Source organism: Cibotium barometz, chromosome 27, assembly GCF_041138505.1.
Source record: "Cibotium barometz isolate CiBa-2024 chromosome 27, ASM4113850v1, whole genome shotgun sequence".
Classification (NCBI taxonomy): Eukaryota; Viridiplantae; Streptophyta; class Polypodiopsida; order Cyatheales; family Cibotiaceae; genus Cibotium; species Cibotium barometz.
The window spans coordinates 33,626,338-33,770,516 of record NC_141072.1 but is presented as its reverse complement, the minus strand read 5'-3'; the positions used below and the strand labels follow the sequence as shown (position 1 = coordinate 33,770,516).

At 43.7% G+C, this 144,179-nt stretch overlaps 2 protein-coding genes across 12 annotated transcripts; both read left to right on the top strand.

The window, feature by feature from the left end:
* Positions 1-16,961: 16,961 nt before the first annotated feature.
* Positions 16,962-21,158, top strand: LOC147623317 (uncharacterized). 8 transcript variants are annotated; one of them, XM_086821443.1, is made up of 8 exons: positions 16,962-17,242; positions 17,340-17,390; positions 19,014-19,300; positions 19,388-19,569; positions 19,658-20,121; positions 20,230-20,317; positions 20,427-20,661; positions 20,816-21,158. In XM_086821443.1, exons 3-8 carry the CDS (start codon positions 19,054-19,056, stop codon positions 20,917-20,919), a joined length of 1,320 nt encoding a protein of 439 aa, XP_086677569.1. In that variant the 5' UTR covers positions 16,962-17,242; positions 17,340-17,390; positions 19,014-19,053; the 3' UTR covers positions 20,920-21,158. The 8 variants fall into 8 exon arrangements, with proteins under 8 accessions (XP_086677569.1, XP_086677568.1, XP_086677565.1 ...); XM_086821442.1 differs by having other exon boundaries at positions 18,999-19,300; XM_086821439.1 differs by having other exon boundaries at positions 17,340-17,466.
* Positions 21,159-61,949: 40,791 nt separating this feature from the next.
* On the top strand, positions 61,950-121,835 carry LOC147623316 (mitogen-activated protein kinase kinase 1a-like). Of its 4 annotated transcripts, none has more exons than XM_086821435.1 (8): positions 61,950-62,170; positions 62,321-62,396; positions 62,540-62,674; positions 63,697-63,921; positions 64,065-64,247; positions 64,343-64,566; positions 121,292-121,337; positions 121,601-121,835. In XM_086821435.1, the coding sequence occupies exons 1-8, from the start codon at positions 61,965-61,967 to the stop codon at positions 121,682-121,684; spliced, it is 1,179 nt and encodes a 392-aa protein (XP_086677561.1). In that variant the 5' UTR covers positions 61,950-61,964; the 3' UTR covers positions 121,685-121,835. The 4 variants fall into 4 exon arrangements, with proteins under 4 accessions (XP_086677561.1, XP_086677562.1, XP_086677563.1 ...); XM_086821436.1 differs by having other exon boundaries at positions 62,062-62,222; XM_086821438.1 differs by having other exon boundaries at positions 62,073-62,222; positions 62,526-62,674.
* Positions 121,836-144,179: the final 22,344 nt, after the last annotated feature.

Here is a 144,179-nt window from a genome sequence, read left to right as displayed (position 1 = left end):
TTTCAGCCTATGCAGGTTTTAAATGATGGCACAGATCAGCCTATATCTGATGCAGATGTGCATGATGCACTTGAGGATGAGAGACAAGAGATTGAGGGCTCTAGAAACATGCCTAGATGGCTGGTGCAGACTTTGCGTGACAGCAAGTTGGATGCCCCTTTGTCTAGTCGCACTCGTTCTGGCTCTCATGGTGCCTCTTATGCGTCAAATTGTTATGCATTGGCTGTTTCTAGTATGTGCGATGAAAGTGAGCCTGTTTCATTTGATGAGGCACAAAGTTCAGAAAATTGGATGGCTGCTATGCAAGCAGAATACGATGCTATTATGAAGAATGGTACATGGTCTTTATGTGACTTGCCTCCTGGCAAGAAGGCCATTGGCACTAAGTGGGTATACAAATTGAAGCGTAAGCCTGATGGCACAGTGGATCGCCATAAGGCTAGGCTTGTTGCAAAAGGTTATGCTCAAGAGAAGGGCATTGATTTTGATGAGACTTTTGCTCCCACATGTCGTATGACCACTGTTCGTAGCATCTGTGCATTAGCAGCTCATAATGGTTGGAATGTACATCAGCTGGACATAAAGACTGCGTTCTTAAATGGAGATTTGCATGAGGAGGTGTATGTATCGCAGCCTCGTGGTTTTGTTCAAAGAGGGCAGGAAAACAAAGTGTGCAGGTTAAAAAAGGCTTTATATGGTTTAAAGCAAGCTCCACGAGCTTGGTATGAAAAAATACATGCATATTTGACTGCACATGGGTTTCAGAATAGTCCAACAGAAAGCACTTTGTATGCTAAACGTGTGGATGGTGTACATCTAATCATTGCTCTCTATGTCGATGACATGCTGCTCACAGGACCAAATGAGAGTCATATTGCTGATTTTAAGGCTGATTTGAATGCCTCTTTTGAGATGTCAGATTTGGGGCATTTGCATCATTATTTGGGGATACAATTTAAGCAGTGTGATGGAGGTATTGCTTTGTGTCAGACAAAGTATATTGAAACATTGTTGCGGAGATTTGGCCTTGAAGACTGCAAGCCTATTGCTACTCCAATGGAGACAGGTTTGAAGTTGAGTCTTCATGATGCTGGAGATCACTTTGATGTCACACTCTATCAGACAGCTGTTGGTTGCCTCATTTATGTATGCATTACGAGGCCAGACATTCAGTTTGCAGTCTCACAGGTGAGCAGATTTATGCATAGCCCAGGCATTAAGCATTGGCAGGCAGTGAAGCGTATCTTTCGCTATTTGAGTGGTACTCGGCATCTTGGGTTGTTTTATCCCAAGGGGGGATCATTGCCGCCAGATTTACATGCTTTTTCAGATTCTGACTGGGCTGGTTGTTATGACACACGCGTGTCCACGAGTGGTTTTTGCTTCATGCTTGGAAGCTCATGCATATCATGGTTGAGCAAGAAGCAGCCTACTGTGGCCACTTCTAGTTGTGAAGCTGAGTACAGGGCAGCTTTCACAGCTACGGTTGAGTGTGTGTGGCTCAGACGCCTTATGGCTGATTTGGGTGTTGGGCAGCCATCTGCCACCACCATCTTCACTGACAGTCAGAGCGCATTGGCAGTTGCGCGGAACCCAGTGTTCCATGCTCGTACGAAGCACATTGAGGTGCACTACCATTATGTCAGGGAGAGACTCTCTGCAGGAGAGATCAGTTTGGCTTATGTGCCAACACAGGATAACCTTGCAGACCTTTTCACAAAGGCTCTGCCTCGTGAGAAGTTCGAAGCTTTTCGCAAAGCTTTGGGCTTACTCCCTTTTGTGGATTCGTCCACATAGCTAGGCACTTCCCTATACATGAGTGCTAGCTCTTGTTCACCGCATCACTCCAGGGGGGATTTGTTACCATATTATAGTAGTGATGTGTGTGAACACACTTAGGACCGCCGGGGCACTTTTTCCCTCACTAGGAGGTTTTTTCCCCCGTGCATTGTATATACGCCCATTATCTTCTAGGGCTTGTTATCTTTCATTTTTGGCACTCATAATACACTACTGTGTTGTGCTCAAGCTTCCTCATCTTCTTGAAGTTGTGTGTGCATTCCTGCAACCCTAATTCCAACATCTACTAGTTCTCTCCTAGACAACTCAAGCTAAGAAAGAGGACTCTATGAACGTTGTCCTTGAAGACTATTTGCAGTGACCAAGATTCATGTCTTAGTGTAACTACTTCAGATAGTTGGGTATCTTGATAATGCTGCTTCCAAGCACATTATTTCTCAAAGAAATTTGGTCAGTAATATGGAACATGTGTAGGATGGTTACACTGTTATTTGTGCTAACAATGCCTCCTATCCAATTAAAGATATTGGTGAGATTTACCTGAATTCTACTATAGTAAGGATCTTTGTCTTCAAAATGTATATTTTTTCCAAGTATAAAGAAGAATATGCTTTTAGTGCCCAATCTAGCAAGGGGGGTTTGACTGTTGAATTTGCAAGATGATAAATGCATTGTTCGTGATAGAGAACAAGATAGGAAAATTATGATTTAGAGCTCTTAGCCATGGTTTGTTCAAATTGGTATTGGATGATTTAAGTGTGATGATACTTGTCTAGTAGACACTTCAAATGCAATGAAAGATGCCCAATTGTGGCATGCTAAGTTTGGCCATCGATTAGTAGATTAGTACTTTTGTAGAAACAAGAGATGTTAGAGGACCTTTCTCAACTTGATCCCTCACCCAAGTATGTTTATGAAGGATGAATCCTTGTTGAGCTCACCCATTAACATTGCCCAAAGAATAGAGTAATGGATAGAGCTAGCCATAAATTGTAGCTCATACACAGTGAAATATGTGGTCTAATGTGGACTCCATCTTTGGGAGGAAATATTTACTTTGTGACCTACATTAATGATTACAATGAATTGAGTTGGTCTTAACCCATGAAAGCACAATCAGAGGTATTTTCTCATTTTTTACACTTTTTTGCTATGGTTGAGAATGAAATTGGCTTAAAAGTCCAAACCCTCCGTACACAGGTAGAGGGACAAAACATATGTCTAATGCTTTCAAAAACTTATTATTGGCACAAAAAGGCATTAAGCATCAATGCACAACTCCTTTTACACCACAACAAAATGGTGTTGCTAAGAGAAGAAATAAGACTCTCATGGAGATGGTTAGATGCATGGTTAAAGATCAACAGATGGAAGTAATTCTTTGTACTACCTATATGTTGAACAAGTGTCCCACTAAGGCTTTGAAAACCATCACTCCTTTTGAAGAGAAAAATTTGTTAGATATTGTGTAAACAAGCACCTTAGGGTTAGCTAGTATATAAGCAAATCTCATTCATAGTTTAGAATCGCTTGCTCATTTGTACTTTCTCTTTGTAGTTATAGATCTTCCATCTTTGCTTTGAGCTTGCCAATCTTCATCACACTCTCTACACCCTTGTGTTCTTATCTTCGAGCATTTTGTGTGTGTGAGTCCATCTCTCCATTTTGTGTGAGCTTACAATGGTATCTCTCCATAGCTTGCTTTTTTTATTTTCAAGCTTAAATTAGATTTTCTTCAAGCTTCCATAGCTTGTCGGATTCCAACTTTAAGCTTCATTGGCATTGTAGGTGTTTTTCATCAAGTGGTGCAAGTTACTTGCGACTTTGGTGTTTGCTCAAGCTTTCTTTGTGGTGTGGAGTTTTCATTCTTTATGTGTAAATAGAGTCCTCACAGTGGAGTATTCACTATACTAGTAGCCTCACAATTTTTGGTGGTTTATGGTATCCTTGAGCTCTATTGCTTATCTCTCTCCCTCTCCCCCCTCTAACCCTTGTGCAACCATCTCTATGGCTTGAGGTCCATCTCCTCTCATCATCTTCTACTCACATTAACATCATGATGGTCTTATATGAACCTCTATAGCTTGTGGACATTTCGATTTATTTCACGTGTGCGGTGGTGGAAACTGATGGAATTGACTGACAGATCTGATTGACATATTACAGCAACTGATGGAATTGACTGACAGATCTGGCTAGTTGTGTCGGGAAAGAAGAGAAAAACGTCAATTGATTGACATATTACAGCAACCGTGCAATCAACAGATTTGCACCACCTAATTGAAAGCTTCCTTTACTTGCTTGGAGAGATGCACTAACTGCACCTGTATGAATTATGTGCACTACACACTGATAGCAGTTGTGACTAGCCAACTGTATGAACTAACTTTGAGATGAATGTAACCTACTTATTTGTGGATTTTGGGCTAGAGAGTTGCACCAAACAAGAATGATTGTATTATGTAATAAATACTCCCACCATGTACAATGCACACCAAGGCCTTATATTTTGACCTAATCCTTAATGAGGGGCATTCACACCTAAGAGGGTGTTGACATCGACAGGGACAAGACCTAAACACAATCCACACCATTGAGACTCAGATAATTCCAACAGCCCCCCTCGGATCGAAGGTGGTGAGACCCGAACGTAAAGGAAGCAACCAACCAAAGAGGTGGCCTAGCCATGTGCACCCCCCATGCCATAACTACTCCCTTAATTAGCTTATGATTAAAGCTGAGATTATTGCTTTTGACTCCTAACTAGGATAAGAATACGTCTTTGCCTTTTATAGCATCAACGCATTACAATAACTCCAAAAATACATCCAAAATTTTAGATTTTGGAGGATAACCTAGCAAATAACCCTTGACTCAACATAAAATAGAAAATATATAAAAAGCTAGGGAAGAGTCCTCCTCAATGCTGATGAAGATCCTTTTTTTGCGGTGTAATTTTTCCAAGATTTCGATACTTAAGTATCAAGTGTGGAATGTGTACTTGTAAGGTGTAGATGCTTCGTGATGGTGCTTGAAGTACAGATGATTGAAGTCCTTTTTGGCATGATGGTGGCCAAGGTAGAGTACCGAAGGAAGGAAATAAGTCCTTCATGATACTTATCTCAAAAAGATAAGCGTACAATCAATGTATACCTTGTTTAGCAAGATTATGTTTATCATTAAAAATACTTTAAAGCCTAGTATTATTGCTAATCATCCCAATGGGAGAGTTTTAGCAGTAGAAGTCTTGATTAAGGAGGAGAGGATTTGGTTAATGAACCTGTATGGTACTCATAACTACAAAATAAAAAGTGAGATGTGGGATTGGATTTTATATTTGAATATTGGTGGGGGATTTTAATATGGTGAGAAATAGAGGGATATATGTGGGGGGAGCACTGCATTGATGGGCCAAGAGAAGAGAAGGTGGGAAGACTTGAGAGGAAGGATGGGATTGAGAGATGGATGGGAAATGGGGGATTGGGGTATGGATCCTGGACATACTTATTTTAGTCTTCAGTACTGTGGTTCATCTTCCAGATTAGATAGAATGTTCTTTAATCAACCAAGCAGCTTGGGTTCCTCAATTGATTCTACTACAGATCTCTCTGATCATATGCCTCTCAGATGGGGTTGGCATGTTATGGGATGGGGAGGAGGTTGAACTGAATAGATTTCCAACTAGGAAATTGAGAGTAAATAATCTACTGCTTAAGGATGAGCTCTTTAAGATGCAAACTGAAGAGGCCATAGAAAGATTGAAAAGGAGAGATGCCCAGGGGTCTTGGAGACTGTTTACTAATGAGATTTAAGGGATAATTAGGGGGGTTGGTAAACTAAGGGTTGAGGAAAAGAGGCAGAAGAGAGGGAGGTGGAGTGAACTTCTAGATGATATTATCCGGTATATTAAATGCCAAGAAGGTTTAAAGAGTAAAGATGAGAATTGTTCCAGGAGAGGGGATAACAGATACAAATGGAAAATTTTCAGTAACAAGAGGAATCCTGATAGTCACTTATTTAAGCTAACTAAGGTTAAGAGTTGTAAAGAGGTGTTGGGGAGAGTATTGGATGAGAATGGGCAAGAAATTGAGGGTATAGGCTTGATTGCTAAGAAATGGGTGAAATTTATGGGAGCTACTCTTAGCTTAAAAGAGGATTGGTCAGCTAAAAGGTATCAAGCTAAGAATAAGTTGTTTTGATTAGTCATCAATACAATAGATCTCAATAAGGCTAAATGGTTAGAAAGGGATATAGATGTGGATGAATGCCGGGATGCTCTTCACAAACTGGGAAAGGAAAAATCACCTGGGGGGGATGGTTTATTTGTAGAATCTTTTTATAGCCTTTTGGCCCTCTTTAAAGGATTTAGTTGGGAAAATATGCAGAGAGGCAATTAGGACATGCAACTTGGATAAGGACCTAAAAGGGGAGCTAGTGAAGCTCATTCCTAAGCAAGCTGCTTGTGAGAGGTTCAATACTGGAGACCCATTACATTGCTGACTGTCATCTACAAAGTCCTGGCTAAAGTTGTTGCTATCAAGATTACTCCTTTTTTGCACGAGGTTATCTCCAAGAGACAATATGGCTTTATTAAGGGCAGATCTATATACGATAATATCTATGCTACAATGTTGGGCAGAGATATGGCCTTGAGGACTTATCAGAAATGTATTCTTATACAACTGGATTTGGAGAAAGCTTATGACATAATACACTAGTCTTTTGTGTGGCAGAGATATGGCCTTGAGGACTTATAAGAAATGTATTCTTATACAACTGGATTTGGAGAAAGCTTATACAACTGGATTTGGAGAAAGCTTATGACATAATACACTAGTCTTTTGTGGCTAGGGTAAGAAAAACTTGGTTTTGTATGAGGATGGCTACCTGCATATATACCCTCACATTTGGAGGTCATTCTAAAATGTTGCTGAATGGTAGAGTTGTTGGGGGATTTGATGTGAACAGGTTGGTCAGACAGGGATGTGTCCCCTTCCTCCTTTACTGTTTGCTATTGCTTCCCATCCCTTGATTATAACATTGGAATATGCTATTGTTGAAGGGAAAGTAATAGGATTGAAGTTGGGAAATGGGGAGCACTTGGTAATACAATGTTTTGCTGGTGAATCTCTCCTTTTCTTGAAAGCTGATAATGATAATGTGAGAATAGCTTTAGGTATTATTCAAGATTTTGTTGATGCATTAAGGTCTAAATGTAATATACACAAGTCAAAATTTATAAATATGTCTAAGGACAATGATTTTGATATGGAGAGATGGGGCTGTGAGGTCATCAAAAGAGGGTAGATAGTCAGACACTTAGGGGTCCCTTTTGGAGTGGATGTGACTAATAAATAACTCACTGACTAGGCTCTAGATAGGTTTTACTTGAAATTGAAGAAGTGGGAAGGCATTAGAGTCCCATTCCATGATAGGGTGTCTTTATGCAACACAGTGTTAAATGCTTACATTATGTTTGTAAGTCCTGTGGTAGAATTTGGGAAAGGTCATGGCAGAAAGTTGTAAAACCCATAAGAGAATTCTTATGGAGGAATGGCAGCTCTAACAAGAAGGCCTTAGCCTAGCTGGCATGGGATAGATTGTCTCTCCCCAAGGAAGAAGGTGGCATTGGTATCCTGCATCTTCCCTCTCACACAAAGGCTAGGATGGCATTATTGCTTCCTAAGTGTCTTCAACGGGAGGAGGTCTAGATAAAGATGCTGAAGGAATTGGTTGAAGGTTCTTATGTATGCTTTGAGGGCATATGGCAAGATCTAGGATGGAAAGATAAGATATTTTCTTATGCCCCCCACCCCCCTAAAATCACAGGTTCTTCTCTAGCCAGAATGTTGTGTTGTAATAGGAAAGAGACTTTGGGGCTGATGTTATGGGAGGGTTGCTCTAGAGCCTCAGGAAACTCTTTTCTATGCTTAGGGATTCGGTGGTCACATAAATTTAATCCTCCCTTGGCTTTTAAGGATCCTAAAACTACTAAAATTTTGAACAATAAAGGTTTCAAGAAATTAACTAATTGTTGGGATAGGGCTTTGGTGGGGTGGAAAGATCCTGAACAGCTTGATGAGGAGTTCAATCTGAACTTTAGGGTAGGACAACTGGTCAGGTTTGTGTTAGAAGAGGTGTAAAAAGGTTGGTTCTCTACTGCCTATGATGAATCTTGTTGGGTTTGGTATAATGGGGTCAAGTTGGACAGAGGGACCACTAAAGACTTGTATAGGGAATTAAGAAGAACTGAGGAGAATGTGATTTATTGCAATAGGCTTTGGAGGACAAGCTGGGGGTCCAATACTTGGAGGAAAAGATGGAATACTATATGGGAATTGGAAATCCCTACTAAGTTTCAAGTCTTTCTGTGGAGAGTATGCATGGGTGGTCTTCCCTTAGGGAGCAAATTGGTGCATAGAAATTTTACTAATGGGTGTTGTCCTAGGTGCAAAACTGCTCTTGAAGATGGGAAACATGCTTTTTGGAATTGTCCAGTTATCAGAGGCATTTGGTCTAGAATTGGCACTTGGGTATATAGTTGTACTGGAATGCATGGACATTGGGACGAGTGGTTGCTAGGAAAATGGACAATTAGTGAGGAGTATGCTGATTCTATTTTCAACATAATTAGATTTTATTGTCTTTGAGAAATTTGGAATACCAAAAAATGTATTTTATTTTAAAAATCAGTTTTGATACAGGGCTGGATGTTACAGAATTGATGTACAAATGTGTTCATATGTGCTGGTCTATATATTTGGTTAATAAACTGAATAAAGATGAAATGGTGCAGATGATTCAGGCATTGCAGGTAGCCATATCTTGACTCTCTCTTTGGAAGGGGACACACTCAGGCATACTAGGCTAAACTTAACTGTTTTGTTATTGTGTATTCAAGTACTAACAGAGCTCAAGCCAAGGGTCAGACCTGTAAAGTTTGGTGTAAGGAGTAAAAGATGGCACAAAAAAGTTAAGCAAGTGGATCATACTTTTGTGGCCTTTATTGAGAACCTTGTTGGTACCAGACCAGTGGTCAAAGTGTGGTCAAGAAAGGGGGATGTCTTGGAACAACAGTCACCTAAAGGATGCACATCAGAGGTCTTGATTGAAGCCCATATCCAGTTGGGATATCAAATATAATGGGAAAATTCCTCTTTTATATTTGAAGATGAGAGATGTACTTTGATCTGTAACTTGTTGAATGGGGTTTGGAGGATGTTAAGCTAGGGTTAAAGATGTAAATGCTTTCTAGTATATAAATATATAAATATATATATATTGGTCCTAAAAAAATGCAAAAAGTGAAGTTGCTTTGTAAAACGAAGTAGATACTGCAAAGACATGGGTACTGCAGCGAAGGAAAAAGCAGCAGATGCACAGAGGTGGTGCACTTAGGAGCACGGAAGGTGAAGCCTTTCAGATCGGCAGGCAGGCACATCAACAAAGGTGTTGGCTAAGAGGAGGCACTGGTGTTGGCTAAGAGGAGGCACTGGCGAGACTGCACAAGTGCTTCAAAGCGACACCAGTGACACTTGTGTAGACCACAGATGGCTGGTGGAAGCAATAATGTGGAAGTCCTAAAGTGCAGTTGGTGGTGCTACCATATAGAAGTCGTGAGCCTTAGCGTGGAGTTCGTCCCACCATGTATAATGCTTTATAGGCACCAAGGCCTTATCTTTTGACCTAACCCATAATAAGGGGAGTTCACACCTAAGAGGGTGTTCACATCGGACAAGACCTAAACACAATCCACACCACTGAGACTTAGGTAATTCCAACACACTACAAGGATCCGCCAACGTGTTGCATGCTATCCGCCATGTGGTAACAGATAAAATTTTATAATCAATCGATTTTCCAATTGCTAAACAGTCCAATCACTTGATTGATCGATTGCTTAGTTGAATAATCGCCCGATTACACTAGTTTTGCAATCATTTTGCAGTCCAATTGTGTCAAGCTAACATCAGTTCAAGCTTTTTTTAAGCACCTTTTCTTCTCAAATTCTTCAAACTGGCATTATCAACTCTTTAAAGAGAGAACAACCAAGGATTTGAGAATAAACCAGTCCTTGAATTCTTCAATCAACACCCTATAAGTCAACATTGCACACATTATGCAAGAATTACTTTGAGACTCTTTTTGGTATTCTTTCCAAAGAGAATAAATTACTTTTTGGCATACTCAAAGTAATTTATTCTCTTTCCAAAGAGAATAAATTACTTTTTGGCATACTCAAAGTAATGCTCGCATACATTATGCAAGCATTACTTTGAGACTCTTTTTGGTATTCTTTCCAAAGAGGATAAATTAGATGGTTGAAGTTACTCCTCCCTAACTATGGAGTTTTATGGGTAGAAATATCTTTGTTGTAAAGGGCTTACGTGGTCATGCCAGTGGTGGGATGAGCTACCTTGGCGCAATTGCTCTTGCTACTCCTTAAAGTGGTCAGGGCTAACTTATCTAGCATCAAGTTTCTCAAATTACTACTAACTACTAAAGAAGATGACGTAATTGCTCTTGTTGCTCCTCCTCAAAGGGATCAGCACCCAACAGATCTAATTCCTCAAATAACTGCTAACCAAAGAAGATGGGATTCATATGATGCTCAAGCTTTGGCATTGATTTGCCTTGTCAGTTAAAAGGTCTATTGATTTGCACATTCACTCTTGTAAAATATCCACGCTTGCTTGGAACACCCTAGAAATTATGTATCAGGCTAAAAATGATACAAGGATTGCCTTTCTCAGAAGGTAACTTGATAATGAAAATTTGCAAGAAAAGGAGTCCACGAACGAACACTTAACAAAGCTACAGGACTTGAGAAAGTGACTTCTCAATATTGATGAAGTCATAAAAGGATATGATTCAATATCACCCTTAACTCATTGCTTGAAAGTTACAGGACTTGAGAAAGCGACTTCTCAATATTGATGAAGTCATAAAAGGATATGATTCAATATCACCCTTAACTCATTGCTTGAAAGGTATCTGGGTTTTAATACTTCCCTCCAATAAGGTAACATTATCTTGTAAAGTTGAATACAGAGCAACATTCACTGTGATAGTTGAATATGTATGGTCGAGAAGATCGATGGAGGACCTTTGTCTCTTTTCAAGCACACCTATTTCTATTCTCACTAACTATCAGAGCACAACGGCAGTTGCATCTTTCATGCCAGGACTAAGAACATTAAAGTGCATTACCACTATGCCAAAGAGAAAGACTCTATGTAGATAGGAGGAGAGATCAATATGATCTATTGTTGTAGCACACATGGCAATGTGGTAGACTTTTTCACTAGAGCCTTATCATATGAAAAGTTTGAGGACTTTCGTAAAGCTTTAGGTCTCTTCCCTTTTAGAGACTAATTTGCAATCTCTATAATGCTCACATTTATACTATAGGGGGGTTTGCTAGATATTTGATAGTACTACACTGTGAGGTTATACCTTATGCCATGGGTACTTTTATCCCATTGGGTTTTTTCTATGGCCCATCTAGGTGTGAACGGGCATTCTAGGGTTAGCTAGTATATAAGTAACCTCATTCACAGTTTAGGGACACTTGCTCATTTGTACAGTCTCTTTGTACTTGTAGAGAGCTTCTATCTCTCTCCTTTGAGCCTACCAATCTTCTTCACACTCTACACCCTTGTGTTCTTTTCTTTGAGCATCATGTGTGTGTGAGTCTAGATCTTTGTTCTATGTGAGATAACAAACCTAAGGTAGTGAAATGCATTTTTATTTAGCTATAGTTCAGAAACCAAAGGCTATCATCTCTACAATCATTCTACAAAGAAAATCATTATTAGTAGAGATTTTCTTTTTGCTAAGGATTCTGTCTATCTTATGATGAAATTCAATAAACATATCTATACCAATTCCCTTGATATGTTTGATGGTTTGTTTTACCAATGCCAGTGTCTATTGATACACTCAATAGATTTTTCCTATTGATTGTCGTTTGTTACAAGAGGAGAAACTAATACACTAACTTTTGATCAGCTGCAAGATCCAGTAAATTCTGAAAGATGAGCAAATTAATGAGTCTAGACTTATGCCTAGATGGGTTAAAAGCACCTTATGGGATAGCAAATTGTATGCTCCTTTACAAAGTTAATTAGATCTGATGCTAAAACCATCTCTTCAGCAAATATCGCTGAGTTTTCATTTCTTAGTTCTCTACATGATTTAGATGAACCTAAGTCGTTTGAAGAAGCTCATCAAGAAGATCCAAATTAGGTTAAAAACATATAGGATGAAATTCAAGGCATTAAGAAAAATGTTACTTGGGGTTTAGTGGATCTACCACTTGGTAAGAAAGCAATTGGTACTAAGTGGGTTTACAAAGTCAAGAGAAAGGTTGATGGTTATGCCCAATAGAAAGGGATTGATTATGATGAAACTTTTAGCCCCACTTCTCGTATGACCACTATCAGATTTGCTACTACTTTGGTAGTCCACCATGGATGGAAAGTACACCAATTGGTGGACATTAAAACAACATTCTTGAATGATGACTTGCAAGAAGAAGTTTATGTGAATCAAACTAGATTTGCCTAACACGATCAAGAACAAAAGGTATGCAAGCTTAAGAAAGCTTTATATGGTTTGAAATAAGCCCCCAGGGCTTGGTACCATAAGATTCATGCCAATTTGACTGGACAAGGATTTCAAAATAAACCTATAGAAAGCACTTTTTACTATAAAAAAGGACAAGCAGGATTTGCTTATTGTTGTCAATAAAGTCTACTACGTACTCCATGTGTGGATCATTATAAGATAACGGTGTGTAGCATGTAGCCTCTTTGGTAGTGTATCAAATCTAATCCAAGCCGTCTCTAAACCATCTGGCCTCATAGGTCACCTTCGCCCGGGTTGCTCAACCATGGCTACTCCTCATAATGGGGGACATACAAACATAACCTATAGCCGGTGCCCAGATATACAATATGAGGGTGGAGCATTGCTATCCAAATTTTTTCCATCTTATTCTATTGAGGGGTGTGTGGGGATGGCTTTTCTACCATTTTTCTAAGAATTTCATACTTCCTACAAAACTCATTGACTCATAAGCGACAAGATGCACAATGTCATACTTCCTACAAAACACATTGACTTATAATAAGCGATAATCTGTATAATGTCATACTTCCTACAAAACTCATTGACTTATAAGCGATACTTTATATAATCTTATACTTCCTATAAAACTCCTTAACTCATAAGCCCCTGTCTCCCTCTTTTTCATCAATGTCTAACATCTAGTTTCAGTTTTAACATGACCTTAAAGTACCAAAATATGCTAAAGGACTTTGAATTTTTACATAAATACACATTGCATGAAACTAGTGTTTAAGGTTTGTGGTTTGCATGAAACTAGCCTTTAAGCTTTGTGATTTGCACCCCCCAGCCCTGTGCCTCTCTCTTTTTCATCAATACCTAACATGTAGTTTCATTTATAACATAACCTTAAAGTATTAAAATGTGCTAAATGACTTTGACTTTTAGATACACATTGCATGAAACCATCCTTTATTGTGTGATACATCTAGAGCCATTGGTGTGTACAAGGTTTATGGTAGACCCTAAATATTCAAATGTGTGGTGAATGGTGATCCTTAAGATATAGATTCTTAGTGATTAAAACCAATCCTTGCTTGTTTGACCTTACAAATGTGGTTCATGCCAAAAATTGCCTAGATGAATAATGATCACCATATTTTTCTCTTTTAAAGAAACTAACGATTTAAGATTTAAACGAGCTTGGTTAATGATACCTCTTGTATTTTTTTCCTACAAAATATTCATTCCACTATCTTGAAGTTCTACATTCACTGCCCAACTATGATACTAAGTTACCATAAGTTTTTCCTATAGGCAATAATTATTCATATATTGTGAATGCCCATAAATTTACCCTATATGCAACATTTCTTCACATAAATCTTATTACTTCTCTAGGAAAAACTTTTAAAATTTGAAGTTTCTTTAGTAAGAAATATAAAATCTTCTTCTTGAGAGGTGGTTATTAAAATGTAAAACATAGAAGTTAGGTGTAGTAGAATGCCACTATCTCTTTAGGAATTACTGTATTAAATAAGAATTTATAAGCAACATTTAAATATTATATTCAACCAGTATTGATGATTGTTCAAAACTTGAGTAATAGAAGATAAGTCATGTAGTGACAAGAGGTTGTGATTAAAATTTAAAACATAGAAGTGAGGCCGTAGAATGCCACTATCTCTTTATATTAAATAAGCATTTATCAAGCAACATTTAAATATTATTCAACAAGTATTGATGATTGTTCAAAACTTGAGTAATAGAAGACAAGTCATGTAGTGACAAGACCAAAAAACAATGCCTTCAACTTGAAGGAATGAATGTCTGCTTTCAAAAGAAATGCAACGGTTAGCTTATTCACTCTTAAAATATATTTAAAAATATTATTTCTTGTCTCCTCATACTAGCACATACTATGTGACCAAGCCTTTCCATGTCCTTTCGTTCATAAACTTAAGAAAATGGCCATGCACAACTCTATATGCGTTATCAACATGTTGGAAAGAGCTACTTCTATAAGATAATCTAGCTTCCAACAGAAAAGTTTCCACAAGTTATTCCTTTGAAGATTGTTGCAACACAAATTAGTAAGGGCTTATAGTTCGAGGTACTAACATTTATTCGTGTGCATTTCTTAAAGCTTGATACATATAATACTTGGTTCAAGCCAATAATTAGAATCATAAAAGTAGGAGGACATAGACACATATGATACTTGGAGGTATCACCAGAGGTCCTAAATAATTCGCACTCTATATTCACCCAAACAAGTTAAAGCAATTCAATGTAGTGTGTAAGCTTTAGGTTGCACCTTTAGATGCACACAAACCTCAATAAGTTATAAGATTTATAAGAAAATTTTAACATTATAAAATCGTATGTGACTCCATAAGTGCTGTCAAAGCTTTTAGAATTACCCTAATCAAGAGAGCCAACCAATTGACAAGAGGGGGGGACAAATCACATTATGAAAGGTGAGTACTCAAAGATGAAATTATGCATGAAGAGCTTGAACGTTAATGCTAACACTTAGTAAATGGGAGTCGGGACCCTCGACTCTACCTAAGAGATTATAGATTTTTCACATGTACACAATGGGTATCATTTAGAGGCACTTCCAAAGATATCACGTGTGTCTTTTTTAATTTTAATTTTCAAAATATTCTAAGCGCTTGCTCATGAGTAGCAGTGCCCTTCAATGTTGGCAAGAAAGTGTAGCATAGTGTCACCTTAACTTTCATATTGGCTATGGAGTATGATGGGTCCTATTGAGTTTGAAGGATCCTATAGTGATCACACCTAGTCAATTTACTCCATAAACTTTGAATTTCACCTTTATACCACCTTTCACCATCCATAATGTAATCACTTTATCAAATAAATCTATAATTTTCCCCCCTTTAGGGCACAATATTTGTAAGTTGCTCCACTATCTATTCACTTTAAGCCATATATCCTTTAAGCAATTATGATCATAAACTAGTCACATGACCTCAAAGTATTTGTGATTTGCCTTTATGTCACATGTCTTCTCAACTCTTTATAGTGATAATAAACTAGTCATGTTACGTAATATTTGTAATCTACCTTTATGCCACATTTACTGGACTAATTTGCCTTTATCCCAACCTCGATAAGCTACTACCTTGGGGTACCTACCCTTGAGGCTATAGGGGGGTTTATACACATCTCTATCTCTATATTATCTTAAGGAAGAGATTCACAAAGTTGCCACGTGGTGGCAAGAATTTGGAGGTTCGGGAAGGGGAGAAGAGGAGGTTTGGGTAGCATTTGATTTTGGAAGCCTCAAAAGACATACAAAGCACTATGAAATTTGTGAGCTTTTTGTGTGGGCGAGGGAGACTTCCTGTCCACGAGCTTGGGCGGTGGGTTCTTTGAATTTTATGACATGATTTTCACAGACTCTCGATGTGTGTAAACCCCCTCAAGTTCTTACATCTCAAGTAGTTTCTCTCATGGAGGGGCAGCAAGGTACTTTCTTTTTTCGACGATTTTGACCTGCACACCCTTTTTGACCCCCACTGCTTTAGTCACTGCTTCAGTGGAGTGGGGGGGGGGGTGAGTTTTGAACTCGTGACCTCAGCTTTCGGAGCGCAAGCTAGATCTAAAGGGGGGTTGTTTTTACTACTCATGAGATAACAAGGTACTTGGGTGAAGTTGGGTCACCTAAATGTTAGAACTTGAGTAGGGCCTAAGTACTCGAGTCTCAACTTGCAACTTGGCCCAAGGTACTTGCTACTACTACTCAATAGATTTTCACTGTACCTAGCATTTATGTGGAAATGAAGATGTTTTTTTTTCCCATTTATCGAGGACTTGTACAATAAAGGGCTTGGAAAAAAATCCACCATGAATGATGATTAGAATTGAAAGCCAAAGGTTGGCAGGGGCAGCCACCCAACTTGAATAATAACAAAAGCTATATGCATTTAAATCACTGTGGGCCTAGGACAATAAATTACTTAAGCCAATATATATTAATTCACTTAACATAAATATATTCCCAATCAAGGGGTATATTCTTTTATTTAATATATTCACAATCAAGGGGCATATAAATAATAATATATTCTTTGATTTAATTCAATAGCCTAAGCCTACCCTTTAATCAAATTATTAAAAAGTATGCTGTCAGGTGTGAGTGATGTTGACGTTTTCAGACCCGACAGAGCACGCTGAGACTTTTTGTTCTAAAATTTAAAATAATACGAATAACCACCCCAAAAAAAAAACGACAAGCCGAAAGATTCGTCCTTACGGACGGCTGAGATGGTACAGTGCGGGAGAAACTTGACGGCTCAGATGATCTCGTTCGGCGGGCCCGCCGCTCCCAGAGTGCCAAAAACTGCGGCAAAGTCAAAATACGGTGTCGGATGCTGTCCACGTCAGCGCCCACCCCCAACGACCTGCGTTTCTCCCTTCGTACAGATTTCTTTTGCAGAGCCGTCTGCCAGCGTGGAGACGATAACTTCCACCGTGGCAGTACCCGAACACGTGCGTGAGTCCAGTCTGCCAGTTTCTAGCCACGTGCTGTGCTAGCCCCAATATGGTCATGATGGGAGATGGAGGAAGTATTTTTCCGTTCACCTGCTGTTTCTGCTAAACCCTAGATTTCGCCCTCTTCCCCTCCCCATCTCCTCCTGCAAAACCCTAGAATTTCTGGGCCTTCCCTGCCATCGCTGAACACTAGCTAGCTTGTAACACAGTATATCCCGCAGAGCCCTAATTTCTGCCCCAGATCGTGTTGCCATTGCCGCTGTGAGCTGAGTTCCGCATTATCATCATTATCATCACCTCCATCACCATCAACTCTCACTGCAGAAGCTTCCTTTGCCGGCCAGGCAAGGTCAGTTCATGGTGCTTTTTTAACGCTCTAAATCCTACTATTGTATCAATTTGCCAGTCGCCGCTCTGTGATGTGAGTTCTCATGTTACCCTTTCAGCATCCTTGTCTGTGTGGTATACGATGAATTACTGCAAGAGAACTTCTTATTGTGAGCATTTTTAACCTCAAACTCTCCAAATGTTGCAATCTGGAGCCTGTAGCCTTTCTGTGAACGTTTCTGCAGAGTAAGTTCATGTCATGCAAGCATTTCCTTTTGTTTTAAGGACCATCATCACCCCATTCTGCTAGCATTTCATTAATTCGTGGCTGCCTTCAAGCAACCATCATTGATGATATGACATTCTCTTCAGATATGCAGATCTCAACCAGTGAAAAATAGGAGAGGTTCTCGCCTTGGTTGGTTTTACTTTCAGAAATCTAAAGGACGTGAAAAAAAATACACTAGAGGACGTTTAAAAAAAAACAAAAAAAAACACTGTGCAGAACTGCTGAGTGACCATATGTATGAACCTCACGGGGGCCTGTGTATGTGAACCATTCATGCTTAGACAAGCATTGCAATATGTTTTGGGCAAGGTAGTAAGTATTTGAACCCTGAAGCAGGGGATCTCGAGTTCAAATCCCACTTGCCTCAGCTGAGGGACGTTGCTTATGGGTGAACCATGGCCTTTGAGCTTGGGGAGGAGCAGCATTATTGATTAAGTAGCCGGATCTCTACCTGGAAAACAAAAACAAGAAAATGTAACTCAAATTACACCTTTATTAATGAGGTTTTGTCTCATGAGGGTAGGCTTCTCATGAAGGTATCATAATTAGATTGCTACAAACACGTGGCAAGACTGTCTTTGGGTATCAACCACACTATTATGCACACTATTCTGGAACTTCCATGTGGCAGGTCCAGAATAGTCCCGGCTCGTGAGGGGGAGCAGCAATGCGCGGTCACTAACTAGTCGAGTCTTATTGTTACAAATACCTTTTTTTGGGGTTGAGAGATGAATCATATATCAGTGCCAGGGTGGAAATGTTGACCTGTGTGTTGGCAGGCCAAGGTGTAACCACTTGGGCTAAGGTGTGACCACTCGTGCTAAAGTCTGCTGGCTATACAACTACCTTTGTTACAAATATAGAACTAGAGTGTTACAGAGGGTGAAATAAGGGATTGACACAGCAGGAGACCTGAGACAAGTCATGGCTAGGATTTCAGAGATGAATCATATATCGTGCCAGGGTGGAGTGTTGACCTGTGTGTTGGCAGGCCAAGTTGTAACCACTTGGGCTAAGGTGTGACCACTCGGACTATACATCAACCTTTTTTTTTACAAATATATAGAACAAGAGTGTTACACTGAGGGTTAAATAGGGAATTGGCACAGGAGAAGACTTGAGACAAGCCATGGCTGGATTTCCTTCAAGAGTACAGCTCATAGTGTTACATCTCCAGCTCAAGGCTTGACACATACCCCCCCTCCCGTTTCCAATTCCTGACTGCACGTAGGAGCCTTAGTGGACTTTAACATGAACCCAAACCACAGCTCTTGAATGCATGGCCTTGATGGTGCACCTTAAGATATGAAAGCGTTGATATTAGTGCAAAAGAAAGCAGCCCTTGTGTCTTTGGTTAACAGTGCCCCCAAAACCAATGGTGGAAAATATAAGGTTTAGAATGTGGATATGGATATTTTATTTCAATAGGCAGAGAAAAAATCTTAGCAAAGCCTATGTGGTGTAACTGGAGACCTGATCTGTTGTACAGTGCTTTGCTTTGCAGGTTGGGCAATTGAAATCAAAGGCATGATTGGCTGCTTTCAATGGTGCACTCGTCCATCATGACAGTCTCTATGGCCGGGAACGAGCAGCCTGTTTTTCATGATTTCCTTGGCATTGCAAGCCAAAGAGGGGATCCCAGCAGATCAGAGACTAAAGTGCTGGACCCTTCCATAAGTTCTAAGAAGGATCTTCGAATTGTAGAAGTCGAGGGGGAGGAAGTAGCAGTAAGAGCATCCTCAACAAACAGCGGCCACCGTGATGCATGCTCTTCTCCGGTTGTTGTGTCAGGTGTGTATATATTTTTCAAATTTTTTTGGGAATAGATACTCTTCATACATACGCATATTTTTTTCATGCTGTTTTGGGTGCTTGTAGAGCAATTATCGTGGCCTCAAGGGACTGGTGGTGCTCAGCACATAGGAAATAATAGTGGGCTTTACAAGCCAGAGGTGGACAGTAGGCAAGGAAAGAGAAGGGACATTGTCAACAGTAGGGATTATTTACATCAGGAGCTGCAGAGGGGGGTGGAAACCTTGGACAGCTCTCCCTTTATGAAGGTAAGGCTGCATTGCAACGACTATCACACTGCTCTAATGGTTAAGTCACATTTTCTTGTCTCATAGCGGGTTGTATTGTATGTGGAAGGTATCTCGACTTGAAAAGCCGGGTGACAGGAACAAGAGACATGTAGAAGCAGGTAGGGATGATATACATTCTCGAATGCAGCCACCTCGTTTGTCACCAAATTGCCAGAACCCACATTCTTCATCTATAGCTAAGCCCGATCTATCCAGAGTCATGTCAAATAAATGGGATAGCTCTAGGCATGTCTCATTGAACACTGGCATGTTTGGACCATCCCGAACTGGTCATCTAAATTTACAGTCAGAGAAAATAGCTTTAAATATCATCAGGGAGAGTGCTGTAGTACAGCCATGTCCTCCTGCTGATGAGGGCTCAAGGACTGGGCTGAAAGGCTCAAGTGTTGGTAATCTTTGCAACAGCATCCCTGCCAACCCCGCGGCGGGGGGCGCCCACACAAATTTTCCATCAGGAAGGTCCAAATCGTGGTCTCAAAGTGCTGGCTCAGAGTCAATGTACGCGGCAAGGTTGGTGCTTTACTTCACTGCCATTTATATTTTCAAAAAGCTTTGCATGTAGCAAATCAAAATGGCAAATCATGGGCTGTTTTAGCGACTTAATGTGTTTTCGTGCAGTCAGCAGACCACAGCACCAACAAGTCGACAACTAACCATCTTCTACGGGGGGCAGGCCCATGTTTTTGATGACGTGCCCTCTGATAAGGTGCAATCTTTTGCCTTGTTTTATGACCCAGCTGTTTGATAGAAGGATGGACATTAGCACGGCAGCCATAGGTATTGATTCTAATTCGTCTGCTGTGCTGTCTGTTTAGGCGGAGGCTATCATGACCCTAGCTGGATCAAGTGGTAGGTCTTGGTCTACCATGTATACTCCCAGGGCAAAAGCAAGCTTGCCAGTCTCAGGGAGTGAAGGGTCATTGTCAATGCTTGAAAGAGAGAGAGAGAAGAGCATAAGCAAGTCTAGTGCCATGAATGGTTTCAGTGATCTTGCTCTAACCACACCTGAGGTCCATAAGGCAGTGACTACTTCAGCACATTTGGGACAAGGTAGCAGTCACATAGGGCACAAATTCGCACCTGAAGCCAAATTTGGCCAGTTGGCACATTGGGTCTTTGCTAATCAATCTTCGTAGTTGATAAAAGTGTGGTCCTAGAGGGGGTTTGTGTTTTACAGCTTATTTGTGAATTGTGTCTGATGCAGAGGGCTTTGGCTTTTCTTCAAAACACCAAGAAAGCAGGGGAACGCCCCTGGTGCATGCAACTAGTTCTGATGTCGGGAAAGAGGTAAAACCCTATGTTCCCTAACAGCAGAATATGCTGCACTCTCATGTGTGGGCGCACACACATACATGCATGTTTCAAGGGTGTATGCTGTATTTAAACATAAGAACAATTTTTCTTAGCTGCCATTCCTTTGCCCTTGTACGATTAGCTCATCTAATTGGAGGAATGGATCTGACTTCCAACTTTTGTACAAATGCTTACTTTGATAGCCCACAAGACAGATTGGCTTTATGATGCAACTGTTACACATTTACATGTGCTTTTTTGTGCATTTCATGTTCACATGGACATGTGAATCTGTAACGAATTGGTGCTTTTTTACACGTGCTTGGGTCAAGGGGGAGGTAAGAAAAATTGTGACATAAGGCCACTTACTTATCTCCCTTCATTGAAAGAGCCTTCTTGGGAATATCCCACTTCTCAAAATTGCAAAACAAGGACGGTTCATACTTTAAAAAATCTTAAAAGGGGGATCTTCTCTTAATGGACTTTCAATAGAAAAGGAAATTAAAAAAGGAATTGCTATGATGCTCAAGGTGGCCATGATGCAAATTCATTCTCTCTCTCTCTCTCTCTCTCTCTCTCTCTCTCTCTCACACACACACACACACACACACACACACAGCCAAGTCAGGTCTAATGAATTCTGTGTTTTCTTTAGAACTATGAGAAACTGTAATGTCCATCCTCAAGTACAGTTTTTGATCAAGCCTGACTTATACAGGATAGAGTTTAGAAAGGAGGAGGGGAGGGGGTGAGTGGGGGTGGTTGTAGCAATGGTTTTTTGAAACCATCTTGAAATGCTAGACAAGACTGGGAAATGTGGCCCATCCACCTCACTAGAAAGGTGTTTGCATCGTCCAGGTTGCCATTGCCTAGTCTCTGTCCTTTCCTCCCAAGCTTTCATGCACAGTTCATGCTCACCGATCAGAGACATGCATCCTGGATGTCTGGTCTTGATGAGGGTGTAAAAGGCATCCAGGATGTTTTGTCTTGATGAGGGCATAGAAGGTATCCTAGATGTCTTGTCTTGCCCATTTTCTGTCCTTTCCTACCAAGCTTTTATTCACGGTTCATGTTCATCAAAGACATGGGCATCCTGGATGTCTTGTCTTGATGAGGGTGTAAAAGGTTTAACTAGGATGCCTCAATGAGCCTTAGGAAACAAAACTGGTTGCTATAGTGATGGAATATATGTTTTATGATTTGTTATACCCAATTGTTCACAAGCTTTTGTGAACATAACTCTGAGTAAAGATGATTGGTCTAAAGCATTGTATCTATAGCACATTTTGAGCTTTGAAAAGATGGATGCGGAGCAGGGACAACTCCATTGTTTGTATGAATTCAAATTGCTACCCACGATGAAGATATATATGGAGATTGAGAGAATTTTCTCATTAATGAAGCTCTTTGTTTCACTCTAGCTCTTGTCAAGGGATAGGTCACCTTGTTGAATGGTGGTATTGGTGCAAACCTAAGCACGCAAAGTATCGGTTTATGTAGAAAGAAACATGACTTTTTTGAGACTACATTGGATTGAAAAGAAACAATGCGCATCACCAAATTTTTTCTCAATGTTGCAATGAAAAAACATAGAGGATTTTATGGAACAATAGAAGATTACTGTATAAAAATTTGGTTTTAATTATATACCAACATGAAGGAGTGTGTGATATAAAATTTTGAGAGGAGATCTTGGTCATGAGTAAGCATTTTTGACAAAGAATTGCAAGAGGTTGAAGTGTTTGTGCTCTCATGAGTTTTACAAGTCCACATGCTATTTACCATGCTTCTTGAAGCTTACATGGCTCAATTGAAGCTTCATTAAAGCATTGGGCAAATATTAGGGCAAAGTCATGAGTAGAATGATGCCAACAAGATTTCTTGCATGTAATGTGCTCATATGGGTTTTTCACTCTATGGTATAAATCTACCAATCTTGCTCACATCATTAATCTTTGTATTGGTTTAGTGCAAGAAGCGATTGATTTGCATAAAGAAATGTTTAATAAAGCTCTTGGAAGGAATGAATCTATATGATGGATGCTTACATGCCATGGTAAGGGCATAATCTTTGTGGCTTAATGTCATTGTGGATAATTTGGAGCCATGTTGAAGGACAAGCATGAGTACATACAATGGACTTGACGATTGTAATGGCATGATGTGTAAATGCTCTTGTTGTAAGTGATCCTACCTCCTCCAACAAGCAATCTATATTTAGTCTTCTCAAGTTCATAGAATCTAGATTGCAGAGAGGGTACCTTGGCACATCAAGGGGAGAGTTTGCTTGAATCTATCTATTCGTGATTGCCTTGGAAAAGCAGATAGATAGAGGATTAGCTACATGGTGTGAAGACATGGCATCAACCCCTACCTTTGGACTCTAAACTTTGGTAAGGAGGGGGGGGGGAAGGCTTGGTCGGAAGATCGGCAAAGCACAAAGCGGTTCATCTCAACAACAATCAAATTGAATATTACAAGGACAAAGAGATGCAAATGCATGGACAAAAGTAAAAGGGCATGGTGCAATAGGTGATGTGCATCAAAATTGGGGGGAACTATGGCAAAATTGTGGCGGTTTTCTTATGCACTACAATACACAAAAGTCCAATTCAGTTCGGAATGGTGTAGGCTATTTTGAAGATGTTAAGAGGGTTTGAAAGTACTATCTAAGAGCCTCCCATCAAGTTGTCAAACACCATTTGGGCGGGTCAGATTGGCAAAGTTTGACAAGCTAAAAACCCTAATTTAGTTGAAAACAGTTGGGATTATTTTGTGGTGGATGTTTACATAGCCTTATATTAATCTCTAAGGGCTATGTCCATCAAACTAACGATCTTGATATCATTTGCAAGTCCAATCGACACAAGTTCTCACTGTATAACTAGAAGGTGGGCCTAGTCAAAATCAATGTGGTATTTTTGGAAATTGAGCATATGGATGGAGATTACATGTCACTAACTTCCTAACAAACCAAAGATTACTTGATTTGTATATCATTGACTTGGTCAAATGACAATAGTTGGAGTGATCAAAGAAGTCAAAACAAAGAGTATATTTTTATCAAGAGAATAGTTAGACTGACCAAAGAAGTCAAAACAGAGAGTAGATACGGGTTAAACTTGGTCAAAGGGTATGCATTGATGAATAGTGCTTGTCAAAAGCATTCTATCAATCTATATTTTGTTTTGGACACCAATTGGTCAACTTACGATAATTTTGGCTTGTGGGTTAACTTTTTCTAAAAGTAAAAAATAGAGGTATATAGGCCATTAACTGAAATAAAAATGAGTACATAGTTGGAAAATAGGTACCAAGAGCTTTCCAATAAGCCTTAGTTCACTTGAGTTTGATATTTCTATTATCTGAGAAGTACTATTTAGAAGTTATGGAATACTATGCTAGTGTGATAGCTATTATGAACAGAGATTGCTATGGCATACAATATAGAAGTTGTACCGATGACAAAGGAGACTGCATTGAGGATAGTTGCAATCTTGAAGATTCTAAATGCATAGAAGGTGACAACAAATATGTATACCATGCTTATGATTCTCAAGGATATGTAAAAGGTAAGAGGTTATAACAATAAGTACCAAGTACAATGAAAGGGGCAGATATGACAAGATGTGTGCTCCAAATTCCCAAAGCCTATGAAGAGGGATGAATTCATTGAGTACATGGTGTTTACTCAAGTAGGAGATCTATGGTTCAAGCATAGTGAACCATTCTTCCAAGAACTATTCTCATTCAATGGTGAAGGAGTCACCATTCTTCCAATTATTATTCTCATTCAATGGTGAAGGAGTCACTTGTGTTCAAGTTAAGGGATGGTTTCACAATTGGGAGGCCTACTTCTATGCTTTCTCTTGTGATGATAAAGGCAAGGTGAAGAAAGTGACTTCACATTTCATGGGAAAAGCTAGATCTTGGTGGTTGTGAGCAATGCACATGCATGTGTCATGTTTGGAGAGTTTAGCCTATGAAGTTGTGCAAAGCTTTGTGACTTTCCATGAGCAAATGAGCTTTAGATCAAGATGCATGCCACTACATGAGGAGTCTTTGTTGTTAGGTATGCCAAGGAGTATTGGTATCTTTCCTTCTTTGTGTTGGACATCAAGGAGTGACATTATCCTCTTGGTGTGACCGTGGGACTTTTCCACAAGCCAACCTTATCTTTTATCGGGAAATCTACAAGGAGTTCACTTTAGTCCCATATCTCTTATTAGAAGCCACTCTTATGAGAACACTACAAGTAAAATCAAGATAGGAGAATTAGTGTATATAAATTGTTTGTGCCATCTCTTGGTTTACCTCTTGATTTAAGTGGGGATGGAAGGGCTATTATGCACACTCAATTTTGGATAATGGTGGCTTTACACAAATCAAAATCCATTCATTATGGCATTTGGTCAATGCATGGATTATGATTATGTGGGTCTTTATGAGCACATTATGGGAGTTGAAGTAGACAAGACGGTTTAGCCTTTCTTATACCTTGGTATGATTCAGATTTGGAGACATTTAGTTTTGATTCCCATAGATGCTCTTACGATGTCAGATATCATATCTATGAGGCATTTGTGTTTGTTCATAGTGGATATTGTCTTGACACTACTCTATACAACATTTTCATTTGGATATACTTGGGATGATATGGATGTGATGATTATGCATACTCATGATGGTGGTTATACACATGTCTAGAGAGACATTAATATAGTGGACCATGCCTTGGATCATTCAGGGAATGATATATATGGTGAGGACATTAGTTCGTTTATGATTGTGTATGATTCTGCCTATGGGACATGTTTATTTGGCCTTTATGGATGTCATCATGAAACTATGGTCTATTGATCCGAGGCATTCATTTTTGGATGCGTCACATGTCATTTGGGATGCATGGTTCTTGATCAAGAGGCAGGGCACATTTGCACTTATGGTTACTTGTTGTTGGGTGATATGGCAGGCCACATTTGCACTTATGGTTGCTTGTTGGTGATGATGACCAAGGATGGGTGTATTAGCTTTTCTTGGATCCTAGTAATTTTGATGGCTACTTTACTGATCATTACAGATGCTATTGTGATTCTCATGACTGTGAGACATCGATATTAGATGGTGACCTTCATGGAGTTCCCTTTGATCCAAGCGGGGCATGTGGACCATCATTTTACATAGAGCTTCCTTCAATACATGTGGTTATGCACGTGTGCATATGGATCATTAGTTCTTAGGACTTCCATTTGACCCAGGAGATTGTGTGATGATTGAGGATGCATGGCTACACCATCTTTTCAACCCAAGAGGCATCATGTTTTGCAGCTTTGGAGTTGGTACATGCAATTTTCCATTTGATCTAGGAGGAGGTTACAAGGATCTTATAATGTTGGTGTTATTTATGCATCGACACTCATGGTTCCCCATTTGATCATGACAACATCTTGGTTTATTATATAGCAATATGAATGGTTGGGTATCTTCTATGGTCTATGACCACATATGTTATGGGTCGATTTAGATTTTTTGCATTGTGGGATGAGGTCCTAGGCACATGATTTGGGACATAAGACGGGTTTATGTGGGCAGCCCATGTGTGAATAGTCCTAGGAGTAAGTAACTATATAAGTCACTTATGGGACAACTTTTGTACCTTTTTATGTCTTTTGATATACAGCCTTCTCTCAAAGCTTATGGCTCAAGGATCCATGGTGGTTATCCACCCTTGTGTGCATTCCATGTGATGAGTGCTAGGATGTGTGTACTCCATCATCACTGTTGAGTGGAATCCCATGGACAAGATCCTAAAAGACAGATGAATTACTTGTATCTAGTAGAGTTTGTATATAATGCCTCCTATCGTCTCACAACATTGGAATGAGGCCTTTCAAGGCATTCTATGGACAAGATTTTCTCACACCATTGACTTAGTTAGATTTGTCTATGAGGGTCGAGGTGTCAAAGCAAATGTTAAATGAGATGGATCATCAAATACAAATTATCAGAAAAGATATCAAGGCTGCCCAGGATAGACAGAAGCAATATGTTGAATCAAAGAAAGTCTATCTGGGTATTAAAGAAGGGGACATGATATTTCTTTGTGTGTGACATAAAAGGAGCTTCCTATCCTTAGGGAAGTACAAAAACTTATCTCCAAGGTAGTGTTGATCGTATAGAATCACTAGAAAAATAGAGGATCCCTGCATCTAAAGGTCCACAATGTGTTCCATGTCAACTTGCTCAAGAAGTAATGTGCCAAGTCCCATTCATATCTTGGATGATGAGCAAGAAATCTCCCCAATCCAAGGATAGTTGGAATTAGAACCCAAAGCAATTTTAGATGTTTCTCTTAAAAGGCTCTTAAGAGAATTCTTGGTCAAATCATTATTCTGTGCCCAGTGGGGATGCCACATGGGAAAAAGAACAATATTACTCAAGGATTATCCCCAGTGGGGATGCCACATGGGAAAAAGAACAATATTACTCAAGGATTATCCCCAGCTTATTACAAGATGAGGATATCTCAATTCTTTGGAGGATGTAAGATCCCTCCCTAAGTTCCCCCAAAGTCGGATTGTGAAAAATCCCTTCATTTATTAAGTGAAAACTTAAAGAGTGAAAGTTAACCTAGAGAGAGAGAGAATTGCATTTTAAAAACATGTTTGATTGAAAAGTTATCTTTTGATCCTAGAAACTTCTAACGACAAAGTCGGGCATTAAACGAGGGAGATTTTTAGAGTTCAAGCTCATGGACGGGGACCATTGAGAAGCATGGGTCTCTAAATTATCTATTCAAGATTATTTTGAGCTCATGTAATCTATAAGAATGTATCACCTAACTATCCTAAGGATTTTGGATAAATCCAAATGAGAAGAACCCTTCATTTGCTTAGGTAAGAGCTAGAGAGAGAAAGTTGTGTCTTGAAAATTTAAAAAATTTCAATTTACTTCCCCCGGAACCCGTATGTGAAAACAAAACTAAGTTGAGAGATATTTTTAAGAAACACGTTAGTTGTTGTAGGTTGGCGAGCATGAAGAAAAGTAAGCCAGAAGTAGAAATCTTTAAAAACAATCATTTGAAACCCAAAATGGGTCATATAACATATCAAAATTCATCTCTCATAATTTTTAAGCATATTAGAAGCATACACCCGAGGCATATCCATCCAAAAATGGACCAAAACATACACCCCAAGCATATCCATGTCTCATAATTTTTAAGCATATTAGAAGCATACACCCCAAGCATATCCATCCAAAAATGGGACCAAAACACATCTTTTGTGTAAAAGGGCAATTAATGGATGACTACACCGAAATATGAAGTGTACCCCCAAGCCCAAAAAAATTAGGGAAACAAATTCGATTAAAATCAAGCATGAGAACATGAAAACATCATGGTTCAAAGGTCTCAAACATAAGCAATACAGACCTTAGGAAAAAATTAGTTTGGCAAACCTTAGGGAAATGGCTAAGTCTTGATAGATTAATGAAATAAAATGCAAATAATCCCCAAAATGAAACTCACCCAAAAAGTGCATATGATTGAGTTAAAAGCATAAATAAAATATTATTTTTGAATAATGACACATGTGCAAAGGGTAAATGGTTATAAATAAGATCCTTCACTTAGTTTTTTACACATTTCTCTTCACCTTTTTGCCTTGATTGGCTGCAAGTTCTCTCCCTTCCCCATCAATCTCTTTTGCTCAAATCACACAAGGCATGCTCTCATTAGTACCTCTATATATGATTGCTAAACCTTATGCATAGTTGATTAAGCCCTATGATTATGTTTTGGATTAATTAAATCTTAATCTCATTTTTGTGCTAGAAGTAATCCCCCTTTCTTGCAATTGTTTGCCTGTATAATATGGTGCTCCCCATTGAGTCTTGGGTATTATTCATTACATAAACTAATTTTCATTTTCATTTTGGTGGCCAAATTAGGGGCTTAACAAAAGTGGTTTTTAAACATAAAAAACGACAATTTTGCTTAGATTAACATGCTATTAGTGACTAACAGGTTATCTAATCATCCCTTTATTATTGATTACATGATTTAAATACTTAATTAGGCCTATACTTTATTGATTGCATGCCTTAATTAGCCCCATACTCTATTGATTGAATGATTACATGATTTAAATATTTAATTAGGCCCATGCTTTATTGATTGCATGCCTTAATTAGCCCCATACTCTATTGATTGAATGATGGGAAGCTTCACTCTCTTGCCTCTATAAGAGGGAGTGAATCCCTTCATTTTTTGGATTAGTGAAGGTTTAGCATAGTACTAAGTAAGAAGGCATGAGATTAAGGTTTTTTGTGACTAGTTAAGCTCATGATAGTCTTATTTTAGGAATTTCCTATATTCTTAAATGTAATACATGTTCTTTTGATGGCTAATACTCAAGCAAAGCATGCTATTGCTATTGCTTTTCCCATTCCTAATCATTGTTGTGAGATTAATACTTTTACTTGTGGTTCCATATGGTTTGAAGCTTAATACCTTTTCTAAAAGTATTGTTGAACTAAGACTAGATTATGATAGCTTTGAGGCTTAAGGATTTGCCACGTGAAGGAGAGCCTCCAAAAGCTACCATTTTGCTGTCATTTTTCTTAACTAATCTCTTTAGAAATCATGATGATTAATGCATCATTGGTGGGTTACTTTAAGTGATTAGTGTTATTGTGGGTATATTTATGGCTTGGAATGCTTCTAATTCATGTGTCAATGGGTTACCAACAAGTAAGCAAGTAATCTCTTGAAAAAGCATGATTACTTCTACTCATAGGTGATTAATGGGGTGTCTTTCTAATCACTTGCTTATGTTCAAGTTACCCTCTTGGATTTACAAGGTTCATTAACCCCATTTTTTGACTATGTTAATCCTATGGTCAATATTGCTAATCATGCTTTGATTAAGCTAATGTGCTTATGATTAAGCTAAATAATCTATGGTTATGCTACTGTGCTAACCATAAATAAGCTAAATCTAAAGATATTGACACTTTACAAACTTGGGATTAGGTGAATCCTAAGTTTGTTAATTAAGCTAACACCATGATCAATGAAGCTTACTAGTCATATACTTGTGATTAAACTTGTTTTAAGGTTAAAAGTTATGATTAAGCTAATCCCATGAATTAATGTGATTACTAACCCTATGCTTGTGACTAGACTAACCTCTTGGTTAAGATGATGTTTGACCTCCATGGACCTGCTAAGATGACTAGACTAACCTCTTGGTTAAGATGACTAGACTAACCTCTTGGTTAAGATGATGTTTGACCTCCATGAACCTGCTAGAAGAGAATAGGGCAACTCTCCACCCAATGGCCAGATATAAGAACCCTAGCCGGCTAACTATAGCCCTGGCTGTCCACGCTAGTTCGGACTCCCCTAAACCGCCTGACTCCCCCTAGTCCTATCCATGTCCTGACACTACTCCCCCCTTTTAGAAGAGTTTTTGTCCTCAAAAACAAAGGTAGGATATCGGGTCTTGAGAGTGCTAATGTCCTCCCAAGTTGAACCTTCTTCTAGTCTATCATTCCAACGAGTTCGCTTCTCTTGAAAATCCAAGATGCGCTCTAGCTCGTGTGGTAACACTGGAGGCTCAATTAAATCTACAAGAACACCTATATCCACCACATTGGCATCTTTGCCTAGTCGTTTTCCACAAACAACTAACATGGAAAACTGGGTGAACCTTGGAATGTTCTGGTAGAGCTAACTTGTAGGCAACTTTACCTACACACATAAGTATTGTGAAAGGTCCACAATACCTAGGTGAAAACTTTCCGTCTTCAAAGTTTTCAAACTCAAGGGAGCTTTTAGAAATACTTGGTCACCTTTTTCAAACCACTCTATGGTCTTCGTCCACATAATGCTTGTAATGATCTTGGGCCCTTAGCGATCTTCAGCATATCATGATGATCTTGTAAAAAATATTTAACCTTTTTAATTCTTTCAGTGGCTAACCCCACAGCTACTGGAGATCAGGGTTGAAATCCATACATGAGCATGAAAGGACTAAAGCCTATAACGACATGCTTCGCACTATTATAGGCAAATTCTAAAAATGGTAAGTAATCTTCCCAATTCATTTGTTGTTTACTCACATATGGTCTTAGCATATCCTCAAGTACTTGGTTGACCCTTTCTGTTTGACCATCACTTTGGGGGTGGTGAGCAATGCTCATACTAATCATTGTGCCCAACCTTTTGAACATTGCTCGCCACAGAAGTGACTATTAAACTTATGATCTCTATCATTGACTATACTGGCAATCCATAGAGTCGATAGATATTCTCAATGAAAAGCCTAGTTAACTCTAGCGTTTTGACCGTGGTTTTAGTTGGAATAAACCGAGACATCTTGGTCAGCTTGTTCACACTACAACCCAAATGGCATCATGGCCTCTGCTAGTTGTAGGTAGACCTACAATAAAATCCATAGTGATGCTTTCCCACCTACCATCAAGGATCTCTAAGGGTTGTAACAACATGCCTATCTTAAGACGCTTAGCCTTATTGACATGGCATTTTTGACAATGAGAGAGACAGAGAAAATTGAATTATTTCTTTTTGCACTCTAATCCAAATTGGTGTACAATTGGGCATTAGATCATGTGTATGTTCAAAGAGACTCGCAAATTCTAAAGATAGATCTGCGAACATGGAAAGCACACCTTATGGAAGTGCAATTGTATCGTAATGATTCAGTCACCACCGAGCGAACCACATCCATACAAATATGCCAGCCCACTGTTGAAATTTTCAAAGAGGAAGAGGAAGCGGAAATGTATGCATCATTTCCTCCTCCGGATTTTAGTAAAAACTTGATGCATGTGCTAGTCACCATAGATGTGATGCAACCCTAAAGAACCCAATACGTGGAATCTGGGATTGTTCCCATTACCTCTTTCTGTATGGTCAACTGTCAACCCATTGAAGAGGAATCAGAGGAGGAAATTTCAAGCATAGAAGGGACTAGATCATAAGGCCGTACCAATGGCCGTACCAACGCCTTAGAAGATGGCAGAAGCAGAAACGGTATATCGCTCGACGAAATGCCATGCTACGAAGAAAACCCACGTATGCCCAGTGGTTGAGATACCTCAAAGCTACTAAGGTACACGATGAATTTTCTAAGAATTTGGGTGAGGAATTAAGCAAGATATCTGTTGAAGGAAAACATATGGAGGAAGTCACTCTTCGAGAACCGGAAATGCCTAAGCTTACGAAAGTTGGACGCCAAAAACGGAACAAAGCTTTGGCAGAAGCCGAGCGAGAGGCTAAAAAGGTGATGGCTAAAACAAAAAGTGAGGATGAGAATAAACTAGACCTTCTTTCAGTACCAGACCATTTCAAAACATGCACAATTTTGATGAACGAAAAGTGGTCCGATTAACGGCAAAAAGGGTTAACGAAGATGGGTTATCCACATCATATGATGGCCCAGTTGAAATCAAGAAAATTGATATTGCAGAACTAGGGGAGGAAACCAAACCTATTTATGTCGCTAAAAGGACTTGACTCCGGCTGAAGAAAAGGAGCTTGTTGCTCTCCTTAAGGAGTTTAAGGATTGTTTCGTCGCCTAGAACTACAAAGAGATGAAGGGTGTACCACCTGAAGTGGTGCAACACACGATCCCAATCATGGACGGATCAAGACCAACCAGGCAAAAACCATACCATATGAATCCTAAATATGCGGTAATTATAAAGGAGGAAATTGATAAACTCATTGCTGCGGATTTCATCTACGAGATAGAACATACGGATTGGTTGTCACCAATCATAATAGTGATAAAGAAGAATAGGAAACTTAGGGTCTGTGTTGATCTCAAAAAGGTCAACGTAGCTACTAGAAAGGACCATTACCCATTGTCTTATACAGAACACGTTTTGGAGAGAGTAGCTGGTGAAGAAACTTACAGCTTCTTAGATGAATTTTCAGGCTACAATCAGGTCTCTATAGTGCCCAAAGACCAGCATAAGATAGCCTTCAATACAATGTGGGGGATGCTTGCTTACAAAGTCATGCCTTTCGGTCTCACCAATGCCCCAGAAACATTCCAATGATTAATGTGCACAGCCTTCAAAGATTACGTGCAAAAGTGGTTGGAGGTATTCATTAATGATCTGTGTGCACAGGGTTTTTTAAGCTTAGATAAGAACTCTTCAAGTGACTACATTGAAGAGGAAGGAGAGGAAGAAGGACAATCAATTTCTTCAAGTGATGAGGAGGTTGAGAAAGAACGCCCCCCCTCTCCACTGATGTAAACCCCTATCACAAGCAAGAAATGAAGCAAAAAGTCAGGTAAATCAAACGACTTTAAGTTTCTTCTTAAATCAGAGATTGTTCCATCCAGTCCTGCACATTGGGTATTATCACCGTTTCATAATATTTTATGATGAAATTGCCATACCATTATATAAGCTACTCATTGTCTTTGAATGGACTGAAGAATACCAGGAAGCATATGATAGATTGAAGCAAGCACTGGCCAGTGCGCCAATTCTGAGACCACCTAATTGGAACCTTATATTTCATGTGTACATCGATGCCTCAAACTTTGCTATTGGATGAGTATAAGCACAACCTAGTGAGTTTAAATTGGACTACCCAGTATGCTTTACTAGTCGCCAACTAAATGATGCAGAGGTGAATTATACCACCACAGAACGAGAACAGTTGGCCATGGTTTATGCTGTCAAGAAGCTACCAAGAAGTATCGACATTACCTATTGACCAACAAATTTGTATTCTTTGCGGACTATCAGGCTTTATTATACTTGGTGAATAAGGCTTGCACTACGGGAAGAATCACACATTGGTTGTTATTACTATTGGAATTTGACGTCACAGTAAGAAAGGGAACACATCATGTGTTGGCCAATTATATGTCGAGAATTCCAAATGGGAAACCGACAACTGGTGTTGATGTGATAACCTCCCTGATGCTTGTTTTTTCAAACTGGAGATGGTGAAATTCATGTATTTGTATGAATTTCCTATCATGCAATTGTGATTATGCTCAAGAAGAAAAGAACCAAAAAAATGGAAAGAAAATGCGAAGGCAAGGTACAAGCTCCCACCTTAACTTGGATTGATTTTGCAGGCAAAAGATTAGATGGGAATCGAAAGCGTGGAGATGCAAGCTCGGAGATTGCACGTAAAATGCACAAAAAGGGAAAGCAATTCGATTTTATGGCACAACCGTCGGACTGGGTGGCTGTCCTAATGAAGTATGCCACGTGGCCTCCCATGATTGGTCGAAGAAAAAGTGATCGTTTCACAGCGCGAACCATTGAGAACCGGTTCACGGCGTGAACTATTTGGACTGTTTCACGACATAAACCATTTAGAACCAGTTCACGATGTGAACCATTTTGTATAGAGTGTGTGCAAGGTTGATACCCTACATTCCTTTCATGCTCAAACACTCAATCATGCATTCAAAAGTTGGTTGGATCAAGTGAATGATCATTTTCATTTTAACCCGTTTTTACCTTGCATCCATTTTTGAGTAATGGATACCTTTGTACTTTCATTTGTTTATTACCATGGGAACCAAGGTGGTACTTTGGCAATTCTGGGAATTTGTTATTACAATCATTTTAACTCCGTGTGAGAGTGCTTGATCTTTCCCTCTCTTCTTCTCAATAACATTGTCCAAGTCCTCTATTGTGATGGGTATAAGTAGCAGGTTTGTTATCTTTAGTTCATCGTGTTGAATTAGCTTCTTTCTCCACACCAATGTTTGTGCATTCCTCGCATTTGTTTTAGTCAGGATTTGTCTTTGGTTGCTCTTACTGTCCTTTTCTTTGTTTCTGAGGGTATTTGCAACGATGGGCTTTGGGTAGTAGGATTTGGGCACCCATATTGTTATATTACCTTGGTAATAGTCTTATGCCACTAGCAATTCCTTTCGAATCCATTGCTTACGAGTACCTTGTGGAGTGTGGTTTCTTTTGGAATATTACTGGCTAACATTTGAAGGCCATCTCTGTCCCTGGTCTATACTTTGAACTTTTTTCCCTGATTCCTTATTTACTCCCTTCGCATCATTGTATAACTGCTTTCCAAGTCGACCCTTAGGCACACACTACTACTGAGCTACTGAGTACTTGGTGACTTTGGCTATTTTTTGCATATAGATTGTGGCGTTGATGCCTTGTTTGGTACGTGAGCTTCTGTTATCGTCTTTCGTGTTTCCATATCCTCAATCATAACTTGCTTCCCTTTGTTTATTGGGGTCCATAAGGGCACGAGAATGACATTGTTGCCCTCGTTCAATTGTGTCGTTCTCTTTTTCCATTGAATATTACAATTATTGTCACAAATCCAAGATCGTCCCAGGATCATTTCTTCCTCCATAGATCCTCAAGGCATAATAAACACCTTCCCAACCAAGGGATTATTTTTGATGGAAACATTAACACTTAGAAATCCCTCTACTTTCATAGTTGACAAGTGCACACTTCGTACTTGTGCATTGGTGTAATTGCATTTTCACGAAAAACTGTTTCACGATTTTAGACCCTGCACTTTCATGGAAAACTGTTTCACAGGTTTACACCCTGCACTTTCACGAAAATACCGTTTCATGGGTTTTAGGTTTTAGGTTTTAGGCAGTTTCACGGTTTTAGCCTGTCTCTCAAAAGATTGTTTCACGGTTTGACTAACTCATGGAAAAATAGCTTCACGTGTTTACACCCTACACTTTCACGAAAATACCATTTCACGAGTTTAGACTGTCTCATGGTTTTATGCAATTTCACGGTTTTAGCCCGTCTCACGAACTATTTCAGTGTTAAACTAACTCACGGAAAAACATCTCACGGCTTTACACCCTGCACTTGCACGGTTTTTCCCCACCTCATGGGTTTCATACCCTGTCATCTCATGGTACATAAACCTGCACTTTCACGATGTGCACCTTCTCGCCTAGAAATTCATACCTCCTTACTTGCTCACACCACTAACACACTTCTCATCAAATATAACCTTACACACACTTCCCAAAAAAAAACGACGAGGTATGTCACATGCTCTCACTAGTCATCAAACTAACCTTTTTCTCATTCTTACAGATGTCGACCTCAGCTACCTCTGACCCGGAAGCCAAAGAAACTCTGGCAGTGACACAAGCCAGTGCAACTGGATCACTAGTTAGCACAGAAAGAAAAGACCCACAAGGGGCCCAAAATTGAGCTATTTGGGTCAGTATATGCACAAGCGTTTCATGGCTCCATCATAATAAGCAAGGAAGTCCATACTGCTTATGAAAAGATAGCTCTGCAATACCACAGCCCTGAGTGCTTACGGATCTTGGAGGATGCAGAAGTCAAGGACAAACTAGAGAAAGTTGGCCTAGGGTGGATTGCATAATGTCTCTCTTGAACCATCGGTACAGAATTGTTTGCAGAGTACCTCAAGTCCTACGACCAGGCCACTAAGAGGGGAAAGGTGACTAAAGAAGATGGAACCACAGAACACGTATTAATCTCTAAAGATTTGATAGAGGAGGCCCTACAGTTTTACCACCATCTATTAAACTGTACTCTCACAATTACAAAAAGATACCCCTGGCTGAAGAAAAGTTCTTACAATTCCAACGGGGCTGAGTATGACAGCATCAGAGATGAGGTGACAGAAAAGGCCTGCAGAGCAATGTCACTCATAATGCAAGTAAAGCCAGTGGACAGGTACAACAAGGTTCCCCTTAACAGGATAGCCAAAGTACATGAAGAAAGAGAAGATGACTGGGCATATTATATCCATAGAGAAATGTGGAGAATTATCTAAAGGTACACCAGTTAAAGGTATGCGATTCGTACTTGATGACAAAGGTTCTGAATCATATAGCACAGCGGCCTCCTCCAGATCCAGAATAGGAAGAACAGATGCAACTAGCAATACAAAATAGCACCACCACCACTTACCTTTGAAGAAATGCAGGATGGACAAGCCTTATTAATAAACACAGAGGAAATCATGAAGGAGCTCAAGAAAGGCAGAAGGAAGAAAACTGAAAGGAAGATGAGGGAAATAATCCTTGATGTTGCAAAGGAAACACAGAGAATAGGGGCCAAGCTAGCCCAGGAGATAGCATCTTACCAAGAAGGACTGGGGTAGAGGGAAGCAACAAGTTTCAACTTATCAGCACCTCCAGAGGGGACAGCAGCAAAGACGCATCAACAAACCCCACCTCCAAGTCCGGCACAATTAATTTTCAAAAACCTTTCCCCTCTACGGAATTCAACCATGTCAAATACACTTGCTTCCGCTGAGCTGCATAAAGAGACTCAACATGAAAATTTTCCAAAAGAAGAGCACCAAAGCCATGAAGAAGCCACATCACTACAAGAAGGACTCCTCTCGAAGAGTGACTGGATGATATAGGAAAGCGACAAAGAATTGAGGAGACACCAAGCCCCAGCAAGAGGCAATGTTTGAATGATGTAAAGGGGATTCAAGAGACATCCTTCCTTCATAACATGGATTATGCCAAATTCCTTCATGAGACTGTGGAAGGCCTGGATGGTCTCTTACAGTTGCCACACACTGGACTGGAAGGAGCATCGAAAACAAGTGCTTCTCTTTGGAAACAAGAGCAGAGAGTGGTGATCCCATCTCTTGACCACTCATATGCTTCATGATAAAAATACAATGCTATGGAAGCAGGTCCAAGATGCAACCAATCAAGTTCAAACACTCCAAGAGCATCTAATAGCAGCAGAAGCAACACACAGAGATGTAATCCTAAAAAGTTTAAAGGCTACTGAGCAGGAAGTTGTTGAGAGATGTAATCGCGGTGTTGTGTGTATGTGGGAAAGCACCCTAGCCACATGTAAAATTGTATGGTGTGTGAGTGTTGACCAAAGAAGTGGAAAAGGAAGTGCCACATGGATGATGACATGTAAAGTGGGATAAGGCTAGAGAGCCTATATCATTGTATGGTTCATTTTGAGATATGAAATAAGAGATCGAGTGTTGAGTGTGCAATCTCTCTCTCTCTCTCTCATGGAGTTTTTAGTGTGGTTTAATCCACCCTAATTATATTGCTTAATCTATGTCTATCACCATGATCAATCCCATTTTAGGATTGTTAACATGGTATCAAAGCTTGGGTGGGCTCTTGGTCATGGTGAATATTTATGTATAGTTTTTCGTTGTTATGAGTTCTTTGATTAAGCATTATTTTCAGTTATTATGAAAAAAAATTATGCACACTCATATTATCATTTGGATTTGCATTTGTGAGGATTTGAGAGGAGATTTGCAACAAGGAGGTTGCATAGAAGCTGCCCAAGGAGTTGCAAATGGGAGTTTTGCAACATGAAGAGCCTAATCATCAAAGAAGCTAAAAATGGAGATTTCAACAAGTATGAAGATTATGGAGTCTTCGGTGTCATCAAGAAAGCTACCAAGGAGATTTGAGAAGGTATTTTTGGTGATTTTGCCTCTCTAATTTGGTATTTGAGCATGGAAGAATGTTCTTATTCATGTTGGAGCATGTTGAAATGGCATGGCTTGTAGTTTGCTCAATGAAGGAGAGCAAAGAAGGGGATGGAAACCTTGGCAGTTTCCACATGTTTTGCACCCTGGCTTCACGGTTATGAAACCTCAAATGAAGAAATCACCCATAAAGTTTCAGGATGCAAAAAGAGAGGGCATGCAAGGTTATGGAGTTTATTTTGGAAGAAGCTAAGCAAGACAAGGAAAGAAACCTCAGATTAAGGCAAGAGCAGCATATACTACTGCTATTGATGACGTTGTTGAGAAGCCCAATTTTTGCATCCGCATAACAATCAGTTTTTATGGAGCGAAGGCTTTGCAAGTCAGCTGGTTTTGTTACAATACCTATTTCATGGCTTGGACCATCCGGAGCATGATGATGAGGGTCACAAAGAAGTAAACAGTAAGCAGTCTCCGTGGGAGCTTTGCAGATCATGCAATTGAAGGGTGACATGGCATGATAGGGCTACTGGAAGCAAGTGTAGCAAGGCTTGTAAACAGCATGTGAGGCAGGTCATCGGTGCACAAGACAACAAGGTAGCAAGTGCAACAATCACAACAATAAGGCAGAAGCGAACAAGCGCACAACAACAGCATGGAAGCTCAAGCAAAGCTGTAAGGAGGTAGCGGCCATTTCAAATTAGCAAGTTTAGAGCAATGGTGGTTACATTGCTTGAAGGTGACATACAACAGTTGTTATGGTAAGAAGGCTGGAAAGAAGGTATTAGAGTAGTTATGGCGCGGTGAGAACCTAGAGTAACCAAGAAGAAGCGAGTGAGGAGGTCAATCACTATGGGAGCTTGGATGAGCTCCATTAGAGAAATAGTAAGTAGCAAACATCAGAGAAGAGAGGCAGGGTGGACAGTAGCAGAGCTAGACCACAGTTGAGCTCCAGCCATAGCGGTGGTCATAGCGGAAACATGAAGAAGAAGATGACCATGTGCGTGGGTCCTCCAGTTTGCAAAAAGGTTTGCATGCAGAGTATTGCCTGGCTGCCAACATTGAAGAATCCATACATTGAAGATTTGGCATTTGGCGCACAGTTCGCAGAGCACGCAGTAAAATCAGCGCATAATTACATTAAAAGATAAAAACAAATCCCATTTTTAATAAGCTTTGACCCTTATTGAAGTTAAGGGTAGCTTCACACACCTTGATTTCATGGGCTTATACACATTTGTTCACACACATGGGCCCCTTGCCCGGCTTCATCCAAAATGATTGTATTTTTTCACCCATGAATGAGAAAGGTAACCGTGCCCGAGCCTGCGTGCTCAAAACGAGGATTTTTATTTGTAATCACTCATGGTATGAGGGTCTCCCTGCCCGAGCTCACCTAGAAGCTCGAAATGCATGAGCGATGCACGTGTTAGGTGCATGCACATGGGTTTGGTTCCCACCCGAACTTCCATGTTCAAATCGGACTCAGTGGTTCCATTGTGAGTAAGTTGGCTCAAAATGGACTAAGTGTCTAAGATGGTAGACACGCGCACACATGTTTGGTTGATGGACACTCCAATGTACCATTGAGGGGGAGTGTTGAGAGGTAGCGATTGCAGTTGTGCAATTCTACATTGATATGGGTGATGGGTGAGTTGTGGAACACCTTGATTAAGAGGGGGTGTTGAGAGATGTAATCGCGGTGTTGTGTGTATGTGGGAAAGCACCCTAGAGGTGCAAGATATTGTGGCAAAATAAGAATGCCACATGTAATATTGTATGGTGTGTGAGTGTTGACCAAAGAAGTGGAAAAGGAAGTGTCACATGGATGATGACATGTAATATTGTATGGTGTGTGAGTGTTGACCAAAGAAGTGGAAAAGGAAGTGTCACATGGATGATGACATGTAAAGTGGGATAAGGCTAGAGAGCCTATATCATTGTATGGTTCATTTTGAGATATGAAATAAGAGATCAAGTGTTGAGTGTGCAATCTCTCTCTCTCTCTCATGGAGTTTTTAGTGTGGTTTAATCCACCCTAATTATATTGCTTAATCTATGTCTATCACCATGATCAATCCCATTTTAGGATTGTTTACAGAAGTGAGATACCAAACACTCGAAAGTAATAATCTTGTTCTCAGCCAGACCTTGGTACAAATAATTAAGGAAAATATAGACTCGAAAGCACAACTGGAATAGGCAAAGGAACAGATTCAAAGAGAAGTGGCACATAGCAAGGAACAAGCAAGCATCTAGGCTTAACAGCTATAGGATTTCTAGAATACCTTGTAGGCTAAGGAAGAAGAACTACAAGGTAGCTTGAAATCAATATCCATAGCCCTTAAGGATGTTGATCAAAGAGTGCTCCAACTTCAACAAGAAAGAGAACAAAGCAATAAAGCAAATGCAGAAAAAGTACGAGCACTAAATGAGATCATCAACACCAAAAACTTGGAGATGCAGAAGTTGATGGACAAACACAAAGAGGAAATGTTGTAGATTACCTAGCACCTCCAACTAATCAAGCCTTGGCTACTGAAAGGCTTCAAAAGATTGTAAAGGCTCAAGGAATGGAAGCTGCGGGGCCAGACGAGCATAGGAGGCAGCAACAAGATGCTTTGAAGAATTGGATGCCACGAGAATGGTGTGAGAAAAAAGCATATCATATCTTCTCACCACCAAGGATTCTCGCATATAGGAATTGGAGCACCAACTGGCAATCCAAGAACACAGCCAAAGACAAGAGCCAACCAACGAGTTGTGACTACTCCTTGGAGATAGCCTCATTTTGCCAGTAAACTCCTCGGGCCCCTCCTCAAACTTTGGCTCTCTCTTTGTCTACACTAACACTCTCTTTACTATAATATGATATTAATTTGTCTGATGAATTGAGCCTAGGAGAATTAACACTTATTAAAGAGAATACAGAGCATGCTCAACCTTCATAGTTGGTGTCGAGTGTTACAAAACTCAGATATCTTGGATAACAGTGTCGACAAATTAGACTGTTTGTTCTAGATGATATTCTTGATACACCGGCCAATTACGAGGTTGTAGCTCGTAGTTACCTGTGGATCATAAGCCATGGGTGGTTAGAAGTATATAATACTCACCAACATTTAAATCTCTGTGAGTCCACACTATATCATCCTTTTGGCATTCTTAAACTATATCAAAATATCCACAAACATCTAGAAGCCATGCTGACTACCGTACTTTATAATTTTGATAAAATACATATTGAATATCCTAACATATCTCTGGAGGATATCACTGAGCTACAAGAATTTATGAAGCTCAACAAACCCAGTCACCCACCCCTAGTTTCGGAGAGGGTCAAGGTATCCAATTCATCACCTAATCCAACCTACCCTGTATTTTCAAATGTTGCAAGTAAATTACTTAATCCATACCCAAGTGCTCCTCCTACTGACAAATCTCAGGCTGATTGTATATTTTCTAGACTTCTTGCTCAACACAGATTTTCCCACTAACACTCTCGCCCCCGAGGAGTTGCCGGCACCACCTGACCCATCTCCACCATGGCCAACTTAAGAGGTTAGTCACACTCTACCCCAAGATACTCTTGAGCCATTTACTGATAATACTATTCTTAAGTCTTTGTCTGCTGTAGAATACGAGGGTTTAATCAGAGCAGGGAATCCTCTACTCAAGCCAAAGTTAATGTTCAAAGTGTTAATGCAAATAACACCTTTTGAACCTACTCGACGGATCCTGCTAGAGGCCTATTATGATCTTACTCCAACGAAATAGCCATACATACCATACCCTCTCCGAGCACCAAAGCCAGAATTAGAAGAGTTATTGCCCTTGGTTGAAGGGGGCACATTATGGTCAAATGGGGCACGACATACAAAGCGGCAAACCCACACTTGGCAAATCTACTTGAAATCAGCATTGTTACATTCATGTGATCAGTCATTGCTTCTGCAGGTGGAGAAAGGCAAATCTAGTCCATACACGAGGGGGATATACAACCATTGTCATAGATGATGCCAGCCCCAAACTAGAAGATTTTGGTATACAGTAGGCATTGAGGAAAGAGTATCTTACCATTCCAGAATATAATCATCAATAAATGTGTGCACCACCAACACAAAGAGTGGACCCTTTGTATATGCCAGTGAAAAGAAGGTGGACACCATTGGAGTTCCAAGAGGCAAAGCAAAGGGATTCACATGTCTGCTACAACTTTCCTTTATTCTTGCCAGCAACATTTACAGATATAGGAGAGCAAAGGAAGCAATTGCTGACTTGGATAGACATCACATTCTAGACCCGCCAATTGTCACCAGTGTCTTATTTCTGAAATTGATCGTGGTCCTCATAGATCAACCTAAAGAAAGATATGATGGATACGATGCTAATCAGCTACAATTCGACATGAATCAAGGACCTAGTGATAGAGAAATGATGTTATATTATCATCGCCTAAGTGTCTACCCACATACATGCATGTAACATTCGAAGATATGGTTGACACTGGGTTCTAGAGATCACACTCTGCATTTAGAAGAACCCTCAAAAAGCTTCAATCACGTTGGAACTTCTATCGTCACACACGAGATCGGCGACCAGGTCTTTAGACCTCGGTGTGACAGGTTCTGAGAATAGAACCTGTCAGCAGGTAGGGGGGGATGTTAATCCCATTTTGGATAGAACCTGATGTAGGTTCTGAGAATAGAACCTACATCAGGTAGGGGGGATGTTAATCCCATTTTGGATTAATGAATATGCTCCTCCATTTGAGGACAGTAATAAGTGTCATGTAAAGGCACTATAAAAGTTGTCTGTGCGATTGGCTTCTAAAGTTTTAGTCAAGCTAGCACATAAGATCTTGTTTGTGCTCTCTGCTTGGCCATTTGCTTGTGGATAATAAGGTGATGATTTGTGGTGTACTACAAGGAATCCTGTAAGTAAGTGTTCAATCACCTCATTGATGAAATCTCAATGATGAAACGTGAACCCCGATCACTGACTAATTTAAGTGGACAGCCAAATCTGGAAATGATTTATTCATATAGGAACTTGGTCGTAGTTTGAGCATCAGCTCTTTTAGATGCTCTCGCCTCTGCCCACTTAGTGAAATAATATGTGGCCACACGATCACATATCGGGCTTGTAAATGAATGTGCTCCTGAACTCATGGGTCCAACAAAATCAATCCCCTATTTCTCAAAGGGTTGTCTTACAATCACAGGGGGTGAGTGGCATCCTATCCCTTTGTGTGGGATAGCAAAACATTTACATTCTATGCATCTCTTTACAAGTTCTGTGGCATCTCCAAATAACGTAAGCCACCACAGTCCTACTTGAAACACCTTGTGAGCTGTAACTTCTCCTGCAAAATGGCCTCCGGCTATTCTTGGTGCGCTTCTTCTGAGATAGTGACAAATTCATCCTCTCGCACACATCTCCTAAGGATATCGTCCTTGCCTAGATTATATAATTCTCCAGTAATCAGTTGATAAGGTGCGGCCAGCTTAATAAGCCGATGTATTTTATTCTTGTTCAAAGGTCGATCTTGTGGAAAACCATGAGCTAGATAGTCGGATATTCCTCAGTCCACTCAGGCATCATGTCAAGTTTGAATAGACAAGCATATGGGAGGTCATCTCTCGTTAATGCCGGCTGCTGTAGCTTTCCCATTTGGAATTCTAGACATATGGTCCGCTAAAACATGTTGTGTTCCTTTTCTTACCATGAACGTAAAGTCGAATTCCAGGAGTATAAGCAACCAATGCGTGATTCTTCCCATGGTGCATGGCTCACTAGATATAATAGTGCTTGATGGTCCACAAAGAATACAAATTGTTGGCTATAAAATAATGTTCGGTATTTCTTCATAACATAAACTGTGGCCAACCCCTCACGTTTAGTGGTGGTGTAGTTTATCTCTGCATCATTCAATTAACGACTGGCAAAGCAAACTGGGTAATCCAATTTGAATTTCCCATGTTGCGCCAATACGCATCCTATAGTGAAGTTTGATGCACCAATGTGCACGTGGAATACAAGACCCCAGTTGGGTGGTCTCAGGAGCACTAGTTAGTGCTTCTTGCAACTTATCATACGTCTCTTGGAATTCTTCAGTCCATTCAAAGATAATGAGTAGTCTATACAATAGCATGGCAGTTTCAACATAGAATATGATGAAGCATCGATAATACCCAACATGACCCATAAATCGTTGTACACCTTTGTAATTGGTTAGTGGGGGTAATTCCAAGATCAATTTAACCTTGCTCTCATCAGTGGAAATACCATTTTTTGACACAATGTGCCCTAAGATTACACTGTGTTTGACCCAAAATTGATATTTTAAAGGGTTTAAGGATATATAATATAATCGACATCTCTCAAATACCTTTCTCAAGTAAGCCAAGCGTTCAATCCAGTGTGAGTATGCACACAGATCATTAATGAATACCTCCATCCACTTTTGTAAATAGTCCTTGAAGGTCGTGCACATCAGTTGGAAAGTTGCTGGGGACTTGGTATTTGGCCAAAAGGCATAACCTTATAAGCATATGTTCCCCACATTGTATTGAAATCCATCTTGTGTTGGTCTTCTACTTAAGAGCATTACATTAATCGATATGGGATCCAGTCATAACTTGATCTCCTATGAAACATGGGTAGCTCTAGACAAACCTCACCTCGAAGCCACTAATGCACAAGTTCACAGTGTGCATTTATCAACTACGAAAGCCATGGGATTAAATGTTAATATTTCCATAAAAAATAATCCCTTGGTTGGAAAGGTGTTTGTTATGCCTACAGGGTCCATGGAAGAGGAGATGATTCTTGGGAGATCTTGGATTTGCACTAGTAACTGTCACATCCAATGGGAAGGATGAGCCGTACAAGTCATGATGGCAAGGACACCATCACCGTGCCATTATGGAGTCCCTTGAATAAGGAAAAATAGCCAGTGACATGGAACCACCAATGCCAAGAAAAGCAGAGACCTTAATAGAGCAAGCATCAATGTCAAAACCTCATCTCCATTCAAGAAAACCAAAGCAAAGGTAGCAAAAGTATCCAATCCGACAACAGTGGGTTCCCAAAGCCCAACTTCAAGCCCACGAGTACTATGATATAGACAAAACCTCGTGGGGATTTAGGCCAAAAAGTCATGCTACAAACAAGGGACCAAGAAAGAAAATCAAGGACATGAAGCAGTATTCCAAGCAAGCCCGCACACAACTCAGCATTCAAAAGCGGTGGGTCTGAAAAGACATACTAGCAGCATAGGGCTACTATCAGGGAAATGCAATAGTATGGGTACCAAAGACCAATCTAAAACCCAATTTCGCATGTACCTCCAGAAGAATAGATGAGAGCTATAAGCACAAATAGGACCAAGTCCCAAAACTAAATCAAGTGTTAAGGAAGCACCAAAATTGGTATTAAGAAAGAAATAAGTTCAACCAAGTAATCAAAAAAGTAAGATATTTCCAATTTCATCCATCAAGGAGAAAAATCTAAACCAAGCCATGGACCGAAGTAAGAAAGACATGCACTCGCATGCATAAGAAGCAAAACAGGTTCACCAGGACTCAGTGGATGTACTCCTCCACTGGATGGAGGGAAAAATCAAAAGTTCTCACTCCAAACTTATGTGGTTGCAAAAACATATACCCACAGGCTCTAAGGTATAACATTGGTTCCCATGGCACTAAACGAAAGGAGGATGACGAGGGGTACCCAACTCCAACAATTGTGGGTACAAGGTAAAGGGGTATGCTTTTCATGCCGTGAAATATGTTCATTCATTTCACGTGTACACTTCTACTCCTCAGAATGCATCACATATTGCCTTGGAGTGTTTGAGCATATAGAAAACAATAGGATATCAATATTTGCAAAGATAAGGATATAAGCTGTTTGACCACGTGAACCAGTTCATGACGTGAACCACTCAACCCAACTTGCTTTGTTTCATTCTCATCTGCATCATCTACTGGATTGCGTGTGTCGTTTGCATTGTCTTCGCATGAGTGCTTGTGACCCATTGATTTCCAGGTAGGAGATCTTTACACTTTCGATGATTTCATTCGTTTTCTTTCATGAGTGAAAACAATGGGTTAATCGGTTTCATGAAATCATCTCTGCACACATTGATAGAGTCTTTGTAATGCTTGTTTTCTTTCATCTTGATTTTGACAAGTCATTCTAGAGACAACCAAATCTCCTCATAAATGCACACAGATATGACCCATGAAATAGCAATTTGCTATTTCACGAAGTCAAAAGCAAATCTCGGGTTGGGAAACCCATAGTAAATGGCTAAGATTGCATTGCCCACATCTAGAATACCCATCCCCACAAATATTCTAACACACCTACTCTTTCATAGATTAACCCTGCTCTTTCACGGGTTAACACCTGCACTTTCTCAAAATAATGACTGCGCTTTCACGAATGAACGCATGCTACTTCATGGGTTAAGCCTTTCACGGCTTAAGCCCTTCACATACTAACACTTCACAAACTAACCGCTCATGTACTAACCCTTCACGGGTTAACATCTCACGAATTAATCTTTCACGCTTGGTCATTTCACGGCCTGCTACTTCATAATTTTTTATTGACTCTAAAAAAATACTAATTTACACACATCCCTTCTTGATTTATTGCTCACCACTCTAGCACTCTTCCCATCATACACCCAAGCAGCTCACTAACACATCAAAAAATAAATAAATAAAAATAAGGAGGCATGAGAGCTCCTACCAGTCACAATGATTGATGTATTATCCCATGTTACAAATGGCCTCCTCTGCCACGTCCAAACTAGAGGTAGAGGGGAACCCGGCTGTCACGCATGCCAGCTTCATAGGATCGCCAGCAAAAAAGCAAAAGAGAGCACCACGTGGCACCAAGCTGACCTATCTTGGGCCATATGCACATACAATTCAGGGTACAGTCATCCATAAAGACATTCAAACAGCTCACAAAAAGATAATATTCCAGTACCACAGCCCTGAATGTTTGAAGTATTAGAGGATGCAGATGTCAAGAACAGCTGGAAAAAGTAGGTCTGGGTAAAATGGCAAAGATCCTCCCCCACACCGTCAACACAGCACTATGTGTGGAGTTTCTGAACACTTATAACAGAGACACCAAGAGGGGCACAATCACCAAGGCAGATGGGGCCACTGAGTAGGTCCTCTTTACCGAGGAAATGATCAGAGAATCACTGCAGCTACCACCACCCATACCAACACATATTCATACCCTCAACTAGATGCCCATGGAAGATATGCTAAAGAGCGTCTCTTTCAACTCAAATGGAGTAGAATATGAGAACATTAGAGATGAAGTGGATGAAAAAGCTTGCAAAGCGATATCAATGCTCATGCAAGTCAAGCTAGTTTATAGGTATAATAGAGTTCCCCTCAATAGAATAGCAAAAGTCCATGAAGAAAAACAAAAAGACTGGGCTTGGTACATCCACCAAGAGATGGAGAATTACTTAAAGTCACATCAATCAAAGGTGTATAACCCCTATCTTCTTACCAAAGTGCTCAGCCATGCAGCTCATCCACCCATTCCCGAGGGCACTCAAGAGGCAAGGGTATCCCAGACTGAAGGAACATTGGAGCCCTCAACACACATTTCAAAAGAGCTACAGCAAGGACAGGCATTCTTAAAAGAGACAAAGGAACTTCGTTTCAGGAACTAAAGGGGGGAAAGAAATCAAAGAAAGGTTAAAAAAAGCATGGCAGCATACAACAATTGGAGTTTGAAATGCAGCATATGGAGGAAGAGGTGGCACAAGATATTGCATCTTTCTAATAGGTTTTGGAGGAACAATAGGCCAAGGATAAAGAAACTATCAACATGATAGCATAGGCAATGCCAGAGTCAACACAACAAATTCCACCTTCCAACCCTTCTCAAATGGTGTTCACAAACCTCTCACCACTCCGTGACTCCATAATCTCTTATCAGCCCATCTAAATAGAAGCTGGTGCAACACAAACTCTCGTAGAACAAGTGCCACAAAAAGATGAAGGTGAAAGGAATAAAGAGGCCACCTCAGTAGACCAAGAATCTCAGGAAGCTAAAGAAGCTAAGAAGAGGAGGAGAACCGACAAAATCATGAGTCCAAATAAGAGAAGGTGAGGAGAAGCTGAGGGCACCATTGAAGAAGGTTAGCTCTTGCACAATCTTGATGCTAATCGCTTTCTCAAGGAAACCATGGAAGGCATCGATACACTGTTTTGCAGAAGGCTCAACTACCACAAGTGTGGATCTTTGGACCTAAGAGCAAAGAGTAGGGGGATCTCACTTGCTTACCCCTCACATGCTGCATGACACGAATGCTACCCTATAGAAACAGGTGCAATATTTCACTAACCAAGTGAAAGTGCTTAAAGAGCAGATGGCAACGGTAGATGTCACTCATCACAAAAGTAATCCTAAAGAGCTTAAAGGCAGCCAAGGAACAAGAGGCCAGACTGTAGACTTTGGAAAGTAATAAGGATTCATCAGCAAGACCATAGTCCATACCACAAAAGAAAATGAGGAGCTGAAGGCAAGATTAGAGCAATCCAAGGTCCAACTGCAAAAAGAAGTGGCATATACCAAGGAGAAGGAAGCACAATATAGAAGGCAACTAAAGGAAGCACAAGCCACATTCCAAGCAAAAGAAGATGGGTATATAGGACAAATCAAAACACTCACTAAAGCAGTTACTCAAGCAAAAAATAGAGTGGTGAGCCTATAGACAAAAAGAGAGCAAATGAACAAAGCGCATGCCGAGAAACTGAAGGCCCTAAATGAGGTAATCAATGCAAAGTCACAAGAGATAGATCAAATACTTGTTAGTCATCAACAAGTACTTGAGCACATACATCAGCAGAGCTGACTACTATAAGCCAAAGATTGGCAGAGGAGCGGCAAAGATTACTTGAAGAAGCTACTATTTGGGCCATAGCTTCTTCCAAGATTGCAACAAAGGAAGCAGATAGAAGATATGCAAAACTAGCTATTGCTCGAGATGTGCAGGAAGCCACCATCTCAACACTCCTCACCCACAAAGACTTAAGAATACAAGATTTGGAATGCCAACTCACTCTCCAAGAAAGATCCCAACGTACGGATGAATTATGCCAACTCATCGAATGTGCAGAGATAGGTTCGTTGCTAGTAACTCCTCGAGCCCCTCCTCTAACTCTAACATTGTTTTTATCTACAATGACCCTCTCTCTTCTTCAATATGAAATTAACTTAATTAAAGACCTCAATCTAGGAGACTTAACCCTTATTCACCAAAATACAGAAAGGGATGTTGACCCAACAATCATAATGGGTATCCTAGGGGGGATATAGTGATAACTAATCCAGCTGCTATCTTTTTCTTCCCCTTACATCCGTGCTAAAACTTCGTAGTTGGTTTCGGGTGCTACAACACTCAGACATCCTAGATGATAGTGTCGATAAACTTGACCTCTTTCTTCCTGAGATGATATTCCAATGACACCAGCCAACTATGAGGGGGTTGCACGAAGTTACCAATGGGTTATAAGCCATCGATGGACTGAAGTATATAATACCCATCAGCATCTAAATCTCTCCGAATCTACATTATATCATCATTTTGGTATTATAAAACTTTATCGAAATATCCATAAGCACTTGGAATCTATGCTCACTAATGTGATATTTAATTTTGATCAAGAGCATATAGAATATCCTCATATAACCACCGATGATATAAGTGAGCTCTAGGAATTTATGAAAACTAACAGCCCGGCCTCCCGCCACCAAGTTCCAAAGAGGATCAAGAAGAAAGACAAGGACCCTCCTCATTTTATACTTATCCAGTGTTCTCTTCCATGGCCAGTAAATTATTAAACCCCTTTCCTAATGTATCTCCAACTAACAAAATTGGCGCAGATTGCATCTTCTCTCGCTTCTCTCCTCTCCCAGTTAATTTTCCCACTAACACTCTTGCCCCCCCCAAGGAGATGTCGGCACCAACTCTATCTCCGCAAACGGCCGATCTATGAGGTACATGACCATCACCCTCATGATGATATCCAAGCTTTCTCTGATGAAAATATTATTGAGTCTTTGACAGCTGCAGAATATGAGGGCTTCATCTGCGCAAGCAAGCCACTCTTGAAACCGAAACTCATGTTCAAGAAGGTGCTGATGCAAATCACACCCTTTGAGCCTACCAGAATAATCCTGCCAGCAGATGCATACTCGACCATGGAGTCAAGGAGGCAGCCTCACATTCCATACCCTCTTCGAGCACCAATGCTAGATTTAGAGGAGCTATTACCGATGGGAGGAGAGGACACACTGTGGGAAAATGTGGCTCGTCACACAAAGGTGGCCAATCCGCAATTGGCTGATCTATTGGAAACCAGAATTGTCACATTTATGATTAGCTACTGTTTCCAATGATGGTGCAAGAAAAACCTAGTGCATACAAGGGGAGGCTACATGGCTATCCAAACAGATGATACCAACCCCTGCCTGGTAGATTTTGGCATACAACTGGAATGGTGAAAGAGGTACCTAAGAGCTCCAGAATATAGTTATCAATACCAGAGCTCCCCGCCAACACAAAGAGTGGATCCTTTGTTCATGCCACTCAAAAGAAGCCTAACTCCACTCCAATTTCACAAGGTAAAAAAATGGGATTCTCGTGTTTGCTATAACTTCTCACATTTCTCGCCATCCACATCCCAGGATATAACAAGTCAAAGACAACAATTGCTCACATGGATACGAGCATGGCGCAAGACTCCGGATCTAGATATAGTAGTTGCTCTATGAGATTCATGAAGTTGATCGTAGTCCTCATTGATCAACCAAAGGAAAGACATGATGGATTTAAGGCAAAGAACCTTTGCTTCAACATGAACACAGGGCCAACTGAAAGAAGCATGATGCTTTACTATCATCGCCTAAGGTGTCTTCTAAGATACATGTATGTCACGTTCAAATACATGATCAACATCGGGTTCTGGACTTCTCACTCAGCATTCTGAAGAACCCTTAAAAAGCACTACAACTTCTATAGATACGAGTTTGGTGATTGACCAGGTCTTTTGACCTAGGTAAAAGTTCTAAGGACGTAACCTACATCAGGTAGGGGGGATGTTAATCCAATTTTAGATTAACAAAGATGCTTCTCTAATTGAGGACATTAATAAGTGTCATGTATAGGTATATACGTTTTGAGATATTGGCCACCCAAGGCCTTAGTTAGTAAGTTTGGGGCACCCAAGTATGAATAAGAGCCAGTTGTATAAAAGGCAAATTCTCATAATGAAAGGACACAATCCCCCTTTGTGCTATGAGATCTCTTGTCTTTGTCGAAGAGAGAGAGAGAGAGAGAGAGAGAGAGAGAGAGAGAGAGAGTGAGGGTGTACTCTAGTGCATGTTCCTCTTTCATGCATGTGTGTGAGAGAGTGAGAGGTAGATTGCCTTGCATTGTGGTGCAAGCAACTCCGCGGTGATAGCGTGGAGGTGATCGGTGGAGTGGAGCTTCCAAAGGGATCTTAGGGAGCCTTAAGGGACACGAAATCGAAGCATTAATAAGTACCCAAATGATTGTTGTGTCTATTGCTTCTCCCGTTTACGGTTGAGTGGAGTTCCTCTTGGGAGGACTCATTTTACATTCTAGCCAGTAGTTTTTAGGGAGCTCTTCACCTTCTTACGTGCTAATTCTCATAGCCTTCATCACTCTCAAGCCTTCTGAGCAACCATGGTGGAGTTTGAAAAACTCATAGTAGCAATTCTAGATATCATCAAAACCTTTAACCATAGATGGTTGAAAAAATTAAGCCTCTTATAGTTCACATCTCTTCTATGGAGCCTTATGACACTTAGCCCCAATGTTGATTAGAGCCTTATGACACTTAGCCCCAATGTTGATTAGCCCCAATGTTGATTGTTCACATCTCTTCTATGGAGCCTTATGACACTTAGCCCCAATGTTGATTGGCTTGTAGAAGAATGGTGTGGTAAAGGCAGCCACACATGGTTCATATATGTGGAGCGTTATGACACAGCCCTGATATTGACTGACTTGTAGAAGAATGGTGTGGTGAAGATAGCCACACATGGTTCATATATGTGGAGCGTTATGACACTTAGCCCTAATATTGATTGACTTGTAGAAGAATGGTGTGGTGAAGATAGCCACACATGGTTTATATATATGACTAAGGTGTTTCATCGGCCTTTGGAGGGAGCTGTAGATGTCCCTTCAAAAGAAAATATGGAGTTCTATTTTGGCTCCAAGGGGTCTAGCAAGGAGTATAGAATGAACAACCACACAGGAGCCCATAACCGGTTACATTTTAGGTTCATTTATTGAGATGATTATCCTCACCCACCACAAGGTTACATATATGTCTAAGAAGGCTTTAGGCTTGTATTTGTATGCATCTGCAGGGAAGATTGTTTCATGGGCAAATATATTGTTTTGTCACCTGTAGGGGGTATTCACTCCAATTCAAAGAGACAAAGATTGGATAGTATTTGTATTTCTTACATCAAGGCATACCAGTTGTAGTGTCAACACCTATTACAATAGCATCAAGTGATGTGAAAAGTCGCAATTTTAGAAGAAAGTGAACAAGGCACAAAATAAAGAAGAGGTGTCACATACAAAGGGCAAAACAAGGAGAACACACCTGAAGTGACAAAGGAGTCAGAGAAGAGGGTGACATTAGAAGTACATCAAGATGACCCTCTGGAAAAGCTCATTATCACCACCGAAGAACTAAAGAACTATAGGCTCCATCTCCCACAGGTCACAACTATACAGGAGGTTCAAGTCTATAATTTTTTCAAATGCTGGGATGCTACCTTGCTACAAGCTGCATGTCTTAATAGATCCAAAGCTGAGCTACTTGAATTGCTAATAATCCGGAACAAGGTGGGAGAATTGGAAGTAGATCAGCTAACCTCCATCTCCCACAGGTCACAACTATACAGGAGGTTCAAGTCTATAATTTTTTCAAATGCTGGGATGCTACCTTGCTACAAGCTGCATGTCTTAATAGATCCAAAGCTGAGCTACTTGAATTGCTAATAATCCGGAACAAGGTGGGAGAATTGGAAGTAGATCAGCTAACCTTAAGGTAAACATTGAAACTCTTTGAGAAGATATTATGTAGTCTAATGTTGACAAAGCCCGGATGCAAGAAGAGATGGACTTTCAACAAAAGTTTACAAGTTCAAAGCTAAAGTGTTAGAAACTTGTAGAACAACATCTCTTTGACATGGGCTAGCATGAAACCACGGGCCAGAGCTGATTAAGCCACACTCCACATCTTGTAGAAGAGCAGAAAAGATGAAGCAGATGTAGCAGAAGATCTAGAGGTTTATGAGCTCACAATTAATGATGTCGATTCATATGAGGCTATGAAAAAATAGCTTAATGGAGGATCTTTGTGTTGAGTACATGGAGTAATTCCAACTAGATGGCCTTATTCTTTATAAAGCTAGATGATTTGTCTAGAATAGGTGGATCCACAGGGGTAGATGAATCCGAAGATGTATCGGCAAAAACACTAGTAACCCTAGCTTTGCAAAGCACTAGAATTAAATCCAAACAATTGGCAGTAGGTTCAAGCCAGCAAGACAAAGGTAAGCAAGCTACCTTACAATAGGATGAGTTGTTAGCTCACACTCAATGGGAAAGTATCATTTATAAAGAGAAGGCCAAAGCTTTCTAACTACAATATAATAATTCTTAAAGATGAAATGATAGATTTGAAAATGGCCAGCCAAGAGCTTAGGGAGAAAGAATGTGATTTTCAGGATCAATTCACAAAAGATGCAGAAAGGATTACTCAACAAGAAAGCTACATCATCAAGAGAATTAAAAGCAGTAGTGGAAAAGCTTGATGAGTATAAAGAGGTTATCTAGAATCTTAAAGCCAATCATGCGCAGAGCACATTGAAATAATGGAAGGGAAGGAAAAAAACTTTGGAAAAACAAGTTAAAGAATAAAAAACTTCTATTTTGTGTGCTAGAGAGGGAAATTGGAAAATATGCAAATTTTATTTAATATATAGTAGAAACATTATAGGCTGGAAATTTGCCCATTCTACCAAATTTTCCCATTCTGCCAAATTTGTATATGGTGCAAATGATTGTAACTTATTTCAACAAGGAAGTTCCACCTTTTGCCCAGCAACCTGCCTTCCAACCTCCTCCATATGGTCTCTCTCAACATTGATGACTAATGTATTATATGGTCTCTCTCAACATTGATGACTAATGTATTATATGGAAGGGGCTATTAGTATCTCTATATAGGTTTAGAGTTTTAAGGTGGTTATGAATATACCACATTGGTATGGGGCTATTAGTATCTCTATATAGGTTTAGAGTTTTGAGATGGTTATGAATACGCCACATTGGTATGTGGCATAGTTAGAACCACCATTTATCTTTTGAACAAGCTTGTAAGGAACCACTAATAATCTCCATAAATTTATTACACCTTTCATGCCCATTTAAGACCATCTTGAGCATAGTTTGGGCCTTGCAAACTTTGAACATGGTGTCTAAGAATTCCAAATAGAATTCCTCAAATTCTGTTAACTTGATCTTCAGATCAAAATCAAAAGTCTTAACTTAGTTTCAGATTAGGTGGGTGATTTGAGTGCATTTTTCTTGAACTTGTTCTTGATGAGGCCAAGTGCCATATATAGAAAGATGTAGCTTAAATACCCTAAAAACATGAGAAATTGAAACACATCCAACAAGAGATTACCTGGTGAACCACAACTGTCATGAGGATCTTTCCAATGGCCGATCTCGTAACCCTTGAGGTCTCCAAGCTCTATAACTCCTTGAGAAGCAATTTCACTGCATCTCCCACGAGCGTTGTCACACTGCCACGTTACACTACGTGTACTCGTCCCTCCTCTCACCTCACTTCACTCACACACACTTACTAGCATGCATTAGAGAGAGAGATTAGCAAGAGCAAGACTCTATTACACAATGGGAGAGTCCTTTGTATTATGAGAGATATTCACTTATATACATGGCCATAAGTGTCCACACTCACTTAAATTGTGGGGTTGGCCAAGCAATTTAGGTTCATAAGAGGCCTAATGCTATTACAATGACTCATCTCATAATATATCCATGAAGTACATTACTCGGGACTTCGTCCTAACTTTCTACCACACGCTCTTGAAGCAAAAATCACCATAAGTATTCCATAGGAACATTACAGGTGCTTGTCCAAGTTGTAGATTTGGACACCATTGCTTCATATCTTGAATGTATGACCTTTTGGTGTATTTACCCTGACTCCTTGATATAAGATAATGGTAGTAGCTCTTGTTAACCCTAGGAATGGGTTAACATTCCCCCTTTCCTGATGTCGATCTCGCGAGATCACGTTGAAGACCTTTGTGTGGGGAGAATTGACAAGCTTTGTTGATGGCCTTTGATGTTAAGTGATGGTCAATGGTCTTTGTACCTCCGGAAGGAATAAAAAAGGCTAGTTAGTAAATGAAAAGGTTAGAAATTAGCGAAAATTCCTAATGGGATAGGTGGATTTGGGAGTATTTGCGAATGATTGCATTTTTATATTTTTGTGAGCCCTTTTTAATATTTTTGCTCACTTTGTTTTTTGGCAATCATAAGCAGAGTTACATGTGATTTGTGTTAGTGGGGAAACTAAGAGATGTTAAAAATAGGGGAGGAGAGAAGGAAGGATCAGGAGGAACGTAAACAAAATCATCAATACGAGATTGTGATTCTTAGTTCCTCATCTGATTCATTGAAGCGACGTTCATCATTTGAAGAATTTGGCCTTCGATGATGTCTCTTTTTGTGGCAAGATTCTTGTCAAATGTTGTGGAGTAGGACCTATTCCCGTATGCTTCTTCCCATGTGCTTTTTATGCTTTTATGTATATTTAAGTGCTCTAAGAAGCAGATAGACCTGAAGTACATTAAAGGAGTCAATTGGACTTTGATTGAGCTGCTACTTGTTGAAGTAGCCACTTATTGGCGAGGCATTAAAGAATTACATCGACTTGCAAGGCTAATTTAGATATCTTTACCAAGGATTAGAGATCAATGTGTTGTAAAGACTTGTGTTTGGAGAGGTTTGCAATTTGAAGGAAAGTTTCAGGCAATGGGTTGTACCATTGACCAAGCTTTCGCCCACCATGGCCTCCCCATCCAGATATGTACTTGGAAGGTTGTCGATGAGATGAGGCTCTGGTGCATATGTCCTCCAATGCATGAGTATGGATATGTACTCATGGAGTAGCTACACATTAACTAAGCTAAAAGAATAATAAGCTATAAGCTTAATAAAAATGTATTCGCTAGTGAAGAGAGTTTCTTGTGATATTTTACTATTTTGAGGTAGGCAATACTGTGACCCCCCCCTTTTTTTTGTTACTACCTTGCAAGCAATAGGTTCTTGTGTCTACTCTCCTTTTTGAGAGAATAGGTTCTTATGTCTGCCACGTAGCTTCTTCACTCATGCTTATCATTGAGAGGGGTGAAAAGAGCATTATTAGTTTGTCCTTGATATGGTCATAAGTCTCTGTTTTTAGATGTGGGAATTGATTCTTGAATTTGTGGCTCAATTGTTGTCGAGGTGGTAGGTACAGATTTGGTTGGTTACCACCATTGGGGTTGATTAAACACACAAGCTCTTGTGTATGTGTTATATATATGAGAGGGATTGAGTGGCTTGTTTGGTTTTGTGTGGGCCTCCATTCTTGTCGAACTTTAGGTGAAATTTTTGGGGTTGAAGTTGGTGGTGAGGCTTTCTTCACTTTGTTTGAAGTTGGCAACCATATGAAGGTATTACCATCATAATACCTTTGTTTTGTTGAAGCATGTACACAGGCACCCATCTTTGATTAACATTAGGAGTTAATGGTTGATGCCTTTGGTGCTAAGGTTTCTTTCTTTGTGCAGGCTCGGGTGACTTCTTGATGTGCTTGGGAAACCAAGCTTTGGTATTACCTTGGTAGTACCCTTGTGCTTGCAGTAATTTTTCGCTACCCCCACTTGTTGAGTTGCTAAAGTTCTCTGAGGAACTCGCATAGGCTTTTGTGGATGGTGCTGTGGAGTACTTTTATTCTTTCTTGGCCTTTGAGTGTTGCGTTGAGGAAGAGGCTTTGATGATCGAGGCACCCAAATTGGATTGGCACCTTCATAGTAGCCTTGAGCTACAAGTAATTGCTTTTCCACCCACATTTTAATACCATTAAGATACCTTGATTTTGTTTGTCATGGTAGATTTTTCTTTTTGGTTGCAGTGGAAGGTTTGGGGCCCTCCTTCACATTGGTTGGCACTAAGGTTATGGGTTTGAGACTCATGGGCATTGTTGACGAGATGAGGCTTTTGAGCATGCAGTCGTCTCTTATGGGGGTGAGGGTGGTGGTTGAAAGCTGTTGATTGCGAGGTTTTGGCATAAAAAATAGAAGCGCTTTCTCTTGTTAGTGAAGATGGAGTCAGAGGAGTAGATGCTTTATCGGAGTAGATGAGGCTTTTGAGCATGCAGTCGTCTCTTGTGGGGGTGAGGGTGGTGGTTGAAAGCTGTTGATTGCGAGGTTTTGGCATAAAAAATAGAAGCGCTTTCTCTTGTTAGTGAAGATGGAGTCAGAGGAGTAGATGCTTTATCGGAGTAGATGCTTTATCGGAGTCGGTCATTGATACAGATGGTAGGTCTTTGTGTAGAGGGGCTTTTGAGGAAGAGGCTTGTAGCTTTTTGTGTTCAACATCATAGAAATCCATTAGGGTTGGATCCTCTTCCGTGCAGTATGGTATATGTCAACTTTGTGTCATTGACCATCATGATGATCCTATTGCTAGCAAAGCATAGTGGTGCTTGAGCAGCAATAGTCCATTTATGCCCCAAGATCAAATTTGCTTCCAACACATACTCAACCACAATAAAAACTTGCAAGAAGTAACCGGGTTAGTTTCAATATACATTGTATGCCCAAAGTACCATAAACATGGTATATACAAGTCTTGTGTGAATGGAATTATATTAGGATGAGCCGTGAGTGTTGGTTGACCTAATAAATCCCATAACTCGAGGGTCATGAGATTGTGCTCTCGTTGTGGATAAAGCTGTGCTTGAATTGTGGTGAGTTTAGTGGAAAGTTCTAATCCAACCATAATTCTTGGGATATTCTTAGTAAGATATGTCGAAAGTTTTAACTTCTTTAAGGTTTCTTCCTTCCATAATAGCAATTTCACAATTCTCGTAGGAGTGTTCAAGGTGACTATTTGCATCGACTCATCAATTGAATACAACAAGTCACTTACCCAAGTTTCACCAAGGATGGCATCATACTCAAGGGAATCTGGGGTAACATGGAATTTAAATTCCACATTTCCATGGATTGTTTGAGTAGCATAGCTAAAGTAACCTGGAACTTCAATGTTTTGTTCATTGGCACCTCTTGCAAGACCATTGTCTTTAGGGATGATTGAGGTTGTCCCAATGACACCCAAGTGTCTATTGTCATGATGTTATGACTAGCTCGAGGGCTAATCAACACGCGTTTGCGCTTAACATCATTTGCTCGGGAAAATTCGACCATATTATGATAGAATCTTCAAGAGGAGCCATGGATGTTTTATTTTTTGTTTCAACTTTAGATCCCGTTTTAGTTTTATATTCCCATTCACTTTCATCCTCTTCTTGGCTTTCAGCTTTTTCAAGAGTGCCCAATGTGTACAATGGCACACTCGGTCCTCTGACAACTTTAACTGCTGACGTCTGTTTGAAAACTTGTGAATCCTCACAGCAGTCCTGTTCTATGTAGCTCTTGATGTCTTGGTATAACAGAGACTGCTTTAATTTTGTAAGGGATTCATCGAATTCCTTACGTGCTTTTTCAAACACATAATTCGTGCAATTTGTCTCTAATGACTCCTCTGTAGAGAGTATCGCTTCCTCTTGAAAGAGGAAGCGATACTCCTCCAGTTTGTGTATTTTGGTTGCTTTTTAAGGATTGTCATTATGAGGTTCAATCACAATCGGTGATCTTGTATGACACTCAATAATGCTAAGCATACTCTCCTAAGCTTATTTTTTGCGTTTCGTATATATCATGTGATCAAGATTTTCAATTTGGGGTAGTTGGCAGGTTCTAGTTTCTTGATTAGTCTATGAGGTGCACCTAGTGACGAGTCAGAACTTGGTTCATCCACACTAAGTGATATACTAAAACTTGTGTCATCTTATGACTTTCCTTGGATCGTTAGTTTTTCATTATGTTTGCCCATGCGACGAGAACGAAATTTCTTTTTTGTTTTTTTGTTCCCTGTCTTACCTGCGGGTTTTGTGGTTTGAATGGTAGCCTTTAAGGTGGATGCTTTTGCATCATGTGTAGATTTTTGCTTATTGGGGTTAGGTCCTATAGGCTCCTTTCCCTTGTCCTTTATTTCAACCTTGGTTTTGACAGTTTGGTTGCCCTTGTTTCTTCTTGGGTTTAGAAGGTTTTGTTTCCTCTTTTGGCTTTTGTTTCAAAACATGCTCTTCTACCCATTTTGAAGTATTTTCTTTTGCATTCTTTTTATGTTAAGAGTTGTATTCTGTGAGACAGGTTGCAGCAGGGAAGCAACTTGTCTCACAGAATACAACTCTCATGCCTTTGAGCGTGTAAGCACATTCAAGGGTACTGTGGACAATCACCCACTTTGTACATTCAAGATGTTAAGAGTTGTATTCTGTGAGACAGGTTGCAGGGAAGCAACTCGCCTTGGGAAATCTTGGAATATGCGATTGATTCCACATCGTTCACATTTGGGTTGCAAAGTGTCAGTGACTATGGGCATGGAAGTATTCCAAATTGTGCAGTCTACTACTTTGTGCGGTCCACGAGACAATAGAAACATTGAAGTGTTCTTGTTGAACTATTTCTTGGAGCAGTTTTGACTCTTTGAACTATTTCTTGGAGCAGTTTTGACCCTTTGAACTATTTCTTGAGCAGTTTTGACCCTTTTGAACTGTGTTTGGTTGGGGCATAGGAGATGGAGGTTTTGAGTTAATTGTAGATGAATTGGGGCATAGGAGATGGAGGTTTTGAGTTAATTGTAGATGAATTGGGGCATAGGAGATAGAGGTTTTGAGTTAATTGTAGATGAATTGGGACATTGCGGTGTGTCATAACCAAAGGTTTTACAATATATGCAGTATAGAAAGATAGGCGCCTTGTACACACAATGGTGGGGACTGGGATGGACGTAGTAATTGCAATAAACACAAGGCATTTAGCCCATCACTTGAAGAGGTAGGATGATTGGTTTCGAGGGGGCTCATCTTCTCTTGGAGATTCTGGTTCAAAATGTTTAAGCGAGGCTGCGTAGAATTCAGGGAATGACAATTCCAAAATTAATTTTTCTTTAGCCATTGCTTCACTTGGTTTAGATGAGGGAGACATCTCATATTATGATCATCCTTCATCATGTTGTCATCTAAACGTATTGCTTCTTTACAACATTGATCGAATGTTTCTGGATTGAATACAATGATCAAGTTGTGTAAGCTGTTATTCTTTATGCCGCTCATGAAACATCTCCAATTGTGCATCATTTAGTTTCTCCCATGCTTCACATTATGAGTCTAAGATTTTTACCCGAAGGATAAAATCTCTAATGGTTTCGTTTTGTTTCCACTCAATTGAATAGAGTTCTTTTATTGCACTCAACCGATCACCTTGTCTTGAAAAAAGGTTGTTTTCAAGGTCCTAAAGTTCGACTTGATCGTTGGCATCAATGTGATGAACCATCGACTAGCCTTTCCCACTAAGCATAGGTTCAACGCATGTACCTTGGTTGGGTAGTTTGGATTTCCAAAGGCTTCTCATATTTGTTCAAACATTTGTATGAATTGGATAGGATTAGTCATTCTATCATATTTGCCCATGATTTTGAAAATCTGTATGGCCGTGTTTTTGTATGTCACTTAGGCCGCGTGTGAGTGCTAATGTGGGTAGGGAATCACTTAGTCTTTGGGCAACCCCCCTTCCTAGATTAGTCAATATGTCCAAGGTGTGGGAATTTAGGGGTTGCAGAGGGTTGGTACCTAGCATGTCTAAAGGCTCAGGACTTGTGATAGTGCTAAGCAAGGGGCCAAATCCTGGAGGGATTGATGTGACAGAGGGTGTAGAACCCGATGACATGCTTGTTGTTGTAGGCATGACAAATGGAATGAGGAGATGCATTTGGGGCATGGACCTCAATGGCTCAAAGATACTAGCCCCATTGGGTTCAGTCTAGGTGTGAGCCCACGTAATCCCTCTATCGTGGCCATATCTTGATGTTGTCAATTGCTCCTTTAATGAGCAAGCACTTTTTTTTTTTGCTTTTTAAATTTTCTTATAGCTTGTACAGCCTCAGGAGGTCTGGCGTACTCTTCGGTGGTTCAAACAAGTGTCCGTTTGCCCTAATTAGCTTAGGCGTTACACGCACGTGAATGACCTTAGAGATATTTTTCTGAAAAAATTGCATGCCAATAACATCCGAGATGCCTTGGCTTGTTGTAGAGGGAAGATTTCCACCATTAGTAGTATGGCATCTTGGCAAGGCAAAAGCAATCCCCTATGGGTGTGTCAAGAATTGGAGTGGGCTAGTCTACGGTTTCCTGTATTTAAGGGTCAAACGGCGCACTTCTCTTCTCCTTCTATAAAGAGAGAGACAAATGCATCATCAACCTCATGCTTCATTGTTGTCTGCACGCTGAGAAACCATCATGTCCAGGAGAAGGGAACCTCCGTGTAAGCTCAAGCTCAGTGTTCCTCCACAGGAGACGTCCATCTCACACTTCCTGTATGTACAGTCTGTGTGGTTTGTGCGTGTGTGTATGTGTGTGTGTAGCAGAATGCTAGTCGCGCGCGTGTTTTGTTTTTGACTCTTCTGAGTAACAGAACGGCAAGCGGGACCTTCCGAGATGGAGATCTCGTTGTTAATCGAGATGGGCTGAGAGTTATATCTAAAGAAATCGTAAGTATTTGCCCTAATCTGGATCTGATTATGAGGGTTAATCAGATGCTTAAACTAAAGGAAAGGCATTTGTGTGCACATGCTTCTTGATCTGGGGAAAACCCTTTTGTTTGCACTCCGTAATTACAGATGTGGGATAACAGCCTGCAGTGCCCCAAGCTCAAGATGCCACTTTCACCTTGGAAGATCTGGAAACTGTCAAGGTGTTGGGTAAAGGCAGCGGCGGTATTGTTCAGCTTGTGCGCCATAAATGGACTGGCCAATTCTTTGCTGTCAAGGTACAACAGCCTTTGATTTGATTCAATACAGCCCATTCTTTGGTTTTGTTCCTCTCAGGACAATTGTTAATAGCCCATTCATCTAATTTTTTCCTCTTTAAAGTTAATGATTATCAAGGCACCTTATACTTCAGGGATCATGCATTTTTAAAAAGAGTAAGTTGTTGGAAAACTGATGTTTTCATTCCTTCCCACCGATTTAGGCCAAAGCCATCTGTATTGCTAGCTCATGCTGCACACACTTATTTGGATTCCAACAGGGAGGAATCACAATGGTGTATGGATTGTCTATGACATGTTCAGCAGGATAGTTGATAGTTGCAATGAAATCTATTTATACCTTTAAGAAAGTACGAAGAAAATGTTCTGTACCTTCTTTTTCAGCTCCATCGAAAAAAGAAAAAAGGGATTGTTATCAAATAGCAACCTGCCTCATACAAGAAAACAAAGCCACCTCAAGGGCACTGCATTGTAACTCTATTCAAAGCTTTAACGAGAATAAAAAATCAGGAATGAGGTTTAATCACAAAGATAGGCAAAATTTTTCATGATCTTTACATTAACAAGGATTTTAGCATGCGTCTAGACCAAATCTAAGATTTATCGGGGACTTTCAACCCATCCCTCAAGGTATGAAATATTTTGTAAAGATACAAAACTAATGTGAAAACACATTTCATGAAACGCCCGGCAACTATGGGGCATGTCCAGTCCTAGTCATGCCATACCATGTCCATGAAGGTCTATGGCATGGCATGGCATGGCATGCCCATTTGTGTCTATGCGTGTATATATGTCTTTGGCCTGCGATTTACTTCCTTCCTAGTTTAGCAGCCATAACATGAGTATGATTAGCCAGTCACTTGGTTTAGGGTTCCAGTCTTTTGCACTAGACACATCCAGGTTGAAAGTTGCTTTGTGCTTGGATCGAGAGTGGCTTTTTGATTACTTTTCAGTATTTTAATGGAAATTTTGCCTTTTTACATGGTAGATTGATCATGCATGTCTACCTTTCTTTTCAGGTGATTCAAATGAACATTGAAGAGACTGTTCGTAAGCAGATTGTGCGGGAGTTGAGAATCAATCAGGCTATGCATTGTCCATTTGTGGTGGTCTGCTATCATGCATTTTACAACAATGGTGTCATCTCTATAGTGTTGGAATACATGGATGGTGGGTCATTGGCCGATGTTTTAAAAAACTGTAGGACTATACCGGAGCCATATTTGGCAGTTATATGCAGACAGGTAGGTCACAACATTATTCATCGCTTGAGTCCAAGCTCATGTATCACCGTGGCACTGCAATTTCGCATCAAAGTTGAACTGCTTTTATTTAACCCAAATTCTACCGTTGTCTTTACATATCACGGATTAGGTATGCCTTGCAGGTACTGAAGGGCTTGATCTACTTGCATCAAGATAGGCATGTCATTCACCGGGACTTAAAGCCTTCCAATCTTCTAGTGAACCACAAGGGTGAGGTCAAGATTACAGATTTTGGTGTTAGTGCCGTCCTTACAAATTCTATGGGCCAACGCAACACCTTTATTGGCACTTACATGTATATGTCGGTAGGTATATGGGAACAAGTCAGTGGAGTTCATCAAAACAAAGCTACCCGTGATGCACATCATTATTTTGATTCTTCTTTGTTTTTGGTTTGCAGCCAGAGCGGGTGTGTGGAGGCACACATAGTTATGATAGTGATGTCTGGAGCTTAGGCCTGGTCATTTTGGAGTGTGCATTAGGACATTTTCCATACATGCCACCAGTGAAGGATGGGCGTTGGCTGAACTTTTATGAGCTTTTGGACGCCATAGTGGTACAACCTGCTCCATTTGCATCTTGTGATCGGTTCTCATCAGAATTTTGCTCCTTTGTTTCGGGATGGTAAGTGCTTTATCTTATACTTTATTAAGTGGCATTGAAGGGGTGTAGATTTATCTCATAAAAACAGTAGCATACCTCTTAAGCTAGTGCATTGGACAGTCTGGGCAACCCCAACTCAAAATGTCAAAGTCATTAGTTTCAAGCATGTGCAGGGCCCAACCTACATTTGTCACCTTGTCTTGTGGTTACACATTTGTAGGTCAGGACCAAATTATTTCCATCCTTTTCCCTCTAATAGTTGGCCATCACTGTTCACATCCATTATTATGAAAATGTGATCTCCCACAGTAACAAGACATCATATTGGTTTACTAAACCAATCGTCAACTTTGGAAATTACCAAAGGATTACTTTCCAAGTTGAAACCATTCTGGTTATGGAACATCTGCATGCGAATGCACTTCCTCAAACTCTGGATTAGTTTTTCAGAGCTTTAGGGTTAGTTTTTCAGAGCGTATCTTGATTTGTCCTCGTGATGATCAGAAGCAAAGAAACGACCCTTTGTTTTCACTTTTTCTACTGCAAAGAAAGCACGCACGGTCTGGTCCTTGCCTTTCATACTGCTGCATAGTATGTCCAGCCTTCTCTTGCTTGCCTGACAGAGCTGTGGTGGCTTCCAGGTGGCCCTTTCTGGGGGCTGCTCACTTGTCCATCATTAGTCTCATTTGTTGTGTAGTGATTGGTGAAGTGGTACTAGAATCTTAGCTGCTGGGCAGTACGGTGGTTTTAACAGTAAAATGTACTTGGTTCATAAGTACAAAAGCAATGGCATTCCATTAAATCGACATGAGGGGTGAAAAGTGTCACTTAGGGGTTCCCCCAAGGCAGCTATCTTGAAAGGCAGTGTTAGGTGGTGAGGTGCAGCAGTTTGTTTGATCAAGGGAGTGTGGTGAAAAAGCAAAGTAATTGAATGAACTCTTTTTGAGTGATACATGGCAGTTGGAAGGGACAATAATCTTGTATGCAAGAAAGGGACTTGTGTGGTGGTGGTATATTGGGAAGATGAGGTGAGGGGTAGAGGTCATCCGTGTGCACTCCCATTTTCCCTGGGCAGCAGGGACCTTAAGTGGGCTGTTGGGCGTCGGTTGGTGACCCAACATGCAGCCTACCTTAGAAGTCGTGACAACATTTGGTATCAGCACTAGCTGGCTGCCCAATGCAACTACCCAAAGCTTGAACCATTACTGTTGCATATGAATGTGTCCTTGAAGGTGACCAAGCTTCTAATCTTACCTCTAAAGAGAATGAGAGAAAGAGGGAGAGCTTGAGTTCCTTGTAAGCACACACGCACATACAAGAGAGAGCAACACACGAGAGAGTTGGATGGTTGAATTTTCTTCTATCTTCTTCACTTCTCTACAACCATTAACATAAAGAGATAATAAGAGAGATGGATGGTTGAATTTTCTTCTATCTTCTTCTCTTCTCTACAACCATCAAGGTCACATACAACACACACATACAAGAGAGCAACACACGAGAGAGTTGGATTGTTGAATTTTCTTCTATCTTCTTCTCTTCTCTACAACCATTAACATAAAGAGATAATAAGAGAGATGGATGGTTGAATTTTCTTCTATCTTCTTCTCTTCTCTACAATCATCAAGGTCACCGAAACCATATAATCATCATCTATAGATGATCCAATAGAAGCAAGGGCATGTGTAATCATTTATACTTAGCTTTCCTCTAGTCACATTATGCAGCCTGTACTTAAACTGCATCTTCCGAGCTTGGTGGGTGTTTGTGCTGCACATCTTCACCAAGGTGTTCCAAGCCTCATTAGGCATTTGTGCATCGTGTATATGCACAATTATAGAATTTGTTACATTGACAGACAACCAATATAGGACCCTACTGGCTCTTTCATGCCATGCTTTATATGCCTGTACTTGTTGAGAGATGGGATTTTCTTCACTAATCTTTGGCTCCTTTTCATGATTCATCACTTGTGATGAATTCCCAATATCCTTTTCTCATAAGGAAATTGGTCATCTTGAACTTCCACACTTGGAAGTTATTCTTGTCTAGCTTCTCGCTCATGATCTGGGATAGACTTTCGGACATGATTACGTGTAACAACTCACCAAATGGTGCTCTCAAAAGACTTATGCACTTGCAACAAACGTGCAATCTCCAATACAGTGTTATTGTAAATGTAAACATGTTATAATGCGATTGTATATGAACTAGTCACATAAACATACATCCACCAACACTTGTAACACTTAAGATTCTTTGCACATACTGCCTTGTAACCAAATTTTCGTTGCAAATTTGCTTCGACCAGAAATTGGGTATATACAGTCAAAATCGACACTTTCATAGTGCTGTGGAGAGCTGCCGCCAAAACGAGACTCGTAACGTACTCGAATCACATTGAAATGCGTAAAAATTCAGTTAATAAAGTTAACCACACACTATATGGTCTTCTTCCTTACCCAAGAGGATATCTCAATTTGAGACAATGTGTTCCCTGTCTGTTTGTAGCGCTCACAACTACCAAAGGTGTTGCTCCAAAATCAAAGAAGGAAAGAGACAAGGTTGCATCCAAACGCAGTTTGGATAGGATCCAAACATTTACATTGATTGAAATGTTCACTAACGTTTGGAAACGTTAGTGAATGTGGGAGTTTGATTAATATAGGTTAAAAAATGAAGGGCGAACGCATGTCAACATCATGTTTTTTTTCTTCTGTTTCTTATGTGCGTGCGGCTCTCTCTCTGTTCGGCGACAGGCGCTTGTGGGTGGTCGTGTTGGGCTTCGCTACTAGCTTGGTCGTGCTCGCTCATCGTAAGAGTCTCTCTCTTCCCCGCACAGGCCAACCTCTCTCTTTCTCCCTCCTGCACTCGCTCAACTCTCTCTCTCTCTCTCTCTCTCTCTCTCTCTCTCCCGCGCCACGCACACACTCTCTCTCTCTCTCTCTCTCCCCCCCGGCACTCTCTCTCTCTCTCTCTCTCTCTCTCTCTCTCCCGCGCCACACACACACACACACTCTCTCTCTCTCTCTCTCTCTCTCTCTCTCTCTCTCTCTCAAAGATTTTAAAGGTCCACCCTCCTTTTGAAGGACATGAACTTGATACTTATACATATCTAATCACATTAAGCACATGGTGATTTTACCATTGTAACATGTAACTCTCATGAGTCATGAGAGCTTTGAAGTTAGTTTCTTTTTGATCCCACATGCACTTTTCTTTAACCGATACCCCGAAGTGGATTGTAACCAAAGATGTATTCTGATCTGTCCTATAGGTCAGCTTTGGCCTCGACAGGACGTTAATATATCTTTCTTTCTTTCTTTCTTTCTCTCTCTCTCCCCCCCCCCCCCTCGGCACTCTCTCTCCCTCCGTTCGCTTCCGCGGCCCCCCCCCCCCCTCTCTCTCTCTCTCTCTCTCTCTCTCTCTCTCTCTCTCTCTCTCTCTCTCTCTCTCTCGCCGTGCTGTGCTGTGCTGTGCTGCGCCTAGCGCTGCCCTTTACGTTGTGTTGCGCCTATTCGTACCCACTAGCCCGAGCTGCCCTGCTTGCGCTGCGCACCCCCTAATGTGCTGCGCTTGGTGCTGCTGTGCTCGCACTGTGCTGGCCTGCTTGCGCTGCCCGCTTCAGTGTCCGCCCTCTCTCTCGCTGTTCGCCGCCCACTGATTGCGCCTGTTGTTCGCGTGGCTGGCCTCCTTTTTCCACCCACCCTTGCTCAGGCCCCCAAGGCAGCAACATAACTCTCTCTCTCTCTCTCTCTCTCTCTCTCTCTCTCTCTCTCTGTCCTCCCTGCCTGTGGGAAGGATTGCAGAGTGATCTGGAGGAATGGCCCCGAGTCTCCAAGAGAAACTCGAGGTCCTCGAGATGGCAATGAAGGCCTGGACGACTGGAGCATGTTATGGTGGGGAGAGACATCATACTTTTGACAGAGACACATCAGAGCCCAGAGAGAGGGCTACCTCGAGTAGAGGGATTCCTGTGGGAGTCAGCATACAGGAGGACCACACGCTAGGGCACCTCGAGAGGGTCGGGGGCAGTAGCAGTTCTATTCAGACGGGAGCTACAGGGCAGACTGAGAGTGGTAGCACAGGATCCAGAGGCCAGATACATGTGGATCAGCTTACAGCTCTCACAAGACAGGGTTATATACATAGCTCTATGTTACTTTTCTCCATCGGGATCCTCCTATGTCATTACAGAGGACATGGCACAGGAGGAGGAGACAGGAGCCTCGCCATACACTTGTTTGTCAGAGGAGATTATGCATTATTCTACACTAGGGGAAGTATTTCTTACGGGCGACTTTAATGCCCACACATAGAGCAGACAGTGTGAGGTGTATGACTATGATGACATGGAGATCTTCCACCCTGTGGATCCAGAGGAGATAGGGGCTAGTCTGGCATCAGAGGACACTGGACCAGACAGAGGACATTATGGGGACCACTTACTAGAGTTGGGAGCCAGGCATCGTCTCGTTATTTATAACGGGATGCTACAGTGGTTGGGATCAGGAGGGCTGACATGCTTCCCACATGGGGGTCGTACATGGACCGGAGGCACGGTGGTAGACTACATCATGGGGTCTTTGGAGGCATCACAGCTTGTCACCGCATTCTCCATTCCACCTCGTCCTATTGGGGCAGATCATACATACTTGGCATTTTCACTAGCCGGATCACCAGTATCACCAGCCCCCCACATACCGACACCACACACTACCATCAACTTCACACATGACATGGCAGACATATACACTGGTAGAGTAGAGGATGGGCTCCTACTCATGGATCCCCTGGCACCTATGGATGCCATTACAGCCCAGCTGGCATCACTCCTACACACGGCTGCATTACAGACTTCCCACATCGTGTCCACTCAGGAGAGCCTGCGAGATTTGGGACTATGCCCCAGAACAGATGGTATGATGACGAGTGCATAGCCCTATACTCATGGCTCCGCATACAGAGAGCCTTGGGAGCCATCACAGAGCAGGAGTCGAGGAGAGAGATGAGGAGACTTACTCGCCGCAAAAGGCGGACCTTCGTAGAGATACAGGAGCTAGAGATCTTTCATTTCTTCATGAGTAGAGATAGCCCTGTCTCATGGCGGCACTTCAGAGAGCCCCGAACACCGACACCTATTGCAGACCCACAGACATGGCACACATATGCAGAGGGCCTATACCACGCCCCACAGCAGCTACCTATACCTCAGCCACAGGAGTCTCGACATACCACAGCTAGCTTCTTTACCCACTCGATGGTACAGGAAGCTATCCGCCGCCTACAGCATGGACGGGCCGCCGCCGACCATATGGGCGTGCAAGGTGAGCATCTCATATATGCAGTAGATTCTTTGGCTCCTTTTCTTGCACCCCTGTTAAACAGGGCACTAGCAGAGGGTTTGCCTGCGGAGTTGACGATGCACACCATTGTGCCGATTCACAAAACAGGGGATATGCTCGATCTGAGCAACTACAGGACGGTTATGGTTGGCCACGTGCTGGCCAAACTCTATGGTGCAGTGTTGGAGCAAGAGCTTAGCTTATATGCTGAGCGAGCAGGTTTACGCTCATCAGGGCAGGCAGGCTTCAGGAGAGCTTTCTCTACCACTGACCATGTATTCACTTTGAGATGTATGATTGATCACGCCAGAGTGAGGAAGAGAAAGCTCTATTGCTGCTTTGTGGATTTCCGCAAGGCATTTGACACAGTACCACGAGAGAGGCTCTTTCAGTGCCTGCAGTCTCTTGGCATACCAGCAGATATGACATGGGCCATTTATGCATTATATGAGCAGGTTTTTGGGCGAGTCAGATGTCCAGGAGGTATGTCCGAGACTATTGCTAGCACCATTGGTGTGAAGCAAGGATGCCCACTTTCCCCCGCGCTATTTGGGTTATACATTGATGAGGTGGCTGACTTCATTACATGGGGAGGCGGAGATGGAGTTGATTTAGCAGGTACCTCAGTACATATTACGCTTTATGCTGATGATATTGTATTAGTGTCTGAGTCTCCAGGTGGTCTACAGCAGCATCTACTTGCACTCCATGATTTCTGCACACAGAGGGGTCTTACTGTGAACCTTGGGAAAACCAAGGTTATGGTTTTTCATACATCGAGACAGGACAGGAGTCAACTGACATTCACTCTTGCAGGGCTCTAGGTGGAGGTGGTGACATCATACGTGTATCTAGGGGTTACCTTCTCTGCAGCAGCCACACGCTTCACCATGGGTTCAGCAGCCAGAGCTAGATTGACATGGGGATATGCAGCATTGGCTATGCTAGAGAGTGCCACCAGGCGCATTTTCAGGAGCCTCGGACGAAGGGGTGGCTATTTGACACATTAGTCACACCGGCATTGTTGTATGGAGTAGCGGTATGGGTGCCGGGCCTTGCTACCCATTGGTGGACACAGATAGAGAGACCACAGGCCCTCATGATGGCACGCATGATACGCAGCAAACCATCAGTACCTCATGACATTATCCGAGCAGAGTTTGCTGCGCCTCCTATGATGGTAGAGGCCATATTTCAGACTATATGCCTGCTAGACAGATTCAGAGAGATGCCACAAGACAGATTGTCATACAGAGCGTTTGAGGCATCTAGACAGCTGGCTAAGGTAGGAGACAGAGGATCATGGTATGCAAAGGTCACACATTGGTTCTCACAACATGTCCTAGACATGGATCATCTACCACCATTCCAATATGACAGGGATGCACCACATATCCGTCTCTCTCATAGTGAGAGGAACAGAGTATTGAGACAGGACCTATGGCAGCTCTATACACGAGAGACATGGATATCGCCTACACAGCCTCTTCCACGGAAGATGCTATACTACAGAGATCACTTCATGAGTATCACTGATGATGGATTTATAGAGAGGCCTAGATACATGGAGGGCTTTTTACCACACGGTTCCCGAGTGGCGATTGGTCAGCTTAGAGTTTCATTACACCGATTGGAGATTGAGACTGGCCGAGCAGCACGGATCCCCCGAGAAGAGAGGGTATGCAGATTGTGCAGAGAGGAGGTGGAGAGTGAGAAGTATTATGTATGCAGATGCAGAGCATATACAGCCATCAGAGAGAGATATCCCATTTTATTCAGAGAGCCACATTCCCTACGCCAGATTTTTGAGGCAACAGACTAATGCATACTGGGGAGATTCATTCTAGACATACAGCGCCACAGAGAGACATCATTACAGGCCCAGACAGCTCCAGAGGGGGACGACAGACACAGATTACTACATTTTTTCAGAGATCCATCCCACTCCCAGCCCCTACACAGCAGGGAATTACTCTCCAGAGAGCAGAGACACTCAGAGCCCGCAGGAGACAGAGGACACCTGGCTTTCGGACACCACGCCTATACCAGAGAGAGACGACAGAGATCAGAGCTCAGTTTCACAGAGAGGGTGCGGAGCGACTGGCTCGCTTCAGAGCACACCCAGGCATGTTCTTCAGGGAGTTGTGGACACCCCCTTCATTGATGTATACCATTTTATACCCCCAGTATGGTACAGGATGGAGCTAGCTAGGTTGCATATCATGATTGTATACTCCATGCATATAGCTTTGCATTCTCCTAGTAGTAGAGCTCCATCCCCTCCACCACTCATTGTACTTATTGCACACCCAAATTCAGTTTTTTAGTTCAGTACTTTTTCATTTTGTTGGGATGACAGAGGATACCCCATACAAGTACACCGATTTGTCTCATAGGCCGAGTTCGGTCTTTTGGAAGACGTTAATAAAATCTCTCTCTCTCTCTCTCTCTCTCTCTCTCTCTCTCTCTCTCTCTCTCCCCCCCCCCATAGGTGTGAAGCAAGGATGCCCACTCTCTCCTCCACTATTTGGGCTATACATCGATGAGGTGGCTAACTTCATTGGTCATGGTGGTGGGGACGGGGTAGACATCTCAGGTACCACAGTCCACATTATGCTATATGCAAATGGTATTATTCTGGTCTCTGAGTCGCGGATGGGACTACAGCACCATCTCCATGCACTCAATGACTTTTGCACACAGAGGGGGCTTACAGTGAACCTTGGGAATACCAAGGCCATGATTTTCCACACCTCAGGGCCGGTTCGATGACAGGCCATCTTCACAGCAGGAGGACAGGTAGAGGTGGTAGACTCATATGTGTACCTGGGGATTACATTTACGACTCCGCCAAGAGGATTTACTATGGCACAGGTAGCCAGGGATAGACTCACACGAGGGTATGCAGCTTTGGCCATGCTAGAGAGACAGTGTCACCAGGCACACTTCTAGGAGCCCCGCACGAAGGGGTGGTTGTTTGACACACTAGTCACCCCTGCTTTGATGTATGCTGCAGCAGTATGGGCACCTGGGCTCGCCACCTCCACATGGTCTCAGATAGAGAGGCCTCAGATTCTCATGCTCTCACGGATGATCCGCAGCAAACCCTCCGTCCCACATGACATTGTTTGGACGGAGTTTGCTGCACCTCCTATGCTAGTAGAGGCCCTCTTCCAGATGATCTGCTTCATACAGAGGATCAGAGATATGCCATCAGATTGACTCTTACATAGAGCTTTTGAGGCGTCCAAGCAGCTCACAGAGAGTGGAGATAGGAGATCATGGTATTCACAGATGATACAGTGGCTCACTCAGCATGGTCTCGACATAGATCACTTGCCACCTTTCCAGTATGATATACATGCACCACACATCCAGCTCTCTCACAGTGAGAGGAAGAGAGTCCTTCGGCAGGATTTATGGCAGTGATACACTCATGAGACTTCGATTACACCCAGTCAGCCTCTACCGCCGAAGATGCTATACTACAGAGATCAGTTTATGCGTATCTCAGCCGATGGATTCATATAGAGATCTGGATACATGGATGTGTACATGCCTCACAATGCCCGAGTGGTGATTGGCCAGCTCAAAGTGTCATCACACTAGCTTGAGATTGAGGTAGGTAGGGCAGCACGGATCCCCAGAGCAGAGAGGATATGCAGACTATGCTAGGAGGAGGTTGAGAGTGAGGAACATTATGTATGCAGATGCAGAGCATATAGTCATTAGAGAGAGATACACCACCATCTTCAGTGGACATCCCTCACTCCGCCAGATCATGGAGTCCGCAGACCAGCGCAGATTTGGCCAGTTCTTGCTAGAGAGACAGCGCCGCAGAGAGACACTGATATGGACTCATACCACAGGGAGAGGTGGGCGACAGCTCCAGCTCACTGATTTCTTCTAGAGATGTATCCCAGTGCCTACCCTGACACAGGAGGGGGTTACACTTTAGCGCGCTGTGGACCTCCGAGCCAGACGGAGACCAAGAGCACAAGGCTACCAGACTCCCAGACTACATCAGAGGGAGATCACAGAGATACGGGCTCGACATCAGCACCATATCCAGGAGCGGCTAGCTCACTTACACACACCCGGAGATCATCCTCCGAGGAATTTTCGCCTCGCCATCGCCTATGTATCACATATTACACCCCATTATGGTACTGATTGGAGCTAGACAAATCTACATTGCATTCTTGTATACCCTACGCATATAGGTTGCATACTGAGCCTCTAGCAGTAGTGCTCCATCCATCACAACCCCCCACTAGCTCAGTACTTTCATAGTTTATTTCATGTTCATTTTGTCCTTTTTTTTTGGACATCTAGAAGACATTGACAGTTGTACATTGATTTGTCTCATAGGTCGAGTTCAGCCACCTCTAGTAGACGTTAATATAGCTTTCTTTCTTCTTTCTCTCTCCCAGCCACACTCTCTCTCTCTCTCTCTCTCTCTCTCTCTCTCTTTCTCTCTCTCTCTCTCTCTCTTCAAACTTCATATTTCAAAAGTTTATAAGTATATATATCGGGGGCAACGTTCACTACGTTTGGAATCTTTTCAGCATGTTTTCCAAACGTACTAAACGTATTGTTCACTACGTTTGGAACCACCTTGGAAAGAGATGGAAATACTCTTACTCGTTTTATCGCTTCCTTGCTTGTCTTCTTAGCTCTCACACGGACCGGAGCTCTGAGCTCTAATACCATAAAGAGAATGCAAGGAAGAGGGAGAGCTTGAGTTCCTTGCAGGAAAACACACATACAAGAGAGCGCACATGAGAGAGATGGATGGCTGAATTTTTTTCATCTTCTTTTCTTCTCTACAACCATTAATATAAAGAGATAAGAGCACATACTATAAGGGAGAGTACTCTCCTACTATATTATACAATGGTTGGTCCACAGTGTGAACCCAACTATATGAGCTGGTGCTATAACTATGCCATACTATAGTAATCCAAATGTGGCTATCATAGCCTGTCATCCATTGATAGCATATTAACCATAATGTCACCAACCATGCTAGTGACATAAGTGTGGAAGCTATCACCCAGGTGGGTGGATCATCAATGTCCGCAACACTAGTGGAGCTCAATATCTCAACAGTTTCATGTCCTCAAGCACAAGCTGGTGCCTCAGGTTAGTGTATTCCTTATCTTGGTGAGTGGTTGATATTGATGTCTTAGGTGGTGATTCCCCTGTCCTGATGAGTGGTTGATGCTAAACCCTTAGGGTAATGCTTTTTGTTTGTTGGCCTACCCCAATCCCAATGCAGCCCATAATTCACTGGCCATCAGTGATCCCTCAAGGTGGAGCATCTTCTTCCTTTGCATGAGCAGTATCCATAGCCATGTTTGGTGCTAGTTATTGGGGTGTGGGTCCTGATGTGGCTAACCCGCTTTAATATGCCTGATTTGATAAAGTTGCAAAGCAAAACACAGGAGAGAGAGAGAGAGAGAGAGAGAGAGAGAGAGAGAGAGAGAGAGAGAGAGAGAGAGAGAGAGAGAGAGAGAGAGATCAGACAATGAACATCTTTATTATGTAGCAAGAGGCTTTACAATGGCAATACCAGCCAACAGATAGGTAAAGAACAAGTGCCTGTGAATTGGAATGGATGACAAGTGAGAAGGGAAGAGTTCTTTATATAGGAGGCCTGCGGTTGGCCGAATGTCCTCAAGGAGCTGGCCGACAGGCCCATGATTGCATAAATTCAGGACTAGGTATAACAGGAGTGAGATGCACAAATTCTAACACTCCCTCTGCAGCTCATAGTGTGTAAAAGTCTGAAGAAGATAAGCTGATGTAGATGCAACCATGGACACTTTAGTACTGCACGGAAAGAGCACTTGCCAACCTGACTCCTCGAAACAAAATGCCATTGTGAACAGCAAAGAAACTTGCTTGGCTCCAAGTATAGAATTATGAGTCTGCATAAAACACTGCTCCCAACATCCCCCAACAATAGACGGTGAACACATCACGTCCAAAAGACCTCGAACAATGAACTTGGAACTCATGCAGTCCATAATCTCTACTATGCCAAGCAATAGACTTGGAACACATTCAGTCCATAGCCTCAAAAATGAACTTGTCTCGCTAGATATTTTACTTGCTTGGAACTTCGATACACTGGTCCCATGCACCAAAAGTCACGGTTTGTGACAACCCCCTCTCCCGCCCACAAGCCTCCTTTGGCTGGAAGCACACGGGGAAAACTTTCTGTGTAACTATAGAAGCTGACCATCCAAGTTCTCCTTGGCTTTTGTAGCCTTGGGGGTTTTAGAAGCATTAGAGTCATCATCGTGTATAACTTGCTTTCCACGAGAGTAGTAGTGACGCCGTCCTGTCTGTTGCACTGTAGCCCGCGAATCTCCTATACCAACAAGCTCATGCGGGCTGAGTGTAATCGGGTCTGCAATAGGTCCGTGAGCCCCAAGTCACTGAAGTGGTGAGAAAACTCCAGTATCTGATCACGCAAAACTTCCTCTACAGAGTTGCAATCCCATGCTGTGTCTGGGGCAACACTGAGAGGAAAGGAGAAGGCCACCGTGCTGCTCACCACTGAAGGAGAACGAGAGGGATGGCACACCACGCAAACTCGCAAGGGCGCGACCAGTGTCTCGAACGGGCCAGCATCCAGCTGGAGACACCTGAAAAAACCGTAATCCACTGGGAGCCCCATCACTCGCGGGGGCCCTTCAGGGGAGGCTGGAGAGAACTCTGTGGTGGGCGAAGCTAGGATGGCCATCTCCACCGGCCCGGAGTGGCGGTGGAACAGCCGCTGAACTGAACTTTGGCCTACCCAGCTGCGCTGCCCCGGGGCAGTGGGTTGTCTGGAGGAGTATCGTGGAGAGGCCGAGGGAGGGATGGTGGCTCGCGGAGAGGAGGGGGGAGAGCGAGGAGAGGATGGAGAGGCATCTGCTAGAGGAGAGGTGTCAGGGGGGCTGCTGGGGGAGGCGGGAGGGGGGGGGGGGCTGGGGGGGGGGGAGGAGTGCTCTCCGAGTGAAGGGAAGAGGGGCCGGGGGTCGCAAAGTGCGGCCCGGGATCCTGAGGAATCTGCTCCATGGAGGGGGCGGGGTCCCCCACGGGGGGAGGCGGGAGCGGGGTCTCCACGTGGGGGGGCTCCACCAGTTGCCTCAACAGGCACTGAGACTGAATCCTTGTCCATCGGGGTAGGACCTGCTGGCCGCCTATCCCTGACTGGAGCATAAGTGCGGGTAGGTGCCTGGACGCCAGCCGGAGTCGCCTGTCCGCCAGCCTGTGCTGCCTGCTGGCGTCTGTGACGGTCCCTGCGGGCCGGGCGTTTCCGCCGGCGAACCTCCTGCCATCCGCCAGCCTCCTGGGTCTGCGCGGCATCCTCCGCCGGGGCCTGCTTGTCAGATGATGGCGCCTGCTTAGACGAGCCAGGGATGTCCGGTCTCTGAGGTGGATGGCCACCCCTCGGGCCTCCTGAAGGGGGTCCAGAGGCGGCAGAGCGTGAAGGATGAACCCCCTTGCGGGGACAGGCGCGTGCGAGGTGGCCCATCTCCCGACAGATGTAGCACTGGCCGGGGAGGCCCGAATACTCCACGCGCTGTATCAGATGTCCTCCAGAAAGACAAGGGAGGAGGATCGTCTTCGGGAGGGACTCCAGTGATGACGGAACCACAACACGAATGGCCGTGAGTCCTGTTGCCCGAGCTATCATTGAAGCCGCTGTCTGAGGCATCTCCACCACCTGCCCGAACGCCTTGCCAATGGATGACAAGAGGGGCAAGTACTCCCTGCGGAGTCCAGGAAAGCAGATAGTGATGGGGAAACCTGTCGCGCCTGCTTAGCGGGTCAGAAGCGGGGTTGAAACCGTGAGTCCATCGAGCCAGGAACGCCCGGGATGAGCGGAGGGCAATGGGGCTCCGAGCCAGCACCGTCTGAGCTGCCTGGGGGGACTCGAAATCCACCTGGTAGTAGCCACGTCCCAAAAAATCGACGCTGACGATCTTGGCAGGCACGCCAACGAGGCTGCCTTGCAGAAGGTCGCGAAGCTCTCTCCGCATCGGACGGCTACCCACTATCTTGCAGACCAAGGAGGAGGCCTCAAGAGCGGATACTGTGGAAACAAACAACTGATGATCTGCATCTGTGAACTCCAGACGGAGACCGGAATCAGCAGGGGTAGTCGGAGCGGCTTCCATGGAGTCCTCCAGAGGGAAAAGGCCAGAGACCGGGGTCACCAACGGGAGGGACACAGCCCTACGAGGAAACGGAGAGGCGGAAGGAGAGAGGATAGCGGGGGCGGAGCGGGGGGGGGGAGGGGGGGGAGCTGAGGCGGGGGAGCTAGCGGTGGGAGGAGGGGCGAGACAGAGGGGGAGGTGAGGGAGAAGGCGGGGGGAAGAGCCGCGAAGCGGCGGAGAAGGCGGGGGGGGGGAGATGGCGGGGGAGGAAGCGAGGAAGGAGGCGGGGGAGGAGAAGGCGGGGGGGGGGGGGGGAGATGGCGGGGGAGGAAGCGAGGAAGGAGGTGGGGGAGAGAGGCGGAGGAGATGGCGGGGGACAGGCGGGGGGCGCGCGACGGCGAGAAGCAGCAGGGGGAAGGTAGACGGGAGGGGGATGAGGAGGAGCTCGCAGGAGCAGATCGACAGTCTTGCAGCTGTGGGCAGATTGTAAGTGTTTGATCCTGTCCCCAACTAGGAGGGAACCTTACCTTCTCTGTAGAAACAAGGACAGATTCCTCCTCCAAGAGGAAACCCATATCGACGGCAATAGCAAACCTCCGCAAGCAAGCTTTTGTGCCACTGATGATCTTAGCACTCCACCACCAATATCCAAAACTTCTTGAGCAGCAGGAACCACAAGGACCAATCAGCCCCCTCAAAAATCTGAGGTAGAGAGAAGCTGGACAGCAGCAAAATAGTCAACAAAAATCCTCCGAGAAATACCCACTGGGAGGGGAGGGAAGCCGGGGAAGAAGATGAACGGCAAGAGCCACTTGTGGGCTGCACCACAAGCAAGAAACATAACTCTGGCTGCAATCCAGACTGTAAAACAGCCCACTGATCACCAACAAAGCCCCCTCTAGACTGCACCTTGAACTCCGCGAGGAAAAACACAAGGCAAGAGCACCATAAGAGAAAAACACAAGGCAAGAGCACCATAAGAGAAAATGCTGATGAAGAAGGAAAATGCAGCCACCTTCAAGCTCCAGAAACGGAGGGCCACGTGGGCAGCCAGGGGTCAGATCATAGTCACAAGGGACGGGGGATGGGAACGAGATGGGGGACGGCCATAAGTAGGGAACGGGGACGGGGACGGGGGAGGGAACGACACTTAAAAATACTTTTTTTTATAAGTTTTTCTGCGCTACACTTATTTTCCTTTGGAAGTACATCAAAATGAGCACAAATTTACACAAAAATGGTAAGCTTTTGAGTCATATCAACAAAATACACCGATCAAAGAGTGAAGGCGTTGACAGTTGATTGTATGAATAATTAAGTAGATACAAAATGAGTCATGACTCGAGTCGGGACTAAGCCTTAAGGAGGCACAATACATGGAAGGACTCAAATGACAAAAAAATCATGATCCATGAATGATCATCCACGTGAAGTGCTCGCCTCATGGTCATGGGTAGCTTGTGCCAAAGGAACATCAAGCTCATCCTCACTCTCATCCTCACTGGCATGTTGCTACTGCACCTATCCCGAGTCGGTTCCTCTTCCTAGAGGCAATGTGGTTGTAGGTGCTCCAAAGTTGCTCCAAGCAAGAGGAGCTAACGGCTTGGCTAAGAATGCGAATGACCACCTGCTAAGCCCCAGTCCATCCGAACCAAAGTCCTCCCACCATAGAGCAGCACCAACTTTGGAGCGGCCGATCTGTGCATCATGACAACCATAGGAGCCATGAAATGACCTGCACATGGAAAGATGGCCCTAATCTTGTGCCTAACCCCGATGCATCAGGCACAAGACGGTCCAAGATGATTCTCCACCCAGCGCTCACCTCCCGGTCGCTCTCCTGCTTATTGCCTTGGAATTCTGGGTCCACCATGTGTGAAAGTATACCCAAAAGGGTATTTTATCCAGCCCAAAAGGGCTATTTTTACATCTTATTTCAACTTTATCTGCTGGCCAGCCACACTTGACCGACCAGCACCCACTTTGCCTATATATATATATATATATGCAGCGCATCATTATTCAGGGCATATACAATTACAAGAACCTCTTTTGCTAGTCGCCTACATCAGGGCTACCACATCAACGTTTACATCTGGGGTGCTGCTGCTGGTGCAAGCCGCCTACGTTTGGTGCAAACTCTGCATTCTCTACTGTTGGACTGGCCGCCTACATCAGGTGTACCTTCAGCGTTTTTCTGTTGTTGGATTGGCCGCCTACACCAAGGTTGTCTTCAACAGTTTCCATCGCCTACATCAGGGCCGACCTCAGCGTTTTATCATTAGGTGTACTTCAGTGTTTACTTCAGCACACCATCAAGCTGACCTCAACGTTTCATCATCAGGTGTACTTCGGCGTTTACTTCAGCACACCATCAGGCTTACCTCAGTGTTTATCATCTGAGCTCACATCAGCCTTACATCAGGCGTATATCGGCGCTTACATCAGGCTTACTTCAGCATTGTTATCTGCGTTTTTTGGGACAATAGCTCTCTCTGCTCCTTTGGAGTCTCACATAGAGCTCCTGTACTGGATATATATATATATATATATATATACCCCCATTGCATGCTGTGTGATTTGCTCTGATCTCTTGTATATTCGGTCCTTTGGTCTCTTTTGCCCTCACAGACCACATATTTGTCTTCGTTAGGCATGAAGTATTTCAACTTCTCTATCATGCGATTCATGGCCTTGTAGACCTTGCCTATGCATGGTTGCATAGCGTCTACAATCCTCAATAGGTGGACTATGGGCCTCACCATAGCATCCGTGGTCTTCACACAACCTACACTCTCGGCCAGTGTTTGTATGGGACTCTTGCATGTCGACAAACTCGTCGCTAAGGAAAAGCCCCCTCAAAGCACCGCTATTCGGTCCTTTGGTCTCTTTTGCCCTCACAGACCACATATTTGTCTTCGTTAGGCATGAAGTATTTCAACTTCTCTATCATGCGATTCATGGCCTTGTAGACCTTGCCTATGCATGGTTGCATAGCGTCTACAATCCTCAATAGGTGGACTATGGGCCTCACCATAGCATCCGTGGTCTTCACACTCTCCCACCAAGAGGCGTCATCTGCCCGTAACCTACACTCTCGGCCAGTGTTTGTTTGGGACTCTTGCATGTCGACAAACTCGTCGCTAAGGAAAAGCCCCCTCAAAGCACTGCTACAATCCTTCAACCGGCCCAACGTGAGGAAGTTGTAGGCAAACCGGGTGTCGGAATATTTGAGGAGAGAGAGAGAGGACCTCTTGTTGAGCTCATGCCGAAGTTGTTTGTGGTTGGGGACAAAGGAGACCATGGTGTTGGCCTCCACAATGAGTGGGCTGATTCATGGCAGTGCCCGTGTCCTTGAGGAGATTGTTTAGGCAATGAGCCATACAAAAGGACACCGTGACATGTCCATACATACCTTGAAGGATAGCTCCCGCCGCCCTATTGGAAGGCTCCCCATCTGCAAAAAAGCCCACTACATGCTCGGGGTGGGGGTCAATGATCTCCATGGTGGTAGCCCACTCTACCGCAAGCACATCTGCGCTCTTCTCGGTGCCGGATGCATGATGAGATGAGATGAAGTACATCTCTCCGCGGGAATATGCAACCATGCCATGAATACTCCTCTTGCGGAGGTTACTCCATCCATTCACAACGAGGGAGACTCTGTTCCTCTCCCGTTGCCGCTTTGTGTTTTTGGCCACTTGCTCTACAATGCACTTCTCCTTCTCGAGCAATGTAGTGTGCAAGCTCTTGGATGAGGGGGGCTATATAGGTTGAGCCATACTCCCCAATCTTCTTAACCATGACCTTGAAGTATTCTGACCTATTCAAGAAAGCAATTTACTAATGAGAAGGGGACTAGTATGATGAAAACATGAATGATGAATTGACAATGATCGATCGCGCTTCACTAGCCGCTTGAAAGGCAATGTGGTCGTGGAAGAAGTGGGCCACCGCCATATCTGTGAGACATCATCCCCTTTTTGCTGGCTTTCTGTTTGTTGTCCTTTTATAGCCTCTAAGGCTAACCATGTTAGTTGGAGGGGCTGGTCACCCCTCACATATATTTTCCCACATTATTCCCCATTTTATGGAGTCTTGGGTATTTTCCCAGTCGTGGAGGATTTTATCACCAGTTGGTTGCCTACTCATGGGCATATATATAGCTGGCTTGCCTCCCTCATTTCTCACTGCTTGCTTAGCATTGTTTGCTGTAGTCCCTCACATACGAGGTTCTCTCCCTCTTGCTCGGGACACGTATTCCTTTGGATGATGATATTAAGAGCAGGTTCTCACCTGTGTTTCCTCTCCATCTCTCTCTCACACTCTCTCTCTTGTGTTTCCACTTTCCCTTCTTCCGCTGCACATTCTATCAATATCTACCTCCTCCTTCAACTTGGGGTTTCAATTCTCCCCAAGTGTAGATTGTTGCCGTGGGTCGCGCAACGGTTGAGAGGCCGTGGAGATGGAGGGTGCCGGCGTCATGGATGGAGCAACATTCTGACTTGATGGTGAAGGTGATGGCTTGCACGATCCCGATCCACCACATGACTGCATCGTAGAGGCTTGAGTTCCTCTCCCCATCGTCGTGTACCACGGCCACTCGTGGTGTTCTCCTTGTCGGTTTGACCGCCTTGTAGACGGCAAGCTTGTCGAGAAGTTCTCGTCTCTTTTCGGGTGTGACATTCGGGCAGAACCGCTCCTCATGCCCACTCATGCAAGAGGTGGGCTCGCACTTTGTTGGCGCCACCCATTCGCCAGTATGGGCAAAGCTTGCATGCCCATGGCCAAGAACTGCCTCCATGAGCGGATGTCCCACCATGTCCATCTTGTCGTCCTTCTACGGAAATCTCCGACACGTGAGGAGGATGCCATGGTTGAAGATGGCTTGAGAGAGGGAGAGAGAGGGACAAAGGCTTGAGGGAGAGAGACTAGAGACTGGAGTGATTGTGTGAGAGCCTAGAGCCTAGAGGCTTGGAAGTTGGAAGATGCTTGAGGTGTTAAATATTAATAGTGATTAATGTGGGAATAAACAAGTGCTAGGTGGTTGAGTAAACTAGCACTAAATGTAAGCCTTAAATAAAGTGGTTCCAATGTGTGAACAACCGCTAGTTTTTGTATAAGTCTCTCGTGTAGGAGCAGCTTCTTAAAAGGTATATGTGGTGGCATCATATTTGGCATATGTGGTGGCATCATACTTAGAATATGTGGTGGCATCACATCTAGCATATGCTTAGAATATGTAATGAGGTCTCTTCTATAAAAAGGACCTGCTCGTATAATGAATTCATGCTTTCCGCTACATCTTGTACTCCCATAAATCCCCATAATCTTGTGTTGATTCTCTTGTTCATTATCATCTCTCCCCCTTCTCCACACTACGGTGTGGCTGCACTCTAGGCATTTGCTATCAATTGGTATCAGAGCCATTGCTTTACAGCCCGTAGAGCTTTGCACCTAGATCCAGTCGCCTTCTTAGAGCCAAGCGCCGCCCAAGAGCCGGTTGCTGCTGCCAGAGCTAATCGCCGCCACCCTAGAGCCTTGCGCCGCCAACTGCCGCCATTCAGAGCCAGTTGGCCGGCGCTAGTGTCCAGTGCACCATCTTGCCGGCTAGGTGGGGGGAGCACTACTGCGAGCCACCTCCGTCATCGCCGTTGTCTCAGCTTCCTGCATTTGGTTCTGCCCAAATCCACCACCTCCGCCACCTGCACACGGTTCTGTCGCCTCCACCTGCTCTGCAAGGGCCTCAGCTCGCTGTCCAGCCACATCTCCAGCTCTGTCTCGGTCTTGCTCTCCACTTCTAAGCTCAGCCTGCACTATTTGGGGGAAAGAGGAGAGAGAGCGATCAATAGCATCTTTCTCACAGAGGTTTGGGGCTTTCTTTTCGTACCTTATTTATTGTTGAATACAAAGCCTTTGTGCTGTATATTTGGGGATTCTTGTTCATTAGGGGAGTTTATCTAAGGATAGGCACTCTTGTTCTTGTGCATTGCTCTTGGAGTCTTGTGTTTACACACTCAAGTATACGCATTGTTTTTGGTATACTTCCGTGATCGCACCTTCAATCTCGTCATATCCCGGTGCCTTGTGTGCACACTCCCGTAACTCTCTTTTTCTCGTGTTTTTCCAAGAGGTCACATCAAGGGGGGGTTCTCGTTCCTAGTTCTCTCTCCAGCTTTGGAAAATCTCGTACTATTGTGAGGATGTTGCAAAAAGCCACTTCCAATGAGCTTTTTGGATTCGATGCCTTCATGACAACCGAAGATCAACTTGATGGTGCAAACTACTCGTTATCGAGTTTCATGCTCAAGAATCTCTTAATTGCCAAGGGGCTATGGGAGATTGTCACGGGGCAAGAGCCTCGTCCTGTTGCACCAACTCCTGGCGCCTCGACATCAAGGGCGACTCAGACTGTGGCACAAGTTGTGTCAAGCATTACAGCACCACCTCCTGGACCCAGTGAAGACCAAAGACGGTGGGGTGCGCGCGATGCTCAAGCAATGGCCATGATCGCTCTCTCAGTCAAGCGCTCGATTGTACCTCACATCCGATCTTGCAGCTGTGCAAGAGTTGCTTGGGTGGTCCTTGAGACCATGTTCCAGTCTCGTAATGAAGCACGAGTCATGTACCTGATGCGGGAGCTGGATGACCTGACCATGGACGAAGGTGATTCCATTTCAGATCATCTTACCAAGGTAACAGACCTTAAAGAACAACTATTGAATATAGATGAGGTAATTGATAACAGGAAATTGATCACCACCGTTCTTAACTCCTTACCTAAGTCCTATCAGAGTTTCCATACCTTGTGAACCTCTGTATGAGAGGAGGAGGCAATCCTACATCCTTCGAGGAGTTGGTTGGATTACTTTTCCAAGAGAGACAAGGAAGAACAGATCTAGGGGTGATGCAAGCAAAGGAGACCTAGCCTACTTCTCCAGGGACAAAGGCAAAGTGGACTTGTCACAGGGTGACACCAAGAAGAAGAAAGGAAAGTGTCACTACTGCCACAAGCCAGGACACTACATTGGAGAGTGTCGGAAGAGGCTCGCAAAGCTGAAAGCTGATGAAGACTTGCAAATTCCGCTTCTTCTACCTCTGATGATAAGAAGCAGCCGCCAGAAGATAAAGTAAACCTAGTCCAAGATGATTGGGCTTTCTAGCCACATTATCACTATGGGGGGGAATGTTAAATATTAATAGTGATTAATGTGGGAATACACAAGTGCTAGGTGGTTGAGTAAACTAGCACTGAATATTAGCCTTAAATAAAGCGGTTTCCAATGTGTGAGAACAACCGCTAGTTTGTTTAAGTCACTTGTGTAGGAGCAGCCTCTTAAAAGGCATATGTGGTGGCATCATATTTGGCATATGTGGTGGCTTCATACTTAGAATATGTGGTGGAATCTTATTTAGCATATGCGGTGGCATCACATCTAGCGTATGCTTAGAATATGTAATGAGGTCTCTCCTATAAAAAGGACCTACTCGTATAATGAATTCATGCTTTCCACTACATCTTGTACTCCCACAAATCCCCATAATCTTGTCCTGATTCTCTTGTTCATTATCATCTCTCCCTCTTCTCCTCGCTACGGTGTGGTTGCATTCTAGGCATTTGCTATCATGAGGGAGAGAGACTAGTGTTGGAAGCTCTGGGAGTCTTCTTTCAGCCCTAAACACATCCTGGAACATGCTGATGCAAAAACGCAAACATAAGAGAGAGAGGAGAGAGAGAGATAGCTGAGAATTCAATATATCATATAGTACAAAAAGGATGTACAGATCCCACAGCCATAGGCTGCCTTGAAAAGGTAGTAAATTACCTAAACTAATCCTCGTTCTATGACTCAGCCCAAACCAGGACTGAATGACCAAAAAGATGAGCAATTGTGCCTTTTTATAGGCCTTGGAGTGACCTAGTGAATTGGCCGACCAGCAGTAGGCCAACTTTTGGACAAACAAACCAAAGTCTTGCTGCAGCCGACAGCTATCCTTGCAGCCGACAGGTGTCCTTGCGGCCGACACGAGTCCCTTGTCCATCACCAGTCAATCACTTGCCAAATTTAGCAACTCATGCTCCAAAATGTACTCCTATCTAGTTCTTTATCTTGTTGCCTCTTCAAGACTAGCTGAGATATGCCTGTCCATGTCTTGCACATGACATCCCCCTTTGCTAAACTTGATGACGGGATTCCAATTTGTATTCTTGGATGATTGTCATCATCCCATTCTCTATTCCCGGCATCCCCTCTGTCATCCTTCCTCCTACTCTGGCAACCTTTTCATTGAACACCTGGCCCGGTCTCCAAATCCACTCTAACTCTTATGAAGATCTATGCATCTGTTCCATCCAGTCCCCATTCGGTTCTTGACCTGTCCCTAAACACTGTCTTTGGTCTTCTTTCCTGAGAAACGAGTCTGGCACTCTCACTCCACCCCTTGGATGATCGATTTCGTTTGGAACCGTTGCCTGAAAGCCTTTCTTGGGTGCCCCAAGTGGCACCCGACTCACAGGACTGCCATCCCCTTGGGCTTTGTGGAACATCACCAACCAACCTCCTCGGAGTTCTTCCTTCAGCCGACAGCTATCCTTGCAGCCGACAGGTGTCCTTGCGGCCGACACGAGTCCCTTGTCCATCACCAGTCAATCACTTGCCAAATTTAGCAACTCATGCTCCAAAATCTACTCCTATCTAGTTCTTTATCTTGTTGCCTCTTCAAGACTAGCTGAGATATGCCTGTCCATGTCTTGCACATGACATCCCCCTTTGCTAAACTTGATGACGGGATTCCAATTTGTATTCTTGGATGATTGTCATCATCCCATTCTCTATTCCCGGCATCCCCTCTGTCATCCTTCCTCCTACTCTGGCAACCTTTTCATTGAACACCTGGCCCGGTCTCCAAATCCACTCTAACTCTTATGAAGATCTATGCATCTGTTCCATCCAGTCCCCATTCGGTTCTTGACCTGTCCCTAAACACTGTCTTTGGTCTTCTTTCCTGAGAAACGAGTCTGGCACTCTCACTCCACCCCTTGGATGATCGATTTCGTTTGGAACCGTTGCCTGAAAGCCTTTCTTGGGTGCCCCAAGTGGCACCCGACTCACAGGACTGCCATCCCCTTGGGCTTTGTGGAACATCACCAACCAACCTCCTCGGAGTTCTTCCTTGTCTTGGGCCTCATACTTGTGCACTTTCCTGTACCTTGGATCTATGCACCTTCATATGGGACTGAATCAGTGTTTAGCCTTGTTGAGCCTGATGCTCTGATACCAATGTTACATGTGGAAGCTCTGGGAGTCTTCTTTCAGCCCTAAACACATCCTGGAACATGTTGATGCAAAAACGCAAACATAAGAGGGAGTGGAGAGAGAGAGATAGCTGAGAATTCAATATATCATATAGTACAAAAAGGATGTATAGATCCCACAGCCATAGGCTGCCTTGAAAAGGTAGTAAATTACGTAAACTAATCCTAGTTCTATGACTCAGCCCAAACCAGGACTGAATGACCAAAAAGATGAGCAATTGTGCCTTTTTATAGGCCTTGGAGTGACCTAGTGAATTGGCCGACCAGCAGTCGGCCAGCTTTTGGACAAACAAACCAAAGTCTTGCTGTAGCCACTGCTATCCTTGCAGCCGACAGGTGACACAAGTCCCTCGTCCATTACCAATCAATCACTTGCCAAATCTAGCAACTCATGCTCCAAAATCTACTCCTATCTAGTTCTTTATCTTGTTGCCTCTTTAGGACTAGCTCTGAGATATGCCTATCCATGACATCTAGATAGTAGAGAGTAGAGACTAGAGCACTTGAGCCTTGTGTGAGAGGCTTGGAAGTTGGAAGAGGCTTGAGGGAGAGAGACTAGTCACTAGAGAGAGTAGAGACTAGAGTGTGGCTTGCCGCTTGAGCAATGAGCAATGAGCAATGTGACATGTGAGGGATTTGACCGTCGTGAACACAACCTTAGGCTAACTAAATTGCACTTAATGATGCTTAAGAAAAGACAGATAGTGTCAATGCAATGCTATGCAGCTGTATTAGATGAATGGGTTACAATGAGATCTAAATAGATCTATGATGCTGTCCTAGACAACAGCTATAAAACGCGTTTTTTATACGACGGGACGTTTTTTATCCAACGTCCTTTTGAAAAAAAACGTGAGGTTTTTTTTTAATTAAAAAATTTGCCAGGCTAACGTTTAACGTTACGCTTGGGCTTTTTTGGGATCCGCGTGCGCTCTGTTGCTTCCCGAACCTGCATGCCCAACCTCACACGGTACTCTCTCTCTCTCTCCTTCACCCCCTCTCTGTCTCATCTCCTCTCTCTCCCCTTCTCCCTCTCTATCTCTCTCTCTTGTGCACACATTTCTTGCGAAGCGCTCTCTCTCTCTCTCTCTCTCTCTCTCTCTCTCTCTCATACTCTCTTTCTCTCTCTCATCTCCACGCTCTCTCTCTCTCTTGTGTACATGTTTCTCGCGAAGCTCTCTCTCTCTCTCTCTCTCTCTCTCTCTCTCTCTCTCTGTCTTACAAGTTACATAGTACATACTCTCTCTCTCTCTCTCTCTCGATTGAAGATTCTCTCTGTCTTGAGTCTTGACTCTTACATACTCTCTCTCTCTCTCTCTCTCTCTCTCTCTCTCTCTCTCTCAATACATTACATACTATCTACACACACACTCACACACGCATACTTATTACTACCTACAGGCTACGCGGGCGGCGGCACTCGTGTGAGACGCAACATGGGGAGAAAGAAATTAGCGGTATGGGATGAAGTGATCGAGAACAAGGCTGACAAAAATTGGCAGTGCAAGCATTGCAACATTGTCTACACCGGCATGCACCGCGTGTTAGAGCTCACCTTCTCCACATTACTGGCCAGGGAATTGATGTGTGTCCCAACGACATTCTCGACGATGTCATTCAGAAATTGGGTGAAGATCCAAGTGTTGTTCGTGCCAGAAAGAGAGCCCGAGTTCATGTTCAAGGTACGGCACCTTCCATCATAGATTCCTCCCAGAATTCACCACAACGGGATGTTCCCGGATCATCAGTTGTCGGTTCTTCTCGAGCTCCAGTCTCTTCTCATCCACATAGCGGTGGTGCACATCCATCTTTCACCACAAGCCCTCCACCTCCAAATGTGCCAAAGAAGTCTCTTCAACAAAGGTGGGCCAAAATCAAGCATGAGAATGCAAGACGAAGAGTTCGGCAATACTTCTTCGAGTGCAATGTGCCCTTTGACCATGCTCGCAAGCCGGCTTTTCTACACATGTTTAGTGCGGTGGCGGATGCGGGGCCCGCATTCAAGCCTCCATCATATGAGATTCTTCGCACCAAAGAATTGAAGGCAGAGGTCATGGACATTGAGAAGGAGCTAGCACCAATACGGGCGGCATGGGCAAGGTATGGGTGTACTATTATGTGTGACGGGTGGTCGGACATCAAACGCCGTCCTCTCTTAAATATCCTTGTCTCTTGTTTTCTCGGCACCATGTTCTTGACTACCATAGATGGCTCCGGGGAGGCACATACAGCTGAATTTATCTATGGGCATCTAAAGGTAACAATAGAACAAGTGGGAAGCGAGAATGTGGTTGCGGTAGTCACAGATAATGCATCCAATTGCAAGGCTGTCGGCGCACTAGTGGAGAGAGACTATCCACAAATCAGTTGGGTTCCTTGTGCTTCGCATTCGATTGGTCTTCTAATTGAAGATGTGGGAGCCATACCATGGTGGCGGATGTGGTGAAGAAGGTAGAGTTTATGGTAAACTATGTGACAAGAAAGCAACAAGCTCTTGGTATCTGTCCGGCAAATTGTGAGACAGAGCTCGCAAAGCCTTCAAGTACCCGCTTTGCCTACCTCTTCATTGTCCTCCAAAAATTGGTAAAACGTCGACGTGGTTTGCGGCGTATGATTACGGATGACAGATGGATTTCATGGGATGGTAGCCGCACCGAAAAGGGAAAAAGATTTGAGGATCTCATCTATGAGGCAGTCTTTTGGCATGATGCAGAGTGCATTGTAGCATTCATGGAGCCATTGATCGCAGCACTACGCCTTAGCGACTCGGAGGGATGCACCATGGGCCTCATCTACGAGGTGGGAGCGGCCTTCAATGCAAGCAACCTCTTTGATGATGATAGGTATGCTACTTGCAAGTTGTAGGACACAAGTCGTTCTTAACTTCTTTGCTTTTGACTCTTGAGTCTTTTTTCTTATAATGTATTCTAGATTCTAATTTTATTGTCTTTTGTTCTAAACTTCTATGTCAATAGGATGGATGAAATCAAGGAGATATGGCAAACACGATGGGATTGGTTTCATCGTCCAATTCATGCTGTTAGCCACATCTTGCATCCACTTTGGAGACAAGATGCTCAAAGACATGATCGTGAGCTAAATGTGGGATGGAGAGAGTACACCACCAAAGTGGAGAGAGACCCAGTAACGCAAGATCTTCTCGAGACCCAGCTTCTTTGGTTTCGCGACATGCATGATGTTGATTTTGGCTCACCACGAGCTAGTCTTCGAGATGCCCAGCTTAAACCTGTCAGTTGGTGGGAGAAGTATGGTGGTGATTGTGCCGAGCTACAACGCATTGCTATGAGGGTTCTCTCACAAGATTGCTCCTCCGGCGCTTGTGAGAGAAATTGGAGCTTGTTTGTGGCCATACACACAAAGAAAAGAAATTGCTTGTTGCCTGCACAATTAAAGCGTCTTGTCTTTGTCAATTCCAATCTGAAGCTTCATCGAAAGAGGGAAAAAATGAAAGCAATCAATGAGATCAATCCCGACACTTTCAAGGTTGAGATTCGCATGGAGGAGCTAGTGCACCCTCATGACGAAGAAGATGAAGTGTGGGCTTTCCTATTTTGGCCCCGCGAAAAAGACGTATAATACGCGTATTATACTTTGCCGTATTATACATCCCGTCCCGTACCTGGCTGCTATGGTCCTAGATGAATATCCTTCTCGGGATGAGAAGAATAGGCTGAATGCTGATGCTGAGAACTGTTCCTTGCTCCAATGCTGAGGTCCACCCTTCGATGCCGGCTTCCCTCTATGTAGGAGATAGGAATGATGACTTGTATGCTGAATATGCTGCCTATATGCTGAATACGCTGATATACTGAATGAACTGTTGTCCCACTGACTTTCCCTTGTCTCCTGGGAAGGAAACGCTAAAGGGATGGCTTGGGATTGATGCGATGCTGATCTGATGATGAAACGCAGATGCTCTCCAACACTGAGGAGGTGGATGCTCTATGCGTTTGCAGATCTGATGGACTGAACTGAACTGAATGCTGCTGAACTGAGATGCGATGATCTATGTGTTGAGATGAGAGGCTGAAAACGCGGATCTGAGATGCGATGATGGAATGAATGGGGGATGTGCTTCTATTTATATGTGGGTATTGATGCAGGTCGGCCAGCCTGGCTGCAGTCAGCCAGCCTTGCTGAATGCTCACGATTGGCATAAATGCCTTAAATGCTTGTTGGCTGCCCACCATGAATACCATGTGCTGTCGGCTGGTCATCATATGCTGTCGGCTGCCCATAATGAATACCTTACATGCTTAAGACTAAGGTGCTGATGTTGGTGATGAAACACCCCCATACTTATGCTGATAAATGCCTGACCAATACATAGATGTCTGATTAATGCTTGATGATGCCATGCCACTTGTTCACCTGATGGGTGTGCACGTGACATTCCCCTCTGCTAAATTGTTGCTGGGTGGTATACCTGGGAACCTTTCGACTCCTCTGGTGATCCTTCTCCACCGAACCACTGCCCCCTTCTGACTTCTTCTACTGGGACTGAGGTCATCTGTAGGAGTGGAATCCTTTGAGCCAAAGACTTATCTACTGCGGGAACTGAATGGCAAATGCTGCTAAAACTGCTTGGAAATACCTGAGTCACCCCTGACCTGCCTGTGGAAACCTTTCACCTACCATCTCCGTCGTTCCTGAAGCTCTGAACTTCCTGAGGAGATGTTGGAGCGAACTTCCGTCTTCTTCTGTGGAAGAGAACCGCTTGCTGTGCTGCCAGTTGAAGCCCAAAACTTATGTACTTCTTTGATAATGGATGTCATTCTTCCCCAAAGAATTCATGGGTAAACCTGTATGCCTTGTAGATGCAAGACTGACTGCTATGCAAGCCATGTGCACCCCTATATGCTGTGCAAGAATGCAGATGGATGGGTTACTAATGCATACCTAAGGGTGGCCTGCAAGATTTTGATAACTGGGTGTAACTGTGCGGAAGCGATTTTTTTTTTTCCGAGAAAAGATCCTTTCATTAGTTATATAAAAACGCCCGTAGGGCTACAAAAGATCTCTCGTGCTCATAAGAGAACCAGAGCAGTGAATACAGCAAGGCAGCCCGGGAGACTCTCCCTAGGTGTTGCAAAATACAAGCATCAATACAAAGGACTGAGGGGCTAAATCATACAATAGGAGGGGGGAAAAGCCAAACAGGTGGCCTGTAATGCCAACGGGGGGATCCCGTGTGTAAGGTATAGAAGGGGCCGCTGCGCCAGGTGGTGTGAAAGGCCTGGTGCCGCAAGATCGCCTCATCCGAGTTGCCTCGGATGCGGTCATACTGTCCTCGCAGGGTGTGGATCAACTCCTGCCAAATCCCCCGTACAGTCTCTACTGGTGGCTCCAGTCTCCCCTCAAAGGCCATGAAACACTGGGCCCTCCAGGTGAACCAGATGGTGAGGCTGCTGAGGAGCTCCTATCGTAAATCCCTCTCCTGTGTCCAGCTGGCGGACGAGAAATCCGGTGACGGAACCAGGCGAGGCTGGCCCCTAATGAATCTGATGGCCTGACTGTCCTGCTCCATCTCATAGCCCATAGCAGGCCCTGACGAAGTCGACCAAGCAACGGCACCCCACGTAAACATACCCCCTGGAGAGAGGGGGGCCAGAATACGCAGCATCCGCAGCCAAATCTGCTGCGCCTGAGAGCAATCCCATAGGCAATGTCTCTGTGTCTCCATAGGGTGGCCGCATTGGACGCAGGCCGCCGGAAGACCGCTGTAAACAAGCCAGGTGCCAACTGCTGAGCCCCTGTGGGCGACCAGCCACTGGAAAGTCGAGATCCTGCGGGCCTGTCGACTAGCCCAGAGCCGAGCCCAAAAATCCTCCAGGAACTCCTGCGAGAGTCCCTGTAGCTGCCAGTGCCCCGCTGCAGCTGGAGATACCATCCTCCTCGCCGTCAAAATATGCCGCCCCAGCCGAACAGTATACTGGCAAAAGGTGATCTCTGTGGCCTCAAGGGATGCATAAGGATCATGCCACTCGTACTCCCCAGGGTCCCACTGTAGCCGGGCCAAGGGGCGCGCTGCATATGCCCATATGCGCCAATCCGGGAGCACATCTGCACGGTCGGGGTCAATATGCCACTTCCGAGAAGCGGCGGCCACTACCCGTATCCTCTGAAAAGTGCACTCTGCAACCAAAGGCGACTCCACCTCCACTCTCTGAAGTCTGCCCTCATCCTGAATCTCATAGTAGAGGCATCTGCCATCCTCAGTGCAAGCTCTGACAGCAATCAGGATCTCCAACTGTGTAAAGGCTCCCATCCACCGTGGGGCCACTAGCTGGAAAGGCGTGAACCACTCCTCTGTGAGTGCCTCTTGAATATCATCCCTCATAATCAACCCCCCTCTGAAGTGACTCATCCTCTCCACCTGGATCTCCTCTGGGAGACTGTAGAAGGCTTGCCAGTCTCCAAAACTACGTGCTGGGCCTGTCGCTAAAGGTCCCCAGGCTAGACGAGGCCGAGAACCCAACATATGACCCTGCTCTGTGCGAACCGCTGGGCTCCAGATGAGTGGCTGTCTGGCCCGCTGCTCAACACAAGGAGGAGGTCGCTGAGAGAGCCCCGGTCTCAGCAGCTCCCAAGCTCTCAGGATGCTCAAAGCAAATCTGTCTTCCCATCCTCTACTGAGGCCTGTCCTCCTCATCTCTATGAAGATCCAGCGAATCTCTGGTGCCCAAGTGCCCCTTGCTGGGGGAGCCCGAGCCTGCAGCCGCTGCAAGAGAAGCTCTTTCCACGGCTCTGCGCCTGGAAGCAGCCCCCGAACAATAAGCTTCCCCAATAAGGCTCTACTTTGATCGACTGGATCTATAATGCCCAAGCCTCCCTGAGCCAGCGGAAGTGTAATAACTGCCCATGCAACCTTTGCCCGGGCTGGCTAACCGTCCCGCCCAGACCAAAGAAAGTTCCTGATCAGCCTCTGTACCTGGCTGATACAAGAGCTCGAAAAGATCCAGCAAGACGTAATGTACCACATGGTCGCTAACAGCACTTGATTTGCCACCACCACCCTCCCAGCCAAGGATAGTCGAGCTGTACTCCAATACAAAAGCTTCTTCCGAATGCGCAGAAGAAGTGGGGCAATCTGCTGCTCAGGTGACAAATCTAGTCCAATCTGGCATCCCAAATATCGCACTGCTGTGCCAGGAGGAATCCATCTAAAACCGGGGTCCGGGCTCCATGCCAGAGTGGGAGCGCTGCTAATCCAAAAGGCCACTGTCTTGCGCCAATTGATCAATGCTCCCGAAGCTGCACTAAAAACCTGGAGCGACTGCTCTGCCCGAAGAAGATTGGCCTCTTGGCCATGCAAAAATAAGCCCGTGTCGTCAGTAAACTCAGCATCAAGCAGGTCCTCCCCCCGGATTGGGAGCTGGAGTCCTCTCAAACCAACCTCCTCTGCCGTCAAATACATGCTCATAGCGTCCGCAAAGAAGAGAAAAAGAAAAGGGGCGAGCGGACACCCCTGAGACGGATTGATCTGGTCAGCTCAAAACTCGGCCCCGTCCTCCTGCAATCAACACCTGGCTACGAGCTGTGGAATACAGAGCCGCCACCCCTCTAATCTAGCCTGGCTCAAAGCCCAGGCGAAGCATAGTGCCCTCTAAGAAACCCCAATCAACTCTATCGTATGCCTTCTCAAAATCGAGAAGCATCACGACTAAGTCCTCACCAAGAAATCTAGCTCGGGCCGTCGCCTCCCAGAAAGTACAAATGTTGTCAAGGATACTACGCTCCTTGACGAATCCTGTCTGGGTAGCATGAATCAACTCCCCCGGGAAGGGCTGGATCCTCAAACTCAAGGCCTTGGCTAAGACCTTGTAGACAGTATTGAGGATCGTAATAGGTCTCAATGCCGAATATTATTTGATACTCCCTCCCCCTTGGGGATAAGAAAGATCAAGCCCTCTGAAAAGCTCTGTGGCATCACCCCAGTGTCCAAAACATACTGAAAGCCCTTGCGGAGGCCTGGCCCCAAAAGGTCCCAATAGCGCATAAAAAAGGCCGGCGTCAGTCCGTCCTCCCCTGGGCAACTATGTCGCGGCAGGACCCTCAAGGCCTTGGCAAGCTCAATCTCTGAAAGAGGCGCACCAAGAACTGTACGCATACGATCTATGACCCTCCTCTGCACATGGGTCCACACAGTCTGTCTGCAAGCATCCCGATCCTCAGTGGTTGGCTCCGTTGAAAGCAGGTCTCTATAGAATGCAGTGGCAATGGCTCTGATCTCCCCGGGCTCAGTAGCTACCAATCCATCCGGCCTACCAAGCTGACGGACTCCTGCTTGAGCATGGCAGGGTCCAGTGATCTCAAAAAACTCCCCAGTCACTCTATCACCAAGCTGCGTCCACTAAGAGGCCTGACGACGATAGTAAAACTCATGTCTCTGCTCCTCTGCCTCTCTAACCTCCTGGCGTGCCTGGCTCAGCTGGGACGCCACCCACTCACATGCAGGCTGCTGCTCCTGAAGGCGCTGAAGCGAAGCAAGGTTGCGTCTCAACCGATGCTCCCGCTCGCGAATCTCTCCCAGCCGTGTCAAAGCTGCAGCGTGCAAAAAAGAGCTAAGCTCGATGAGTCCCTGGGCACACTGGCCTGCTGCATCCTGGTCAGAGCACTGACTATCATGCCAGATCCTCTCAATGTCCTCAGCGAGACTGGGATCTGTAAGTACCCTCTCTGGGATCCTCAACTGCAAGCTGGGCTCCCGTGTCCTCTCCTCCAATGTCAAGATAACTGGCACATGATCTGAAAATGAGGTGCCAGCGAGAATGCCGACGGAGCCCCCTCACTCCCCTAACCAATCGCCCACATAAAAGCGATCAATCCGTGATAGATTAGTCCCTCCCTGCCGGCGATCCGACCGAGAGAAACTAAGACTGTCCTGAGAGCGGGAGAAGGCCTCATGCTGCCATGCATCAGTGATCCTCAGTGACATGCAAAAACGGTCCCAAGCTGCAAGCTCCGTGCCGTGCACTGTAACATGACTGCCTCCCACCCTATCAGCTGGGTCCTCAAGCATGTTGAAGTCTCCCCCGACACACCAATGTGCGGCCTCTAGCAATGCATCCGTAACCTGGGTCCAGAACTCTGCTCTGGCACTAGCATGGTTGGGCGCATAGATGTTGAGCACGCCCAATAGCTCATCATGCATCCTCAGAATGACATACTGTGCTCTACCAGGCACAATGATCCCTCGATCCACAATGGCCTACCGCCATACATCTGCAATGACCATGCATACTCCTCCCTGTCCACCCAAAGGACCAAACCCTGCAGACCAAAAGGTGTCCCATCTACCAAGCATCACCGAACCATATCTCCGGATCCTGCTCTCACCCAAGTGGTGCTCCTGCATCATCAAAATATCAATGCTGCCACCAACCAGGCATCTCTGAAGCTCCTGCCTCAAGCAACCACGATAGCGTATAAAATGTGCTCCGCCAAGGCCCTGTACATTCCATGAGATGATCCTCATGGATGACCTACTGAGCTGGATGCTGTCTCAGTCGTACGGCGGGCCTTCGCAAGCGGCTTGGATGGAGAGTAGTCCCCATCCGAGCGGCTGCGAATCTGCCCACCCGGTGTACTGCAAGAATCACGGATCAGGCGCCAGTGGGGCTGTTGTTGGGGTAAAGGCATTATGCCCACCCTTATAGTGTGTACAAGCCCATAAGTTATAGTACATAGTACACTTAGTACTTTTAATGTACTAAGTGCACTATGTGTACTAGTGCAATATACATGTGTGATAGGGGAGTCACACACTCATTCCCATGAGTTGACTTATCCCCAAAACTCTCTCTCACTCCCTTGCTTCTCTATGTATGTCTCACACACATGAATCTCTAATTCTAACTCTCCCATTCAACTGGTATCAGAGCCAGTCTGCAGCTCTCTGCATGTGTAGTTTACTTCCAACATGATGGTGGAGCTAGGCGCCTACAGCTGTCTGTGTTGAACGTAGGAAAGCGTAGCTCTCTCTCTGCAACTTACGCAGGCTGCAGCTGAATCAGGTCGACTAATTGTTGACGTGGTAGAGCTACGTGTAGCAAACCACAGGCGAAGGCAGGCGGACACGTAGTCAGGCGCCTACAACAACCTGTGTGGCGAAGGGCGTGTAGAAGCGCTGGCCACCTAGGCGAGTGGCGCTCAGCAGCGAGCGAACACAGGTCGACTAGGTGTCAGCTCGAAGCTAGGCTGGGCGAGCACGTGGCGTTGAGGCGTTGGTCCAAAAAGTGCAGCAACGCGTGTAGCGAAAACACACGTAGCGTAAGGCTATTAAGCGCACAGCAATCGGGCTATTGCAGGATTAGCGAAGGGATCTCTGTCTCTCTCATGGCTTGTTCGACGCCATCGCTGCTGCTCTTGCTCTTCGTTGCTCTCACAGCGTTCTGCTTCAGCCCCTGCGTCTCCATTTATGAGGATCAGGTCGGGGTCTGGGATTGAGCAATTTGGCAGCGCAGAGGGCTGCCCAGCCGTCCCTACCTGCACAGCAGCAGGCACATCAGCAAGAAGCGCCCCCCACCCTTTTCTGCAACAGCAAAAATCATCAACCCCTGTTCCTCCAACAAAAAGAAAAATCAGAAATTACAAGGTATTTGCCTCAATTTTTTTTTGGGATTTGCAATTGAGCAGGTACAATCATTAATTGAGCAGGTACAGGTGCCGAATTGCTCAATTTCTGAGCAAAATTGGCAAAATTGGGTGACATTGGTCACAATCAGGATTAATCTGCAAGAAATTGGATGTCGAAATTTGGGGCTTTTGATGTAATTGTGCAATTAAGCAGTCATACATGCTGTATGATGTGAGAAATTGCACATTCGGGCAAAATTGCAGCAAATTGCAGTGCAAATCAAAGGGCTTTTGTGCCGATTGGATTGATTTGCATGCAGGCAATCGCATTTGATGCTTTGGGCAATGTGTTGATGCCTTACAAGCACTCAATGTGCCTGTAATTCAAGGGTTTTTCATGTATTTGATGTATATGTGGCCAGGGGGAAGCATCGCGAAGACTTTGGATGCCTTCATGTGCGTCAATGTACCATATATGATCAGCAATTAATCTTAAATCAAGGGGCTTTTCAAGATTTTATGCTTGTTAAGCTTGGCAAAGCAGCAGGCAAGACATTTATGCCTTGAATCCTCAGAAATCAGCTTGCAGTCAAGGGACTTTTGCCCGATTTCTGTTCGGAACTGTTGTATGCAGCGTTCGGGACTGTAAAAGTCTGATTTTCACTCATTTGGACAGCCAGGAGAGCATTTATTGCTACTGTACCTGCTGGTACAGATTTGGCACAACTTTGTGCAAGTTTTGGCATGGCTGTACACTGTTTTGATGACCAAAAGGCTCAATTTCAGCTGCTGTACTTGCCGGTACAGGTTGGTACATCATTGGTGAGCACTTAGTACTGCTGTACAGTACTTTGGAAGGGCAACAGAGCACATTTAAGGTGCTGTCCTAAATCTGCAGCAACCAGATTTTGGTGATTTCATCACATACAGTGGGAGAAAAGTTGCATTTGTGCTTCCGCAGTGGGAGATAAAGCTTGGGAGAACAACTGTGAGCACTTTGTGTGCTTTTGGTGCAGTGTTTGCACATTTTGCAAGGAGTCAGGCATTGACAGGTTGCATATTGCTATGGCAACCACAGGTGAGAGCTCTTCATTGCTTCACATTAAGAAGCTTGAAGGCTCACATAACTATGATATTTGGCAAACCCAATGCTATAATGTGTTGCTCCAGAAGAAGCAGCACAAGCCCATCAAAGAAAGGGGTGTAAAGCCCGCTTCTCTTACTGCTGAAGAGTGGGATGATATGGATGAGCTGGCAAGATCTATGATCATGTTGTCTGTGTCAGACTCTTTACTTTTCAGCATTCGTGAAGAGAAGACAGCTTGGGGAATGTGGCAGAGATTGCAGGACTTGTATGCCCAGCAAAGTGCCTCAAGCAAAGTGTATTGGTTGAAGAAACTCATAGGTCTTCAGATGAAGGAAGGGGCGTCTATGACAGCCCATCTAAATGAGTTTTATGGTATTGTCAGCCAAGTTATAAATCAAAAGTTGGCAATGGACGATGAGTTCAAAGCCACTTTTCTCTTATGCACTTTGCCAGAGAGTTGGGACACATTCAGGACAGCCACTAGCAATTCGAATGCTATGCTGTCATATGCAGATGTTGAGGGTGCTCTTCTTCAAGAAGAGATGAACAGGAAGAACAATTCTGTTGGAAAGTCCAATGCAATGAATGCACGTGGGAGATCCCAGCAAAGGGGTAAAAGCCAAGAACGGGAAAGGAGCAAGTCGCGCTCCAAAAAGGACTTGGAATGCCATTATTGTGGCAAGAAGGGACACATTAAAAAGCAATGCTACAAATGGAAAAATGATCAAAAGGAAAAGGGAAAAGGCAAAGACAAAGACAAAGATGAAGCCAAAGATGTAAAGCCAAAGGGCAAAAGTGGAGTCAAGATTGAAGAAATCAATGTGTCACATGCAGGTGACAGTGAGGATGAGGTCCTATTTACGTCTTCACTTGATGCCCATTCACTTCTTACAGGTGGTCATGGTATGCACTCATGGATCATTGATTCAGGTGCCTCCTTTCATGTCACATGTTGCAGAGACTTGTTTGTCAGGTATACTTCTGGCAATGAAGGAGTGGTTTATTTGGGTGATAACCATGCATGCAAGATTCTTGGCAGAGGTGATGTGAGGCTTGTATTTTCAGATGGCTCACAGCTTATGCTCCATGATGTCAGGCATGTGCCTGAGATCAAGAAGAATCTGCTTTCTACTGGACAGCTTGATGATGCTGATTATGTTACCACATTTGGTCGTGGAAAGTGGAAGATTAGTAAGGGCTCACTGGTTGTTGCCAGAGGCTCTAAGGTGGACACTCTTTATTTCATGCATGCAGGTGTTTGTCACCATGCTAATGTAAATGCAACCGAGCTGCGGAAATTTCTATGTGGCATAGCCGGTTGGGACACATGAGTGTCAAGGGAATGGAGCAATTGTCTCGTTTGGGTTACTTGCCTTCTCTAAAGTTTTCAAGTTTTCAGTTTTGTGAGCATTGTATATATGGTAGGCAACTACAGTGCCCCCACAAGAAAGCTCTTGGACAGAAAGATGCTCAGTTAGAGCTTGTGCATACTGATGTATGTGAGATGCCTTAGTTTTCTTTGGGAGGGGCAAAATACTTTGTGTCTTTTATTGATGATGCCACACGCAAGGTGTGGGTTTATCCTCTTCGTTTGAAGAGTGATACATTCTCAGTGTTTCAGAAGTTTGTTGCTCATGTGGAGAATCAAACTGGCAAAACACTGAAGGCTTTGCGTTCCGACAATGGTGGAGAGTATATGTCCAAATAGTTTCAGGACTTTTGTGATGCTAAAGGCATCAAGAGGGAGCTCTCTACTCCTTATGATCCTCCACAAAACGGGAGAGCAGAGAGGATGAACAGGACCATACAGGAGAAGGTCCGTTCTATGTTGTCACATGCTGCATTACCTCATGGTTTTTGGGCTGAAGCTGTTATGACAGCCGTTCACCTTATAAACAGGTTACCTAACACGAGGCTTGGTGGGAAAGTGCCAGAAGAAGTATGGACAGGGAAGCCTCCGTCATACAAGCACTTGAGAGTGTTTGGTTGCGTTGCGTACGTGCACATACGTAGGGAAATGCGCACCAAACTTGATCCTAAGTCTCACAAATGCATATTCCTAGGATATGGTGACAGAGGTGAAATGGGGTATAGACTTTGGGATCCCGTGAATAGAAAGATTATACGCAGCAGTGATGTCATTTTTGATGAAACATGCATGTATAAGGAGCCTGCAAGGCAACAGGAGCCTAGCCGAGTCATCTTTGATGATGATGGACATCATGGACAACAACCAAGGGCTGTAAATCAGCCATTACAGCAGCAAAACCAGCCCTTAAATGGTGCTGAAAATGGTCCAAATGGACAGCCAGACATGGCAGAAGATATCCCTATGGATATACCACAGTTAGAGGAGATACCGGGCATGATTTTTCAGCCATATGGCATGGAACAGGAGCCACCAATGGGTGATATGCAGGCTGGACAGCAACCTGCAAATGATGGTCATTGGGTACGGAGGTCCACAAGACCCTCCAGAGCCCCTGACAGGTTTGTTCCAGGGGTTGACTACATGATGCTTACTGACTGTGGGCATAGTTGCATTCAAACGCGTTTGATACGCGAAGCAAACGTTTACAAACGTTTGAAAAAAAAAACGTTTGAAAAAAATTTCAAACGTGGACTTTTTTGGGGGTTTTTTTTAACGCTTCGTCGCCCATCGCATCTCTTGCGCCCCCGCCCACCGTCTCTCTCTATTTCGCCCCGCCCATCGTGTCAAGGGAGTCGAGCGTATCTCTCTTGCAAGTTGCGCCCACTCTCTCTCGAGTGACGAATCTGCCCGCCCATCGTGTCTTGACTCTTGAGTCTAGACTCTCTCGAGTCTCTCTCTTGCTCGACTGTGCAGGCACAGCAGGTTGAGGCAGCCCTGCACAGTGCACATAGCCGGGCAGCCCATCTCTCTCTCTTGCGTGATTGTGCAGGCACAGCAGGCTGAGGCAGCCCTGCACAGTGCACACAGCCCATCTCTCTCTCTTGCGTGACTGTGTAGGCACAGCAGGCTGAGTCAGCCCTGCACACAGTGCACACAGCCCATCGATTCTCGAGCAGCAGTCTTTCTCTACTGAAATTTGAAGGCCCAGCACTGCCACTCGCACTAGTGTTTGAGGTGCTTCATGTTATGATGTTTTAATGTTCAAGTAAATATGGATTTGTTTAAAAAATGCTAAAAAATTAGGGTTGCGTTTGATTCAGGTCAAGGGTTTGAATCAAACTCGTATCATACTTTCATACTCGTTCGCGTTTGACGTTTGATTGACGTTTGAAAAAACTATGACTGTGGGGAGCCCTCATGTTATAAGGAGGCTTCACAGAGGGCAGACAAGGCTCTTTGGGAGCGTGCCATGAAGTCAGAGATGGATTCTCTGCATTTGCCTGCAGGCAAAAAGGTTTTGCCATGCAAATGGGTTTACAGGCTCAAAGTTGCACCAGATGCAAAGCCAAGATACAAAGCCAGGTTAGTGGCTAAGGGCTTCAAGCAGGAATATGGTGTGGACTTTGATGAGATCTTCTCTCCAGTGGTCAAAATGACCACACAGAGAGCTGTGTTAGCTTTGGTTGCGCATGATGATCTAGACTTGATTCAGATGGATGTGAAGACTGCTTTTCTTCACGGTGATCTCCATGAGGAGATATATATGCAACAGCTAGAGGGTTATGCAGTGAGTGGAAAGGAGAAGCTTGTATGCAAGCTGAAAAAGAGTCTTTATGGGCTCAAACAGGCACCAAGGGAATGGTATCATAAATTTGATACATTCATGAAATCCCAGAAATTCAGGAGAAGTGACATAGATCACTGCTTATATACCAAGAAAGCTTTGGATGGCAGTCTATTGATTCTCATTTTGTATGTTGATGATATGTTGATTGCCAGGAAATCTCGTAAAGAGATGGATGCCTTGAAGCAGAGGTTGCTTCAAACCTTTGATATGAAGGATTTGGGTGATGCAAATCACATTTTGGGTATGCGGATACTTCGGGACAGAAATCAGCATGTGTTGTATTTGTCTCAGAAGGAATACATTGGCAAAGTCTTGCAGAAATTCAATATGGACGAGGGGAAGAAGACTAGTACTCCTTTGCCTCCATATGTGAAACTCAGTGCTATGGACAGCCCACAGTCAGATAGTGGCAGGGCTGATATGGCCAAGATTCTGTATGCTTCAGCTTGTGGCAGTCTCATGTATGCCATGGTTGCTACTAGGCCGGACATTGCATTTGCAGTAGGAGTGGTTAGTAGATATATGGCCAACCCTGGCAAGAAGCATTGGGAAGCAGTGAAAGGTGTCATGAGATACCTGAAGGGCACACAAGATATGTGCATTTGCTTTGGCAAACAGGATGCATTAGTGCATGGTTACACGGATTCGGATTATGCCGGTCATCCAGATAACCGGAAGTCTACTACCGGTTATGTGTTTACATTCACAGGAGGTGCTGTGTCATGGATATCCAGGATGCAGAAGTGCACTGCCTTATCTACTACAGAGGCCGAGTATATTGCAGCCACTGAGGCTTGCAAGGAGGCATTATGGCTATCTCGGTTAGTGGTTGATTTGGGCTATACAGGGGATATTCCATTGTTGCATTGTGACAGTCAGAGTGCCATCCAGTTGGCAAAGAACCCTGTTTTTCATGCAAAGACGAAGCATGTGGATGTGAAGTATCACTTCATCAGAGAGGTGATAGAGAACAAGCAAATTCAGCTTGTTAAGATTCATACGGATGACAACCCGGCTGATCTGTTGACAAAGAGTTTGCCTCCGGAGCGGTTTGCTCATTGCAGACACTTGATGGGCATTGGATGAGGCCAGTTTCAGTCTTGATATGGCCTTGTATATTATCATGTACATGCTGATTTTTCTTTTCCTTCATTTAAGGGCACTTTGCCTTTAAGTGGGAGGTTGTTGGGGTAAAGGCATTATGCCCACCCTTATAGTGTGTACAAGCCCATAAGTTATAGTACATAGTACACTTAGTACTTTTAATGTACTAAGTGCACTATGTGTACTAGTGCAATATACATGTGTGATAGGGGAGTCACACACTCATTCCCATGAGTTGACTTATCCCCAAAACTCTCTCTCACTCCCTTGCTTCTCTATGTATGTCTCACACACATGAATCTCTAATTCTAACTCTCCCATTCAGTTGTGGCCCATGGCGACTGCCTCCCGCTCTGACAGAGCAACCTCGTGTATGCATACATATCCAGGGTCGCGTGCTAAGTCTGCCACTATGCGAACGACCAAATGACAAATCGCTGAGGCATCCACACTCCCGGGATCCAAGAAAAAATGAGCCAACTCCCATAGTCGGCCTATCACATCTGTCACCTCCAGATCGCTCACATGATGAGAAAACTCAACTGCGTGAGTCTTCAAAGTGCTAAGAGCGAGCTCTAGAGTCCACTCCCGGTCGCATGGGCCACATAGAGGGAACGAGAAGGCCACCGCTGAATCAAGTGCCTCCTCCCCGCGGGCTGGAGGTATCACTACATGAACTCGGATGGGTGCTGGCTCATGGGGACCCTCTGCTCCAAAAAGCCGTGTGAAGGCGTAATCAAAAGCCTCCGAGCGCTGTCTAATGCCGAGGCGACTCAGCCGACTGCGGATAGATGATGATATCGGTGAAGCCCGAATCGGCATGGTAGGTCTCCTCTGTGGTGCTCGAGCGAGGTCGGTGCTTAGCGCCCTCCGGACTGCAGGTGAGCGCCAGGGGACTGCCAGTGCCTCCCGGGAAGGTGAGGCGGGCGGGGGGGGGGGAGGAGGGGGGGGCGAGGGGGGTGGAGAGGGAGCCGCTGCCGAAACCGGAGCGGGGACGGGAGGAGGCGAAGGTGGAAGCGAGGCGGTGGGAGGGGACGGGGGTGGGGAGGGGTGAAGGAGGGGGTGCTGGCATCTCCTGGTCCTCAGTCGTCGCAGGGGTCTCCTCCTGGAGGGGAGCAAAGCTGTTCCTCACGGGAACCCAGTGTTGCTGAGACTGTGGCTGCTGCTGCAGCGGTCTCTGGGCGTGCTGTTGTGGCTGTCTCCCTCGACGGCGCCCCTGTCCAGGCTGCCACTCCGAGGTCTCTGTGGCCTAAGCAGGTGTCCCGGAGGCCGCCTGCCGAGCCGCATCTGTGGGCGGGCCATCAGAGGCCTGCTGCTGTGGTGAGGGTCGGGAGCAGCTGGGCTACCTTCTGTAAGAGTTTTGGTGTCTGACATCTCCTTCCTTCCTAAGGTCATTCAGCTACCTAGGATAGAGGGGGGATGGATTGATCAGATAGTGGAGTTCTCGGGGCTCCCGAACCAGTGCTTCATTTGCAGGCAGGTCGATCATCTGGCCAAGGCCTGCCCTCGCAAGAGACCTGGCCACCACTGAAGCTGCTGTGGGGCCAGTCTCTAGTACCGAGCCCAGCAATGCTCCTAGCCTAGAGAGGAGCGGAAGATACTCCCGGCGGAGTCCAGGGAAGCAAACTGTAACATGGAAAAGGCGTTCTCCCTGCTCAGCCCGCTGCAGGGTCAAAGCCATGCTGCCAAGGTCTGAAGAAAGCCCGAGCACCCCTGATGTCAAGGGGACTCATGGCTAGGACCTTGGCCACGCTCTGGGCGGTCTCGAACTCGATCTGGTGATGTCCACGGCCCAGTAGTTGTACGTCGAGGATCTTGCCCACATCTGCAAGAAGGCGGGCCTGGAGAAGATCCCGGATCTCCCCTCTGCTGGGGCGAGTGCCGACTATATGGCAGATGGTGGAATGATCCTGGAGGCGTTCCACCTCTGCGGTGAGGCTCGCTTCCTCTTCTGGCGAAAGAGAGAGCCTGATGGGGGTGTCCTCAGTGGCGGGCGAGGGGGCTGCGGGGGAGTCCCTCTGAGGCGGGGCGGGAGGAGCCTCCATCAGAGTCTGAAGCTATGGCGAAGGCGAGGTGAAAGCGGAGATCCTGCAAGAACCGAGCTGCACACAGAGAGGCGGAAGACGAAGGCCGGAGAAAAAAGGCAAAAACCCCCCGGGGGGCGGAAATCAGCAAGAAAAGGGGGGGGGGGGGGGGGGGGGGGGGCGAAGCGGCGAAGGAGTAGCCCTAGGGGGGGGGGCTGCGCGCAAGAGGGGTGGAGGGGAGAAAGAGCTAGCGGAGGGGGGGGGTCGGGGCGCTGCAAAGGGGAGGTGGGCGCGAAAAGGAAGGGGGGGCCGCGAAGGCGAGGAGGGGGCGCAGTAGCGAAGGCAGGTGGGGGGGGGGGGGGGGGGGGGGCAAGGGGAGGTGCGAGGAATGAGGGGGGCGCGAGGGGGCGAGCAGGCAGGTAGGCGGGGGGGTGCAGGTGTGCAGGTAACGCGAGCAGGGAGGGGCGGGAGCTTCAGCGAGCGGGGTTCAGTCTGAATCCAAGAGACATCCGTCACGCTTCTGTGCGGAAGCGATTAACATGATGTCTGACTGAATGATTGATGGAATGAATATGATCTAAGGCTGGTTACCCTGTAATGCTCTAATACCAATGTGACATGTGAGGGATTTAACCGTCGTAAACACAACCTTAGGCTTACTAAACTGCACTTAATGATGCTTAAGAAAAGACAGATAGTGTCAATGCAATGCATATTAGATGAATGGGTTACAATGAGATCTAAATAGATCTATGATGCTGTCCTAGATGAATATCCTTCTTGGGATGAGAAGAATAGGCTGAATGTTGATGCTGAGGGCTGTTCCTTGCTCCAATGCTGAGGTTCACCCTTCGATGCCGGCTTCCCTCTATGTAGGAGATAGGAATGATGACTTGGATGTTGAATATGCTGCCTATATGCTGATATACTGAATGAATTGCTGTCCCACTGACTTTCCCTTGTCTCCTGGGAAGGAAACGCTGAAGGGATGGCTTGGGACTGATGCAATGGTGATCTGATGATGAAACGCAGATGCTCTTCAACACTGAGGAGGTGGATGCTCTATGCGTTTGCAGATCTGATGGACTGAACCAGCCACGTAAAAAAACACACTCGGAAAAACGTTGAAGGAGGAGGCCATAAATTCTCAAAAAACGCTGTTGTAAACACGGCAACCAACCACCAGGCCTGCTCCAAACTCCACGAGAAAATGCAGATGCAATAGCCGAGTGTTGGACCGCCATTGGGAGGCACCAGAAAGAGGCGAAAATGCAGATGGAGGGGAGAGGACAACAACAATGTAACATGCAGCGGAAGTATTTGTATTGGAGGATCCTGTCACACAAATGCTCACACCGTCTTCTGAATCCTGAGTTTCGCAAGTTTAGCAATCCACTTTTAAGACTTCAAACTTTAAGAGATGAGAGAGAGAGAGAGAGAGAGAGAGAGAGAGAGAGAGAGAGAGAGAGAGAGAGAGAAACTGTACACCGTATGGGGTCCCGAATTACCCACCGAAGGGCCCCCTATCCCGTTACCGGAATAGTATTTGCTTTATTATCTTTGAAGAGACTGACGATAAGCCAAACGCAAGATCTCTGAAGACTAAGAGTCGGGCTGAACTCTACACGGCTGTAGAAGCACCAATGATGTCCAATCTCGAGCCTATGCACTCTTCCCAATGGAATGAGGGAGGGATGCAAAGTTGAGGCTGAGAGAGGGGCTGTTTGGGACTGTTCTAGACTGTGTATGAATGCTGTAAGTGAATATGAATATTGCGTTTTACCTTCACCTAGTGGCTAGAGCAAAATGATGAATAGATGAATGCTGAAAACTGTATGGATGCAGAAAACACAAGGTTGAATGTTGGCTGAATGTTGAAACTGCTGCGTTTTGCTGATGTAGGGGCTGAATGCTCATGCGTTGATGCGTCTAGGCTATAGGAGGAAAACGCTGAGGTATGAGGGCTGGAAACTGCAATCGCTTTATGCTCCTTGTGCTGAAGGCTCCAAGCATTGAATGCTCTATGCTGAATATGATGAATGAATACCATGTTGAGCTATTTATATGGGCCAGATGAGCTAGTCGGCTGGCTACAGGGCTGGCTAACTGCTCATGTCCACATAAAATATATAAAAGATGTATAAAATGTTGGAAATTGTGGGAAAAATACTAGAAAATTCCTAGTAATATTCTGATAAATACTAGATGATATCCGAGGATTCTGCAATGGTCTAGATGCAATGAATGAATGATGTGCAATATGTAGAATGCTTTCTAATGCAAACCCTAAGGTTTCTACTAACTCTACATGCATGAATGCGTCTCTTGAAGTGGGTTAAGGAACTTGGACTGACTGACTGTCTAAGGCTGAGAATGACCTATGTAGCTCGTGCCTGACTTATCGTGGACTGAGGATTACAATGGGGTCAAGGGATCCAACAACGTGGATGATACAAACTAGCATCAAAAGAGTCTCATGCATCTTGAAGACTAAGTCGAGTACCTGTCTCCATAGGTGTAGCCACATGTTTACAGTCTTCACGATTAAACCTCTTCAATAGCTTCTGTATATATTTAGATTGCAGCATAACAATGCTATCATTGCGCTGCATAAACTGAAGCCCCAAATAGTAATGCAAGGGTTCCAAATCTGACATCTCAAACGATGACTGCAAATCAATCTTAAAGGTTGAAATCTGATCTATATTGGGTTCCGTGAGCAGCATGTCATCAACGTATAGAACGATGACCAAAAATGTGTCCTTACTTCTCTTCACATAGAGGGTACTCTCTGCTGGACTGTTGCAAAAATCATTTGCAACCAAGTATGCATGAATCTTCTCATACCATGCTCTAGGAGCCTGCTTAAGGCCATAAAGAGCCTTTTTCAACCTGCATACTTTAGACTCTTCTCCTTTCACATCAAAACCAGGAGGCTGCGATACATACACCTCCTCATGTAAATCACCATTCAAGAATGCAGTCTTAATGTCTAACTGTCAAATCCCCATAGGATCTCCTCGTAGAACGCTCCTGGTACAAGACTCGAAACCTGCAAACAAACTAAACAAACATGACGGGGGTGCAGGCTGACTCACCTCCCAACCTCGACAACCGTGGGCAAGCCCACAAGTCTTGGGGCATACGACAAATATCATCCTTAAAGGTACTAATACTGCTACAATGTTGCACTGAGATGATGAGCTAGCTTGTCACCATGCACTACAGTTCAGAGTGCATGTGACATTCCCTCCTGTTTAGCTTGGCGGCAGGTTCATGGCTTCCAAGTAGTCCGCCCACAACTGGGGGGTACTCTTGAAAGAATTCCTCGTCTAACCATATGGATTCGTGGGTACCTCGATCTCAGAAGTTCGTATAGAATTGACGTATTCGTTGATCGGAACCATGCTTCCAAATGACGAAGAAGGATATGCTCGGACTCACGATGACTTCGGCTTCGTCTACCACGTTTGGCTGTTGTTCATCTGAAACATAAAAAACTTTTGGTCCAACATATGGTTTTAGCCAAGAAACATGGAAAACATCATGCATCGTCCAACTGTTAGGCAATTTCAACTTCATGGAGACATCACTTAGCTTTTTAACTATTGGAAAAGGTCCAAAACTACGGAATGAAAGCTTGAGACAACGTTTGCCCGTTTGTTTCAATCTTTGTTTCATGATACGCAGATAGACCCAATCCCCTTCCTTGAAGTGGACATCTCGTCTTGATTTATTTGCTTGTTTGCTATAGGCTTCCTTTGCTTTGGTCAAGCGGTCCTTGACTGACTCAATGATTTCGGAAAATGCTTCCGTGGTTTTATTAGCCTCTAGAGATGGAGACACCAATCTCGTTAAAAGAGAGGAGAAACGGCGACCAATGGCTGCTTCATATGGAGTCCGTCCGACACTGGATGAATGAGTATCATTTAAGATAGCTTGGACCAATGGAAGATAATGTTCCCATTTGGACTGTTGGTCATGACAATATGACTTGAAAACATCAAAGGCCAACTGGTTATAAATTTCTGTTTGGCCGTCTGTCTGTGGATGGAATGCACTAGATAACTGCAACTTAGTTTCAAAGTTTTCAAATAATGCTCTCCAAAAATGTGAGGGAAACTTGGAATCTCTATCTAAGGTGATGGTGCTAGGCAAACCACAAATTGGGTACCAATGCTTGAGAAAAAGACGGGCTACGTCCTCAGTTGTGCCGAATGCTTGCATGGGATGAGCATGCAGAATTTACTGAAGCGATCCACAATGGTAAAACATTGAGTGTTACGGGATCCGGTGGATGCTGGTAGAGGCCCTACAAAGTCCATAGATATGTCGATGAAAGGTCCGTCGGGGATAAGCAAAGGTTGAAGTAAACCAACCTTCTTTGTATGTGGAACCTTTACTTTTTAACAAATCTTATAGGCTAGAACATGTGAATATACATCACGTCTCATTTTTGGCCAATAAAAGGACCGTTCTAATTTGTCGAGGGTACTGTTGATACCCCTATGTTCTCCAACTAAGGAGTCATGGGCATCATGGAGAAGAGCCGATCGCTTTTCCCGAATGACACAGAGGCGGTTCTTGAAGAATAACCAACCGTTCTATACTGAATAATGGCCAGGCTCAGAAGTGAGGGCCAAATTATACTGAGTACCAAACTCAGGGGAGTCGACATATTGGTCTTTCATGCTATCTAAGTCCTTCCCTGTGATTTTGAGAATGGTAGATTCTTGGACTGCCTGGATGCTGACCTTTTGACCAAGAGCATCTGCTACTGGGTTATGCTTACCAGGGATGTATTCAATCATTCCTCCAAACTGTTGGAAGAGTTGACTCCACCTGGCCTACCGATCACTCCACCGGGCATGGTTTGAAGCCATTTAAGTGCTTGGTGGTCTGTTTTTACTGTGAAAACCTGTCCATAAAGAAAAGGCTTCCAATGTTTGAGCGTTGTGATCACACCCAAAAGCTCTTTGTCATATACCGAATAATTCTTTTCGGCGACATCCAACTTTCTACTGTAGTATGCCACGAGTCTATTGTCCTGCTGGAGAACTGCACCTATGGCTACATTGCTTGCATCGGTAATGACCTTGAAAGGTTCATCCCAAGAGGCTAACTTTAATACAGGCACTTCTGAGGCAGCTTTCTGGAGTGCACGGAATGCATTAAGTGCCTTGCCTATGTGACTGGGACTTTTTGCTTGCGAGTCTTCACCCCCTTGAGCAAGTCGGTAAGAGGTGCTGCAAGGTTGGAAAACTGGTGGACATGGGTACTATAGGCCTGACAAAGACCTACGAAAGAACGGATTGCTTGGGCGGCGGTCTGAGGGATGTCCCAATCTAAGATTTCCTGAACCTTTGATGGATCTAGTCTAATCCCATCGGAACCGATGATATAGCCCAAGTATTGAACTTCCTTAACACCGAAGATAGACTTTTTGGCGTTTATGTAGAGCCCATTATCTCGCAAAAGTTGCAAGGCTTTCTCCACATCTTTCTCATGCTGCTCCGCAGTGGCTGAGAAGACTAGTATGTCATCAAGGAATATGAAAACACACTTCCCAATGAGGATTGCGAAAATCCTAGACATCATTTTTATTGAAGGTGGCAGGTGCATTTGTAAGCCCAAAAGGCATGACTACGAACTTGTAGCGACCACGCTCTGTCCGGAAAGCTGTTTTTGGAATGTCAGCTTCAAAAATGCGGACCTGATGGTAACCACTCTTGAGGTCGATCTTAGTGAAAAATTTAGCATCGTCTAAACGCTCCAAAATGTACTCAATCCTTGGTATAGGAAACTTATTCTTAATGGTGAGTTTATTTAATGCCTTGTAGTCCACACAAAGGCGTGCAGACTTGTCCTTCTTTTGGACAAATAGGATGGGTGCAGCAAATGGTGAGGAAGAAGGCCGAATGAATCCGGCTCCAAGAGCTTAGATACCTGTCTTTCTAGCTCACCCTCTAAGGTCTTGGAAAGACGATAGGGAAACCTCTTAGGAGGTTCTGATCCAGGGACCAAATCAATATGATGGTCCTTAGGACGGGATGGAGGGAGACTGGGCGGGAGATCGTCCCTAAGCATAATGTCCTGATGTCTGGATAGGAGGTCTGCTAACTATGGGACTGAAGATGAGAGAGATGCTACCCATGAGGTAGAGGCTGTTTGAGCACGAACATAAAGTAGTGCTCCTTGTGCTCCCTTGCGGATAGCTCGTCGGGCCTGGAGATACGAAATCAATGGGATACCAAGAATGCTTCTATTCCCACGAATCATGACAGGCTCAGGAAAACCTTTATAGATAGTAAAAGTGTCCTGTCCCCAATCGGGAATAGTCTCATAGTGACGGAACCAGTGAATTCCTAAGATCATGTCACACCCCAACAGAGGTGAGACGATGAATCTCGTTGGAATGAGGTCTTCTGAATTTCAAAGGCAAATTGCTGTGCCTTCTGAGAAATGTGTGTGCGGAGACCAGGTGTGAACCCGTTCACATCCAAATGATAGGGTACTAATGTGCAGCTCATCTTGTTAGCCAACTGGGCAGAGATGGCGTCTTTAGAACTGCCCATGTCGAATAGGACTACAAACTGTCGGTCCTTGGCAGAGCCATAAGCTCGGATGAGGCTTTTTTGTGCAGCATTGCTCTCACCCTCGTGCTTAGCATCAAATACCATGGATGGCATAGGATGCGAGAAGGTAAAAGTTGAACCGCATTGGTGGTGGTAAGCGGGGCTAGAGGAGCTGGGGATGCTACGGCAATTGTGGTAGAAGGGGCTATGGTGGCTTGTTCCGCTTGCCATTTGTGGCAATCCTTCTTACCATGCCCTATGATGTGACAGAAAAAACATCTATTCTCTGATTGGTATTTCTTTTGCTCCTCTGGAGGAAGATAACCTCCAGTAATGCTTGCTGTAGCCTTTTCATGGGGGGTTTTCTTAGGCTTGGATTCTTTATCCTTCTTACCCTCTGAACTGGAGCTATTACTGCCGTCCTTCTTAGCATCTTTAGAAGATGCATCACCTTTCCCTGGCTGTGCAGCAGTTTGTTGCTGTTGGGGTTTGGTACTGGACTGGGATGACTGTTTGGGCTTGCCTCTGTTCATCTTCATTTCTTCATTTTTAGCGAGAGTCAAAGCCCGTTCATATGTATCGGGTTCAAAGTTGCGAACTGTGAACCAAATGTTAGGATCCAATCCACGAATGAATTGCTTCATCTTGGCCTGCGCAGATAGCCCTAACTGCTGTGCTAAAGTGATAACCTTTCTGAAAAACTGAAGCACTGGCGACCTGTTCTGTATGAGTCCATAGAACTCATCTGCCAGACCGGTCATGTACTGGGGCAGGAGGAATCTGGTCTTTTGGTCATGGACAAATGTATCCCAGCTAAAAGCTGTGACACTTGTGGTCTGGTCTGTATGAAGATTAGACCAATGCTGCCACCAAGTGACTGCCTCACCTGTGATGGGGAGTCGCTACGTGGACTCTATCATGAGGATCTGTGATCCTAGCTAATGGAAAATGAGGAGTAAATTGATGAATGGACTGATTAATTGCTAAATGATCACACTTACCATCATACTTAGTAAAATTTGGTTGACTGCGAATGACGGTAGTTGATGCTGCGGATTGCTGGCTGGTGGCACGTAAGGCAGGGGATGCTGAAGAGAGGTGCTGGTATCTAAGATGAATGGCCTTCTTTTCCCTTTGGTGCTCGAGTAACATACGTTCTCGATCGAGCTCTTGTTGGTGCTCCCGAGCGACAAGTTCAGCTTGACACCGGTCTTCGTCGATCCTGCGTTGGGCTTCCTCATAGTCCTATCTATCTGCTTTCTCTTGTTGTAGCGACTAGCAGGGTGCTGTCCAAAGAACGCAGCAGCAAAAGCTATGAATCTGGAAGAAAACGCAGAGGAGTAGGTGCTGAAAACAGGGCTGAATCTGGGGCAGCAGAAAGGTTGCTAAACCGGAAGTGATGATACCATGAAAGAGTGCACAAAGCAAAAGCAGAGTGGCACTAGAATGTGCTGAACAGAGAGTGCAAGAGAGAGAGAGATATGGAGCAAACTATGCTGAATATACTGAACCAAAACAGTCCCAAGCAAGAGACACTGTTAGTCTCATAAGTGAGGGAGCAAAATATGTACAAGACTGAATATGAAATGAGAGGCCAGCACCCACTATTTATAGTGGGGAAGTGCTGGCCGACTGGAGCTCATAAACAAGCCGATTGGAGCTGTTGGACATGGCCGATTGAAAAAATGCCAGAATGGCTGGGAAAAATCCCATAAAAATAGTAAAAAGGGGTGGCCAGCCACAAGGAAGGGCCATACAAAAGGGGACCAAATGGGCACCATAAAAGAGCAGAAACTGGGGATGAAAGTGCTAACACTACCCGTATCATTTCTTGGGGCACTGTCGCCTCAACCATTGAGGCTGAGATTGTCATGGCTTTGAGGAGGAAGGTGGGGGGGCTAGTCCTTCAGGTCTCTCACCTTCGCATTTCGGTAGTACTAGTCCCAAACCCATCTACTGATCATTGGACTCCTGTAGGCATATGCGCACTTATGGTAGTGCTATGTGTGAACAGGGCTTAACCAAGGGCACTTTTTCCCATGTGGTTTTTCCCCTTGGACATCAAGTATGAAAGGACATTCTAACATATAATATTTTGTACTTCTATATTATATGGATGTGGCACACATGCAAGGGTTGACTTGCATTTTGTGGATACCACAGTTTTGGCTCTCTCTCTCTCTCTCTCTCTCTCTCATTTCTGTGTGTGAGCTTCTCTACCCTGCACCTAACCCTAATGTGCAGGTTTGTGTGTGTGTGTGTGTGAGTCCAACACCCAACATTTGGTATCAGAGCTGGGAGCTGGCCCTGGAGTAGTGCCTGTGCAGAATCTGCAGAAAAAACTGTGAAATTTCGTCGACGCTGTGTTTTTTCGTCGCCTGCGAATTTCCGTCGACGCTGTGTTTTTCCGTCGACGTCCGTCCGTCCATTCCGTCGTTGCTCCGCCGTTCGGCCGCCAGAAACGGGCGGCACTAGTGGGGAGCCCACCACCTCCACCCAGCCTCACGGGCGCCAGCCTCATTTGCGGCCGGCGTTCCAGCGGCGGCTCCACCCAGGTGCGACTCCCACCTGCCGTCCGTCCGCCGGTGCTCGATTGCCAGCGTCGACTACCCAGACCTGTCAACGGTCAGCAGTTCCGTCCCGGCTGTTCCGTCCCCGTCCCGTTCGTGTTGCTGCTTCCTTCCCACGGCTTCCGTCCATCGCTTGCCGTGTGTACCCTTCGACCTTCCGTTCCGGCCAGGCTGCCTCCGATTGCCGTGCGTGCCCGTCGACTGTTCCGGTCAGACTGCCACCGTCGACTCCGTTCCGGCCAGAGCCCGCCGCCCGTTGTGTGTTCCGCTGCCGCCGGGTCCCTGGCGCCGCCCCAACCTTCGCCTGCCTCATCGCCTCTGCTGGTCCGCCACCGCCAGCGCCGTGCCCGCTTCCACTATTCCCACCTTCCGACTTGAGCGCCCGTTACCTGCGGCTCCTCCACGCTCTGCACGCATCTTGCTGCCCCGTTTGGTATCACCCGCCTGCAGCTCGTTGAGGCTCCACTTGCAACGTCTCCACCTACTGTGCTTCCGTACTTCATAAGGTACCTTTGTTTCAGCAAATAGAAAAAAAATAAACAAAGAAAACAAAGGAAGATTTGAAAGCATGCAGGTGGTGGATTCAGGCAAATTGGGGGATTTCTCAATTTCAGGACAAATTGAAAAAATTGGGCATTTTGCTTTGCCTGCAGTTTGGGGGTTTTCAAAATTGAGGTCAAAATTGGCAAATTGAATCTCTTTTACATGCAGAAATGTGGGGCTTTTGTGAAAATTGGCCAATTAGATGCACATTGAAGCGATTGGAGTGCATAAAAATTGGGGATTTATTAATTGGAGCATGTAATTGGGCATTACAGCTGCGATTTGTCGCGTATGTATTCACATTGTGTGTAATTGGACAATTTGGTGCAGGTTTACACTTGCTTTGGTTTGCAGGCATAATTTTGCATAGGACATTTGGTTGCCTGGCAGTGCACATTGGTGCTTGGTTTGCTTGCAGATATATTTTGTTGACATGGCACAGAATGCTACAGATGTATTTGGTGTGCTCACCCAGGAGGACAAGCTGGATGGATCTAACTACTCCCTCTGGAGTTTCATGATCCGTAATTTGCTGGTAGCCATAGGGCTTTGGGGCATAGTGTGTGGTGATGACACACGCCCACTTACCATACAGCCAGCCACGCCTCAAAGGGGAGGTGCTCAAAGAGCTCCTGATGTAGATCCTGCTCCCACACAAGAGCAGAAGAGATGGGACTCTAGAGATGCACAGGCCATGTCATTGATAGCCCTTTCAGTGAAAAGGACTATTATTCCGCACATTCGTTCTTGCAAGACATCAAAGCTTGCATGGGACACATTGGAAGCAATGTATCAGGTACGCAACGAGGCAAGAGTTGCCTACTTGAAGCGGCAATTGGATCTTCTTTCTATGGATGAGGGTGACTCTATGGTAGATCATCTCACCAAAGTGAAAGATTTGCAGGAACAATTGCTCAACATTGATGAGGTTATCCCGGACAGACAGATGGTCACCAACACTCTTCATTCTTTACCGCCTTCCTACTTGGGTTTTCACACCTCTCTCAACCTCTCAATGAGAAGGGTGGTGATCCCGTCACTTTTGAAGAGCTCCTGGGTTTACTCTTGTAGGAAGAGCAAACAAGAGCAAACTTATCGAGCAACCGTGGTGGAGTAAAGGCATTTACAGCCAAGGATAAGGGTAAAGCAAAGAGCTTTAGGCATGGGGGACAACAGTCTAGCAAGGCTGGTCATGGACAGCCCTCTTCTAGTGGTGAAAAGTCTGACAAAGGGGATGCAAACAAGCCCAAAAAGAAGGGCAAATGTCACTACTGCCATAAACCTGGACACTACATCAGTGAATGTAGGAAGCGGATTGCAAAAGAGAAAAGGAAAGAAGCAGGCAATGCAGTAGCAGACTCTTCTGATGACAAAGCACAGCAATCAGCTAATGTAATCCAGGAAGAGTACACTTTTTTGGTCACATGCGCTAGTGACACACCAAGTGCTTCAGACACTGATATGTCTTGCATTGCATCTGACAGACAGAATGCATCATGGTATTTTGATAGTGGTGCTTCGAGCCACATCACTTCATGCAAAGATGTATTTCAGCACTTGGTTTATGCTTCAAATGGCCGCACTGTATCATGTGCAGATCATACCACATATCCAGTAAAGGGAATTGGTAATGTCATACTTATTGCAGCCAATGGTGCCAATATATGTATGAAAAATGTATTGTATGTTCCAGGGATAAAGAAAACTGCTCTCCGTCTCAGCCATAAACGACCAAGGTTTAAAGGTTGAATTTGAAGATGGGAAGTGTTTGGTGACAGCTATGACAAGCGCACTTATGATGCAAATACAGTGGCTGCCCACACTCCTGCTACGCATGATGCAGAGCTATGGCATGCTCGTTTTGGACATGTAAATTTTCAGAGTTTGATGCTTTTGGAGAAGCATCATATGGTTGATAATATGCCGCCTCTTGAGTCTCCACCAAGACTTGTATGTGAGGGGTGTATTTTGGGAAAGATGCAACGGAAACCATTCCCCAAAGAAGGAGCTGTTAGAGCAGAAAGTAAATTACAGCTCATACATAGTGATGTATGTGGTCCAATGCGGACACCATCCATAGGGGGCATCTTTACTTCGTCACATTCATTGATGACTACTCAAGGTTTGCTTGGGCTTACCCTTTGAAAGCGAAAGCAGATGTGTTTACATGCTTTCGACACTTTGTAGCAATGGCTGAAAATATGTGTGGATGTAAAGTCCAAACACTCCGCTCATATAGAGGTGGAGAATACATGTCAAATGCATTCAAGGATTATATGCTTCAAAAGGGCATCAAACACCAATGTACTGTGCCTTATACACCGCAGCAGAATGGTGTAGCTGAAAGGAAAAATAGATCTCTCATGGAGATGGCAAGATGCATGGTGAAAGCACAAAAGTTGGCTCACAAATTTTGGATGGAAGCTATAATGTGTGCAACTCATGTGTTGAACGGGTGTCCAACAAAAGCTGAATTTTTGTCAGTAGAGATGTGGTATTTGCTGAAAATTCAAAACAGCCCATGGTCAGCTTGTATAAAAGCAATGATACAGGCTTACAAGACATGTTTGATGGACTTTTACCCATTGCAATTAGGGGGGATTCAGATCAGCCAGCCCCTACACAAGAAAATCCACATGTAGAACATGTGGACCAGCCAGCCATTCAGCCCCCTTCTATGGAAGAAGTGGAAGATCTTGTCAGGGAAGAGCAAACAGCCATAGACACAGCCAAGTCAGTGCCAAGATGGTTGCTGAAAACTTTGCAAGAAAGCAAACTTGCAGCTCCACTCACAGGTAGAACAAGGGCTAGTTCCAACAATGCTTTGAATGTACATCGTGGGGAGTCTGCATTCGCAATGGGTGGTCTCTTTGATTCAGAAGAGCCTTCTTCTTATGAAGAAGCACATGAGAATGAGCATTGGTTGCAAGCTATGCAAGCTGAAATTTCTTCTATCATGAAGAATAATACATGGGATCTTGTGGAATTGCCTAAAGGTAAACATGTAATTGGAACAAAGTGGGTGTACAAAGTCAAAAGAAAGTTTGATGGTACTATTGACAGGTACAAAGCAAGACTTGTGGCTAAAGGCTACTCCCAGAAAAAGGGAATAGATTATGAAGAGACTTCTGCTCCTACTTCGAGAATGACCACAATATGATCAGTGATTGCATTGGCTGCCCATGAAGGATGGAAAGTGCATCAATTGGATATCAAAACTGCATTCTTAAATGGGGATTTATAGGAGGAAGTATATGTAAATCAGCCCATTGGTTTTGTAGTTCCTGGTGAGGAACATAAAGTATGCAGGTTGCACAAAGCATTGTATGGGTTAAAGCAAGCTCCAAGAGCTTGGTATGATAAAATACATGCCCATCTAACCAGCCAAGGTTATGAGAATAGTCCAGCTGAAAGCACATTGTATGTGAAGAAAACCGATGCCGATATTCTCATAGTCATCTTGTATGTAGATGACATGCTCATTACAGGTACAAGCAAAGCACAAATTTCAGATTTCAAAGCTGATTTGAAAGCTGAATTTGATATGTCAGATTTGGGGCCTTTACACTACTATCTCAGCATACAGTTTATGCATACAGATGAAGGCATTGTTATGCAGCAAACTAAGTACATAAAAAGTTTGCTAAAAAGGTTTCACATGGATGAATGTAAGCCCATTTCTACTCCGGTAGAACCAGGTGTACGGCTTACTATGCATGATATTGGAGAGCCTTTTGAGGCTGGCATTTACAGCCAGGCAGTGGGATGCCTCATTTACTTGTGTAACACGAGGCCAGACATATCTTTTGGAGTGTCTTTGTTGAGCAAATTCATGCTTAGCCCAGGCACAAAGCATTGGCAAGCAGTCAAACGCATCTTTCCTTATCTTAAGGGTACCCTGGATTTTGGTTTGTTCTATCCCAGGGGGGGCAGCTTGCAGCTTTATGCATACAGTGATTCAGATTGGGCTGGTGATTATGATACCAGACAATCCACCAGTGGGAATTGTTTTTTTCTTGGCAGTTCATGCATATCTTGGTTGAGTAAAAAGCAACCCACTGTTGCTACATCTACTTGTGAGGCTGAGTACAGGGCAGTCTTTACAGCTACAGTAGATTGTGTATGGTTGAGGAGACTATTGGCTGATCTTCGTGAGTGTCAGCAGACACCCACCACCATTCTCACTGATAGCCAGAGTGCTATGGCCGTGGCACGAAATCCAGTATTTCATGCACGTACCAAGCACATAGAGATTCATTATCACTATGTCAGAGAGAGGCTACATGCAGGGGAGATCAGTTTATTTTATTGCCCTACACAGGATAATGTTGCAGATCTATTCACAAAGGCTTTACCTCGAGAAAAGTTTGAAGCTTTCCGCAAAGCTTTGGGCTTACTCTCATACAGAGAGTGATCTGCTACCTTGTACAGGTTCACACTTCCACTACAGGGGGGATTTGTAGGCATATGCTCACTTATGGTAGTGCTATGTGTGAACAGGGCTTAACCAAGGGCACTTTTTCCCATATGGTTTTTCCCCTTGGACATCAAGTGTGAAAGGACACTCTAACATATAATATTTTGTACTTCTATATTATATGGATGTGGCACACATGCAAGGGTTGACTTGCATTTTGTGGATACCACACTTTTGGCTCTCTATTTGTAGGCATATGCTCACTTATGGTAGTGCTATGTGTGAACAGGGCTTAACCAAGGGCACCTTTTCCCATGTGGTTTTTCCCCTTGGACATCAAGTGTGAAAGGACACTCTAACATATAATATTTTGTACTTCTATATTATATGGATGTGGCACACATGCAAGGGTTGACTTGCATTTTGTGGATACCACACTTTTGGCTCTCTCTCTCTCTCTCTCTTTCATTTTTGTGTGTGAGCTTCTCTACCCTGCACCTAACCCTAATGTGCAGGTTTGTGTGTGTGAGTGTGTGAGTCCAACACCCAACAACTCCGAGGTCATGCCAGAGATGGGAGATTCATAGCAACATTATAGCCTGGCACATCTGGAGAGCTCGATGCAGCAAGGTCATCGAAGGCACCCACACTCCACCTGTGGAGTCTATTAGGAGCATTTGGCTTGACATCATATTCATACCCTCCGTGGCCTGTGGGGGAAGTTGCAGGGTGGCTCTGACCGCATGTGGAAGCGGCGGGAAGCCTTCTTGAGGCTCTAGCAGCCTGGCCCTTTTCTCACAGATAGAGGTGGTGATCCCACTTGGCACTACTGACCACCTGTGTGGTGACCCCCTCCCCCTCCCCCTCCCCTATATGAGATAGCCTTCTCCTCATAGCTAGAGGAGAAGTGCATTTTTCTCCTCTTGATTATTTGATCCTTGCCCTGTACATGGAGGTGTGTTTGTATCTAGCCCTTCATGGTTGTATTTAGCCCTTCGTGGCTGTTTTTTGTTAACTAATAGAAGGACATGTTCCCCCCCCAAAAAAAAGGACAACCAAGTAGTACTTCTAGTATTGAACAACCAAGTAGTACTTCTAGTATTGAACACCTAACAGTGAACTTTTTGAGTCAGGCTGATTGGAGGTCCACTATACTGTTGGGAGTCGACCATTCTCTTCTTTTTCTGTATTGTTGGTTGGTGTTTTTTTGTGTACCAACATACCTGTTTTTTTTGGTGATGGTTTAAACTAGTTAAGTTTGGCTCTAATACGATTTTTTTGTGTGCCACAGTTTACAAAAGGACCCAAGGTACAGGCTTTCAGCTGTAGAACTACTGGTCTCTCTCTCTCTCTCTCTCTCTCTCTCTCTCTCTCTCTCTCGTACACACACACACACACACACACACACATGCACAAAGATGAATTTTTGGGGGAACTTGTTCATATGCCTGTGCATCATCAGGGAAGATTATCATGTCTGTCTGCTTGATTTAAGAATTGCTTTGTGATGATATATCATCTGTAAACAGTCTTTTGCTGTTTGTGCTAAGCATTGAACAAACAATTTGGTTGAATAGTTTTTTTTTTTTTTTGGGATCAGAAACACTCTTTCATCATGAAGTATGAGAATCAAAGTGTTGACCTTCTTGCGGGTTTCATGAAGAACTGGCTTCCTATTGAATGAAATGTTTCATACAAATGCAAACTTCAGGTTGCTTTAGTGATTGTAATTTTTGTGAAGTTTTTGGAGCAACTGATTTCTATGGCACATTGTTGCATGTCTTTTGTGATCACCTTTGTCAGCTTTATATATTGATGTCACAATTTCAATGGTCTTCACTCATCTTGTATGATAGTTCTGGGAAAATTGATGGCTTTATCCATTATTCAACATTGTTTGACACCTTGTTCTTTTGTGAAGCTTTTGAAATAAGGCTGTAATGTAATATTTTCAACTAGAGGAATATATTTTCTAGGCCTCATTAACTCTTGTGCTTAGACGGTAAAATTATAGATGAAATTTATAGTTTAGGGTTAGGGTTACAGACACTTCCTCACCCATGGGATGGGCAAGATTGCATGCCTATCACAGCTAGTGGCTTGGATGGCGTCCGCCGATGGGATGCACCCTTATTTGTAATCAACCTTCCAATCGACACAGCCGTTCTTGAAGCCATGCTGGCCACTACCCACAGCCAGTGTTCAAACCCTATCCAGGTTGAAGTACAATAGCCACATAATAGTGACCCTAAAGATAAGTGTTCACATGTCCGGCCATAAAATGTGCCGGGTGGACCAAAACACCTATAAACTGAATATAAGTGAAACTAGGCTAAACTGGGGGAAAAAACCTCCACTAACTGAAGTAAAAAGTGTCCCAGTAATCTACTGATGATCACTAGCACTCCTCTGGGTGCATACACAGTATAAAACCCAACAAACCCCCCTGGAGTGATATGTGATCACTGTACATCATCCACCAAAAGGAAACAAATTCAAAGCACTGCGGAATGCTTCAAATTTTGGACGTGGTAATGCCTTGGTGAAGATGTCTGCCACATTCTGATCTGTAGGACAGTAGATCAGACTGATATCTCCTGCCTGGAGTCTCTCCCGAACAAAATGATAGTGAATCTCAATGTGTTTCGTGCGAGCATGAAACACAGGATTCCTGGCCACATCAATGGCACTCTGACTATCAGTATAGATAGGTGTAGGCTCCTCCACTGAAATATCCATATCAGTCATGAGACGACGCAGCCAAACACACTCAACAGTAGTAGTGTAGGCTGCTCTGTACTCTGCCTCACAAGACGAAGTGGCCGCTGTGGTCTGTTTCTTGCTTAGCCAAGAAATGCATGAAGAGCCAAGAAAGAAACAATTTCCACTACTGGAATGTCTGGTATCAAAATCACCAGCCCAATCTGAATCACTGTAAGCGTATAACTGCATGTCACCCCCCTCAGGATATAGCAATCCAAGAGACAAGGTACCCTGCAAATAACGGAATACACGCTTCACAGCTTGCCAATGTGACAACCGCGGGCTGTGCATGAATCTGCTCAACTGAGAGACTGCATACTGAATATCTGGCCTTGTATTACACAAGTAAATAAGGCACCCAACAGCCTGAGCATATGTAGTGGCATCAAAGGAAACACTGTCATCTTGTAGTGACAGTTTCATCCCAGGCTCCATAGGAGTACTAACAGGCTTGCAATCCTGAAATTTAAACTTCTCCAGAAGTTTAGCAACATAACGTGATTGCAACAACCCAATGCCTTTGTTATCCTGCACAAACTGTATGCCCAAATAGTAATGTACAAGCCCCAAGTCAGACATGTCAAATGTCTGTTGCAGTATCTCCTTAAAAGTTGCAATTTTGTCATCATTTGATTCCATGAGCAAGAGATCATCCACATAAAGACTGATGACCAGCAGATCTGTCTCTTCTTTCTTTACATACAGAGTGGCTTCTGATGGACTGTTCACAAATCCCTGTGTGAGTAGGAAAGCATCTATTTTTGCATACCAAGCTCGTGGAGCTTGTTTCAAACCATACAAGGCCTTTTTCAGCCTGCAAACTTTCCCCTCATGACCATGTTCTGCAAATCCCATGGGCTGAAATACATAAACTTCCTCCTCGAGGTCCCCATGTAGGAATGCAGTCTTTATGTCCAACTGGTGAACAACCCAACCACGATGTGCAGCCAATGCAATGACACACCTAAGTGTAGACATACGGGATGTAGGAGCAAATGTCTCCTCATAATCAATGCCCTTCTTCTGTGCATAGCCCTTTGCAACTAGATGGGCTTTGTACCTGTCAATGGATCCATCTGCATGTCTTTTCAACTTATAGACCCATCTACTACCAATTGCTTTCTTGCCTTTGGGCAGATCAACCAAATCCCATGTTTGATTCCTTTTAATAGAATCAAGCTCATCCTGCATGGCTTTGTTCCAATGCACATTATCTCGTGCATCCACAAATGAATCAGGCTCATCATCATCCTGTAAACTGGCTGCCATAACCAGATTCAAATCCATGATGTGTGCATGCTCATTGGTCCTTGTCTCCCTACGAGTACGACCAGCAAGAGGACCCTCTAAATGGCTGTCCTGTAATGTCCTCAAATACCATCTAGGTGTGTGTCTGACCTGTGGTGCCTGCTGCCCCATATTTGGTTCAGCTTCTGGCTCATTTTGCTGCTGAATTTCTGCACCACCTACATCATTTGGTGGCTGTCCTGTACCCTCATTAGTTGGATCACCAAGTGTGGAATGAAATTCCATAGGTAGTAGACCTTCAAACACATCATTTTCAGCCTGATTTGCCTCATAACCAGCCACGGATATTTCTGATTTTTCATCAAAAATCACATCCCGACTAGTGAATATCTTCGTGGATAGTGGGTCATATAACCTGTAGCCCTTGCTCTCACGGCTATACCCAACAAAAATGCATTTTGTGGCTTTATCATCCAGCTTCCTCCTCAACTCTTTGGGTATGTGTGCATATGCAAGACATCCAAAGATACGAAAATGCGATACAGAAGGCTTGCGGCCATGCCAAGCCTCAAAAGGAGTAATAGAAACCAATGCCTTTGTGGGACATCGATTCAAAATATGACAAGCACACATAACTGCTTCCACCCAAAAGATATGTGGTAGCCTTTTTGCCTTTAGCATACATCTGGCCATCTCCATGAGTGACCGATTCTTCCTTTCTGCAACCCCATTCTGCTGTGGAGTGTAAGGAGTAGTATACTGATGTTTTATACCTCTACTCCCAAGAAAGGAATTCAGCATATGTGACATATATTCCTCCCCTCGGTCAGAACGGAGAGTCTTGACCTTGCATCCTGACTCTGTCTCAACAAGTGCTACAAAGGCCAAAAATGCATCATATACCTGTGATTTCTGTGTCAAAGGATAGACCCAGCATATACGAGAGAAGTCATCAATAAATGTTGCAAAATAGAAGCAACCACCTAATGACTTCGTTTGCATGGGACCACAAAGATCACTGTGTATAAGCTGCAACTTTGCAGTTGCTCTTAGAGCCTGATCACGTGGGAAGGAAAACCTATGCATTTTTCCCAAAATACATCCTTCACAAATGTGATCTGGAGGCTTCTCCATGAGAGGTAGATCTGTAAACATGTTATGTCGCTGCATAAGCATAAGACTACCAAAATTTACATGCCCCATGCGAGCATGCCATAACTCCGCATCAACCATAGCTGGAGTAAGAGTGAATGCATGATAAGCAGACTGATCAACTGGTTGAAATGCATCCAACTGATAAAGTCCATGACATAATGTACCAGTAAGCATCAAGGTCAAGGCATTAACTTTGTCTCTGACCATGCATTTATCATCATCAAAGTGGACTTGCATACCACTATGTGCTAAAGAAGAAATGGACAACAAATTCTTCTTTATCCCTGGTACATATAAGGCATCTTTAAGGCGGAGAATGGAGCCATCAATGGCTGTGAGCTGAATCTCCCCAATGCCACGAACTGGATACGAAGCATTGTTGGCACACTGAACAGTTTTGCCAACAGGGGCAGGGCCAACATGACTAAACAAATCCCTGCGAGATGTGATATGCTTTGAGGCACCACTATCAAAATACCAAGTACATGCATGCTCTGTCAAACTGAGTGCCTGTGAAGACCAAGAGGCATCATAGCTGCATATATAAAAACAGTAATCCCTGTCCTCAACAAAAGAAGCAGTCTCTGGAGGAGCTTTAGAAGCATCATTAACAGACATCCCAGCTTCCTTTGCCTTCTCTTTGGCAATCCTCTTCCTACATTCAGTGATGTAGTGACCTGGCTTCTTACAGTAATGACATTTGCCCTTCTTCTTGGGCTGTCCATCACCTTTCTTGGTATCCTGTGAAGAACCACCATCACGTGAATTTTGATTTGAACTCTTTGGCTGAGTTTTTCCTTTCCCCTTTTGACCTGTAGTAAATGCTTGTTCAGCATTTGTGTTCATATTCATATTCTTCCTCATTTGCTCCTCTTGTAGTAAGAGAGCAACAAGTTCCTGATACTTGAGGGGTTCAACAGCATTCCTCATGCTGAGGTTCAAAGAGGTATGAAAAGCCAAGTAAGATCTTGGCAAAGAGTGCAAGATGGTGGACACAAGCTGTGTCTCAGGAATAATCTCATCCACATTGATGAGTTGCTCTCTTAAATCCTGCAGCTTGTTTAAGTGGCTAGACATATCATCTCCTTCATTCATTTTCTGATTTTCGAGCTCTCTTTTCAAAAATGAGATCCTAGCCTCATTACGACCAGCATACATCTGCTCCAAAGTCACCCATGCATTCTGTGAAGAGCCAGCTGAACGAATATGAGGTATAATGGACCTCTGTACTGACAATGCAATGAGTGACAAAGCTTGTGCATCCCTGGCATCCCATGTCTTTTGAGCATTTGTTCTTTGAACAGGCAATGGCTGTCCTGGAGCCTGTACCTGTTGTCCTCGTCCACGAGCACCCCCTTGGGGAGGAGTCTCTGGAGCCAATGGACCTGGACGTGGTTCATCACCACTAACAAAATCCCAAAGACCTTTTGCCACAAGCACATTTTTCAGCATAAAACTCCACAAGGAGTAGTTCGTGCCATCCAATTTGTCTTCCTTAGACAAATATGTGAATACATCACTTTGCTGTTGATTAGCCATTATGCTTACGCACAATGTTGTACCTGTTTATCAAAAAACCCAATAGCAGAAACCCTGAAAATAACTGTACTCCACTGAATACAGTTCACCCAAGTATGCCTGCACTCTCAATCCTCTGAATGTGCAGGTCAATGCACCAATGACTGAGTAGAGCAGCAAATGGCGTACACAATGCCAAAATGCCCCAAAAAATGCCCAAAGTTGCTGCACCCAAACTGTGCAAAAAACCTGTATAGTTCTTTGCTAGAAAGTCTGCCTGTATTTGCCTGTAGATTTTCATAGAGAAAATAAAATTGCCCAATATTCAAAACTTGTAATGCTTACCACAGTGTGATGTTAGTAGGTACAAGTTGACTTCAATGCAAATGACTGTTGTACTGTGCAGGTGCAGTTTACTGTACGGAGCAGACTGCAGGTACAGTTGAAGTACAGTTGATGTACTCTGACGAAGCACTGTACTGAACAGTGCGTACAGGTACTCTGCAGGTCTGGAAGTCGTATTGGGCACAGCAGGTACAGTCGAAGCAGGTACAGTACTGAAGCTTCAGTCGAATGTACAGAAAGTACAGTCGACTGGTACAGCAGAAGGTACGCAGCACTGAATGCTGCACGACAGATGCTGAAGTCGGCGCTGATAGGTGTACGGGGCAGGTACAGTACCTGAAGGCGGCGCAGTTTGTGTACGGGCAGGTACAGTACCTGAAGGCGCTTACAGGCACAGTCGTTCGAAGCTGGTACACGTGCGCTGACAGGAACTGAAGCTACAGTACGGCAGCGCTGTCAGGTGTACGGAAGCTGCAGCACAGGTGTACGGGCATCAACAATAATGTACGGCGCACAGGTGTACGGGCAGCAGCACTGGCAGTGTACGGGTAGGGCAAGACAAGCCTTCAACCCGGGCGCCCCCGCCCCCCGCGCGCGGGGCGCCCGAACTGCGCTGCCTTCGCCTCTCCTCCCTTGCACTGCCCCACCTTCGCCCCCTCTCCTCCCTTCGTACTGCCCCCGCTTGTTTCCGCCCTCACGCTCCCCCTGCTCCCCTTGAACAGCCTGTGCCCCCTTTCTCCACCTGCTCCCCCTCTCTCGCGCTGCACCCCCTCACTTGTGCTTGCCCCCCCTCGTTCTAGCTCGCCACTGTACCCCCCTTCCCCTTCCATCTTCGCCCCTGCTGTTTCCCCTGCCGCCTCCCCAGTCCTTTCTCCCCGTCTCCCTTTTGGATCCGACTCTCTACTCCTGACTCGTTCTCTCTGTAATCATCTGGCTCTTTTTCCAGGTCTTGGGGGCATTTTGTCCTTCTACAAGCTTCGGCCGTTTCTGGTCTTCATGCCTTAGGAAGACTCCATGGTAGCCGTTCCAACATCCCTGATCGAGGCCGCCGGCCCTTGCCTTTCCTTCTCAGAAGTGGAACTCCAGCTTCTCGCTTCGACAGTTGCATCCCTAGAGGCCTCCACTCCGGTGTGCAAGATTGTTGGTAGCCGCCCTACGCGCGGACAACTTAGGGATCTTTTATGAGCTAGTTGGTAGCCGCCCGATGCGCGGACAACTTAGGGATCTTTTACAAGCTAGCCTCCTTGGAACGCTTGTAAAGAGATCACTGATATTCATCCTTTGGGGTGCGGTTACTACTAGGTCGAGTTTGACTCACCAACGACGTCAGATAGAGTCATGGAGCTGAGTCCCGTCACATTGCGTACGGCCCAGGTCTTATTTGCAAGGTGCCAGCACGGCTTCAATCCCGCATCCGACCCACTGGTTGGCGTTTCAGGCTTTTCCGTGACAATCTGCTTCCCAGGCCAGGGGAAAGAATACCTTCCTCTTCTCCTGGTGATTGGTGGAGTCATTGGGAGAGTGATGGAGCTCCCTCCCCCCTCAGCCACTTCGGCCCCTCACATGGGCGGTCGGGATTCCATCCCTTTTTATTTGTATTGCCTCGTCGAAGACAGTGCCTCGCGTCCTATCCTTTCCTTGCCTCAAGGGAGATCCCATTCTATAGAGAGTAGAGTACTCAGGCCTCCCAGGCCAATGCTTCATATGCAGGCAGATGGGACATCTCGCTAGAGCTTGTCCTCGTCGCCAGTCCATGAGACCGCCTCCAGTGCTCCCCTCCTTGTCCCAACTCAAATCATCCTCAAGGGGTCAGGAGAGATGCACGTCCTCAAGTAGCAAAGCACCAAGACCGATCGCGGACGACACAACTACTGCAGAGGGGCAGGCCGTTGGCTCATGCCAGGGCCGCTAGTCGACTTCTTGAGCTGAGCAACATCGCCATGCATGCCAAGCTGGCAGATTACATGAGGATTGGGTTCTGTCAGAGAATTGTTTCAAACATTTATTGCAGCATCCACCCGTACGCGATGCCCCCCCCCCACCCCCTGGTCAATTTGAGGGTCCCACCTCTTGCCCCTTTGATCTAGAGGCCGTTACCTCGAGCCAAGTAGTGATTCCATCCCCAAGTCCGTGAAGATTCCTCCTCAGGTTCTCAAATTCCAGTGAGGCCAGCTGGTCCCATGGAGTCCACAGTGAGCCCCTCCTTGCACCCTCCCTCTTCGGTAGATCACTCCTAGCCACTTCCATCTTCCTCTTTCCCCTCCCCATCGGGGGACCCATCGAGGGGAGGCATTGTTAGAGGAGAGCTGCATAGAGCAGTAGTCGGGGGACCCATCGACATTCTTTTTCTCCAAGAGCACCATCTTTTTGAGGGACGTACCCATCGTTGTGCGAAATTTTTACCTGGTAGGAGTCACTTTTCGGTCTCCCTTTTTTGGCCTCTCTGGGACGCAAGGGGAGTTTGTATTTCTATCAGTGAGCAGCTCTTGTCAATAGTGGTTGGCTTAGGTGTCATAGATACTGGGCGAGCTCAGTGGGTTACCATTAGGATTAGAGGAGATTGTGTGGGCTTCGTTAATGTTTATGCCTCGAATGTCGCAGTAGGTAGAGCCACCTTCTGGAGTAAAGTTCTTCAGGTTGACTTTTGGTGCATGGGTGGAGACTTTAACAAGATGTAGAGGATAGACTTGGAGGAGGCACAACTACAGTCTCAAGCTTCGAGTACTCTGCTTGGGAGGAGTTGATCTTGGCACTCAAGAGACATGACCCATGGCACTCGCCAGAGTTTAGGCGTAGCCTTGGGAGTCTGTGCTACTCGCGGTGCCCAGGGAACTAGGGCCTTTGGCACACTTGTTGATACCATCAATGCATATTAAAACATTTATCAGCCTTAACACATATCCATCATCACTTTGCATAAAACATAAAAGCTAGACAAAACATCCACAAATGCTCAAAATGGAGCTTGCACATGTGACACCACATAGAGGCCGGAATGGGCTGACCCTCCCCCCCCCCCCCCCCCCCCCCCCGAGTATTTTATTACCCAAGGAGAATAATATCATGTACAAGCTTTGAGGGCCTTACTCTCCCCACGGGAGATGTCGGATTATCCATATACAAATGCCATAACACAGCCCAACATGAGGCTACCAAGCCGGAACACAGGCTATAGAAATGCTGAGCCAACAATATAATCCATATACGTCCGTGTGGGTATTGATTCTTTCCCAAAAACCACAGGTCTTCATGCAATAGAGCTGGTACAACAGGTTCAGCTCTCCATTCATTCGGTACAATAGGTATAATGGTTGGTACAGTAGGTACAAGGTTGGTACAGTCGGTACAAGGGTTGGTACAGCTTGAACAGTGGTTGGTATAACTGGTACAGTGGTTAGTACAGCTGGAGCTTGGTACAGTGGTTGGTATAGCAAGTACAAGGGCTTATACAGCTAGTACAGTGGTTGGTACAGCAAGTACAAGGGCTTGTACAGCCAGTACAGTGGTTGGTACAGCAAGTACAAGGGTTGGTGTACAACAAGTACAATGGCTAGAAATCATAATAAATGATTAAATACCCTTGCCTTCAGTATTTCTTCGCGATGGAAGCCTCCAAAACAGTCCCCAACAGCAGGTATTCTTCATGGGCAGCCTGTAACGGCGATGGTAGAGGCTAGTGTGCAGCATGAGAGCCTCTATTAATGAAGAGAGAGGACTCCAATTTATAGATTTGGGTCTCCCATGGGCTAAAATGGCAACAGAAGGCTACAATGACAAGTGGAGAGCCACACAAAAGCTGAAGTCACAAGTGTGAGGCCACTTGTCTCACTTTGATCCACTTTCTTGCCACATGTCCCAATCTAAGAGATGGGTCCTTCCATAAACTTTATCTCTAAGAATATCCCAACTGGTAGACATTCTGTCATAGGCACTTTGCCAACTCTTGGTTTTTGCTCAATTCCAAATGTAATGACGCGAACACAGAATTTCCATCAGAGTAAGGCCAAAAATAGCAACTCTCCTAAATTTTAGGATTGTGGTCCTTTGTATTCCAAGATAATCCCCCATTCCCAAAGCTTGTACTTTCCAAATATTTAGACATCCTGGAGTCCACCATACCCCTTTCATACTGGGAAATGTCCAGGTTGGTGACATCCTCCCCAACTTCTTAAAAGTTGTCCGCAACTTTAAGCTTGAAGACATATATCCAAGATATAATTATGTCTCATCAAGTGGGCGAGACAAGACAGTCTCGAAAATCCAATATAACTGAAGAATCCATGTCCCAAAGAAATGGGTGAGACTAAATAAGTCTCCATAATACCAATATCAAAATCATGTTCCAAAAAAAATGGGTGAGAATTCCATGGAAGATATGCTACACACATGCACAAGAGCCGATTTTGTCTCAATCACCAATATCAATGAGATAATCATATGCCAATGAAAATCACCAACCAGGTGCTCAGACACTTAAATAAGTGCCATGCACAAGAAACTAGTGCCTCGCACAAAAACATGTGCTATGCACACAAACTGGTGCCATTCAAGAGCAAAAACCATGGTGACAAAAAAGCTGGTTCTCCATAGTTTTGGCAATCCTTTCTCCCAATCCCAACAGTTCCCATGTTCTCCCATACAATCCCAACTCTGATCAACAAGCATGGTGTGCACAATTGCAACACGAATCCACGTGTATGGTGGAGTGTTCATTGAATTGCCCTCTCACAATCCCAACATGAATCCACATGCATGGTGAGATGAACAATGAACCTCTTGGCCTCCGTATGGGTATGGGGAGATAGTGATTCTGATATGGCTTTAAAAAAAAAATTAAAAATCCATGTCCCAAAAACAGTCCCATAAGTCTAGATATCATAATCATGTCGCAAGTAAATGGGTGAGACAAATCAGTCCCATAAGTCCAGATATCATAATCCATGTCCCAAGTAAATGGGCGAGACAAAATAAGTCTCCCGCCCAACAAGGCATCGGTCCACATGACCCTTGGCATAGACATAAAGTCCTGTGCCAACCAAGCGTCATGTCCACTTTACCACTTGCACTCCGTGTTGGTACTCTGACCACACACCTTGGATGAGAGGTGGGCTCAAGTAACAAGATAAAACAATCACTCGTCTCGCAGGCATAGATAGCCTGGTGTTCCATAAGCATTTCTGCTACACATAGTTTATAGGCATTTCGGCCACCAATAGTTTGTAGGCATTTCGGCCACCAACTCACACTACCCTCTCAAGTGCCCATGTTCCCTTCCATTTGCTCTCTATTGTTCCACCCAAATATGGTAGAAACAATCTTCAAGAGAGCACGTAGGACAAGAGAACACTACACACGGTATGTTGTGCTCGACACTACCCTCTGAAGTGTCCATGTTTCCTTCCATCTGCTCTCTATTGTTCCACCCACACACATGAGATATTCAAAGATTTCTTCTCTATAAACTCGAACAGATTCGTCCATAGAAATTGCTTGTGAAGCCCAGTATCTAAATAAATCTCGTCCAAGAAAGAAATCTCCATAGATATAATCCATCCCAATAAAGGGAGCCATAGTTGGCCATGCTTAATAGCAATGATGGTAAGTGTGGTCCCCACTTGAGATCTTTTCTCTTCCTTATTGATAGAAGGAAGCCTCTGCTTCCGAGGAAACCTATGCTCTGATACCAATGTAACTCGTGGTGCTCGGGGGACTAGGGCCTTTTGGCACACTTGTTGATACCATCAATGCATATTAAAACATTTAAACATGGCACAACCTTAACACATATCCATCATCACTTTGCATAAAACATAGAAGCTGGACAAAACATCCACAAATGCTCAAAATGAAGCTTGCACATGTGACACCACATAGAGGCCGGAATGGGCTGAACCCCACCCCCCCCCCCTTGGAGTATTTTATTACCCAAGGAGAATAATATCATGTACAAGCTTTGAGGGCCTTACTCTCTCCACGGGAGATGTCGGATTATCCATATACAAATGCCATAACACAACCCAATGTGAGGCTACCAAGTCGGAACACATGCTGTAGAAATGCCGAGCCAACAATATAATCCATATACCTCTGTGTGGGTATTGATTCTTCCCCAAAAACCACATGTCTTCATGCAATAGAGCTGGTACAATAGGTTCAACTCTCCATTCAGTCGGTACAACAAATGTAGTGGTTGGTACAATAGGTACAATGGTTGGTACAGTTGGTACAAGGGTTGGTACGGTTGGTACAATAGGTAGTGGTTGGTACAATTGTTACAGTAGGTATAACAAGTACAAGGGCTTGTACAACCAGTACACTGGTTGGTACAACAAGTACAAGGGTTGTTACAACAAGTACAATGTCTAGAAATCATAATAAATGATTAAATACCCTTGCCTTCAGTATTTCTTCGCGATGGAAGCCTTCAAAACAGTCCCCAACAGCCGATATTCTTCATGGGCAGCCTTCAAGAGAGAGAGAGAGAAAGAGAGTAGCCATCATTAGGGCAGCCTGTAACGGTGGTAGAGGCTAGTCTGCAGCAAGAGAGCCTCTATTAATAAAGAGAGGGCTCCAATTTATAGATTTGGGCCTCCCATGAGCTAAAATGGCAAGAGAAGGCTACAATGACACGTGGAGAGCCACACAAAAGCTGAAGTGACTAGTGTGAGGCCACTTTTCTCACTTTGATCCACTTTCTTGCCACATGTCCCAATCTAAGAGATGGGTCCTTCCATAAACTTTATCTCTAAAAATATCCCAACTGGTAGACATTCTGTCATAGGCACCTTGCCAACTTTTGGTATTTGCTAATGACGCGAACAGAATTTCCATCAGAGTCGGGCCAAAAATAGTAACTCCTAAATTTTAGGAGTGTGGTCCTTTGTATTTCAGGATAATCCTCCCATTCCCAAAGCTTGTACTTTCCAAATATTTAGACATCGTGGAGGCTACCAGACCCCTTTCATATTGGGAAATGTCCAGGTTGGTGACACGGTCTGACAGGAGGAGCACCAGCCCCAATCTCTCTCGGCTTGATACATTCTACGTGGATGAGTGGCTTGTGGTGGCAAGGGCATGATTGGTATCTTGGTGGGCACTACTTTCTCTAATCATGCTCCGGTTATTTTGTGCTTGGAGGACCCCTGGAGGCAAAACATGCATTTGAGCACTATGAGGCTCATATAGGATTTGAGATTTGTAATAAGGTACAGATTGGACGCCCAGGTTACTAGTATAAATAATGGTTGGGTGGTTAAATGTGGTATGCAAAGCTAGGTTTCTTTTTGCATTTCTGGAGCTCTTCTTCTTCTCACGTTTTTTCATGAAGCAGAATTCACAAAGACAAGGTTGCTTGCATGGGGGCTTGACAAATCTTGGGTAAATTCATTATGAAATCCATTAGTATAGACAAGGGATGAAGAAATCCAAGTTCTGTATGTCTATTAAATTCAACCTTTTGACAAACCATACATTCATGCACAAATGCTTTTGTCCCTATGCGTTCTTGGCCCACAAAAAAGAAAAAACATTTTTAAGGCTCGAGTAGTGTCCAAAATCCCTCTATGATCTAGATATGAGCGAACATGGCACTCATCCATAACCTTATGGTGGTGAAGATTCTTCACCACACTTGGCGGTTTTACATCATGACTTCTTACGACATAAGAGGGGGCATCCATATCCTCTTGCAAATCATCTCACGTGCAAAATCCTTATCCAAATGATAGTATGCATATTTAACAAATCCTCATGATATGCAACTGTAATAGCGTGTATCCCTAGCCTAGACAAGGCATCATCCATTGCATTTTTTGTTCTTGGGGTGTGCAAAATTTGGAGCAAAACATACAGAGGAAGGTTTCATATCTCATATGCTTCTCTTACAACTTAGTTTGAGTTAGAAAATACCTTAAACTTTGATGATCTATTTTGACCATAAATTCAGCTCCCAAAATGTAGTGTTTTGAAATCCCTTGGGAGTGAAGTGCATCCAATAATTCCTTCTCATATAAACCTGCAAGTGAAGCTCTACTTACTGCAAGCATCTACTCTCAGACTATGGTATGACCTTCCTAGTTCAAAATAGATTGTATGTAGTGCCTGTTGAAATATACAAGTGAATAGGTTGTGTGGGAACAAGCCCTTGGCAAGAGGTTGTAAAAGAGAATCTGTAAATGTGAGAGAAGCTGTGAAAAGGTAAGAAGTATCTACTGGGAGAGAATAAAGAGTAGCATGAGGAGATTTAGGAGGTGTGGAGATATTCTGGGAGAGGTGGAGAGAATCAAGCAAAAGAGGTGGAGTGAATCAAGGAGAAATGAGTGGGATTGGATGCTTGGATGTAAACTCTATAAATTGAGGCATTGGCCTAATGAGAATTTGTTGGTTTTTAATTATCCATGCCTACATTAAGCTTATCAGTTAATTGCTTATTAATTATGTCTTATCGTTTAATCTCTTTGTTAATGATGTTGATTCTAGCATTTAATCCACCATAGCTCATCACATTGCTGCAAATTTAACATGGCATCAAAGTCTAGCCTAGAATCCATCAAGTTTATGAGTCCATCATCTTGCTAATCACTTGGTTAATTAAGATTAGTAGATAATTAAAATTTTTACCTCTTTTTTCAACTAACCTTTGCACCCCCAGCCAGTGGAGGAGCTTGATCTCCCTCTAGAAGAAACATTAGGGAAAATGCTTCTAGCCCAACATAGCTATACTTCTCACAATTCAGCCTATCCAATCGACGCGCCAAATCGCCTTCCACAATTGCAGAAATTTGTAATTTTGCAGGTGTCACTTTTCTGAAGCAAATCTGAGATTTTTGCTGCTCCAGTTGTAATGGGTCTGATTTCTCTTGGTCCTAGGGATTTTCAAGGGTGCTCTACAAGTTGGTGAAGACAGTTTTTTTATTTGATCAATCAAATCTGCAGGTGACTTAAGTAAAACAGAGATTAAGCATTCAACGTTTGGTCAAATCTTGTGTTTCTTGGCTTAATCCTCTACTAGACTAATTGTTGTTGATGGCCTTGAAGCTAGAGGAAGCATTGAAGGAAGACATGGACACGTAAAGAGAAGCTGCCACAACAAGAAGACTGAAAGAAGTGCATGGACGCGTGAAGAGAAGTTGCCACGACAAAAAGATTGAAGACAAGAGAAGATGTGAGGCTCCAAGAAGTGAGGAGCCATGTAAAAATCTCTGAGAATGGCAAAGGCAAAGGTATGTCTCAAAGGGAACAATAAAAGCCATGAATTTACAAATACTATGGTATTCTTAAACAGAAGGTAAAGTCATGGAGAAGAAACAAATGGCATTGCATGTGGGAAGATGCCATAGTTTAACTATGCAAAGAACCAACGTAGCATAAAGATGCAAGAAAGTATGGGAATCTATTTTTCCATGACAAACGTAATAGTCTAACTATGCAAGAACCAACATCGCATAGAGATGAAAGAAATTATGGTATTTTTCCATGACATGTGTGATTGTCTAACTATGCAAGAACCAAGATCTCATAGAGATGCAAGAAAGTATGTGTAACAAAAGGGATTTTAGGATGCACATGCACATGGGGGATGGGCCTAAGCACGCGGGGCTTAGGGACATTTACACGTGGTGTTAGGGTATGTGGGCCTTGGGACTATAAAAGGCACCAAGCCTAGGACTGTTGTACCTTTTTGACACCTTATGATCTTTGATATCTTTGATACCTTTAGATATCTTTAGCTTTATCTTTAATCCAAGCTAAGCTAGGTTAATTCAGAGATAGCTTTGTTTATTGGTATCAAAGCTCTTGGCGGCTTACATCTTGATGTTTTGATTAGAGAGTGAGTAGAGAGTGATTAGTGCTTTATTGGTATCAGAGCTCTTGGCTTAGATCTTGATGTTTTGATTAAGAAGCGATTAGTGTTTAATTTTATTTTAAATTAGTACTTTTACATAATTTTTAGATTTTGAATTTCTTCATTTTAAGAGGATTAGTAATGAGATTAATGCTAAATTATTTAAGTTTATGCTAATTACAATTTTTAAAATCTTCTTGATTAGTGTTTCTTGATTGTTTGCATTTCTTGATTTTCTTGAAATGTTTCAAGATTAAAGTCAATATTAGATAATTTGAAAAATATCTCATATTTTGGGAATCAATCACTCCAGTTAATTTTGGATATATCTTAAACATGCCAACTCCAAATTTGTCGAAGATTGTAGATCTAGATTCTACTCTTCAAGACCAATGATATGTCACATGAGGGGGTTTTAAGAAAATTTTGGACAAGTTCACCACCCATGATCTCATTTCTCAAATGGGAATGGGAATTTTTTCAAATTATCTCATATGGTGTTATTAGGTTCTTTCACTAAACCTCCTAGATCTTTCTCTATCCTTGCTTAGATCCATAGGATTTTGTGCACTTTAGGGAGAGGTTTAAGGTTTTATGGTGAAATTTTCATCAAGAAAGTAGTGTACATTTTAGATCTGTTGTAAGATTTGTTCAAAGATTGCTATGCAATATTGATGTACAGATCTTGGTCCAATGTTTCCATCAAGAAAAGTGTGCAAATTGCAATTGTATTATAGATTTAAGCAGATTTATAGCTTTGTTACAGAATTATGCAAAGTTGTGTAGATAATAGATTGTGTAAATATTGGAGTGTAGATTGCATATTTGGTAAAATTAAGATCAAGAAAGTGTGTAAAGATTGAAGTTCTTCAATAAATTAACCACAAGAAGGGATTGGAGTGCAAGAATTGATGTGAGTGCTCAATATTTCAAAACTTATTTTACAGTTCATTTATTTGTTGTAAAAGTTTGCAAAGAAAGATTGGGCAAAGGGTAAAACAATTGGGTAGCAAGAATAGTTTATGTAGAGATTTAATAAGTTTAAGACTTAACCAAAGTGATTAAAGACAAATCTTACAAAGCTTTACTGATCAAGGAAAATTTGGGTAGTTTCTTGATAAGGAAAAATCAATTATAACAGATTAAGTTGAAAGGTTGCAAAGACTAAAGAGAACAAAATACAAATAGTTTACAAAGCTTTTAGTAAGAATTTTTAGTGTACATCTCTGCTAGAAATTAAACCCAGTCCATTAGTGTGTAAGCCAGTGTGCTCCATACACCACAGGGTTTTCTAACCTACATACAAGGCTTCATGAGTGGAAAGGTCTCTCCTAACCTAAACCCAGCCCTGTTAGGAATTAAATCCAATCCACTAGTGTAAGTTGTGTGCTCCATACACCATAGGATTTCCTAACCTACATACAAGGCTTCATGAGCGGAAAGGTTTCTTACATGAATTGATTTGTGCTTCTAAAGCATCACTGAGCTTTGCAAAAGCTCTCAGCCAAAGAAGCAACAGTGTAGAGTGTTAGTATCTTGACTGCATCACTAACTGAGCTTGAGAAAGAGTATCAGGGTGTGCAAGTCGAGAAGAGAAGATAATCACTATGCTTCCTCTAAATAAGATCCAAAGTAACTCCATTCCATCAAGAGTGCAAGAGATATTACTACCTTCTATTTCAACCACTCCAAAGTTGGCTTGACCTTCACCTTCAAGTGTTGGTTGTGTTGTGCTACTTGTGTTACAAAAAGTGAAGCCTCCTGCCCTTTATATAGGATTCACCAAGGGCTAGGGTTAGGCCAACCCTAGATCCCTTTTCTACCCACATGCCCACTTTATTTGGGGTGTGTTCACACCTACATGACCTCTTTCTCTCGCCCTTTACCACTTGTACATCATATATTTCAACAAAAACCTCTAGAGCTCTTTCACATGGATGTACGAGAACTAACACATGTTACATTCCTTAGTGGAAATCACTACTATTTGACATTTGTAGATGAAAATCCTCCATGAAGATATGAGTGTAATTTATGAGCAAAGTTGCAATGTTAAAGGAGTTTAATACATGGCAGCAAAGAAAAGAGGAATGCACATAGAGATTTTAAGATGCAATGGTAGGTGGTGAATCTGTGTCAAAGAAGTTTGATGCACATTATGGCATTCAACGGGGTAATTTTATCTAGCAAGCATTTGAAGGCAAACAATTTTAAATTTGACAAGGTTTTGTTCGTGATAGGACTAGTGACATGGCAATGTAGTTTCCAGGTCACCATACCACATGGCACATGTGGACATCTATATACATCGATATACCATGCACATGGTGGAGACACTAAGCACATCATTGATATCACATGCACACCATGCACATTTTAAAAGCAAGGTATACTAAACCTACTATACATATTGACATACCGTACACATGAACACTTGATTGGAATACCATACATGTCATATGAAAATTCCAAACACAAAATTGAAATTTCCAAACACATCACATCACAGTCCTACCAAAAAACGATTGGCACACATCACATCATAGGCCTACCAAAAAAACCATTGGCACACAACCGTATCATAGCACTAGCACAAGAGGAGAAGTAAGGAGAAAGAGGAGTACCACTAGGAGTACCAACAATAGAGAAGTGAGAGCAACAACAATTATAGCACTAGCACATGAGGACAAATAGCACGAACAACAACAAAGGAGAGGGAGGAGGAGAAATAGAACAAACAACAACAAAAGAGGGGGAGAAGGAGAAATAGCACGAACGACAACAATCATAGCACTAGCACAGGAGGAGAAGTAAGGAGAAAGAGGAGCACCACTAGTAGTACCAATAGGAGAAGTGGGAGCAGTAGTGTGAGCAAAGAAGTGAGGGTAGTGGTGGACCAACATTTAGGGAAACAAGAGGACAAGAAGGAGGAGTAACATGGTGAGATGATTTTAAAGAGTAGCATGACTGGTAAAGGAGGAGGAGGAGCTACAAAGTCTATGATAGTAGAGGATGACTAGTAAAAGAGTATGAGGAGCTACAAATTCCATGAAAGAGTAGGGTGATGACTGGTAAAGGAGAATGAAGAGCTACAAAGTCTATGATAGTAAAGGAGGAGGAGGAGTTACAAAGCCCATGATAGTAAAGGACGAGGAGGATATATATGAGGAGATGAAAGAGTAGGAGGATGACTCGTAAAGGAGGAGGAACTACAAAGTCCATGATAGTTTTGATAGTTTATGTGTGTCCATGAACTTTATTGTCGGCGATGGTGCTAATCCTCATCTTCATCACTATTAATACTAGTCATTGTCTTTTTTTTTTACAAATGTTTTTTTTATGCTTCTCTTACTAAGCCTCATCTACTACTACTAAATTTACTACTACATGTATCGCTATTACTACTATAGTTTGTACTACATGTATCACTACTCTTTCTTTCCCATTATTGCTTCCACTTCTTTACTAATACTATTATTTGTGTCCGCCTCTATTACTCTCGCATTTGTTGCTGGTGTTGTTGCTATTGTTCCTCCTTCCTCTCCTTTATTACTCCTCCTCCTTCACTGCACTTTCTACTCCTCCTCCTATGCCACTATGGCTATTTTTCCTCCTTCCTCTCCTTTACTACTCCTCCTCCATTGCCCTTTCTACTTATCCTCCTATGCGACTATGACTACTACTAATCCTCTTCTTCCTCTACCTGATAATGTTGGCACTCATCCTCCTCTTGTTGCTTCATGGAAACAATAATGACATTGGCCATAATGAAGGCAATAATACATTGATGTGTGATGAAAATATTGATGTTAACAACCAGTAGTACTTTTTCTATTGTTGCGATTATTAATGATGATGATAATGGGGAGTGAAGGTTTTGTGTTAATATAGTTATGATGCTGCTAAGTAATAACAATGACAATGATGATCATGATGAAACCAATGCTAAGGGTATGACAAAGATGATGTTGAAGATCATGACAAGACACAATGATGGTGAGAATTTTAAAAAAATATTCTCTAATTTTTACGTGTTGATTATTGTTGATAATAATGGTGAAAGTAAAAACGATGGAGATGATGACAATAACAATGATGATAATACTATCTAACTATCACCATTGCTACAATTGCAACTATTATTGATAATGATAAGGATGGTGGTGAGATAGGAATGAAATTGTTACTGCTATAAGTTTATTGTAACAATGATGGTGATAGGAATAAAAATGTAACTGCTATAAGTTTGTTGTATAATGATGGCAATGATGGTGATGTGATGTGACAACAATACCAACAATCATGGCAAAATGACAACAATAATGATAAGGATAATATCAACAATCATGGCAATCACAACAAAAAGGATGAGGGCAACATTCACTTATTAATGCTCTATTGCTGCTATCAATCATGATGATAAAGATGATTATGAAGGTGGAAGGTGTTGTTAATGCAACTACAATGTTGTAGTGTAACAATAATGATGATGATGTGGAAAGAGGGAGTCTTGGCAATCCGCTTGTTTTATCAAGATAGCAAAGTTATTCAGCTCTATCAAAGTAGAAGACTGGTGGGGATGATGATGTGGAAAGAGGGAGTCTTGGCAAGAGAAATAGTCATTTTAAAAATAAATTATAAGGCTATATATGGTTGGAGGTTACTTTTTGAATTTTAAAAAAAACAAAAAGTTTCTAATTTGAAAAAAAATCAATTTATAAGGCTACGAATATACGAAGCTAATGGGAAAGAGGGAGTTATCACAATCGGAAAAAAATGCACATTTGTAGGGCTGAGAATATAGGCAGGAGCTGATGTGGCATAGTGGATGAGGTGGTGCAGGTGTTATGTAAAGAGGGACTTATCTCAACTAAAGTGGTGTAGTAGGGAATGTAGGGGCCTCATTTATTGTCTCGTCTCTCTTGTCCCCTAACTATGGGCCCACCCCTAATTCCTACACACGTCCACATTTCCCCTAATTTCTATGCAATCTCAAGAACCCTTAAGGCTTAAACCCTTTCTTATCACTTTCCTTCAAGCATATGTTCTCTACCACTAGCCGTCAACCTACCACTTAACTACCCTTGAAATTTCTAACTTTTCTTTACTATGTTTCCTTCTCACCTCTTTATTTATCCCTTTATTTACCAATCCTTTATCACCATCGCTTGTATTATCCTTTTTTTTCATTTTATAGATGGTGAATCTATGCCTTTGTATTTTGACGAACCTATGCTCCTATTTGTTTGAAACTCTATGATCTTCTTGGTTGAAACCGATTGCATGTCCTTCCTATCTAAATTATTGATTGCCTATTGTCTCTTATATGCACAAGCTTCCTCTTCTTCTTGGGAGGGATATGATGTTGGGATTCGAAGTCTCATGTGCATGTGAACCCTTGTGTGTGTGTGTGTGTGTGTGTGTGTGTGTGTGTGTGTGTGTGTGTGTGTGAGAGAGAGAGAGAGAGAGAGAGAGAGAGAATAGCCCTTAAAAGGTTTACCGTGCTAGTAGTGTGTGAACACACTCTACAAGTGGATAAGATAAGTGTGCCATGTGGAATGCACTTATTAGTGTGCAGTATTTGTATGGGTCAAAAGAAAACCTACAAAAGTATTGTACTTGGTGAGTGAACATCACTTCTACCATATCAATCAATCTGTGAGAGTCGCACCATCAATAGTCTCTCTCTTGAGCTCGGATTTGACATTCTCAGCTCTCATAGCTCTAGCCTTTGCTTTCGTTTGCACAATGATGAGATTACATGGACACTATTGATGAGATTACATGGACACTATTGTATCACTTTTGGTCTCATGGGCCCACTGGGTCTTTTTGAAGGCGTTTAATGTAATGTTCTTCTTTCTTTTCTTTCTCCCTCTCTCTCGACATACACGTGGGTTCGTGGGATAGTCCTTCTAGGGCTCTTGGAATAGTTGCTAGGACGTAAAAAACCTCTCTCTATGTACACACACACACACACACACACACACATCATAGTTATTTATATGTAAGTTAACATTATATCAGATCCTCTTCTCATCTCGCGCCATTATCTACTTGTTGCCATTGCCCATGACAAGCTTGTGCTACTCTCGTAGGAGGATGTTGCCTTTGCCTCCTACTTCAATCGATGTGCCACTAAACAGAGCTATTGTTGCCACCTCTCAGTCTGGTTAGCTCTTACATTGACACTACCTCTACAAGCCCAAATTAGTTTTGGGGCTTCTCTCAAATAAGATAAAAGTCATCTATTATTTTAATACAATTTAGTACTTTTGCGCAAATCATCAAAATTAGAGCTTCAACACACTTGAAAATTTTTGGGTATTTTGGGGGTCTCTCAAATATGGAGAAATCATCAAATTGGAGATCCAACACCCACAAGTTTTTTGAGGCTTTTCCAAAATTAAGACTCTTGCATCAAATTTTTTTTTTGGGGTTGATGCTTTTATTTATACAAAAACACGCTCTCTGCCTTGACCCGGCGACGAGAGTAGCCTATGTTAATCGCTTGCAACGTCGATGCTGCAAAAGGGAATCTTTTTTACCACATCATTAGGAAGTTTTATACTTCTTAAAAAAATGATATTTTCTATTATGTCTGAGTCATGGATTCTCTTCTCGAGAAGTCCTCCAAAAACTAAAATAAATAATCTCTGTGTGTTTTTGATTTTGTAATGCCTTAATGTTATAAAAGGCTACGTTTTCATGTCATACCCTGCCTAGAGCCAAGGGGTTATTGTCTTTGGGGGTAGACTTATGTAGGCATAGACAAGTTAAGCTCTTATATTAGCGCAAAGGGTTTTAGGTGTTGGTGGCACACTATGTTCTTTTGTATCACATGTTGTAGTTTATAGCCTAAACTACTATGGCTAAGGTCTCTCAATAACCACCTCCTTCACTTTGAAGGGAGATTTGTTGGGATTGCATGTGTGTAAAACCCTATTAGCGTAAAGGGTTTTAGGTGTTGGTGGCACACTGTGTTCTTTTGTATCACATGTTGTAGTTTATAGCCTAAACTACTATGGCTAAGGTCCCTCAATAACCACCTCCTTCACTTTGAAGGGAGATTTGTTGGGATTGCATGTGTGTAAAACCCTATTTGTGTATCCGTACACACGCGTGCACGTGTGTGTGTGTGTGAATCCTTAAAAGGATTATTATGCTAATAGTGTGTGAACACACTCTTATGAGTGGATAATATATATGTGTGTGTGATCAGCCCTTAAAAGGGTTATTGTAAGCCTACAAAAGCATTGAACATGGTGAGAGTGATCATCACTTTATCATATCAATCAATCTATCT

Coding starts and splice junctions, on each gene's coding strand:
- LOC147623317 (XM_086821441.1), top strand. CDS start 19,054: ATGGTGCACTCGTCCATCATGACAGTCTCTATGGCCGGGAACGAGCAG. Junction 19,570..19,657: donor ACAGCTCTCCCTTTATGAAG/GTAAGGCTGCAT, acceptor TGTATGTGGAAG/GTATCTCGACTTGAAAAGCC. Junction 20,122..20,229: donor GAGTCAATGTACGCGGCAAG/GTTGGTGCTTTA, acceptor GTTTTCGTGCAG/TCAGCAGACCACAGCACCAA.
- LOC147623316 (XM_086821435.1), top strand. CDS start 61,965: ATGGCATCTTGGCAAGGCAAAAGCAATCCCCTATGGGTGTGTCAAGAA. Junction 63,922..64,064: donor TGGCAGTTATATGCAGACAG/GTAGGTCACAAC, acceptor TATGCCTTGCAG/GTACTGAAGGGCTTGATCTA. Junction 121,338..121,600: donor TTTCAGCTGTAGAACTACTG/GTCTCTCTCTCT, acceptor TTTTGGGATCAG/AAACACTCTTTCATCATGAA.